At 37.7% G+C, this 144,179-nt stretch overlaps 4 protein-coding genes across 4 annotated transcripts; all 4 read right to left on the reverse strand.

Moving 5' to 3' along the window:
* Positions 1-1,069: 1,069 nt before the first annotated feature.
* Positions 1,070-14,882, reverse strand: LOC139736824 (nuclear inhibitor of protein phosphatase 1-like). The gene is made up of 7 exons (XM_071647485.1): positions 14,857-14,882; positions 12,083-12,143; positions 9,762-9,915; positions 7,940-8,169; positions 6,459-6,609; positions 2,136-2,200; positions 1,070-1,505 (listed from the first exon to the last, which is right to left on the reverse strand). The coding sequence occupies exons 1-7, from the start codon at positions 14,880-14,882 to the stop codon at positions 1,143-1,145; spliced, it is 1,050 nt and encodes a 349-aa protein (XP_071503586.1). The 3' UTR covers positions 1,070-1,142.
* Positions 14,883-43,824: 28,942 nt separating this feature from the next.
* LOC139736804 (neurotrypsin-like) lies at positions 43,825-71,870 on the reverse strand. The gene is made up of 5 exons (XM_071647467.1): positions 71,846-71,870; positions 58,150-58,473; positions 51,369-51,692; positions 45,360-45,668; positions 43,825-44,049 (listed from the first exon to the last, which is right to left on the reverse strand). The coding sequence occupies exons 1-5, from the start codon at positions 71,868-71,870 to the stop codon at positions 44,006-44,008; spliced, it is 1,026 nt and encodes a 341-aa protein (XP_071503568.1). The 3' UTR covers positions 43,825-44,005.
* A 98-nt stretch (positions 71,871-71,968) lies between these two features.
* Positions 71,969-83,080, reverse strand: LOC139736805 (scavenger receptor cysteine-rich domain-containing protein DMBT1-like). The gene is made up of 5 exons (XM_071647469.1): positions 83,056-83,080; positions 79,534-79,842; positions 76,265-76,585; positions 73,542-73,856; positions 71,969-72,282 (listed from the first exon to the last, which is right to left on the reverse strand). The coding sequence occupies exons 1-5, from the start codon at positions 83,078-83,080 to the stop codon at positions 71,969-71,971; spliced, it is 1,284 nt and encodes a 427-aa protein (XP_071503570.1).
* Positions 83,081-83,171: 91 nt separating this feature from the next.
* On the reverse strand, positions 83,172-103,555 carry LOC139736806 (scavenger receptor cysteine-rich domain-containing protein DMBT1-like; the record flags this gene model as incomplete). Its single annotated transcript, XM_071647470.1, has 5 exons — positions 83,172-83,485; positions 86,442-86,756; positions 90,107-90,409; positions 99,619-99,933; positions 103,270-103,555. Coding segments are annotated over 5 exons (1,533 nt in total), but the record flags the coding sequence as incomplete, so codon positions are not given.
* Between the last annotated feature and the right edge of the window lie 40,624 nt (positions 103,556-144,179).

A 144,179-nucleotide genomic window follows, 5' to 3' on the forward strand; every position in this document is an offset into this window, starting at 1 on the left:
ACGCTTTACATTTCTTAGGAAAGAAATCAGTAAGGCAAGTGTCATTTAGCCATAAATTTGTAATATACACTGTATTTAATTTCATATCCCCATCCACAGTTCACAGAGTACAATATCAATGCTTTTTCTTCTCTGTTTTTTTTTTTAAATCCAATCTTACAATTGTCATTAATTTCTCTATGTCTCTGAGATGTAGAATTAACTGCTCTACATGGGATTAAATACATGGTCACTTAAGACTTTCGGCTGAACCTGCAGCTGTTAAAACATGAAAATTGCGACCCATGCATTCTCACTAGGAGAAGGCTTGGAGTTATTCTCATCTGCCAAACATTTTGCCTTAATTTTGGGGAAAAAAATTCTACCATTCATGTTCAGTTTACCATTTATCTTTTCTGTTTCTTTTTCTTTTTGCTGACACTTGGCTCTACAATGAAAAAATAATGCACTAACAGAAAACAAAAACTAGCATTATGAGCAGATTTCAGGTATTGCAGAAGGACACGTCATGTTAAAAACATTTCAGAGGGACCGTCGCCCTTACCGCAACAAAGTTTGGCTACCTGGATAGCAGCTTCCTCTACAGACATGGAGTAGCATGAATAATAATGGACTGAGTTTGATCTGTACACACTGATACGTATAATTATGTTGCTTTCTGATGGGTGGTAGTTGACAAGGTCGTATGTATACTATGCACGCAGACAAGCCCTTCAGAGTTTGAGTTTCCCCTTCTTTTGTCAGATAAAAGATCCATCCAGGACACTTTGGTGTGAACACTTTGCATCCATCGCGGGTCATTCCTGGCGTAGGTAGGCTCAACGAATACTACAATCCCTTCCTGTTGAGGACTTGTCTCAAGTAAACTTGGGCAAGTGTCTATGGGAAATGCCTGTTGGCGCGAAATCAACCCGTCCTGAACAGGTTAAAATAATGGGGATCATTAGATGGAGGCTTACCATCCACTACAACTGTGCATTTAAAAAAAAAAAAAAAAAATCGGCCTTCTTTGATTGTTCAGTCACAAGTAGGCAGTCACAATACGCCCCTTATGTACAAAATGGTCCGACTTGTTTTTATGTACACACAAACCAGGCACAAACTGTCTCTGGCTGCAGACTGTGAAAGGGCAAAGGCCGACGCTATAACAAAAGTGACGGAGCTTGTTTCTTCCCTGGCCACGCCTCCTTGGCATATTTCTTCTTCTTGGGACCCACAGGTCCCACTGCCACGGGGCCGGGGGCAGGGGCAATGTTTATGGCGGGCATGTGCCGGGCTGGCTCCACATCCGGTGCCAGATTGAGGGGCTTGAAGAGTCCGAGCGTGCTGCTGGCGCCGAACGGGTTCATGCCCGTGGGCGACGTCGGTGTTGGCATCGAGCCCGAGTTGGGGTCATTGGCCGAGGAGGGCAGGTTGTCGTACAGGCTGGGACCATAGTTGAACCCTTGAAGAGACTTGACGGTGGTGTCCCCTGATGCAGATATCATGTCCTCAGTCTTCTTTTTCTGTTGGAAAATACCATTCATGTCTAGTTATTGCTTTATTTATTGCATGGTGGTCCCTTTCCAACAAATTGGAGAGCAATATTAGACAATATCATTTCCTTGAATGGAGCATATTGTATTTAATTAGTCAATGCTATGATAAACAAACTTTGTGGGCAGTTATTCTTTCATTTTCTCACAATGATATGCTGCAAAAAAAAAATATATAGATAGATAGCAAACAAACTGGAAATGTGCAGTTTAACCTATAAAAAAAACTCATAAACTACATATTGATACCTTTTATCTTATATTCATGATGTGTCTTTTGCTATGTAAACAGCTGAATATAGATAGATAATAAATTTCATCTTCAACATCAACTTCAACTTCAATTAAGAATTTCTTTGCAACACATAGAACCCTGAGAAATCCGAACACATTATCAAAAAGTTTTCATCGTCTCTGAAAATATGCTAGACATTACTTACAATGAACATGAATTGACAATTGAGAATGCCTCTGAAAACAATGAAATGACCCTACTTCACTCTCATGAGTCTGCTCAAACAACCACACACGAGTTGAGGGAATAAATCTACAGCTTACAGCGGTTGGTGTCGAGGGTCAAACATTGTTGTGAGGGCTCACCTTAACTGGTATTACGGAAACCGACACAAGATTCCTGAATCGCCCCACAGAAGGGTCCACATCCTCTGCAGGAGTAACAAGGATGATTATGAACATTACACTTGCATAGTCAACACTACACTGAATGTAATTGCAGTCCATTGCAATCAACAGAAAAACAAATAAACTTCAATGCCAAGTGACGCATTTGGCAGTAGGAGTTGGCGTCGTGGAGGATTAGCATTATTTATTTTGTCAACATAACATATTACATTGGAACTGTAAAATGAGGAATTTTCGTGTGCATTTTAATTCGCGAATTTCGCGAGCGCTAAGATTTGCGAAATTAAAATGCACGCGAGAGTTCTTGTCTACACTATATGCATTGAATGCCAGTGGCAGTTCGCGAAAATTTCACGCCGCAAAAAAGGCCATCGGCTCCAATTCGTGAAAAATTCATGCCGCGAATATATCATGTTTTACAGTATCCTCGAACACGTGTCACTGCTTGCTATGCGAGGTTGGGATCTGATTTTTTTCCCTTCTTTGATCTGATACACTGTTACCACGACAATGCACTAATCGCCACTTACAGCTGTACATGTACATATGCACTGGTATCAGCCATACTTATGTCCACCTCGCATACGTCGAATAATCGCCTAAGTCCAAGGTCTTTTCAAGTTCTCTTTTCTTTATATTCTATTGATTTGAATCCCTCATAAGCCAACGTTTTTCTATAAAGTCAGAGCTATTTCTTCATTCCAAATAGATTTGACTTATGCAAGGTTGACTGTACTACTACATGAAAAGACTACTTCTACTCATACTACTACAACAGCAACAACTACTACTACTACTACTGATAATATGATAATAATACATAGAAATAACAAAAAGAATAATAAATGATATTTATTTTGCACTAAATGCAAAAATTAAAATTGCATTGATACAGAACAAGTAGAGTATGAACATTGCGTTATGTGAACAGCACAGGAGAGGAAACATGCCATGATCATCTTTCGAATTGTTTGAACATTTTTTATCCTTCATTTCGTATTTCTCAGACATAGCTTTCCTTTACAGGTACTGTGGTACCAAATTTTCTGTCACCTTTTAAAATGTGGAAACATAAAGGTGCATATTGTAGCCATGACAAAAGCCCAATTAAATTTGAGTTATTCAAAAGAAGCCAACACCAAAATCTTTGCAAACAGACTGACTGACACACAGACAGACCTTTTGATCAACCCAGTGCTGACAAACAGATTTCTATCTACACCCTCTTCAAATTTTCTTTTGGTCTGAATGTAACAGCTCCTTGTGCCGACCCACATGCCTATGGGCTTTCTGATGCTCGAGTAGAGACTCCATCTCTTCATGCTTTTGGAGGGAGATCTCCTGCGTTGTGATCGTTTTCTAAAAATCTCGTGCTGTCCCACTCGAGTTTGAATTTCTCCCACTCTAAGTGTTTGCCTCCCACTAAAGACACATTCTCCCAGCTTAAAATATTCCATCTGCTCCTGCCCAACATTAGTGTTTTGTCATGTATGAGTATGTTTAGAATTAAGGTTAAGATAGTACCAGACTAGAAATGTTGCTATGGTGACTGGTATGCCTCTGGCATAATGCATGGTTCTCTGAATAGGTCTATAGTACAATGTCTTGACAATGTGTGATGACAGTTTCACATAATTGGTAAAATATTAAAATGTCACAAATGTGTTGAATGTTCACTTTCCTTCAACTAGGTTTAATTGGATGAATGGCTATATTGCCTACAAAGAGTGCAGGTATTTGGGGATTTGAGGATATTTACTTGACTTTGACCCTTTTATGAGTTTAAATTAACCCTATTCTAACTGGGGGGAGGTCAATTTGACCTCCCCCCTCCACATTTCGCGCCGCGATTCCGCAACGCGCAAAGATTTAGCCGCGTCGTTTCAGGACTTTTTTTTTTGAAGTCTCCCGCATATTTTGAGACCAAATTTGCGATGTACGGTTACACCGTTCTGAAGTTACGTAATGTTTTGCATAAGCATGTCAACCCAAAAACGGCTCAAATTCATGATATCGTGTGCAAATCCAATGCAAATTGTGTTTTTTGGTTGAATTGATATGAATTAGATTATTTCAACTTTCAACGATTGAAATTAATCAATTTTAATGTAGATAAGCTTGAAAAAGTGCCTGCAACAAATTTTGGCCAAAAAACAATGGAAAACAAAAGGTAAAAAAACAATGAAATACATAAGAAATTAACAAAACAATAAAACACAAAAGAAACTGATTATGATTGTGCTATTTTTTTTACAAGAAAATTGTTCAATGTGTCTTGAGGAACTCTTACACAAAAATTTAGCTATCATTCAGTCTTTTTTAATGGAGTTATAGGTGAAAATATGATTTCATGCGTAAATTTTCATAATTAATTTACTAAAAATAGAAAATCAAAATTTTTCTTTTGTATGACCATGTAATCTTGTAGTTGACATCCTACTCTATGTTTAGGCAAAATTTTGCAGCGATCGCGCGATTGGGGGCCGAGATCTGAAGGGGGGGGGGGGGTCAAATTGACCCCCCCCCCCCCAGTAAAAACTTGGTCTCAAATAGCCCAGTCAGAATAGGGTTAAGGAAGAAGGGAAATTTAGCACTTTCACTTGACCTTTGACCTTCTGGCAAGAAACTTCAAAGAGAATCTCCAATGGGTAATACATGCATACAGTAAGTTTCAAGAAAAATCCTACAAGCATTGCATAGAAAAGAGGGAAATAGTGAAATTTTGAGGAGTTGACCTTGATCTTTGACCCCTGCCCCATGACCCCTAAATTCCCTAGATAATCAATGCCAGTCAGTAAGTGCATATGTACTAAGTTTCATGAAGATACCTTGAACCATTTGTGAGATATGGAGAAAAAAAAAAGTGAAATTATAACATTTTCACTTGACCTTTGACCTGAAACTCATGACCCGAAATGCTCTCTGAAGAATCTTTATTTGGTAGTTAATGTAAAACTAAGTTTCAAGAAAATACCTTTAGGCACTGCATAGATATGGGGGAAATAGTGAAAAATTGACCTTTGACCTTGGTCATATGTGCCCAACAGTTGAAAGGCAAAACTTTGCCCACTCATACATATACATGCCAAGTTTCATTAGGATACCTCAAACAGTTTTTTAGTTACACTGCCCACAAAATTGATTACGGACGGAAAGACGGACTGACAGACGGACAACCCAAAGACATAATGCCTCCGGTGACACTTTGTAGTGGAGGCATAAATCTATAATAGTAATAATGATATTAATAATGTCTTCTTTTTTTTAAATCCAGGATAGCCTCTTCAGTGTTGCCACTGCTCTCCTAGAGGGTCCTGCCATTATTATTGCCTAAGTATTGCCAGGTACCATTCATACACCTGCGTAGAGGGGGACACGGTGGGTAAAAACAGCTTGTCTAATATGTAAAGCACTGGGTGGAAATCGAGCTCCGTCCTCCAAATGAAGTCGTAAGCCTTATCCACTATGCCAAAGTACCTTAGAACCATTATAGCTTCCAGTATCCACTTTAGGGTCTGGAACACGGCTAAAAGAGACATCGTTATTCAAGCTAGTCACGTGCTCTACCAGCACATAATCAATGTATTGTGTGCATGATCTCACAATAAAGAGTATCCTGTTTGTTGGGGTCAATGTGGGAAAATCTCCTGTCTAAAGGACAAGTTCACCTTCATAGACATGTGGGTTGGGTGAATGCAGCAATATTAGTAGAACACATCAGTGAGAGTTTGAGGAAAATCGGACAGTCCGTTCAAAAGTTATGAATTTTTGAAGTTTCTGCTCAGTCACGACTGGATGAGAAGACTACTATAGTTTGTGATGTCATATGAGTACAACTATATAATGAAAGTATAAAGAAAATACGAGATATTCTCGCTTTTCTCACATAATAAAAGAACACTTGACTTCTGTCTTTCAGAAGTCGGGGGGAATAATATTACCCCTAACATAAGTCAGCAACAAGTCGAAGAAATGTGCGCTTTATTCAAAAAGTCAAGTTTTGTAAAATTCTCTTTTTATTTTCTTTATATTGTTGTACGCATGTGACATCATACACTGTAGTAGTCTTCTCCTCCAGCAGTGATTGCACAGATACTTTAAAAATTTATAACTTTTTAACGGATAGTCGGATTTTCCCCTAACTTTCACTAATGTGTTCTACTAATAGTGTTGCCTTCAAACAATCCACATGTACAAACGTATGAGAAGGTGAACTTGTCCTTTAAGAGGAGCTTAGGGTGAGAGTCTCTCCTCCATGCACGTTCCAACCCTGAATCTCACCTGGATTGATGACTTCGTCTTCTTCTCCAAACGAGACATGCGAGTGCTTCCTCTTCCTCTTGGCCCGCTGCATCTCCCCCTGACTCTGAGTCTCCTCGAAGCCAATTGCGCCGATGCGCTTGTTGTGAGCCGTGTTGAACTCTGTTAAATTCTGTTGCGGTTTCAGAAACGCAAAAGACAATACCGATGACATCTGTCATTCAAACATGATTCTACATTGCACAGCATTATGATTTATGGCAAAACATAGTTCTGGTACACTGTATTCCTGCAAAATTGTCAAATTTCGCTCCAAAATCTACACATATGCCTAGGAAATGTGTGGAATAACGCTGTAATAACAATAACATTGGGTGTTGATGAAAATGCGAAATATTACCCCAAAAAGTTGTTCCTCTGGATTGTACAGGGTTGTAATATGGGAGCACTTCGCGTTCTGGCTGACCGCAGTTATGGGCCGAGTTGATACAACGCGCGCATCAAACAACCTCTTTGGCGCGCCTACAAAATGAACATGCGCCTATGTGTAGAATATGGCGACAACAAACTGTGTATAAATTGTCTGAAATAGGGCCGAGTTGTCCCTGAGACGAAGTTAACCTGGATCCTTCTGGAATAAAAGTCAGTATACCAACTTTTATTTTTGATCTCAAAATACTCCGAAACAACTCATCACCGCAGCAAATCACTTCAGCCAGGGAAGTTTCTTGGTAGACTCTTTCGGTATATCACAAGCAAATATGAAATTATGCAAGAGGTGTTCTCAAACCTTTGAATACCAGAAATACATTGTATGTTTTCACTTTAAACAAAAGGGTAAGGTTTAGGGTTAGAACAAAAGCATGTTGGCACGGTAGATCCATCTCCTTTCCATGCTACGATTAATGTAAAATAAAATCAGACAAACAGAACTGCAGGGGATTTGATCAAGACTACATGTAAAATAAGAAAATCAAAGAATGTTTATTTGCATGTTATTGTGCTATGAATTGGTCTGCGGGCTTACAATGCCATTTACCACTCCACACTCAATGACTATGATTGCTCACAGGTCACCTACTACAGTGCACTCCCATTTTAACAAACCCAGTTTAACTGAAATACTCATTCGGATGAAGTGAAAATTCAGGTCCAAAAATTCTCATCTAGATATTCTTATAAACTATAATGTACAACTATAATAAGATATCAATACAAAAAAAAGAAGACAGCTGGTTCTGAGGACTTTCTTACACGGTAAATTCAAAAACATTTGCGGCACAAATTTGTTGCAAAGGAGCGGATAGCCTTTTCAGCTGCATGAGATTTGCACGAATCGCCTTTTGGCAGTCCTTGCATGGTGCAGACAAACACTTTCATGTGCATTATACTTTAATGAATTTTGGCTCCTAGCAAAAGTTTTATGCACACAAAAAATTTATGGTTTTATGGTAATATAGGAGTCGCCTGCATCAGGAAAACTGAGAAAAGGGTCCTCTTACGTCCAGTTCATTCTCTTCCTCTGGCAGTCCTAGCAGCCCAGTGGAGATGTCCTCCTCCGTCTTGTCCATCACCTCCGCATCGGCTGACTTCATCGCCACGGTGATGGTCTGTGGCTTCTCCCGCAGGATGTAGGAGCGGGTGGAGGCCCCAAAGTGGATGATGCTGTCAATTGGGACCTGCTGGGGCTTGTTGGCTTCCAGACAGATAGAGCCTAGGAAGGTCCCATGTGCTTGAAAGGGAAAGAGCAAGACCCAGAGAAAGACCTTATACTTCAATATGGCACCACCAATGCATTGTGGTGTGTGCATATGTGACCCGCTACAACAAAATGGTCCTAAAGTCGCGCACGGTCGAAGCCGTGCAAATCGACTTTGAAGTTAGAGCATCAAAATTGGTCAAAACTTACGATTTTCTGAATTTGACATATTATTAGAGTCTGACATGTCTTCTATCATCTGTCGAAATTTTGAAGCAAAATGATGAAAGGAAAGACCAAAAAATAGCGTTTTTCTGGGCCATGTTTTTTTGGCGTTTCAACGAAGCAGAAACTGGTTCGAACATTTGGATTGAGCGCCACACATAGGCTCCGCCCCTAACAACGACCAGAGTGCTCTCATTGGTCAGTTTGCTGCTTGCCGCTAACCGAAGCGTGAAGCTCGCACTCTGCCCAGTCGACTGGTGCGTGCGGGCGGGTTGAGCTATGCCTAGCCGCTTCTCCTGACATCCTGGTCACTGATTGGTCGGTGAGGAGACCGCCGACGCTGTGTTTGAATGAGCATTTCGGGGGTTGCTAGGGCTTAACTTCTATTGTCCGGAGGTGAATACTGACTTGCGTGTCTCTTGATTGTGATTGTGTCGCAAGGAGAACTTTTAGGGCGCTTTTCTCGAAACAGTGATTTCCCACAAGTCTTGACATGCTCTCTTTTAAACATCGATATCTCCGCAGCCGATTATTTTTATAAGACGTGTTGTATATCAATTTAAAGCAGAAAGATTAGGGAATTGTGTCATGCAATTTTCAAATAATCGACCTCGCCCGACTTTAGGATCATTTTGTTGTAGCGGGTCACATATAATCCAGCTACTTTGGAGGCAAGGGTGGGGATATGGCTCAGTCGGTAACGCGTCTACCTTCACATCCAAGAGCACCAGGTTTGAGTCCCCAAGTCTCACTGAATAATGTTGGGTGTAAGTATTCCGTCCCCTCTAGTATAAACAGGCAAAAACACTGTCTCTCAGAAAAGACATTAAACGGAGGTTCCGTGTGTGGATTAGCAACGGCACACATACATAGAAGATAACGTCCTAATTAGGTGATCATACTCTCTCTCCAAACAATGAGAGACTTCTATATGATACTACATAAAAAGAAACCTGTTAAGTCGCGATTCAAATTAATAATTCCCATGTTGAGACTTTGCTTTTATGGCTATTGAATAATGAATTGCCCATAACTGACATGAAGAGACAATTATTACTCAGTGCTTCATCACGGCTAGTACAAGTACGTAACACTGATTGAATTGTGTTAAAATTTAGGTTTATAAAGGGCAATTTGTCAGTCACTTGCAACTGTTTAGTCCTTGGTCTAATTACTGTCCTGTACTCATTAGTGTTGATCAATTGACGCTTCAAGTGCTACTATCATGTTCATACTGTAAAACAAGCCAACAGAAGTTTGCTGGCACTGTTATTCTTCAACACGTATGCTGCCCACTGCTGGTTTAAGATCAGCATGCTGGCCCTAATATATTCATGGAACCTGTTTTTAAGACACAAGTGGAAACGTGTACCAGTGTTTCATGCAGCCAACATACTTACTGCTACCAAGGTCAACGATGAAAGACCTGTTGAGATGTTTGTGCCACAAGAGGGCGGCATGCACACGTGAGCATGAGGCATGGTCGAGGATAAAGTCACAGACTATTGAGTTGCGGCCAAAGAAGTAGCACTTCTTTTCATCAACCATCATTTTCTGAAATTGAATGAAAATACAGCAGTGTAACGTCACAATTTTTTCTTTCTCTAGATTTCAAAGAATGCATGGAAAGAACAGCTATCTCTGAGTCTTACTACACATGCGGTCAACTGCTCATTGCTAAACTTAACAAATAATTATTTGACAAGCATAGTGTACAGTGTACTGTTAGGGCTATTTGGGATGGTGAAAGAAGATGTTGCCAGCCATTTTATTCGTCCCATATAGGCCCTTCTTTCAAGTCATATTGACCCACTACAACAAAAGGATCCTAAAGTTGCTGACGGTTGAGACGAAAAAAATTGAGTTTGAAGTCATATCATTAAAATCAGTCAAAACAATCGGTTTTGTGTTTTTTGCATAATTTCGTAGTCTAATGTTTTGTCTATTATCTGCCAAAATTTCACAGCTAAATGATTAAAGCAAAGGCAAGAAATCAGCGTTTTTTGCGCCATGAATTTCTGACTTTAAACGTAACAGAAACATGTCCGAAGATTTGGATTCAGAGCTGCACCTACAATTGTAGACTCCCACCCTAGCAACGAGGGAGTGATCTTATTGGTCAGTGCGTGGCATTCTGCTTAGTGACTGGTCGTGCGTAGACCGCCTACGCTAAGCTTGAATGAACATCGCGGAGGTCGCTAGGAGCATGCCTTGTATTATCAAGCGGTGAAAACTGTCTCGCCTCCCCTTGATCATGATAGCGTCGGAAGGAAAACTTTGAAGGCGTTTTTCTCGAAACTCTGATTTCCTCAAGCACTTGACATGCACTTATAACATCATCGATATTTCTGCAACCGAGTACTTTTATGGGTTGTGCTATATAGAAATTAAAGTAGAAGAGTAAAGGAATAATGTCATGCCATTTTCAGAAAATTACCCTCCCCCGACTTTCGCATCCTTTTGTTGTAGCGGGTCACATATTTCCTATTTCTATTGCTCTGGCACAATTGCGATCAATGTTTCCAGGTTAGCATGCCTGTACAGTGACAGGGCGATCATTAACGGCCACCTGGAAACATTAGAGTGCACATTACTTGAATACGAGACCATTCTGAAGCAAATAATTTTCACACATGTACTCTTCAATGAATCCAACAAGGATTTGAACAATCATCCCCCAGCATTCCCACTGATCAGTTACTAGCCATCCCCTTCAAAGGAGACCTCTGGATGATTTTTAGATTTTAACATTTGATCAACTATAAATTAGTTGAGGACAGAGTTTCAGAATTTGTGATAATTGGGATGAAGAATAAGAATATTTTCAAAATTTAGAACAAATTGCAATGAACAAGGATGATGACATGGCAGAGTCACCATAAGAGTGCATGAGTTGGGGCTCAAGGAAGCAGAACAAAAGAAGAAGGCATGCATAGATTATACACAGGTGAACTTGCAAGCAAGCGGTATTCACTGGAATTACACTGCTACATTTATGAAATATGTGAACCTCCTATGTCATCATCCTTGTTCAGTGTAATTTCTTAAAGATTTTTCAAAGTATTGTTTCTCTGCTCAAGAACCACAATAAATTCCACAAATCTATACATGGAGTTGTCGATTTATGTACTACATAATGTGAAATTATGAAAATCGTCTGGAATATCCCTTTAAAACTCTCATTCATTAACCAGGGTAAAGCTTAAATTGACACACCACTCCCTGGCATTTACAATGTACATGTATAACTCAAATCCTGCATGATTTAGCCAGTCATTTCAACCAATGGAATAGCAGCATTTTGCTTATAAGCCATTGGTGCAAAGTGTCTTTAGCATGCATGAGATTCTTCAAATAAGAGCTGTGCGGACTGGCTGGGATATTCATCACCAAACACTTTTAGCAACAGGCGGTAAGTCCAGGGCACAAGTTTTTACGATAAAGAAATTCAGCCAAGTCTTCAGCAAAGGTCCTTTGATTGGTTCCTGCGTTTTTCTCTGATGACTAGACTAGACTCCATCTCGCATGACAATCCATTCCTCACTTCTTTTTAATATAATTTTGTACAAGCAATATCAACCAGAAGATGAAGAACCTGAATCTCAAAGTACATTTGACATTCTTGCTACACCAATCCGTATGTTGCATGGGCCAACCTGGCTCAAAAGTGATTAGAGACTAAAAAGTTAGGAAAAGTCAGACTGATGGAGATTTTGCTCACCTCAATCATTTTGTTCTCCTTCATGACATCCAAGTGCAGACCTGCTGGAGCCTTTCCAGCCCTAGTGACACACAATGACAGAGTGGCACAGAATGAGTATTGAAAGAAATATATAGTAGGGTTTACATGATTGAAATAAAAGAAATAGTACAATGAAAGTGAGTGGAAATGAGTTACAAACAAGGTAAAAGGGAAGATAGACTGTTGTGACAACTGGGATCTCAGTTTGACTGAATTAACTTCCCGCAAATCTGCTCAAACCATCACTATGAGATATTGCAAGTCTTCTTTTTCATATTGTCAAACTCCCACATGGACATGTACACTGTAGATCTACGACTGCAGTACTGAGTACTATGTGAATTACTGGATTTCATGACTTTTACTACGGAGGTTTTCCTTTACCTTGTGTTGTGATATTAAACATCCCCATGACATAGGTTCTAACGTTACAATCTACTGTATTTTCCAATACAGTATCAACACTGTGCTGTTCTTTGCCGACTCTGACCCTCTCTCTCTTACGAGTCTTAATTGTTACCCCACTACTTTCTATACCCAGTTTGTGTGACAATCACAATGGTGCGTTTGAGAGCTCTAGATCGCCTAGTGTAGTGAGGAGCCCACACCTCGCCAGGGGCCCGCATACCGTCACCCTGTTAAAAATTGTTACGAGCACACTGGACAATTATCTATGACTGGGATTGTGTTCAGCACGCTTGAAACTTGGCAGAACTACCACAACCATTGACCGAAAGATCGGTCTGTATCTGTCCGTCGGGGAATGTTCCGCGGAGACTGCGTCTGGCTTCACGGATCCCCTGTCTATGGAGGACAGCGTTAATGGCAAAATATAAAAGAGTCCTCTGGACAGACAGATCTTTCTGTCTACCACAACCAAGCAAGTTGTGGAGAAAACCGAAGAGTTTTTCGCGAAAATCTGAAATTTATAGTAGGAATACCTGTTGGAAGTATCATTACGGTCACCTGCACGCATCGATATTCTTATACGTGTACATGTCTATGGGAGCCTCAGGGTCACCCGCACACATCTTTTACGTGCTTTGTCCATTATGGGATTGCAGGTGACGAGTTGCGGGCCCCTTCCTTAGCGCACAACTATTCCGCATCGTTCCCGTTTGACGACGATAGCTGCAAATTTCCATTATCAATCAGTGAACTTGAGTCTGAGATTCTACATGTTCTATTGGAATCTTCAGCAGTTTTCCTGTAGATCTATGTGAGTAGGAATTCATAGAATTTCAGTGACGAAATGTGATTTAAAATATGCATAAACATTAACTATGACGAGGTGCGGGTCACCCAAGGGCCAAGTATCTCTAACTTGTTAAGTAGAATTCTAGGCCTAAAGTAGTTCTGGATCTTAGTAATAATCGTGACGTGGCTCTTCTTACATGCTAATGATCTTAGCTTAGACCTCCACTACTGTAACACTATGCCTAGAGTCTCCACTATCACTACAAGCTTCATCCCAATCGCCACGAACAAAAACTGTTATATATAAATACTCCCTTACTCGTTTATTCCAAGAACAATCATAGACTGGAACTCACTCCCATCAACAGACATCACAAACAAGGAAGGACTCTTTTAAAGCAGCAACCCTGCAATACATCCAGGAGCAAAGCAACTACACCCTACACTTCTCTCTCCGCGCAATTTAACACCAGCGCACCCCCTCCCTGTCCGGTTGGCCCCTACTAAAAGGGGTGTTGGACAGTATACTTGGGTGACCCGCACCTCGTCATAGTTAATGTTTGCGCGTATTTGAATCACATTTCGCCACTGAAATTCTTTGAAATTCAACTCACATACAGGAAAAATGCTGAAAATTCCAATGGAATCACAAGCTCACTGATCGATATCGAAAATTTGCAGCTATCGTCGTCAAACGCGAACGATGCGAAATAGCTGTGCGCGAAGGAAGGGGCCCGCAACTCGTCACCCGCGCTCCCATAGACAAAGCACGTAAAAGACGTGTGCGGGTGACCGTGATGCTCCCATAGACATACACGTAAAAGATGCGTGCGGGGACAGTGGTGATACTTATAATACGTAGGGTCCTATTCTGATTAAAATTTCCGATTTTCGCGAAAAACTGTTCGGTTTTCACCAAAAATTTGCTTTGCCCTGCCAAGTTTCAAGCATACTGAACACAGTCCCGGGCTTAAATTTTTGTTTAGTGCGCTTAAAACAATTTTAAGCGGGGTGACGGTATTCGGGCCCCTGACGAGGTGCGGGTACCTCGCTATACATACCAACATGGTACATACGAAGAAGAAAGTTCAGCCGATTGCTGGTACCGGTACTGTACCACTACCAGTACGACGAGAGTAGGCCTACTCATACTCTCCCCTGCTGGCCAGCTACGGTTGCTGGGCTAGGCATATGGGGCCATGGGGCTCGTCCTTGTCGGCGCCGCCGCTGCCGCGGCCGTTTACAGGGAGGATAAAGCGCTGCGTGTACTGTAAAACCGCGGGTCCCACCGGTACAGTCTACTGCATGGTTTTCATGCTGTGCCGAGCACTGTGCAGCATACTGCTAGTTATTTACACACTGTCTGTAGAGTCTGCAAGCGAGATCAGACGCACTGTGCTACTTCAAGGGCTTTTTTCCTCGGCATAACCAACAACATTCTTGAGGGTGACTGCACATTTTCGGCCACATTTTCATGATGTCAATTACTACTGCTCCGCCAATATCACAACTACAACATACTTCCTTGAATGGATACAACCATTACGAAGACTTACCATGATGGGACATCAAAATTCGCCATGTTTCCAGATGTTGAATATTTTTTCGACGCTTGTCGTCTGCTGCCATCTACGTTTCCTATCTTGATTTGCTCCTGGCCTCGAAATTTCCGAGGGAACATCAAGGGAGGCCTGGACCGGACGCCCCCCCCCCCTTTTACATTTTGTTGAAACAAAAGAAATAAAACGAAAAAGATCGGGGAGGCGTCCCCCGGCCTTTACGGAATTCCTGGATCCGCCCTCAAGGGCGTCAAAAGTGGGGGGTGTGGGGGGGGGGGGGGGGGTGGGGGGGAGGGGGAGGGGTGGCACTCCCCTCCCCCCCCCCATACCAATTTTTTGGGCAAAACGAGTTTTAGCCCCGGGGCCCTCCCCCCAAAGTGTCCCCCGTAATAATCAATATTATTTAAAGGACAAAATGAACAATAAAAATGTACCCTCTGTATGTTATAATCATGGATAGTCCTTCGCACTACATTTTTTTTCACTATGTTTAATTGCCTAGAAATTTAAACGCGACTTTCGTACTCTGTTTTTTTGCACAAAAAGTCCATACCGTAGGAGGGGGATCCCCCCTCTCCCTGTTCGGTCGCTTCGCTTCCTTTGATCCCCGAGGGTCTCACGCCGTCACAACAAATGTATCCCCGTATGTTCTAATCATAGTCCGCAGCACAATTTGAAGAGTTTGTTTGCAAAAACCGATAAGTCCATTTTTGAAGATTTTGAAGTACGGTCTTTGTCATAAAGTAAAAAATGATACCTTTTAAATGATATATTGGTCACTAAATAATATTATGAAGGTACATTTTTGAAGTTATGGCCAAAAGAAGCACAAATTTTCTTATTATTCTTTTTGTTTTTCTTGACTTTTAATCGCAAATATCTCCATTTGGCAAATATTTTTATCGGTTTTTGCGAACAAACTCTTCATTTTTTCAATATGTTTAATTTCCTGGAAATTTGCTTTTAAATGCTCTATAAGCGCGACTTTTGTACTCTGTTTTTACCAAAAGTCCCTACTACCCCCCCCCCCACACACCCTCTCTCAGCTGAGTCGCTTCGCTCCCTCGCCGAGGATCTCTCACCGTTACATAAAATGTATAATACCCCCTGTATGTTATGATCATATTCCTTCGCACTACTTCACTATGTTTAATTTCCTAGAAATTTGATCTTAAATGCACTATATAAACGCACTTTTGTACTCTGTTTTGTTGTTGTTATTATTTTGTTTTGTTTTTGTTTTTACAAAAAGTCCCTACCGTTAGGATCCCCCTGCCACACCCTCCTCCTGTTCGGTCGCTTCGCTCCCTCACCGAGGTTAATCTCACACCATGGGAGAGGGGTATCCCCCATCCAACACCCCCTCCCTGCTCGGTCGCTTCGCTTCCTCGCCGAGGATCTCATACCGTCACATAAGTATAGTATGATGTACCCCGTATGTTATAATGATAGTCCTTCGCGCTAATTTTTTCCACTATGTGTAATTTCCTAGAAATTTGCTTTTAAATGCTCTATAGATGCGACTTTTGTACTCTGTTTTTACAAAAAATCCCTATACCGTAGTAGCCCCGCTCATACGTGCCCCCGTCGAGATTTTGTCCCCCCCCCCCCCCCCCGTCCGTCCTGTAAACCGCCAAAAAACAGCTGACGCTTGACTTAAAACTGTGGTTGTGCTACATTTCGTCGATTATCAATCAGCTTTTTTTTTCTGGTGTTCTTTTTGTGGGAAAAAAATGCTCGTTAAGTTGCGCAGGAAATTCACACACTGTGCCTGAAAAAAAGAAAAAGAAGATTATCTGCTGTATGATGGTTTTGAAAACTACAGACTAACCGTACTGGAAGCTGACACGCATGGCCGGCGCCGTGTTTTCAAAAGTTTGTGTGTGTGTGTGTTTCAAGTTTCAAGTTTATTTCATATTTCCACTTTCTCAGAGATGGGATTACAAAATGATTGACAATAAAACAAAAGTACAAAATATATACAACCATATCTTATGTTTGAAAAAAAAAGAAGACAAACAAACATTACACACAACTTGATATTATATGTCACCGTGCACCTCTAAACGAACATAAAGTCGCCCACACTGATTTTGCGTGAGGACTGAAAATAAGTGAAATGGGTCAATTTAGCCGAACTTGACTTTTTCATATTTTCTGAAAGAGCGGATCTTCTTTTACATTATGCTAAAAATTGGTATCATAAAACGGGCAGGAAAGTGTGTTTTTTTTAGCAGTTTATTTCGAACATTTTTGGTCAGGGATCAGCCATAGAAAGACCAACGGTCTATGTTGATCCCCCACAAATTGAAATAGCTGCTTTTATGTTGTGTTTGTCTGTTGTAAAATCCTTGTAAGTTGGACTTATTTTTCTTGTATTGTTGCAATGTCCTACTGTGTATGTATCATTCCTGTATTTTTTGTAAATGCTTTTTATCAGGATGTGGAAAATAAATGAAATGAAATGATTAAAAAAAAAAACATTTTTGATAGATCAGTGTGATTAGGTGTGTCTTTAGAATCCCTTTATCATTTCTGAAAAACCTTGTATACACTCTTCACTTTCACCTCTAATAACATTTGAAAGGATAGTGCTATACTGCTTTGAAAGGTGGCATTAATTATGGACAGAATGTGTTAATGAGGCATGCTTAATTTCAGTTTAATCTGATAATCCCTTCATTGTTGTTACTCTGTGGTTTTTACTTCCTGTTTTTTGTCCCATTCATCGCACAGCCAGCACGGTTTGGTAAAGATTAAGCGCTTGAATAGACACTGTACTTCAGAGCCTCTTTTTTCAGTTCACACTTTTCCTGAGTTTGTGCTTTCTTTCCAATATTTAGAGAGGTCAGGAGAGTCCATTTGATTTGAGTTATACATCATTTTAAAGCTTAAAGTCTGCTCTTTCAGAATATGGTCTTAACTAAAAATTCATGTCTGGCGAATTTTTGTTTGTTTTGAGGTGCAGGGTCACAAATGGTCATTATCATCTGAGGATATCACAAATCAATGTCAGAAATATGATGGGGCCTACATAAAAGCAATGACGCTTGTAAAAACTGTAGGTTCCCGAATTTATAGGCGTGAAATTATACGGAGAACGGACATGTTTATCTCGACCAACTTAAATTGTACCAGTGCAAAATCAGTATTTAAAACGAACTATCGAACCACATGAATACTTTAGTATCGCTTAAACGAGGCTGTACATATTTCGCCGTGTTTACACACACACACACACACACACACAAAGTGCTATAACGGTATCGTCAAATAACTTGGAGCTGCAGACAAAGACAAAAGACTGGGGGTATTAAAAAAAGAATGTTGCTAAGAGCCGGGTAGTGTGTATCCACTAAGTAATAGCCGTTTTAGTTTGCGTTTGAAGGTGAATAAGGATAAGGAAGAAGTAATATCTTGAGGGAGGTCATTCCAGTATCTGGGTCCAGTAAACATAATTGTTTTCTTTGCAAAAATAGTGCGAGTACGGGGAAGGTGATAAGCGTCACTCTGACGAGTGGGGTAGCAATGAATAGAGCGATTTCTTTTGAACATGTGAATAAAAACGGATGGTAATTCATTAGTTGTTAGTTTATACATGAAAATTCCAAGATTATAATAAAATAGGTCTGGAATTTTCAGAATTCTGTTTTGATGAAAAAAACAGTTGGTATGAGCAAAATATCCGGCGTGGTTTATAATTCTTATTGCACGCTTTTGAAGGGAATCTAATAGTAAATTGATTGCGTTTCCCCACGCCAAAATTCCATAATTAAAGTGTGGAGATATTAAAGAAGAATATATACTCTGCAAAATATAAACAGGGAACAAATGTTTAAGCTTGTTTAAAATTCCAATATTTCTGGACAAAATTTTACTTACAAAATTAATATGAGTTTTCCAGGATAATTCTCGGTCAATCCAAAGCCCTAAAAACTTTGCGTTATTGACCTGCGTTAAACATATATCATTTATTTTGATCTCATGTGGGACAACATTCAAAGAATTACTGAATACCATATAATAAGTTTTTTCTATATTCAGGGATAATTTGTTGGCATAAATCCAGGATTGCACAGACCTAAGCTCAATATTCATCATATCAATTAATGTATTAGGGTCTCGATGAGAACAAAACAAACTTGTGTCATCAGCAAAACAAATAAATGATACAATTGGCGATGATTTTTGAAGGTCATGTATGTATAAAATAAATAAAAGTGGGCCCAAGAGGAAGCCCTGTGGGACTCCACATGAGATAAGTTTTAACTGCGAATCATAGCCGTTAATGTTAACAAATTGCTTTCTATCAAGTAACTCTTAAACCATTCGAGAGGTGGCCCGCGAATTCCATAATGATACAGTTTAGAAAATAAAATTTCGTGATCTATCGTATCAAAAGCTTTAGAGAAATCAAGAAAAACTCCAATTGTATGCTCAAAATTATCTATAGCATGAGCTACCTTGTCTATAAAAGTGAGTAAAGCATGGGTTGTATTATAATGTTTTCTGAAACCAAACTGAGAATCTGATAAAATATTATGATTTGTAAGAAATTTCAATAATCGCGTGTAAACTAACCTTTCAAGGATTTTAGAGATCGAAGTCAATAGAGAAATTGGTCGGTAATTATTCACCAAATCTTTCTGTCCCTTCTTAAAGATAGGGACAACTTTTGCAACTTTCATTTTATTGGGGACTTTACCATTAACTAGAGATTGATTAAAAATGTATGTTAAAGGAGAAATGATTTGATTCAAAACATTTTTTAAAAGAAAATTTGTAATTCCATCATATCCTGAACTTTTTTTTATCGTTTAGATTCTTGACGATATCAACAATTTCTTCTTCAACAATAGGTTCAAAAAAATATTGATTGAGGATTCCTATTACCTAAGTATCTATGATATTCAGTTGGGGATTTCGGGATTTTACTGGCAAGATGTGGACCAAGACTTGCGAAATAATTATTAATAGATTCCGCCATGCTAACCGGATCGTTAATCTGCCGGCCGTCCGCCGAAATATATTGGGAAGATCAGTATTGACCATTGAACAAACCATCAAACAATAAAAGAAATCATCGATCGGAGCGCGGCTAAATGTTCTCAAACAGATCCTGTTCAATTATACAGATGTATAATTTAAAAATGAGGTAAGGTTTTTATCTGTTTTATTTGGAGATATCTACGGATATTAGCAACATATTTAATGACACGTTTTCTGGAATGTATGTTGTCAAGAAATTGATCTTCCAACAGCAATCAGTTGAGTTTCATTTACCTCTTTAAAATTGGTATTATAATAATACACTTCATATTATACACCGATCCAAGGGTTGGGCATTTTTTGTTTGAAGCGACACCAGTGACGCCCGTTAACTTCACTCATTTGGTGTTTGTGTTTTTTTTCCCTTGAACAATCATGTATATGTCATGAAATTTATCTATTATGCTACAGTGATTCAACATGGTTTATATAGATTATGTTTTGATTTTCTAGAAGCATAAATAAGTCCAGCTGTTCACAGAATCTTCTGGAGGGTAGGCTTTTGAGACACAGTATTTACGGAGTTTTTAGTTCAAGAGAATTTTTTTTTCCCATATCAAATCTGTTTAAATTAAACCAAATATTAGATCAATCATCTTTAGATGATTTTTTTTATAATTGTATAAGGCATTTGACATTTACATTACAAATTTAAATTTTCATAAATTCCATCAGACTTCATGACCCAAATGTGTGATTATGAATATAAGAATAATAGGTGCATTGAAAGGCTCTGTTTACCAATGGGAGCAGTGATTAAAAAAAGAAAAAACCACATATTCAAGATATCACAGGTGATCCATATTGGTAGGTCGGTTGTTTAAAAAAACATAAAATGGAAAAAGTTTGCAATGAAGCATGCACTATCAGGAGATATTATTATTTTTCTCACTTAACCATAACTGTAGACGGCTATTAATAATCGAGAGGCAATTTTAAATCAAACTTTTGTTCACATTTTGTATATTTAACAATACTCAACACTGATTATCCTGATTAAAAGTTTACATCGGTTGTTTTTACCCGTAAATCACATTTTAGTATACTATTTTAAAGCCATAAGTGTTGGTTTCCGTTTCATCTGCAAATTGTGAATAATGTTATTAAAATAAAATCGTTCACTTATTTTTGATTGGATGAATATCGTATTAGGTCATCAATTGTGACAATATGCATTTGACATCTGACACCTGTCAGGCAAACGAACTTTGATAGTAAACTTCATCACAAATGTTGCTATGGAAGCAACAACAACAAAAGCATGACCGCATAACAACTCTTGCAGGCGTCAATGTACTTTCCGAAGCCATGGAGGTCAGACATAATTATGTCAGTCAATATTAAACGGTCACATATAAGTTCAGCGAGATATCGACCTCATTATGATGAACTTTCTGAATATTTACTCAGGTGCGTGTAAGGCGTCATGTTGTCTTAGTGAATGAAACGTGTTGATAACAAACCTCGGATACCTCAATGACAACCTATTCACACCATCATAAAAGGATTTTAAGATTCAGCTGCTATGTTTGGCATGTTTGATTGTGTCCAATTATAGTCAAGTTATACGATGTGCCATAATTTTGGTTTCGCTGCGTGACATACGAAACAAGCTTGGTGGCGCATGTTAGATTATACAAAGACAATTCATTTTTTTTCTTGTACTTTGAATTAAAAAAAATATCATTTTAAAAAATGAAGGCAAACTGCATTTTATCCTCCCCCTTTCCCGATCCATCTTACAACGCCTGCAATGAGGCTATCTTATGTAAACTTGTATAGGTAGGCATAAGTGTGTATGCTGATAATATGATTGTTACTTCAAGGAGAGTGTCGTTCGCTGCAATGAGAAGTCATTACTGAGTCCTGTACCTCAATCATTGGTCTTTGTTTATTTTAACTATAGAAACATATTTTTTTATTGACTTGCAGAATCATTACAGCATCATCGATGTACAATGTGAATATAGGAAAGTGAGATTACCAGAAGCAGGGAACATTGTACTTTTAACGAGAATTAAAGAAGTTAAACATTTGAGTGTAAGATAATTAGGGGGATGGAGATGGGGGACCCAATTAAACAGCGGTTCCACTTTGTTATTTAAGGGTTGATTAAACCCAAAAGTGAAATAAAATTCGCAATTTCCGAAGGTGAATAAACTTCTTTTAGGGATGTAGTCGGTAGTGCGTCTGACCCCAGATCCAAAGAACCCTGTTTCGATTAGTCTAAACTGAACAGTTTTGTGTGTAATCATCCTGTCCCCTGTAGTAAGAGGTGAAACACTCTGTCCCTCTGTGGCGCCAGGTAAAAGTGTCAGAAGTAAAAATGTCAGAGGTAAAAATGTCAGAGGTAAAAATGTCAGAAATACAAATGTCAGTGATAAAAATATCAGAAATACAAATGTCAGAGGTAAAAATGTCAGAGGTAAAAATGTCAGAAGTAAAAATGACAGAGGAAAATATGTCAGAAGTAAAAATGTCAGAAGTAAAAAATCAAAATGTCACAAGTAAAAATGTCAGAGGTAAAAATGTCAAAGGTAAAGTTGTCAGTGGTCAAAATGCCAGAGATAAAAATGTCATTGGTAAAATGTTAGACGTAGAAATGTAAGAGGACGAGATAAAAGTGACACAGATTTTTCCCTTCATGTTTCTGACACCTTTCTCGCAACACGTGTCTTTCCGTGCCTTCTCCTGAAATAGGATAGGGGATACCGGGGAGAAATGGGACACGGGGAGAAATATGGGACACTCTTGTAACTTGAAAAATGCTCGGCCAATCAACAATGCAATTATATCAGTAAAAAGATGAGCCTCGGTACATCTTAAAACAGACATATCAACCACTATATAGCTCTACAGGTAAGTTGAAAAAAAAAACTATTGTTTTTATATCCCCTTTTTGTTACTTTTTCATTGTTTCTTACTTTCTTGTGAGTAAAATATCAAACTTACTACATAGATCTGGTAGGTCGTGTACTATGTTATTTGGTAACTTAACAAGTGTGCAAACTTCTGAAAATAATATTATGATATTGCTTGATAACAGACATGCAGGTATGAAAAATTGGCAGGGATTTTTCTTTTCTGTGACCACTGGGAGAAATCTAATAAGAGAGTGTTACCTCCCCGAGGCACATGTTTAAATCCTACTTGTGTAATACAAATTTTATTGCTGTGAAATAGAAAACCTTAGAAAATCCTTATATTGCGCACTTAAGATTTTTTTTTTCCTGCTTAAAGTACTCGGAGTTGGCCCAATTTTTGTCCCAAATATCAATTTACAGACAAACCTACCATTTCCATACCATTTTTTTTTTTGGTCATAGATAACATTTAGGCATCTTCAACAATTTATTATTTAATCCCAATACGTCTCTTATAAATAAGCCTTCTGTTCACAAATTATTCACTTTTTGTCTTATATCTTAATTAAAAGGTGTTTGTTTTATCACCAGTCTATACTTTTGTGCATGGTTGTCCCATTTCTCCCAAGATTGTCCTATTTCTCCCAAGATTGTCCTATTTCTCCCGGCTTGATGTCACATTTCTCCCCGGGGTGTCCCATTTCCCCCTAAATTAAGGGTTTAACAAATCATTAATTATACGAAGATGTCTAATATATGTAGTGGTATCACTAACTACTCTGCTATAAACTTCAGAATCTGTAGTTCATAATTATGATCATGACCGAGCTTGACAAACTATTTTAAAAGTTACAAGGAATCTTCCATGATGATGCAAAAATGCCTCTTTTCTCCCTGGTCTCACCTACACTTTCCTGCATTTTTGTTCTCGCGGATACCCTCTGCGTTTTAATGGACTATTGCAAATGGAGCATGTGCAAAAATTGTCCAGAATGAAAACTGCATTCCTTCTCGACCAGGACGTCCGTGTACAAAAACAGGTACAATGCGTATCGCCTCACCTGGCGTCTTTCTGGTATATCCGAAACATATTATCCATTGGGTTATTATGAGATAAGAGTGCATAAACCGTGACCTAAATGATGTACGTTATTATTGGAATTAAAACGAAAAAAGTACATGCGCGAGAAAACACTCGGAAAGGTTTTATTGTACGTGTCATAAAGCGTGGCAAAGTTGCAGAAGTCACCCCTGTACTCAAAGAGGTGATCCCCATGGAATTAGCAACTATCGACCTATATCTATCTTACCTAGCATTTCAAAATACTACAAATAATGTATAATAGACCCGATCACTTTTTGCAAACCCCTACTATACTTTTAAATAAAGCGGTTCCAGAAAAAAAAATAATTGTCCTGATCTGGCACTAGTCCAACTATTAGACAGAGACGATTCATATCACTAACAAATAACACATGCTAGAATTTTTTTAGGGATTTATGGAAGGCATTTGATACGCGGAAGCACAAAGTGAATCATAAATTATGATATTACATGTATATTAAATGCATAATGTGTTATCCATCATTCTTCTATATAATTCCTGACGTGTGGACCATCCTTCCTGAATCATTACAATCATCCGATGAATCTTATTATTCAATAGCTATCATAAAAAGTGTTATCCAAATACAACTAGATGTATGGTCACACATAAGCGAAAACCGGTCGCCGACTATAATCGCCGACTACTGAAATGACTGGAAATCTTATCTGCGAAAGCATGAATTAAGCCAAGAAAGATACTCGAGCAACCGGTTGTTGAACACTATCAACATACTGACCGTCGACTTCAAGAAACCCTTTTCAGTCTCTGGAAACTATCTGCAGATCAGATTATCATTAGTCGGCGACCAGTCGCCGACTAATCCTCTCACCATAGCAATGACGTAACGTGCATAATTCTCATCATCATCATCATCACCATGCATGATTAGTATCATCTCATCATTCCCGTCTTTTTTATTTTTATTTTTATTTTTATTTTGATAAAATGAGGCCATTTCTTTGTTATCGTTGATGAAAATATAAACTTTTCAAGTATATTACATTTACCTTGCGCTCTAATATATGTTTATAAGTGATGCATACACTGTATGTATTTATTTATTTATTTATTATTATCTTTTTTTGCTCTAACGTTATCAAGCTCTGCTTGCGATCATGGGGGCGAGGGACGTTGGAGTAGGGAGGGCGGTTCTTCTCAAATATCCGAAGAGCTATCAACAAAAATAAGTAATGTTCTTGTTCTAAAAAACGATGCTAAGCAATACAAAAAAAAAAATCCCCTTTAATTTGCAGCATCAAAACAGCAATGAAACAGGACAATTTTAGACATAATCTCTGTCATTACTTCTGACATTTTTACCTCTGACTTTTTTACCTTTGACATTTTAACTCTGATATTTTTACCTCTGACATCTTTACCTCTGTCACTTTTAGTTCTGATATTTTTACCTCTGATATATTTAGCTCTGACATTTTTACCTCTGACATGTTTACCTCTGACATTTTTACCTCTGAAATTTTTACCTCTGTCATTTTTACTTCTGACATTTTTGCATGTGATATTTTTACCTCTGAAATTTTTACCTCTGACATTTTTACATGTGACATTTTTACCTCTGACATTATTACACCGAACCCCTCTGTATACGGCCCCAATTTTTCTCTCTCTTTTCGTTAACTCTTTAAAACAACAACTCTGTCTCTCGGATAGAACATAGAATGGAGGTCCCAGGTGTTAAGTCACAAGTCATACACCTTAAAAGATCCCTCTTCGCTCATTTATAGCAAAGAGCAGGGTGCATAACCCCGTGAAGTGGTCCCGTCTCACATCTAACTGGACCCTATGGATGTGGAAGACCAGTATTGCAGCTGAAGTTTCGGAAAAGCAAGATTTTCAGTCAGTTCACTATCATAGCTGTTGTAAGATTGTTGTGAATAATGAGGAACTGCAGAGATCTGAACAGATTTGGGGAAACATCATTATCACATACAAAGCAGTAATTTTAGGTTTTACTACCAAAAAGGGCAGCCTTGATCAGATTCGCTATCATGGAACAATGAAGTATATTCGATATGACTGGGCATCGGGTGAAATAAACTCTTGGATATTTATAGGTTTAAACGTTGTGAGTGAACTTTGAGTTGAAAATGAAACGATGAGTAGAAGCCATCAAAATTAAAACCCATGACTTCAAGGTTCGAATAGCATTAGGAAATCTAAATGAGTCATCTTACTATGATGCTTTTGATTTGATGTATCACAGACATGACAGAAACTATTTGAGAGAAAATTAAGACTGCTTCAAACCTTGAGTAAAATTGTGATGTCCAAACTTGAAAATTGTATTGCTGACATTAATATTCTGAATGCAGTCAAATGTTCTATGACTTAAGGATCTTCAAGTACAATGGATGACTTCAGTGAAGAATAATTGCGTGTCTTTCCACTTGAGAAAATAAACGTACGTTCAGCTGTTAATCATTATAACGAACATCTGAAAAAAAATCAATCAGAAACAAACAGTAAAGAAGTGTAATATGTGAGGTAACATCTGGCATGTATGAATGTGATTTTGTGAAAAATGAGAAAATTTTAGGTAAATCTGCATATAAGTGATATTCAGGACCAACATGAAGAAAGTGGTGTCAAAGGTCTAGTAACAAGTAGCCGCCACATTGGGGAGGAAGGTAAGTCTTGATCTTCGATCCTTTTGGCGTATGGGAGCTGATAATATTATGAGATATGAAGTGAAGTGTACAGGTCATGGTATAGAGGCAGAACTGGCCGAGTGGTGGACGCTCCAAGATGATGCAATAGATTTATAGCCCGATAGCCGTCAGGTCAATGGATCGCTGACGCTCGATGTACGTCTCATGCGTCACCTATTTGTTCCCCGTGCGTTTTGTCCTGTGGGCAAGCAGTTCATATTCGTTTCTCATGCGTTTGCGCACATTCAACTGTCCAGTACAAAATCGCCCAAGGTGCATCGTTTCTTCGTTTTGTTCGACCCCTAAACGGTGCATGTACGCTCCTCTAAAACGGAAACTTTGCATTTTGTCCACCGGATTGACGATTTGAACAACGGCTGAGGAAAATATCGCCCGTTTCCTGTACGCTGGGCTTATCCGGCAAAGTGGGGCTTAAGCAGTACATTAATTCCCTGTTAACGGGCAGTTAGTGCGTGCGTAATCGATCAATGCAAAATATCGATTGGATGTTAAACAGGCTCGCAAACTATTTTTTCCAGAGACTCCAACTCTCCCGTTTTCGACGGGAGATCTCCCGCCGAAAGCCCATTTTTGCACAATCTCCCGTTCTCCCGTTTGAGATTTGATTTCTCCCGCCCTAGCTCTGTGTCTCCCGGTGGAAAGGATTTCTTACTTATTTCTATCGTATGTTGAAAAAATAAGCCTAAGATAGCACCAGTGAACATCTAGAATCCTAGGAACTTCGCACTTCGCACACATCAACTTGGAGTCTCCCGTTTGCTATGGGTTTCGGGCGGGAGAATCTCCCGATCAGAAGGTGCTTGGGGTTGGAGTCTCTGTTTTTCTACGTTATAGTGTTGAAAGAGGTCACGGAAGTCAAACTCTATTGAGCTCAGCTTTGATTGCTACAAAAGTCGTACGAGTTTTATAGCAAGGGAAGTGCACTACCACATTGGAAATGATAAATAAAAAAAGACCACAGTTTTGATAACTAAAACAAATTAAAATTGATAAAAAGAGCTCTAATCTTTCGATCAACGTCAAATCTGGACAGCATAACACCAATTAACATGACGTCCCTTTTATGTGATTTTTCTGTAAACTCATATTGTTTGTCTTTGGATTTTTAGATGACTGATAATAATATCAATATGATTTGATCTGAATTGAAGTGAATTTGATTTGTAAGCAAGTATGCAGCCACTCTTGTCTATATGATGGGAACCTGGTATTCCAACACACACACACACACACCAATGATACTGACAAGTCATTTTAAAGTAAAACGAACATGCCATATTCGTATATAAATGTGACTGCAGAAAAAATGCAAAATCAATTAAAAATGGAGAAATATGCATAACAAATGCATGAAATAACGTTTTGATAACATAATTTGGAATACGTAACGACGAAAATGCTACACATTCCCACCAAAACGCACGCCTTAAGTATTGTAATCTCAGGGCATTCCCGACTTATGGTTACTGAGTGGTCTTCTATTGTCGATTACATCAAATTACAATATATCGGACTATCAGTCGGCCGTCCTATGGCAAGAGGGTGTATCTTTGCTGCTCAAAGGGAGAAATAAAGTCGAGAAAATCGCTCTAAAGTTTGTGTATTTTCTCTTGCTGTAGAAGCCATATAAATATAAGTTTGGTGATGGAGTGTGCTTCACGCTCCAAACATCATGTTTTGACAACGTTTATTGTTTTTAAATGTTTAACAGCAGAATTAGGGACATTTTAATCTACTTACACCTTACACGTTTTGTCCTGTGGGCAAGCAGTTCATATTCGTTTCTCATGCGTTTGCGCACATTCAACTGTCCAGTACAAAATCGCCCAAGGTGCATCGTTTCTTCGTTTTGTTCGACCCCTAAACGGTGCATGTACGCTCCTCTAAAACGGAAACTTTGCATTTTGTCCACCGGATTGACGATTTGAACAACGGCTGAGGAAAATATCGCCCGTTTCCTGTACGCTGGGCTTATCCGGCAAAGTGGGGCTTAAGCAGTACATTAATTCCCTGTTAACGGGCAGTTAGTGCGTGCGTAATCGATCAATGCAAAATATCGATTGGATGTTAAACAGGCTCGCAAACTATTTTTTCTACGTTATAGTGTTGAAAGAGGTCAAGGAAGTCAAACTCTATTGAGCTCAGTCTTGATTGCGACAGAAGTCGTATGAGATTTATAGCAAGAAAAGTGCACTACCACATTGGAAATGATAAATAAAAAAAACCACAGTTTTGATAACTAAAACAAATTAATATTGATAAAAAGAGCTCTAATCTTTCGATCAACGTCAAATCTGGACAGCATAACACCAATTAACATGACGTCCCTTTTTTTGTGATTTTTCTGTAAACTCATATTGTTTGTCTTCGGATTTTTAGATGACTGATAATAAAATCGGAATCAATATGATTTGCTTTGAATCGAATTGAATTTGATTTGTAAGCAAGTATGCAGCCACTCTTGTCTATATGTTGGGATCCTGGTATTCCAAGTCCTTATTTTTTTGTACTTGACAATGCAACTAGAACCCTGCAAATTGTACATTCCAAAAAAATGAACACACACGCACACACACACACACACACACACACACACACAATGATTGATTTGTTTATAGGTTAGTTGTCATATTTTTGATGACCAATCGTGTCCATGGACCGTAAACACGTGACAAATGCCCGTCAATAATGACTTTTTAAATTGAATAAACCCTGTGCACGTATAGACCTGTTGCCATAGACGCCAATAAAATGCATGACGCATATTTGTCCTACAGGTCTCAATACAATAACGAAGGCCGAGGAGGTCAGACATGGTTTACTTATGTTAGCCAATATCAAATGATCACATAGACAGTGTTAGTTCAGCGAGATCTCAGCCTCATTTCAGTGAACTTTCGTTTATTTACTTATAGCCATATTATAAAAGAAAGCATCCTATTGTTTTACCGAATGAAACTTGTGAATACAACCCATGGATACCTCAGTGACAGCCTGAATTGTGGTATCCACAGTGTTATGAATAAGAGTTTACGGCTGAGATGCCATGCTTGGCATGTTTGACAAGTTCCACGAGGTCTTATCATGAGGTATCATTTTCTTTTCTTTTTTTTGGATTCAGGGCGAGTCATCCATGACAATGTGATTAACAAAGCTGTTCCTGTTCGTGCATGGTAGATTATCAAAAGACAAGGTAAATGTAGGTCTATTTGTTTCATCGTACTGAAAAATCACAAAAGGATTTGATTCATCAAATATCGCAGGGTTATTTTTGTGTTGCGATACCCCTTACTGTTAACAATCGATTTCTCCTCCCTTTTCTTACAATTGCAAAAAGGTTATTTAATGTACAAGACGTGTGTAAGTTTGTGCATGTGATTTATCATTGCATCGGAGAGTATGTTATCCGATATTCCCTCCATGCAGGCGATCCTTTGTCTCCATATTTGTTTACTTTAACTGTGGAAACAGTTGCATCAGCTTGACTCACAGCTTTATATGAAGTGATCCATTATTTTCTTTATCATTAGAGCAAAAACATGTGTTTTCGAACTTTCGGGGCGTTGTTTCATGCGCTATATTATGTGAAGAAATAACGTAAAGAGCGCTTAATTGGATCATTATTATTGAATGAAAAAAGAAAATAAGTTCGTGTTTCCGAAGGTTCGTTGAGACACAGTAAACTCACACCCACACACACACACACACACACCAATGATACTGACAAGTCATTTTAAAGTAAAACGAACATGCCATATTCGTATATAAATGTGACTGCAGAAAAAATGCAAAATCAATCAAAAATGGAGAAATATGCATAACAAATGCATGAAATAACGTTTTGATAACAGAATTTGGAATACGTAACGACGAAAATGCTACACATTCCCACCAAAACGCATGCCTTAAGTATTGTAATCTCAGGGCATTCCCGACTTATGGTTACTGAGTGGTCTTCTATTGTCGATTACATCAAATTACAATATATCGGACTATCAGTCGGCCGTCCTATGGCAAGAGGGTGTATCTTTGCTGCTCAAAGGGAGAAAGAAAGTCGAGAAAATCGCTCTAAAGTTTGTGTATTTTCTCTTGCTGTAGAAGCCATATAAATATAAGTTTGGTGATGGAGTGTGCTTCACGCTCCAAACATCATGTTTTGACAACGTTTATTGTTTTTAAATGTTTAACAGCAGAATTAGGGCCATTTTAATCTACTTACACCTTTCTGCCAAAAACATCTGGCCAGTACCGCAGCTGTCTTCATATGGCAAAAAAGGTGTATCTAAAGATACGCTATGCAAATTGCTTCTTTCGACAGCTTTCTGTAAGGCAAAACGGTGTATCTATAGATACACTTTTTGCTTACAGAATCAAGCAAGTGTAGTATTGGTGTTAATACGGCAAACTGTTGCATCTGAAGATACACTTTATCGATTCCTTCTGTTCATATGACAAAAAAAAGTGTATCTTGCCATTACCAGTCAGAGTCAAGGGGCAGCTCCGAGTATCCACAGCCTGCACTGGCCTGAGAGTGAATCGAGTGCGTAACTTGAACTGTGTGCGATACTACTGCTAAATAGAGCACGTTTCGATCATGACGTATACTAAATTGTGTAGTAGTAACTTTATCCCTACCCACTACTGAACAGAGATTGTGATTCATGAATAAAACTCGGGCGATGCACTGATTTGCATTTTTCACACTTTTGAATGTCAATAGAGGTAAAAACAGGTTATTATCCTGGCGAATCGCGTCGGCTAGACAAACTTCACTGTAGAGCATTTTGATGCTTTGCAAGGAAATTCGAAATAATGATGATGAATTTTATGAATTTTGAGCCCTACTGACAATTACAATTCAGCTTTAGCATGCTAAAATACGGTACTCGGATGGCAACCTCGCTTATAACTTTAGTTGCCAAGATCGATTAACCAGATATATACACTCAACAAAAAAAAAAAAAAAAAAGAGGAAAAGAGAAAAAAAAAGTTAATGCTTTTTCGAGTTCATGTTTTTCATAGATTTTGATGAAAAATAATGTTTTATCATATACCATTATTAAAGGTAATTTAATTGGCTATCAACTTTGTAGGCCAATATGAAGGGGAATTTTACGCATGCATGGCATAAGTGGACACATTCGTTTTTGTCCTCCAAGGCACAAAAGTGAAAATTGCAAAAATTGACATGTTGCTTTTTCCTCATTTGCAAATGCCTTTCAAGATAACAATGAGAACAAAAGACCAGTTTATTAAACACGATGAGTGACACTAATGATATGGCAAAAAAAGAAAAGTTTTTGTTTTCTTTATCTTCTTATAACCTCACAAAAATCAAAGTGGGAAACTAAAGGGGGAAATAAGAATTTTCTGTTAACCTAAACTTCAAATGATATAGGGAGTGAGGGGACAAGGATGATTAAATGAACAAAATATCTTTATCTAATTCCTTTGATATCGTAATTGAAGAATTCATGAGATAAGTTCAAGAACTAAATATTATCTACAATTTTTCTGATTTGAGAAATCAAATCAAATTCCTGCTATTTTTGTAACTATTGCTTCATCTCTAATTTCATTTGAATTTGGATTTGGATTCTTAATTTTCCTCCATCATTTTAGCCTCTATTGATCTTTTGGGCTTAAAAGATACTTACTGTAGAGATTATAGGTTTACTCTTGTAACTTTAATAATTGATGTTTTTATGGTGTTAAAATTGTCTTTTGTTCTTATTGACACATGGAAGAGCATGTACTTACACATTGAATGACATCTTGTTAACTTTTTGCTTGCAATTTTTACTTTCGTGGTTTGAAAGAGAAAAAGCAAAGGTCTCCACTCATACGTAATGTCTCCCTTTTTACTGACTAACCAGGACGATAGCCAATTAAATTACTTTTCATAATTATATTATATAATACATTACCTTCAAGTCACATTTCTTCTATGAGAAATATAAACATGTTTACCTTCTTTCTGTGCTGAGCATTATGTAATAGATAAATCGGATCTATAGATCTATATAAATTTTCACTCGAAAATGCCACCAGTTATTTCCTCAAATTTCACCACACTACACGAGGACAACATAAAGCCTATGTATAGATTATGAATATAAGATCAAATACATCCATATATACATACATATGAATATAATGCTAATTGACATGGTTTTCTGAATGCCATAATTGGATCAACCAATCTTGATGGGGAACCATCAAACGACCGTTTTGTAAAGTAAGCCTCATACAGTCATAATCCCGTTTCCATAGACGTCAGTAAGGTCACATGACCGCATAATAAGTTCTAGGTGTCAAGGCAATAACTGGAGACGATGAGGTCGACAAAAATCATGTCAGCCCAAACATAATTATTACAAACGAGTTTACCAAGATCTTGACCTCATTTTGATGAACCTTTCGATTATTTACTCAGGTGCATACACTTATATTTTGTTTTGGCAGCTGTAACGTGTGTAAGCAGCCCATGGATCGATACCTCTTTGACAGCCTGAATTGTAATGCCACATTATAATCAATAATATTTCACGGTTCACATGCTATGGGTCCTGATTATGACATATCAAAACATTAGATAGCATACAGTTGAGCAAACATGTAATTACAATTTTCCGTCAATATTCTATTGCTGAGAGCTGATTGATAATTTTTCGAAAATACAGATTAAAATTTCCTGATTACCTCTGAAACCAAGAATGCATAATTCAGTAAGGGATACTCGTATTTGTCTGTCCCTTGTAAAATCAATTTTGCCCTTGCTTTTGATATTTGAGAGCAATAACTTACACATCGTCAACCAATCAATCTTGAATTGAATTCCATATGACAGTAAAGACTTCAAAATCATGTAATTCAAATATAATGTTAAGAGATTCACCAGATTTACTACAAATGTCTACCTTTGTTGTACTTTGCTTGTCATTTTGTTTGTGTAGGACCTACCCTTTTTGGTCAAAATCAATGAACTGAAAATGCGGGGACCGGGGGAGAGGCATGGTTTCCACTCTAACAATCTGAGATTTTGTCAGTCATGGATTATTCCTGCCAAGTTTCGTAAAAAAATCCGTTTTGGTGTTTGCAAAAAGAATCTGAAAATGTTAAAACCTTGCCCAGAGCGCACTTTACATATCAAATATGATTTTTTTCCCCATAAAAGAATGATTTCATTTTAAATTTATGATCTTAGTATCTAGCTATCTCTGTCTCTCTCTCTTTCAAATCATTACATCATGAAATTTCCCATTAAGAACATTATTTCCTTTCTGAAATCTGGTTAATGTTGCTTTCATGTCACTTTGCTCGATGAAGCTAAAAAATAATTGATTTGTGTCATATAAATTTTATTCATATAGTAACAGGGTATAAAGAAGCAGAAGTCACAGTAGGCCTATTATACTTGCATTTCCGTTCACAACACAAGCTGAGATTTTAGTGATTTAGTACGAATATGTTTATGAGATGCCTGGAAGGCATGTGGTCTATTATACATAATGTTTTGTAGCACTGATGGCGGTAATAGTTTGTAAGAAATGTACCATGCGTTTTTGAAAACAGGATCAAACTTTCAAAAACTGACCGACACTATTGACCGGACCCTTACGAGGCAATCCCTGACATAAATTTAGATCCACTATAATCTACCATTAACATACTTGAAAATAACATAATCACATAGTGTGCATTCTACTTACAGTGTTCTTTGTTGCTATTTTTTTTCTTAATAGAAAGAAACATTTTGGTTTAAGATTCTCAGTGGGTCCACATTGTTAGACAAGATGCCGAATTATAATTGTATAAGTACGTTCTGTCATTCTACGACGCAAGACATCTTCGCAGGTTTCGATGAAATATTTTTACTGGATTTTCAAGAAGCAGATGAAAATGTGGAAAAAGGTACTAACTTAGTCCTCCCGCCCCCAACTCAACCCCGACCCCACCCCACCCCGTCCGTTCCCGATAGATACGCACTAGCCTTCGTTATGAACAAGCTAGCTTGAAACCGAAATCAGGAATGCCTTATCAAACACAAAGTACAAAGTAAGTTCTATCATTTTTGTTGTGTAAAATTCTTTTGGAGTTTTGGGCATATTAGGGATCCACGGAGGACCAGGGTGCCCTATATTGAACAAATTAAATCTTACCATACTTGGGATACTCCTTGCTTAAATTTGTGAAAGTCAGTCATGGGCGTTTTTAAACAGCTGAAATGTGAAATTGGTCCCAATACTCTACGGAGGGCACCTCCAGACCCAACGTGAACATAATGTAATAATAACACAGTCTATAATGTCTAGTATACCTTGTTTTAGAAACGATAATAACTCTTGCAAAGATTTGTTAACTCTTTCTGTGCCACGTTCGCACGCCTTACTCAGTCGACGGAGTTCCAACTTCGCATATTCTGCTCAAACACACAAACCCGCCACACCGATGGATAAATCGCCAGTACCATCCAATCGTTTCTCGCTATTCCATTCCTATCACACGTAGCTTGCATTTGTCGGGGTAATTGACTATCAAGGGGTGTTCCCTAGAGGATTTGTGAGAACATTTCCAGTTTTTATCACTGTTTTGTGTGCAAAATTCATGCCTCTACGATAATGTAGCTAGTGGTCATTTGAAAGAAAAGCAACAATAAATTTATCACACAATTTACATTAAAGCAAAACGTAGCATTTTCTCTGCCAAATATGCTCATTACGTGTCCAGGATAACACAAAATTAATCTTCACAAGTTGCATCGATTTGAAAACAGAATGTTCTCCCAAAGCACGACTACGTTGGTGTCTCAGAATAATGTGGCACACAGGGGATTTATATTATGGCTTATAAAGAGTTAATTGGGTGACATTGGATGCATTTATAGGGGTCCCGTGGAGAAGGGAACATGATACCCAATTGAGTAGATTAATTGACCCGTTGAGGACGAGTCCCGAGTATACTCGGGCAAGTGTCTATGGGATCGAAATGAGTGTTGTATCCAAATCAGCCCGTCCTCAATGGGTTAAGATTGTATCAGCCAAGGGATGATATCTGCTAAGTTCATAAAAGAAAACATTAACAAAACTCGTCAGGTTGAAACTGAGAATTGAGCCCTAGTCTTGTCCCGCACATAGCAGTCCTTGCCTTTAACTCTTGGTGTGCCACGGTGGAAACCCACTGTGTTCCATATTAGACACCAACGTTTTCATGCTTTTAGAAAACATTCTGTTTTTCAAATATTTATGTTACATCTAAAGATTTCTGTTAAGCTGGACATAATAGTGAGTAAAGTTGTAGAGAAAATGGCAAGCCTTGCTCTGATGTAAATTGTATGACAAATCCATGAGTGCTTTTCATTCACTTGACTTGTAGCTAAATTACCGTTAAGGCATGACTTTTGCACGGAAAACAGTGACAGAAACTTAGAATCAACTCGTAAATCCTGTAAGGAGCACCGCTTTTTAGTCAATCACAACATGAAATGCATGCTATATGTAAGAGAAATGGAAGCGCGATAAACGCTTGCATTGTATAACGGCATCATTGGCGATTAATCAATCGGTTTGGGCGGGTTTGTGCGTTTGAGCTGAATATGCGAAGTTGGCACGCCGTCGACTGAGTCGGACGTGCGAACGCGGCACATAAAGAGTTAAGGTAAAAATTTAGGAATACATATGGGCTGGACAAAGCAAATGAAAAACGTTCACTCTATAAATCGAAAATACATCGGTCTAGTACACGTGCTAATCCTCTCCATACACACGCACTGCACACGGTGTTCTTTAACATTTTACACAAGTCGTTTCAGAACTGTAATGACTACGACATGACAAGGTTTATATCGCAGCAAGCAATTTATTATTTTCACCACAAAAATAGCGCGAGTATAGAAATAGTAGTGACGTGAGGTTAGCACAATATGAGATGTATAAAGGCATCTGGTTCGCGTGTCATGAATAACACACCTTGCATTGATATGACATGAAGATGTGATTGCATTATGATATGATTCGTATCACAGCAAGCAATTGAGTATCTGAATAATAAGAGCGACCCAAGTCCATGGACGATTGTACATACAAATTAGAACATATTTTGACAATTAACACTAAGTCATTCACATTAATTGTGGAGAGGCCATTTTGTGTGATGGACTTGGGTTGTTCTTTGAATCATATACATGATATTCTGCTATAGAGATGAGAGAAGGATGAGAGAAGGTGCTATAATATGAACGTAAAAATGACCCAAGTCCTTCATTCTTTACATTCATATAAGATTTAACTCATTCATCTCGGGCACTTCCGCGGGTAATTAGGATCTATCATTCATACATAAGATGAGTCCATGCATAAGCTACAATTTCCCATGTCAAACTGAATTTGGCCAAAAATTGGACCTTAGTCGTTCTTATATTCAGGTCTGCAATTGTTGTATCTGTAAGACATCCACAGAGAAATGCAATAGCGACTTGATTACTACATAATAATAGGAAACGCCTTGCATACCACGCGTACAGCGTATTCCATGCTATTGATCAGAAGTCGATGTAGAGCGCAGCTATTATCGGCATTTTCTACACCAGCTAAACTAATAATCCCAAAGCTACTATTCAGAACAGATAGGGAAACAAAAATACCATCTTAATATTTCTTTTTGTTTCATAATGCAGTAAATATTATTATACTTTTGAGCCCTGTGTTGCACATATTACAGTACACGCGCATATATACTTTTATTCTTTCTTATTTTCTAAGCAGGTGTTGGATAGACATACCAAGTTTAGAATATATAAGTTCGCGTTTCCTATCGAATTTGTAAAAGTTCATCTACTTTCTATTGACAGATGTAATGAACTTATTAGATCCATCAAAATTTTCTTTTTTGTTTATTTTTTCTTTCAAAACGTCGGTTTGATTGTCTAACTTCCGTCATAAACATACACACAGATATAAAAGACATAGGTTTTCAGGAAGATGATACATACATACAATGAATATACATACATAAATAGCAAATGAAGTGTAAGACGCATTATCAATATATCAAGAAAAAAGTAGAATATTATGTAGGATTAAACAAAGATAACGGCTTTGATTGCCCATAATCAGGCAAATCAGCTGGTCTTCCATGGGGACCTGCTATACAGGGTTAAGATGAATAATTGAGTGTGAAGGTTCATAGAAATGAAAATATAAAGTTATAGTAGTTTCATGAGATGTCATATATTGTGCAAAATCACAAGGCAATATAAACTTTTTGCTGGTGTGTAAGTACTATTTTTTTCTGTATCCAAGCAAAAAGGTGGATTGTCGTGATCAAGATTAACTGACTTCAGAAAGGGACGGTTTAAAATCAATCAGAGACGTGCAGTCACGGACAGCATGCGGAAGGCTATTATAATTAGGTTTGTCTCTCCTGTAGAATATGATTGCAAAAGTTTTGTTCAAGGTTTTGGAAGGCTGAGGCTATGGTGACGAAATTGGTTGAGTTTGGGGGAAAAGAATATATCAATTATTTTCGTATATGTAAGTGGTTGTTTAAATTTTTCAAAATCTTAAAAATAATCAGTTCATTATGAGATGTTTGAAGGGGTTTGTTTCCCATCTGTAACATGCCATGTATTGACATAACAGAAAAGTGTGATTTCACTTTAAAAAATAGTCTTCCTACTCTGTTTTGCAGTTTTTGCAGTACGTTCATTTGTGACCGTGCACCGCAAACGAACATAAAGTCGCACACACTGATTTTGCGTGAGGACTGAAAATAAATGAAATGGGTCAACCTAGTCGAACTTGACTTTTTCATATTTCTTGAAAGAGCTGGTCTTCTTTTACATTATGCTAAAATTTGGTATCATAACACGGGCAGAAAAGTGTGGTTTTTTTTTAGCAGTTTATCTCGAACATTTTTGGTAGAATAGTGTGAGTAGGTGTTTCTTAGAATCCCTTTTTTATTTCTGAAAAACCTTGTCCACACTCTTCACTTTCAACTCTAATAACTTTTGAAAGGATAGCGCTACTGCTTTGAAACTTGGCATTAATTATGGAAAGAATGTGTTAATAAGGCATGCGTAATTTCAGTTTAATTTGATAATCCCTTCATTGTTGTTACTCTGGTGGTTTACTTCCTGTTTTTTTTTTGTCCCATTCATCGCACAACCAGCACGGTATGGTAAAGATTAAGCGCTTGAATAGACACTGTACTTCAGAGCCTCTGTTCTCAGTTCACACTTTTCCTGAGTTTGTGCTTTCTTTCTGATATTTAGATAAGTTAGGAGAGTCCATTTGATTTGAGTTATACATCATTTTAAAGCTTAAAGTCTGCTCTTTCAGAATCTCAATGAGGAAGCATACCATTGCGGTATATCAATGTCATGCAATTCCTGTTTATGAAATGTCTTAAACGACAAGGGAAGGAAATCGTCCGGCCTACATTTTCACACAACCTACATGCACGTTTCATTTAAGTAAGGCATCGATGTATATTCCTAGTTATATCCAGCTTTTCACCTGATTGATTTCGTGACCTTTGATACTCAACTCCAAACTGTTGTATCCTTTCAACATAATATATATGTCTATCACCATCAATGAGCGTTCTCTCAGTTTTATCATAATTAGCGCTCAGTCTGTTTCTACAAATCAAGCCATATAATAGGATGAAAAATGTCTTATTCAAAGTTGTTTTGCGCTGTTGGTGGATCTTTGTGAGAAAAAAATAGAAGTGTCATGCACATACAAATACACTTTACATGAATGAAATTTAGAAATTAAGTCATTTATCAAAATAAAATAATGAACAACAACCGACCCAATATCAATCCGTGTGGTACACCGAGCCCAAAATCCCGGTCTTCAGAGATACAATAACCTTTCTATACTAGTAACTATACTTCGGTCAATTAATGATTTTCAAACCATTTGAGGGAGGGACCTCTAGTATCTATTGTACAAAGATTATTCAGCAGGCATGTAGGGTGGACCATATCGAAAGCTTTTTGTAAATCTACAAAGACTGCACCTGTGTATAATCCGTAATCTCAAGACTTCAAAAAAATGAAAAGTTAAAAAAAAAGACGGTTGACATGATTATCAAAAAACAAAACAAAACAAAGAAAATACCCATGGCTCTTCGACAGCTCCACCCAATATTCGGCAAAGTTGTAAGATACATTAAATAGATATTTTGGCGGTCAATTTTGTACCGGTGTTTATACAACCGAACATATTCGCTGGATTATTTTCATTTTCCCGCTGTGATGGAACTCATTTTACGCTTTTCTAAATGTTGTATAATGGCATGCCCTCACCATAATTCTCCCATGGGTATTTTAGCTTCTTTCCGCAACTGCCCATGTCGCTAACCCTTCGCTGCTAAATTGGACAAACTACTTTGATTCCGAAACCTCACATTTAAATGTTCAAACACACTACAAAATACAAATATATGAGTGAAACAGTAAAAAAAAAAATCACAATTACGTAGATAGGTAGACATGTATCCTGTGATAGGCACCATCTAAAAAGGAAATGTTCTTTATTTTCTAAAAACATTTTTTACATGGTAAATCGTAGAACCACGGAAAGCGAGTCTGAATGATCGAAAAGAGAAATTGGCTGACTGTCCTAAAAATGCTACTTTTTCATGCGATTATTAATGATCCGACTAAATATAAAGATTTATATAAAACGTACATAGATAACGGTCGAATAATAACACTACAAAACACAAGAAGAAGAATAATCAGCCTCTTACATAATATCAAATATACAAATCTACCAGCTAAAAATGATGTACAATTTAGCTAACAAAAAACTCGAAGTGCTCAGAGACGACTTGGACAGTATCCACAGAAACCAGAAGTCCCGTCAGTCTGGTTTATGTGACCTTGCCACCTGAGGTCATCATGGCGGGATTGAGGATGAAAGAGATGAAGGAAAGATGCGTGGGGTACCTATGTTAACATGGCTCGCCGAAACGTTGTAGTAGATGACATAAAAGACATTGACACCACGCAGTGCTATACTACTCCCCATGATGCTCAGGCATGTACTACGGCGGTGCTCATATAGTTGACCGCTAGTTGGATAGATCGATAGAGGAAAACTATTATATTAATGCATATACTAACATTTAAGATCTTACAGAAATTGACGAAACAAATGGATAAACAAATAAATGTTTACAAAACAGACCTTCAAAATATCAAAAAGGTGAATACATACTGACTGACAGAAAAAAAAGACTATGTAGAAGTTAATGTAGCGTAATTTTGGTAAGCTGTGCAATATTATAATTTTTTCTATACTTTTTCTTCGATTTATTTTTATCTAAGAATGTATGTGGATTTTATGGACTGATATAGTACAAGATTTGTTTTGTTTTGCTTTGTTTTATTTTTTTGTTTTGTTTTGTTTTGTTTTGTTTTGTTTGTTTGTTTGTTTGTTTGTTTGTTTGTTTGTTTGTTTTTTTTGGGGGGGGGGACACTTTAATGTAGATTACCTGACTCTTTTTCTTGAAAACTGATACCTAATATCAGTTTATATCAATTTTGGTTTGAAACGTTCAGTTTTCACTGATGCAATTTTGTGCAGAGGCAGTGGAGCTCGAACTGTGAGCTGTCTCAATAGCCTTAGCGTTGCTTTTGCTCTTTTTGATTAGTGCTGCATGGACACAGTCAGCTGCCATTCATATCTTTACTCTAGACAAACTGTGGTACCCTTTTCAACACTGATCTCCAGACAAGTAAAGACTCGATTCCAGAGACTTAGAATAAATTCTCTCCTCACTTGATGCACCATTTTAAGAACTCTTGGCAGAAATAAGATTCTTGCAACAAAAGCAATGATTTACAGCATGCCTGGAAGACTGAACCCACTTTAAACAAAGACAAGCTCATGCCGGCAATAACATTGCACACGAACAAAACTGCTGATATGGGTGATTTCGTGATTGACAATAGATTGAATGTACTGGGTTTGGGAGAAACGTGGTTCAATACACATGATCGCGATTTTTTTTTTGCACCCAATATTGCTTTGTCAGACTTCTACTTAAATCGCATTTTTTTAACATCAATTTTAGTTGATTCAAGGTAGTATTGCAATTTGTGATTTATTGGTGTAATGTTTTAAATAGGTTTAGCATTTGACATGGTCTTCTGCAAGCATTCGTGATCCGAGAGTTTTGTTTTAAACGGCTCATTACAAGTTCCTTCTTGTAGTATTAATGGTAGTAGCAGATGAAGCGTAACAACTATGAAGTTCCCACTCAATCAATTAATGCTTGCACTGTGGATTCTTCGTATTTTCCACCTTTTTCTAACTGCACACATAGGTTCTTAGGGCACTCCAAATTCTACCGTTTTTCTTTCTCCAGATTTAAAGTATTTTCAGATTTCAAGGTGTTTGTGAAATCATGCAAAAAAACAAACAACAACAAACAAACCTAAGAACACGAAAAGAACTAGAAATGTCGCTATGCGTCTGGTATGCGTCCGCAATAATGCATGATTCTCCCAATAGGTCTACAGTACATGTGAACAATGTGTGATTACCTTTTCACAAAATTGGCAAAATATTAAAATGACATATTTGTCACAAAAATGTTGAATGATCACATTCCTTGACCTAGCTTTAATTGGATGAATGGGAGAGCATGTATTTTTGGATTTTAGGACTGTAACTTGACTTTGACCGTTTCATAAGCTTATGCAATGAGAATTTTCCAACTACGTGGAAAAAGTGCAATTTTTGTATTGAATAGATTGTTACCATTTTCATCTGGCCTTCGACCCTTGAACTTTGACCCTTAAATTCATAAGAGATCACTGTAACGCAGAACATGCATAGATATGTATTAAGTTTCAATATAACTTGAGCCACGAGATATGGAGGAAGAAGTAAAGTTCAGCACTCTCTCTTGATCTTTGACCTTTGAACTTTTTGGCAAAAAAAAAAAAAAACCTTCCCAGAGAATCTCTATTGGGTTATACATGCATACACCAAGTTTTAAAAAACTAATCCTGCAGGCATTGCAAAAATATGAGGGAAACAGTAAAATATTGAAGCGTTGCCCTTGACCTTTGACCCCTGACCTCGAAACACAATGAACCCACATTTCCTAGATAATCACTGCCAGTACACAGTACGTGCATATGTACTATGTTCCGTGAGATACCTTAAGCCATTTCCAAGATATGGAGAAAAAAGTGAAATGTTAGCATTTCACATGACCTTTTGACCTTTGACCTCATGACCCCAAACGTCCACCAGAGAGTCTTAATTGGGTAAATGAAACACTTAAGGGCTTTTTACACTTGTAAATTTTTTGCAAAATAGCAGGGGTTAGCACCGCAATTGCGGTGCCAAGCAAGTGAGTGTAAACAGAACGAAAATATAATCCTGGGCTAAGCGACGGAGACGAAGTCCGACCCTCACTGACCAATCAGAAACGAGGTAATCAAGTGCTGCCGGTGCGTGCGTGTACGTGTACAGTACACAGCGTAATCATGAATATTCATGTGGTTTGGAAAGTCCGGGGCTAAGAAATACGAGTGTAAAAAGGTCAGTTTTCTCCTTAGCCCCGGACAAGAGATAGTACGGGACTAATTGGCGAGTGTAAAAAGCTGAAAAAATTGGTACGGGACTAACGATAGTCCTGGGTCAGAGAAAGTCCGGGGTTAAGAAACGCAAGTGTAAAAAGCCCTTAAGTTTCAAGAAAATATCTTCCGGCATTGCATAGATATGGGGGAAATAGTGAAATTTTGAGCAATTGACCTTGACCTTAACTTGACCTTTAACCTTGAGCGTGTGCACCCAAAAAGTTGACAGGCACAACTTCACTCCCTAATATACACATACATGTTAAGTTCCATTAGGATACCTCAAAGGGTTTTTTTTTTCAGTTACGCTGTCCACAAAATTCTTTACGGACAGACGGAAGGACGGACAACCCGAAAACATAATGCCCCTGGCACCACTTCGTGGCGGAGGCATAAAAGCTACAAAATAAACAATAATTCCGGAGGCGGATCCAGAAATTCTGTAAGGGGGGGGGGCGCCTTTACAAAATTAAAGGGGGCAGAAGCGCCCCCCATTTTTGTTTTCATTTTATTTCAACAAAATAATAAAGAGGGGGCGGGCGAGCCCGGTGTGCCCATCTCTGGGTCCGCCACTGCGTTAAAAGGGACACGGCTATCACGAAATTTGGGTTACAACTATGTAAACATTCAGGCGGTAACATGATTGGCTTTATGTTTTGTTATTCTTTATCTGTTTGGTTATAATGAAATTTCGATATTTCGGGAGTCCAGTGGATATCCCTGTTACAAGAAGAGGAATTTACCCCTGCCATACAAGTCGGATGAATAATTACGTAAGAAAATACCTAAAGAAGAAGAAGTATCAGGTGTGCGTGTGCGTTGGATCTAATCACTGGACGTGCTATCTGTCGAGGCTGAGGTTATGCCCTCTGTCGTAACGAAACAATATGCACAAAAGAAAAAGAACACAAACACATAACTATTATATATATAAGTTATGCCCTATGAAGAATGCGACAAAGATAGATCACAAGGTCTTTTTTTTTTCTGAACTTGGAATGAGACCTTTATTCAACCCACTTGATATAAGGTGCATTATGTGCCATGGATGATAAACCAGTCAATTGTTTACCGTACCTTTCAAATCGGAAATATTTGTTTCCCCGGCTGACTCAATGCGTGTAGTGGACCACTGTCGCGATTACCGTCGTAATCATGATGGAATTGAATGTGTATTTAATTTTTCACTACTTCAACACCACAGATATTTCTTCTTTTTTTTTAATTCAGAAACTGCATAACTATACAAACTAATACGATATAGGAAGACTCGTAAACCTAAACGAAAAAACACAACAGTGTTTCCTATAATAATTTGAACTTCTATTTCTAGTTAGAAGTTAGATTTTGCGTATCTGTCTAGAAAAACAATGCGGTTAAGAAGCTTATTTTCCTAGTATTTCTCGTCATCTATGTATGAAACTTAACACTAAACAGTGGGTATTTGGATACTTGTGTTAAAGTTAATACAACAGCGATTTCATACATTCTTATCATTCCCCTGCATCACGACATATCTCACCGTTGAGTGGTGGTGCTGTTAGTTCATTGTCTCCGTCTCCTGAAGAGACCCAATCAGTAAATTCTGTACGATAAGAGACAATGAAAGATTTCCAAATCAATTTGAAAGAACTAATGCTGGGTTTTATCTACAATTGGTAAATTAGAAAACAAACACCCCCCCCCCAAAAAAAAAAACCCACAAAAACAAACAAACAAACAAACAAACTTCGGACATTATATGTGACCATACATCATAAAACTAACAAATGGCCGCATGCAATGATTATGGTCTCACGGTATTTCCTTCTTTATTCTGTTTTACTTGATCACTTCCTGAGAGTATGACTAAACATTTAGTTGATGTGATTGATGTTGTAAAGTTACCGTTCAGTTTCCTATCAGGCACTGCCAGGCGAGAGCTATTCACTTTGGCTTATTAAATCACGAAACTCTTGTTCTTTTCTTTCACAGTTCTTCTCTTCACCAAGCAAAATGAAAAAAAAAAAATATCTGATAATAACCTTGCAGTGAGGAAGTAATTACTTCTCTGACGCTTGTCATTCCAATGGTTTAAATTCGGTCAGCATAATCTGTTCGGTGAATTTAGTTATGTACGTGTGTAATTATGTGGGACGTCTGAAAAGAGGATGACGGGCAAAAAGGATGTAACATTCACCTGTCGGTATGCACTCGACACCAACGTCTTGATGGTGTCCGCAGTCGGGCGCTCCATATTCGTGATGTCGGCAATCTGCCAAGTTACTCTCCGTGCCGTCACATTGGACGTTTTCCAGCAGAATCGGGCCAGAACCCTGACCATACATTGCACAGCATGAATAATCCAGGGCGCCTTCAAAACCAAGCATCCGGCATACCACGTTGGAGTTTTCGATGCTCCAAGAGTAATCACAGACAGTCCCCCATTGACCATCGTAGTAGATTTCCACTCTCCCTTGGGTTTCGTCCCCCCCTCCTACAAGTCGCACTTGAATACCGGCCATTTTATTGAAATGTTGAACAGACAAAAAGCGCATGCGAAATTACGCATAGTAAATTTGAGTACTGGAAAATTGTGGAAATAAGATAAGGCAGAATTTCCGTATACAAGGTATATAGAAATCACACACACACACACACAAAACAGCAAATCATCCGCTGTAACTGCAGGCAGCTTAAGATTCAAATACAAATGTTTGACTACAACGAACAAAATTTCATAGATTCCATACCAAGAGATTTGTGTATTCCCTAAGTTAATTTCCGTATGTTACTCTTGTCCAAACGTCCCTCTTTTTCCTATTTTTTCAGACGTCACAATACTACTCTTTTTTTTTACCGCAGCTATCGTCTGTTTCTCTTGACATGTTTCTGCCGAAGATCACTGTCTCCGTTGTGCATTTTTCTTTGCTATTTTGTGTTGTGTTTGTTAGTCTTGTCCATTCTGTTTTGTCCTGTACAGCTTTTTCCTCAGTAGTTGTTTTGTTTTTTCGTCTTGTTTCACGTTTGTTCGCGTCTATCAAAGTATGAGTGTATTTATCTTTTAATCTAGTTTTCAGTGGGCTTCTAGACTTCTTCCTCTTCTTGTTTTTAATCGTATTTACGATGCTTCAATTTATATTTCCATCGATGTATTTTTTTCCCAGAGGGGCCCATGATAAACAAGCTCTGTCATTTCAGTGGGTCTCTCCATTTTCGCACTTTAATCAAGGTTATACATGTACTTAATGTGCATGATATGTCTCTTTTTTTTTTGCGTACTGAATACAGAGATGGTTTTATTGTATCGATTGACTTTCACATGGCATTCGATTCTATCAATTATGAATTTATGTACCATGCATTAGAAGCTTTTGGATTTGGTCCGTCGTTCAATAGATGGATAAAAACTTTATATTCAAATATCGAAGGATGTACTAAACAATGGGACATCAAGTGGCTATTTCCAGGTAACATGTATCAGACAAACTGCTCCTTCGTCCCCTTATTCGTTTATCTTTCTATTAGAGACACTAGCTGCAATCCATCTGCGCTCCTCACAAGATGTACCTGGCATCACAATTAACGACAAAGAGTTCAAATTGTCACTTTATGCCGATGAATTCTGTTCGTTTTGTTGCGATGCCCCATCTATCGACAGTTTACTCAAAATTCTTGATCAATTCTGTATATGCTCCAGTTTGAAATGTGACCAAGAAAAGACATTGTTAAGGAATCAAGATCGTTAAAAACGTGTTAAAATATGAAGTTCGTGTTATGAACATGATCAAAATGTTGGGAACTTACAGTATGTCGGTTATAACGCAGAGAGATTTCAAAATGATAAAATGGACGAATTGATGTCTGGATAGAGAAAACTGTTGAATTTATGGAAAATAAGAAAACTTTCACTGTTCGGAAAAAAAAAAACATCTATTCTTAAAATCTGCGGAATTTCAAAATACATGTATATTCACTTTTTTTGCCTCCATAATCATTTCTAAGAAAATAGTAAAGGAGATTCAAAAGGAATGTTTTATGACGTTTTGTGGAATGGCCCAGATCGAATTAAACGTAGTGTGATGATACACGAATTGATCAAGGGCGGTCTGATCTTGTTAGAAATGCATTTTTTTAAATCGATGCACAAGGGTTGACCTTGATGAAACCTGAAAACTCACAAGTATGGTGTCAAGTCCTGAAATATGACTTACATTGTATATGAATATGGCAAAATTTGTATTTTCAATGGCAATTATGAAATGAGCAATTTTCTCCGAATATACCCAGATTTCATTTTTTTTTCTTTTGCAGAAATGGCTGTCAATATCCATATACCAATGGAAAATCAAGCTTTCAGATCACAGATAATATTTAGAACAATGCCGATATTAAGATTGACAAAAGGATAATTCATTTTCACAAAACAATGTTGTACAAGGATATATGCCTGCTACAACAAATTATAGCCCCTGAAGATTGTCTTAAAGAGTTTCGTATCTTACAAATAGAATATGGTATTGATAGTAATGATTACCTGAGGTTATAAGGTATTTGGTCGGCTGTTTCGGATTTTATCAGTTAGTACAGAATTTCAGCTAATCGTAAAAGACATTGTCCTTCCGGAATGTTTACGTCTGAGTGTCCGAATAAAGAGCATATGTTTTTATGATGTGTTGGTAGAATTTTAATATGAGACGCCTGTTAGTACTTTTAGAATGCAGTCTACCTTTGATATGACAGAGCGGGATGTTGTAAAGTACGAAAATTCATGGTGCAAGCGTCAATAGATGCAAGAAGCAGAGAATTTCAGTTCAAGATACTTAATAACATATTATCTCTAGACTATAAGTTGTTTAAAATGAAGTTATTCATTCCCCTTTATGTTCATTTGGATGTACTGAGAATGAAACGATTGAACACATTACGTGGAACTGTAAGGTGTCACAAACATTTAGGATGGAAATACCATTTGTGACCCTGCACCTCAAAACAAACAAAAAGTCGCCAGACATGAATTTTTACTTAAGACCGAATTCTGAAAGAGCAGACTTTAAGCTCTAAAATGATGTATACTTCAAGTCAAATTGACTCTCCTAACCTATCTAAATATTGGAAAGAAAGCACAAACTCAGGAAAAGTGTGTACTGAGAAAAGAGGCTCTGAAGTACAGTGTCTATTTAAGCGCTTAATCTTTACCAAACCTTGCTTGCTGTGCGAAGAATGGGACAAAAAAACAGGAAGTAAACCACCGGAGTGACAACAATGAAGAAATTATTGGATTAAATTGAAATTATACATGCCTCATTAGCACATTCTGTCCATAATCAATGCCAACTTCCAAAGCAGTAGCCCTAACCCTTCAAAAGTTATTGGAGTTGAAAGTGAAGAGTGTGTACAAGGTTTTTCAGAAATGAAAAAGGGACACTAAAATACACCTAATCACACTATTCTACCAAAAAATGTTCGACATAAACTGCTAAGAAACACACTTTGCCGCCCGTTTTATGATACCAAATTTTAGCATAATGTTAAAGGAGACCTGCTCTTTCACAAAATATGAAAAGGTCAAGATCGGGTAGGTTGACCCATTTCACTTATTTTCAGTCCTCACGCAAAGTCAGTGTGTGCGACTTCATGTTCGTTTTGAGGTGCACGGTCACATTTTTTCTTACAATTACAGATTTGCCATTCCTTAAAGGGGGTGACTAGTAACTGATCAGTGGGAATGCTGGGGGATCATTGTTCCAATCTTTGTGGGATTCATTTAAGAGTACATTCTATTTCTGTGTGAAAAGTAGTTGCTTTAGAGCGGTCTCACATTCAGGTAATGTGCAGTTTAATGCCCCGTCACTGTACAGGCATGCTGACCTGGAAACATTAAACTGCACGTTACTTGAATATCAGACCATTTAAATAACTTGTACATAACAATAGATATGTAATGTACTCTCTAAAAAAATCGAGTGAAAATATTCACTCTTAAACGATTGAATATAAAAAGAGTGAAATTAGAGTGAAATTGGGTTGATTTTTGAGTAAAAATGTTAATTTTCACTCGTTTTAGAGTGACCTCAGGGATCACTTCAAACTCTTTGAGTGATCCCTGAAGTCACTCCAAACTGAGTGAAAATGAATATTTTCACTCAAAGTTCACTTTTTTTTTGTATTCACTCTTTTAAGAGTGAATATTTTCTCTCGATTGTTTTTAGAGAGTACTCTTAAATGAATCCCACAAGGATTGGAAAAATCATCCCCCAGCATTCCCACTGATTCCCACTGATCAGTTACTCGCCATCCCCTTTAATGTGAAGACGGTATTAACTCGAGCTATAGAGATTGATACAAACAAAATACTGGTAAACGATATTTTACTTATAGGTGAGAGGTGTATGTATGCAAGCAGATGTAACATCACGATTCCCTGTCTGTCCTTTTTTAAGGCTATGTTATCACTATCTTATCGTGAAGAGTGTTAAGGCCGTGTCACACCATAACGTGGGCTTGTGGCGAGGAGGTAGTTTCCAGCACGTAGAAGATTTTCAGCGGGCGAACAAGAATGTTTGCAATTTTCATTCATGCCTTGTCATACCGTACGGGGGAACTTCTGCGGCTTGACTGGCGGGGAAACAAATTTACTCCAAGGAGCTCTCCGCAGTTGGTCCGCACCTGACAGTATCTAGCGAGTAGTTGCCCGGAGGTGCTCACGCAAGTCCGATTTAACCGCAGCCAAGTTTTGAGCATGACCAAAACTTTTTCCGGGTGAGTCGCGGGAATGCCCGTAGAGGTCCACGCAGAACGCCAGTAGGAGACCCTTAGCGGCAGTACTTCCCAGGCAATTCCCACGCAGGTACTTCGCAGTCCCGTATTCAGTCAAGATAATGAAATTCTGTGAGATTTCAGCCATTCCATTAGATGAATTCCTTCACTAAGTTGTCAGCCCCCACGCGACTGGTACAAAGGTCACACAGTATACTCGCAAGTATAACGCGTCCAGCAAGTAAGACACATGCGCTGACTCGCACAAATCCTTTTCCGCCCTCAGGAATGTCCGGTATGCTAGAAAATCCCTACAAGTAACAAGCCCGAGTAGCTTGCCCGGAAAGGTGTGACAGGGCCTAAACACGGTTGCGGGTAAAAAAAAAAAAAAAAATATGCGTGCGCACCACCGGGCGACTACTTTTGAGATACATGCTAGGTACTGTTTTGTGCGGATATCTACGGGGACCTCCTGGTAGTCAAAATTGTTTTTTTTTGCAAGTCGCACGCAAGGCTGGTGTGACACGGTCTTTACATTGCAAAGAGACAAGGAAAGATTAATGTGCCTAACCTGAAATTTGAACCACTCAGCGGTAACATTGAGCTTTAGTTATTTTTCACAGACTGTTTCGCAATGACATTTTAACGTTGAAGGGTTTTTTTTTTTCCTGTCGATATGGCATAGATTTCAATAACTTTAGACTGTGTATAATGCGCTTACCACTCGACGTATCGTTAGCAACCTTCCGGCTATGCCAACTTTTAACATTTCTTTCTTTTTTAAACCCACACAGACATCATACCTCAAGAAAAAATGTGCATGTATAATATGATTATTAAGAAACTGAGCAAAATTTATTCTTTGTCATGTATCTTTAGATCACTTTAAAAAAAAAAACTTTTTTATTACCATGACTACAATGTACAATCACTATAAGACCTCAATTATTGTACAGTCTTTTCATGACAAAATGTTGGGTTAACCTTTATAGTCTCTATTTTCAAAGGAAGTCAAACATAATTATATTTTGCCGAAAAATGAAATAAACTTTGAATTGAGCTGAATTGGATCAGTTTTATGTACGTACTTCTTGGGCTTAAACACGACGTTTCTTTCAAGACATAGATGAATGTCAACTTACCAAATCACTTTCTTTACAGGCGAAGAGCTACATGCAGTTGTATAATACATTTTGGCTTCTACTACTCTAGTCCCACTCTTCGACGTAGATGCTCCTCATCATAAAAAAAAAAATATATATATATATATATATATATAAAATAGTAAAGTTGCCCTGAAGAAGTAATTATCTTTCTGCAATGGAACAACTTTTTCAATGTCCTTTCCCAACCAAACAATCGATTTCATCCCGAACAGTGATATATACCGTAGCCCGTTCAACAAAATAGAAAGTGCATGAGATAGGCAACGTAAAAGTCTAATATTTACCTGTCGGTATGCACTCCACACCAACGTCTTCAGAGTGACTGCAGTCGTGCGTTTTGTATCCGTTGTGTTGGCAATCTGCCAAGTTCCTCTCTGTGCCATTGCATTCAACGTCGTCCAGTAGAATTGGGCCAGATCCCTGCCCATATCCAGCGCAGCAAGAATAATTTGAGCCGCCTTCAAAGCCCAGCATCTGACACACCACGTTAGCGTCTTCTATATCCCACAAGTCGTCACAGACAGTCCCCCATTGGCCGTTGTAGTAAAATTCCACTCTCCCTTGGGTGTCGTCCTCCCCTCCAACAAGTCGGACTTGACCAGTGTCAGCTGTAAACATTTTATGGTGCTGTTCGTTATAATAATCCGAAAATGAAATAGGGTTCGTAATTCCGAAGGTTCGTTGATTTGAAGTGATGTAGGGTCCGTAACGAACCTTAGAAACAACAAGCTTTGTTTCATTTCCGGATTAACGAACCTTCGGAATAACGAACCTTATTTCATTTTTGGATTGATGAATCTTCGGAATAACAAACCCTATTTCATTTTCGGATTAACAAACCTTCGGAATAATGAATCTTCGGAATAACGAACCTTCGGACTAACGAGCTGTAACCCTTATATATATATATATATATATATATATATATATATATAAAACACGGTAAGTGCCAAATTGTGCTTCACCCATTTGAGTAGAAGATTTTAATTTTTTTCTAACTCTCGGAAGTTCATTGATCCCGCCTATGACCTTCGACCGTGGTGTGACCTTCAACTCCCCAAGGAACATTTGCCATCCAAGTTTGGTCACAAACGGACTTAGGGATCAAAAGTTATGAGGAGTTATGAGAAGTTAAAAGGGATCAAAAGTTATGAACTGATCGTTACTTAGGCAAGGGAGGTGGGGTTGCTTTCTACATTAGAAATAACATTGATATAAAAGTCAGGCATGACTTACATATCGAGGGTACGGAAGATATTTTTGTTGAAATTGTGAACAGTAAAGCAAAAAATATAATAATAGGTAATATATATAGGTCCCCAAGAAATAACATTGATTGTTTTCTAGAAAGTTTTGATCAAATTCTGAGTATTATTTCTCAGGAAAAGAAAGACACTTTTATAATGGGAGATTTTAATATTGATCTTTTAAATAATTCTGATAATCATACAATGCAGTTGCTAAGTTTATTAGCAACTTTCTCATTTCAACCACATATCAACAACCCAACAAGAATTTCTAGTACATCAAAAACTCTTATTGATAATATATTTTCAAATGTAATAAACACAGAATTCACAAATGGTATATTTTATTATGATATATCCGATCATTTACCTGTTTTTACCATTAACAATAGTTCTTTGAAAATAAAACAATATTTTGAAAATAAAAAATCTCAAATGTATTATAAGGAAACAGAAAGTAATATAAATTCTTTGATATTTGATTTAGCGCAGGAAGAATGGGACGATGTATTTGATGAAAGCAATGCTGATACTGCTTATGAAAAATTTATCAGCAGATTATTGTATTATTATCAGAGAAATATTCCTTTGGTTAAACGGAAACCTTTAAAGAAAAATAGACAACCCTGGATTACCAAAGGTATTATGCGGTCTATATCAACCCGTAATAAGTTATATAAGCAAGCAATAAAGAATCAAAGTAATAACTCATTTATGAAATACCGGAAATATAGAAATCAATTAACATCAGTAATAAGATTGTCCCGAAAATTGTATTATTCAACTAATATAGAAAGAAATAAGGATAATCTTTTTTCATTGTGGAAAACTGTCAATGCTCTTATGGGAAAGACGGTAAAAGAAACTACCAACTCTATCATCATTGACAATGAGGAAATTACTGATTTTACCACAATTGCCAATTCATTTAATGATTATTTTATAAATATTGGTCCTAGTTTAGCATCTAATATGAATTCATGTAATACACATTTTACTGATTATTTACCCAATCCTTGTGAAAATTCATTATTTCTCACGCCTACCAATGACCATGAAATAATCAATATTGTTCAGAATCTGAAAACAACTAAATCGAGTGGGCATGATGGTCTTAGTGTTCATTTATTGAAACAAATAATTTTTTACATTGCAAGCCCTCTAACTCACGTATTTAATATGTCTCTTTCAACAGGCATTTTTCCGAACTCATTCAAACTTGCAAAAGTTATTCCCATTCATAAAAAGATGACTTTAAATTAATGAGTAATTATAGACCAATTTCATTATTACCAAGTATATCCAAAGTTCTTGAAAAAATTGTGTATAAAAGGTTATATCAGTTTTTACAAACCAATAATTTATTGATACCCAATCAATTTGGACTTAGAAGTGGATATTCTACTGACTATGCAATCGCTCACATGTGTGATAAAATGATTGAAGCTTTTGCTGATAAAAAGCATGTTATAGGTATATACATGGATTTGTCGAAAGCATTCGACATCATCGACCATGAAGTATTGATACATAAACTTAATACGTATGGTAAACGAGGTCACGCTCTGCTCTGGTTTATAAATTATTTGCAAAACCGTCAACAGTATGTTAGTTTTCAGTCTTATGAATCACACAAACTTGATATTAAATGTGGGGTACCTCAAGGCTCCATTTTAGGGCCTCTGTTGTTTAACATTTATATAAATGATATTATAGGTTCTTCTCCATCTTTGAATTTTATACTTTTTGCTGATGATACATCCATTATTACATGAGATTATGATATAGGGACACTTGTTAATCGTTTGAACACTGAATTATTGAATATATTGAATTGGTTTAAATCAAACAAGTTATCTTTGAATGTTAATAAGACAAATTTCGTTTATTTTAGAAAACCCTACTCACAGGATCTTAATGTCAACATATCAATTGATGGGTTTTCTCTTTGCGAGAAACAAGTTATTAGATTTTTAGGCATTACAATCGATTCTCATTTAACATGGAACGAACATATATCCTGTTTACAAAGGACCCTATCAAGAAATATTGGTGTACTCTGGAAGTTGAAAGATCTCTTATCAGAACGATCCCTGATTATTTTATATAATTCTTTAATTTTGCCTCATATATTGTATTCAAATATTGTATGGGGAAATTGTAGTATTACTAAACTGAATTCATTGTATTTACTCCAAAAGCGTGCTATTCGTATCATTACTAATTCCACATATTTATCTCATACAGATCCTTTATTTCATCGTTTGCATACTTTGAAGCTTCAGGACATCCACATTTTACAAACAGGTATATTTATGTACAAGTATGCAACAAATCAACTTCCCTCTTTATTTCATAATATTTTTCACTTAAATTCGAATATACACACATATCCAACTCGCCGTTCGACAGATTTTCACCTTGTAAACCCCAAAACTGTTTTAGCTCAGAAATCAATTAGACATTACGGTCCCGATGTCTGGAATAACCTACCTGATCAATTAAAGCAGTGTACTTCACTGTTTTCCTTTAAAGCTCATTTAAAAAAGTATTTATTATTGAAATATGTCTCCAGTTAGTAGTTTTTGATCAATGTACTTTTTCTTCTTTTTTTCTGAAGTCTCAGTAAGCCCTGATCCATGCAAAGTGTTTTTTTTTCATTCCCTCCCGTTCCTTTCCTTTCTTTGATAATGATATTGCACACATTCATTAAAGCGTATACCTTACCCCCAAAATAGGCATGTACAGCCTTTATTCTCTCTTGCACTGTCACCTGCACACACGACGCACTGTCACTCGCACACACCTACACTTTTATTGTCTACTATACCATGCAGCAGTCAATGGTGCTGCGTGCTGTTTTTTTTTTCTTGTTCTAAAGCGCCAAGTCACTATTTTTCTTTTCTGTTTTTTTTTCTGTAGCAAAATGTGTTTTGTGTATTAAGATTAAGAGTTTTATGAGTACATATATAATTGGTGTTGTATTACATTGGTATCACATATTCAGATAGGGCCTCATCCACGTCAAGCTCTGCTTATGATGACGGTCCCCTGTATTGATTTCTCCTTTGTTATTAGATACAGTAAGCCTTAATATGTTATTTTGATTCATAATTATGCCACTTCAGACTGAATGTTGTTACGCAAATGATTTTTTTTTGTATTGATTTGTATGTATCTGTATCATTTTGTTTTCATTTGCAATTGTATTCGGAGAAAGAAAATGCAGAAATAAACCAACCAAACAAACAAACAAACAAACCATAATCGAAACACACTGTAAAAACTTAACATTGTGCCCTAAAAGTTCGTTGACCCTGTCTGTGACCTTTGACCTTGTGATGGACTTCAACCCCCCAAAGGACATTTACCATCCAAGTTTGGTCATAAACGGACATAGAGATCTGAAGTTAGGAGCCATAATCGAAATGCGCCTTTAAAAAAAATCCCAATAAACCAAAAAAAAAAAACAACAAAAAAAAAAAACAAAAAACATTGGACCCTAAAAGTTTATTGACCCCTATCTGTAACCTTTGACCTTTTGATGACGCTCAACTCCCCAAGGGACATCTATCATCCAAGTTTGGTCACCAACGGACATATCAAGGGACCAAATGTTATGAGCCGTAATCGTAACGCGCCGTCAAAACTTACCATTGGGTCCCAAGAATTCGTTGACCCCTGCCTGTGATCATTGACCTTGAGGTGACCTTCATGTTTGGTAAAATATGTAACTTTGTGTAAGCACTACTTCTTCCAAGTATGGTTGAAATTAAAGTCTCAGTAGAGAGTAATTTATGTTTGTGTAGCGTTACTGACGGACGATGGACGGACGGACGACTGACGGACAGATCTTTTAGCCTCTGCACACCGCCGATGGGCTCGACAAAAAAAAAAAAAAAAATTCCCATCGACCCCATTTTCCTCGATCGAGAATATTTTCCCTGGCCTTTGCCTTAGATCTTACTTCTCCACGTCATACCCAGCGGGAGCAGCGGTTGGTATAACGTTGGATCGACGCTGAAATAATGTCTAAAATGATAGCGAATATTTAGCTCTTTATGTGCCATGGTGGAAATCCCCTGTGCGCCATGTTATTCTGAGACACGAATGTAGTCATATTTTGATGAAGAATTTTGTTTTTCCAATTTGTATAACTTCTACAAATTTCTGTTAAGCTGGACATAACAGTGAGGAAAGTTAAAGAGGAATGCCAAACTGTGCTTCCTTATACAATGTATAACAATTCTATTTTCAATTTTTCTTTTGAATTACCAGTTGCTACATTACTGTAAAGGCATGACTTTTGCACATGAAATAGTGACAGAAACATAAAATGTACACGCAAATCTAGTTGGGAACACCGCTTGATAGTCAATCACCACATAGAATGCAAGCCGTATGTGAGAGGAAAAAAAGCGCGAGAAACGCTCTGATTGTACCGCGGGATTAGCGATTTATCGATCGGTTTTGGCGGCTTTGTTGAGCAGACTATGCGAAGTTGGCACGATAAAGATAGTCATGTCAATTTTCATTTCCAGAAAAACTGCACTCCCATAGGGATACTCCCATAGAAACTGGTCAAATTTGACAAGATTACTTTCATTCCATTTTTATGAGGTGATGCCGTCATCCAATGAAAATTAAGTTATGAAATTGAATTAATTTATGAAAGACCATTTAAATTAAGCTATAACATACTGAAATTTGGGTGAAAATCGGCAAAGGATAAGTGAGATACGCTAGAGTGAACTTGAAATTTGATGACGCCATTTTGAAAATGTAATCTTTTTTTTTACTTTATTAAGAAATTTGATATCTTTTAATCATTTTTTTTCAGTATCGCCAACCCACGAAATGACATATAAAACTTATCAGCTTTCAGAATATGTAAATAAAATGGGGGGTCACCGTCCATCCTGACGAGTACAATCGGATTAAAAATTGGCGGTTTTTTGGCATAGTTGCACTGTATATCGTCATTGACGCGCGCGCGGAATTTCAACTGTGAAGGGCCCATATGACGTCATATTGAGTCGGATTTATACTTGAAACTTGGTAGAAATATTCCTTGACATTTCGGACATCCGATCAAAGTAAAAAAAAAAAAAAACGGGAAATTTCTATTGCATATGAGCTGTGGGTGCGTATATGCGCGTGCACGTACGCGTCCGTCCGATTTTTTCAATTTTTCAAAAAATGCTCCAAATGGTCTGAAACGTGTGCAAAAAAAAAAAAAAATTGAGCTCGATTGGAGCATACAAATATTTCAACGCGCGCGTACGCACACGTTTTAAGGGTATAGATGAATTTTGAGAACATGAGTAGAATCAGGTTGACTTGAAATATATGTGACGTAAATTTCATTGAAAAATTCCATTTCATTAATGAAATATCAGTATGTGTTTTTATAAAATGACGTCATAGTGACGTCACGGTCGACTGATCACTATGATTTTATTATATATGTCGTCTTTGGGACATGATACATATATGATTTTGAAATTGATAGGAAGAGGACTTTCTGACCTAACCTCTGCACAACTTTTGAGGAGAAATAAATAAATAAAGAAAGAAAGAAAGAAAGAATCAGTACAGATACAGGTGATCCGAGAGGATACTCGGTGAGGATACTCGGATCACCTAAATATAGAAAACAGCGTTCCACTGAGGAACTAGTTACCTGTTTGCTCTAGCTCAATCAACCACCCAATTTCCACCCTTCTCATTCCTGTCGAATTCGTTCAGAATTAACTGTTCAGTAAATATACAGATGCACGCATCTTTACGACTTGAAAAAAAAAAGTATGCAATTTACCTGTCGGTATGCATTTCACACCAACGTCTTCAATGTGCTTGCAATTATGCGTTTCGTATCCGTTGTGTTGGCAATCTGCCAGGTTTTTCTCCGTGCCATTGCATTCAACGTTGTCCAGATAAATTGGGCCAGATCCCTGGCCATACTCGGCGCAACAAGAATAACGTAAGGCGCCCTCAAAGCCCAGCATCCGACACACCACGTTGGCGTTTACGATATCCCACCAGTCGTCACAGACAGTCCCCCATTGACCACTGTAGTAGATTTCCACCCTCCCTTGGGTGTCGTCTTCCCCTCCTACAAGTCGGACTTGAATTCCGGCAGCTGTGGATTAAAATATTGTTTTTTCTTGATTAGATTCGGTTTTCTTTGCCTCTTCTTTTTATCGATGGGCATTTGAAACTTTAAAGCCTATGCTATAAATGTGACCGTGCATCACAAAACAAACAAAAAGTCGCACCCCTTAATTTTACATGAGGACTCAATAAAGGTGAAATGGTTCAATCAAGTCAATTTGGAGTTGTTCATATTATTTTGGGAAAGAACTATATTTCTATTACATTATTATTCAGTTTGGGATCTTTACATAAGTGGGAAAATGTGTGTTTAGCAGTTTGTCTACAACCCGGGGGGGGGGGGGGGGGGGGTAGAATGATTAGTTATATCTTGGAGGCCGCTTTTCATTTCCTGAAATCCTTTGCACACTCTTCACTTTCAAGTCTAATATGTTCTGAAAGGATGACGCTACTCGTTTAAAAGTTAGCATAAATCACGGACAGAATGTGTTGATAGAACATGCTCAATTTCATCTTAATCTGATAATCTCTTCATTGTTGTTGCTCTGGTGGTTTACATTCTGTGTTTTGTCCATTTCATGGTACGGCTAACATGGCTTGGTAAAGATTAAGCGCTTGAATAGACCGTGTACTTCAGAGCCTCTTTTTTCAGTTCACATTTTTCAAGAGTTTGAGCTTTCTCTCCAGTATTTGGATACGTTAGGAAAATCCATTCGTATTGAGTGATACATCATCTTAAAGCTTTGAGACTGCTCTTTCAGAATCTGCCCTTAATTAAAAATCCTTTTCCGCCGACCTTTTGTCGGTTTTGTGGTGCAGGGTCATTTCATTTCATTTCATTTATTTTCCACTTTCATAATTGGTTTACAAACTTTGCATTAAAAACAAACAGACAGACAAACAAACAAACACAAATACATGGTGTCAAATATGATAGTGGCGGAATCATGAGAAGCACAAAGTAGGCTTATTGCAAATGGTCCCTTAAGAAATATTGTGATGTAAATATATGTAATCATTTATAATCATTGGTTTGTAGCTGAATTGAAACACACATGAATGCAAAATACGATAAGATTTACAACTTGAATCAATAAAAAAACGGATACATGTAGATATGAAAGTGGAGAAGAAAAGAAGAAAACTCCATATTTAACTATTCGTCAACTTGTAACTTAATTACATCAAAAACATGTTGTTTATATAATCTTTTAAATTGTCTTACGGTCTAACTGATCCTGAAAACTATATTCAAATTATTCCATAAAATAGTACCTTTGTGAAATATTGATGACTGCGTACAAGATGTGCAATTTAATGGGGGATGAGTACTCTGAGCATTTTTGGTATTATAACCATGAATTGAACTATACAGGGTGAAATAATCAGAGAATACATCAGGGAGAAAACTTTTATTAAGTTTAAACATGAATATTGCAGACTCTAATGAAATCAAATCTTGAATGGGTAATATTTGACTTTCTAAAAACAGAGGTAAACTGGGGGAAGCATATGTTGAATTGGTTATTAAGCGAACTCCCCGTTTTTGTAATCTATGTATTCGATCAATGTTCTTATTAAAAGTGAATCCCCATACAATTGCAGTAATTAATATGTCGTGAATCAAAGCATAGTATAACATTTTAAGGGCATTTCTAGGAAGATACTGTAGTTTATACAAAACCCCTATGTTTCTTGATAGAATACTGGCTATGTAATCGATATGATAATTCCAAGATAATTTTTCATCTATAATTACTCCTAAGAATTTTGTGCTTACAACTTTATCTATTTTCATATTCTTAAAATACAATTGCAAATTGTGGTCTGTTATAATTCGCATACCAAATAAAATATAATGAGTTTTATCTCTATTCAAAATCAGCTTATTGGCTTCCATCCAATCACTAATATTACACAATTGTCTATTAACAATATCAAACAGTTTACATGGATCTGAGCCTTTACAAAATACACTGGTATCATCAGCAAATAAAACATAACTTAAATGTTGAGTTGATAAAGGTAAATCATTTATATATATAAGAAAAAGAAGAGGGCCTAAAATCGATCCTTGTGGAACACCACAATTAATTTTTCTGATATCAGATTCGATTTCACTAACTACAGTCAACTGTTGACGATCTTTAAGATAACTACATAAAAGTTTGGATGGGGGCCACGTATACCATAATAATATAATTTTTGTAATAAAATAAAATGATCTATAACATCAAAAGCCTTAGTAAGGTTAATAAATATTGTTGCTGCATATTCTTTATTATCAATAGCATCATTTATTTTTCTCACTAGATTTCATATTGCTGTGGCTGTTGTATGACCCCTTCTAAATCCAAACTGACGTTTTATTAAAATACTTTGTTTATCTATAAACTCAATTAATCTATTAAATATACATTTCTCTAATATCTTTGAAAATATAGTTAACACCGATATTGGTCTGTAATTATTAATGTCATTACGGTTACCCTTTTTATGAATAGGTGTTACACGTGCAATTTTCACTTTTGATGGAAAAAAAGCAACAGACATACAGTCATTGAAAAGAAAACTTAATGGTTCACATATGACAGAAATTACAAACTTTATAACTTTTATATCTATACCATCTACACCTGAACTTACATTACTTTTCATTTCCGCTACAATCGTTATTATTTTTTTTTATATTGGCATACAGAATATACTATTTTTGTTAGGAAATTTCAAATATCTTTCATATGAATTTTTATTTCTCTTATCATTACAGATCTGCAGTTTCTCCCCAATACTAACAAAAAAAAAATCATTAAAACAATCAGCTATATCCTTATTATTTGTTATTTATTCATTCCCAATCTCAAAACTTTCTATTAAACTACTTTCGGTATTTCTTGTACCCTTTAAAAGATTATTGATAATTTTCCATGTTGATTTAATATCATTTTTCACTTGATAACATTTTTCATTGAAATATTCTTTTTTTGCTTGTCTTAATCGAAGTGTAACATAATTTCGAAATCTATTATACACCTCTTTTCTATAAGGGGTTTGTTTCTTAACATATTTTTTATACATACTTAATTTTTTACGACAAAGCTTAAAGGGGAAGGCTAGTAACTGATCCGTGGGAATCAGTGGGAATGCTGGAGGATGATTGTTCCAATCCTTGTGAGATTCATTTAAGAGTACATTATATATTTACTGTTGTGTGAAAATTATTTGCTTCAGAATGGTCTCATATTCAAGTAATGTGCAGTTTAATATTTCCAGGTTAGCGTGCCTGGTCAGTGACGGGGCATTAATCTGCACATTACTTGAATATGAGACGGTTCTGAAGCAAATAATTTTCACACAACAGTAGATATATAATGTACTCTTAAATGAATCCCACAAGGATTGGAACAATCATCCCTCAGCATTCCCACTGATTCCCACTGATCGGTTACTAGCCATCCCCTTTAATCAAGTCCTTTGTCAACCATGGATTCTTATTCTTCTTCTTAAAATCATATGTTTTTATAAGGAAAACATTCATAAATATCTTTAAGTACTTGCAAAAAACTATTATACTTGAAATAAACACTTCCTACACCAATGCAATTTTCCCTGTCAACATTTTTCAATGTGTTAAAAAAAGCAATCATATTTGACTGAGTAATATTGCGTTTTACATAGATGGGACGTGATTTGTTTTTACAATGGGCAATGGATGAAGACATACAAAAAATTGGCAGGTGATCACTTACATCACTAATCAAAATTCCTGAGTGAGTACAAATATTCACATTTGTAAATATATTGTCCAACAAAGTGGCAAAGGTTGCAGTTATCCGAGTGGGACTGCTAATCAAAGGTTCCAATTAAAATCCATACAAAATATCCATAAATAAATCAATTTTCGAATTTAAACCTATTTTCACTAAATCTAAATTCAAATCACCCATTATGAAACAATTATATACACGCGGATTTACCTTATGGAAAATCAATATTACAATTCGGGGGACGATATACCAAACCAACAATTGTCTTTTTTTTTAACATTTGGTGTTATTATTTACTCACTCAACAAAAATACTTTCAAACGACTCAGATATAACTGTCAACTCTTGTCTAATAAATACATGTAAGGAATTATGAATATATACGCCTGTTCCACCACCTCGTTTATTAATTCTATTATTACAAAATAATCTATAAATTATGTAACCGTGCACCACAAAACGAACAAAAAGTCGCACACACTGATTGTGTATAAGGACTAAAAATAGGTGAAATTGGTCAACCAAGCCGATTTTGACTTTTTCATATTTTCTGAAAGAGCAAGTCTTCTACATTATGCTAAAATTTGAGGTCATAAAATGGGCAGGAAAGTGTGTTTTTTTAGCAGTTTATCTCGAACATTTTTTTTGGGGGGGGGGGGGGTAGAATAGTGTGACTAATATGTGTCTTTGGATTCCCCTTTACATTTCTTAAAAACTTTATACACACTCGTCACTTTCACCTCCTATAACTTTTGAACGAATAATGCCACTACTTTGAAGGTTGGCATTGATTAACTCTTTATGTGCCATAGTGGAAACCCCCTGTGTGCCACATTATTCTGAGACACGAAGGTAGTCATGCTTTTAGAAAGAATTTTGTTTTTTCTTGTCTAACTTCTACAAATTTCTGCTACGCTGGACATAATAGTGAGCAAGGTTAAAGAGGAATGCCAAACTTTGCTTCCATATGCAATGTATAACAATTCTATTTTCAATTTTTCTTTGGAATTACCAGCTGCTATATTACTGTAAAGGCATGACTTTTGCACATAAAATAGTGACAGAAACCTTTTTTTTAATGTGTTTTATTGAAATAAAAAACAAATCAATACATACATGATCATGTGAATAAGAAAAATCATCGGGAAAGAGAGAGAGAGAGAAAAAAAAAGAAGAAAAAAGCAACAAAAAAAAAACAAGAAGAAAAAAGAAAAAAGAAAGCAGCACTACTCAAGCAATAGCAAATAGTTCTAGATGTGCTTTAAAAGCAGTCACTTTGTCTCATACAAGATATTATCTATATATAACAAATGATACGATATACATTCTTTAAAAAATTAAAAGTAGATAACACAAAAATAACATAGATTATAAATTTGTGTTACGTACAATTGATAAGAGGAAATAATTATAAAATGCCAAGAGAACCATTAAACAACACCCTAGTGACAAAAACTTAGAATGTACATGCAAATCTAGTTGGGAACACCGCTTGATAGTCAATCACCACATAGAATGCAAGCCGTATGTGTGAGGAACAAAAGCGCGAGAAACGCTTTGATAGTACCGCGGGATTAGGGATTTATCGATCGGTTTTGTCGGCTTTGTTTGTTGAGCAGAATATGCGAAGTTGGCACGCCGTTGACTGAGCCGGACGTGCGAACGTGGCACATAAAGAATTAAGGACAGAATGTGTTAATAAGGCATGTTAAATTTCAGGTTAATTTGATGATCCCTTCATTGTTGTTACTCCGGTGGTTTACATTCTGTTTTTTGTCCCATTCATCGCACAGCCAGCAGGGCTTGGTAAAGATTAAGCGCTTGAATAGACACTGTACTTTAGAGCCTCTTTTATCAGTTCACTTTTCCTGGGTTTGTGTTTTCTTTCCAACATTTAGATAGGTTAGGAGAGTCCATTTGATTTGAGTTATACATTATTTCAAAGCTTAAAGCCTGCTCTTTCAGAATATGCTCCCAACTAGAATTTCATGTCTGTTTTTGTTTGTTTTGTGGTGCACGGTCACATACAGAGGAAGCTTAATGTCTTCAAACACATATCAACTTTCAACTTTCAACGTTCAACTTCATTTTCATTTCCATTAAATAAACAGGAAAAATTACATACAATGCATTCACAGAACATATTTGTAATAATTCAAAAAACGTAATTGAACAAAATACATGTGACCATGAGCAACAAGATAATTGCATCTTTAAAGGTATATTCACATGTACTATGCATAGTACAAGGATGGGAATGGAAATGGATTGCTATTTTACTATTGTACTATCAACTTTGAGACAACATCGTGATATCAAAGAAGAAGAAGAAGAAAAAAGTAGAAATGACTAGCAAAGGTGACACAAATTCTGTCTCCTACCCATTTAACATTCCAGGTTTTCTGATAAACGTATCTAAAGGATGCAGTGTGCAGCTTGATACTTTATATTGATTGAAGAACTATGGAAAATGCATGCATTTTTCTTTCGCCTTGATCAAAACAAATCTTACCGTTGATCGGTAGTATTGTTGCTTCATTATCACTGTCGACTGAGGTAATCCATTGAGTTAGTTCTGTACGAGAAGAGACCGTGACATAAAACATTTCTCAAACCTTTTGCTTACAAAAGAAAAAAAATACTGAATCAATTCACCATTGCAAAGTTTGAGATAAAACTTAAAGAGAAATTGATCTGGTAGGACTGCAATTGAAATACTATACTCACACGATACTCAGCAGAAAACGAACTATATATGAAGAAACATAATGTAAAAGCTGATTTTAACACGTTGCAATTAATTCTTCAATACGATGATCGCTTGATGAGATATAGTTGGTTTTCCCTTAGCCTCTTTGTCATCAATCTAAACTCGATGATTTGTTTTGCATAAAAAAACCCACATAAGTGAAGATAATTCTGGTCATAATTGTAAAGACCATGTAAAAAAAAATCCCCCCTTTTTTTTAACTCGTCCTACCTTCATACACTGTGATAACTTCATTCTCACACACGTCGTTATAGTCAGGACAGCAGTCAACTAATTCTGTACAAATCTCGTCACAATAGCAATCGCCTGAGGAGACGTAGCAATTCAAGCTGGGATCGTCTTCACAACAATGCCCTTGGCATGAACCTATAGTCATGATATTTGTGGCCACAAGGGAGAAAAAAAGTACAAAAGTCACTTTTGCCGAAAAGAAGTACCAAGGTATAAGTCCATGTTGTGCCGTAGTATTTCTGAAAAAGATATGTTAGCCTACATCTGAAAACGAAAACTACCATAATACTTATTCGTAACGGAAATCTATGATAAATTGATCCAGTTAAAAATGAATATAGATTATTCCAATTTTATCATTGAAGAAGGACGAAAGAGAGAAAATAACAACAGAATACGGAAATCAGCCAAATAATGACTTTCTTGTTACAAATATCATGCATCACTGAATTGTCATTTGGATCTTTCTCTATTTTTCACAAACAAAATCAACCACTTACAGCAGAAGGAATTATTTTATGCTGGAGACATCAAAACATACCAGCGAGTACGATGTTTATGTGTATGCGTGTTTGTTTGATAGACACTTTCTGCAAATCAATATACATAAGTTACATAATCATGAACATGTGGAAAACATTACAAATTGTATTTAAAACAGAGTCGCTTGACTTGCATAAACAACGATATATAAGGAAATTAATGATATACAATACTCATGTCTATGCAGCAGGGATTACAATAACAATTGTAGTTAAGAAGCGAAGTTAAGAATGCAGAGGGACGCCATTGTAAGCATTGCTTGAAAAGATGGCCGGCCCGAGGAAAAGGTAGGACGTAGATTCGTAACAATACAAATTCTGCTGCGAAGATAGCAGGGGAAAATAAACTAATGTGTAATTGTGGTGAATGTGCGTGCAAGTGCTTGAAAGTGCACATTAGCAGATAGGCTGGAATTTAGAATAATAGAATTGGTTTGCTGGAAGAGGGAACGATATGCGATGCAGCTATCGGGAGACCAACATTAGTCATATAAATTATCTGTTTTTAGTTCGTATTTAAAGTATACTGCAATGGAATGTGCTTCTTTAAGTTTGCTTTGAATAAAAACAAGGATGCATACTGTTTCAACTCCTCAGGAAGAGTGTTCCATGTATCCGGACCGTGATGTCTGATCGACTTTTGAGGAAGTAAAAGCTTTGGATTACTTAAATGAAAATCATGGGAACGACGGGTAGGGTATGAGTTAACATGGTCATTGGTTAGTAGGGCATTATGAAAAAATGGTAATACATTTCGAGTGTGTTTATACATGAATATGGCAGTTAGGTATAAATGTATATCATGGGCCTTAGATTTTTTAGGCGATAAAATATGGGATCAGTGTGAACAAAGAAATTTGAATGTGTGCATATACGAAGAGCCTTGTTTTCTACAGAAGAAAAATTGTGTTCAATTAATTTTGTTACAGTTGCCCCATACAATATTATATAACATCACATATGGTAAAAATAAGGTGTTATTTAACATTATTATAAGTTTGATCGTTAAGTATTGTATACTCCTTAAAACACCAGTTGCTTTAGATATTGTTGTAATATTCTGGACATGAGTATTTCAAGTTGGATTGCTATCACTCCTAGGAACTTGGTTGAATGTGTGTATGTGGTGTGTCTATTTCACTGTCATCCTAGTATGCTGTCAGAATTTCTGCATGTAGCTTCACAGCTACTTGTTTGCACTCACTTTAACATGCTTTTAACCCTAAACCATGCCTGACTTTTTTAGCTGTTCTGTCAGTAGCAGGGCCGGGGTGGAGGAGTTTGGGGGTTGGACTCAACCCCCTCCGGTATCTCTTGTATAATACGTTACCTGTGGCATAATCTACCAAACTATGTATATGTGTGTATGTATAATCCTCTGTATATGCAATATTGAGATTTTTTTTTCCTTTTTATACAGGGACCACAAAGTAAAAGAAAAAAGTTGTACCCCTTGATTTTACGTGAGGACCCATGAAAATGTGAAATGGGTCAACCGAGTTAAAGTTGTTCATATTTTCTGAAAGAGCTTTCCCCCCTTTTTTTTTTTTTTTTTGGTTTGGGATCATAACAGGAATGGGAAAGCGTGTTTTCAGCAGTTTTTCTACAATCTATTTTTTTTTTTTTGGGGGGGGGGGGGGGAGGAGAGTACAGTGATCAAGTATGTCTTAAAGGCCCCTTTCATTTTTTTTATCCTTTTCACACTCTTTATTTTCAAGTTTAATAACTTTTGAAAGGTCGACGCTACTGCTTTCAAATTTGCCAATAATGATGGAGAGAATGTGTTAATAGAACATGCTCAATTTCAGCCTGATCTGATAATTCCTTTCATTGCTGTTGCTCCTGTGGTTTACATTCCGTGTTGTCTCCTCTCACAGGTAGCATTAGTGGCTAGTGCGGCTTGAGAAAGATTTAGTGCTTGAATAGACCCTATACTTCACAGCCTCTTTTCTGAGTTCACACTTTTCCAGAGTGTGTGCTTTCTTCCCAGTATTCAGATGAGTTAGGGGAGTCTACTTGAATTGAGTTATACATTATTCTAACGCTTAGAGTCTGCTCTTTCTGAATCTGCCCTTAACTAAAAATCCATGTCTGGCGACGTTTTGTTGGTTTTGTGATGCATGGTCACATATTATTTTAATTATTAATGCTAATATGTGCGTGAAATAAGACATTTTGCTCTAAATCAGAAAAATGCCCATCGAATCATGATTTTTGGTCTAAACAGTCTCTGTAGCATCTTGTGTATATCTTGTGCATTATATTTTCATTAATTTCTAAATTTGTTCCGTGTTATTCGACATTTTTTATCACAGATCCGTTTTGAAGCATAATTATGCTAGACTGAATTGATTTCAGTTGATTAAAGAGATTAAAAAAAAAACGTTTTTAATAAGCTGAGAGAGCTTCTTTTTTTTTAGCCACTTTCGGATTGAGGAACATGTACAATGTCATACAGCGTCGTAACAGTAGGCCTATACCCGATTTTAGCGAAAATGTATTCTGTCAGAAGATGAGGAAAACAGGAAAGAAAGAAAGAATATTGACCTATCGAATGGCCGTGGATAATACTGGGGATGGGGGTTGACTCATCACTCGGCCGTTTAAGGTTAAGGGATAAAGAATATGCATTTGTTTTCATATCAATATCACAACGACTCCCACGTTACAAGAAGGTGTTTTTGGCTCAATATTTTCATCGACTGTGGTAAACAAATGCATAAATTCTAAAGTAGAAGCTTATCTGTACTGGAAAATCAATTGTAATTTTTGCTAAACTTTTGACCTCAATACACGGATTTTCTTAACCCCTTTGACATTTCGCGCAATAATTCTGCAATGCGATAGGACCTCGTGTAAACCCTTCATTCTTGGCTTATTTTTTGAAGTATCGCGCAACTTCTGAGACCAAAATATATAATTTGCATTGTTCGTTAAACCATTGAACCCACGCCCACTTTTACAAACTGCATAAATATATATATATATATATATATATATATATATATATATATATATATATACTGTGAGAAGGGGTATCGACCATTTACAGTACCAGTGTGTGGCCTTCAGTATTTGCATTCAGTGTGAAAAGAAAAGCCAGGTGGACGTAGCTAGGTCAACGTGTCTGTTTATTGCCGCCGAGCTTTCGGTCCCAAACGGACCTTCATCAGGGCTGTAACGATACAAAAATGTAATATTATGTAATATTCTGTTATATGTTATAATACAACTGTATGTATATGAATGGTTGTGGTATATTAGTATTATTTACCTCATTATACGATAGCCAGAAGATGACGCATGGCTGTTGTACTGTATTATATAGCCACTTACGCCTTGCAATGCTGCCACAGGCTGTATTATCGTCGACAACATAAAAATGTCGAGTTTGATACTTTTACAGTCGCCTGTCACACAACATATAAGATGAGGATACTGAATTGGTGTTTTTGTTATATACCTTCACCTCAATTAATAACACGAGTGTGATATGAAATGTATTCAATAATATGCAATTGATTATGTATATGATTATTGGAATATGTTATATACAGCTGTAATTACGGATTGATTGATTACACAGTCATTATAGACTCACGCCAGTTAGATTTATATGAATATATATTTATTAGTGTAGCCATACGAGTGAGTCATTTTTGTATCGTTACAGCCCTGATGAAGGTCCGTTTGGGACCGAAAGCTCGGCGGCAATAAACAGACGCGTTGACCTAGCTACGTCCACCTGGCTTTTCTTTTCACACACTATATATATATATATATATATATATATATATATATATATATATATACATATATATATATATATATATATATATATATATATATATATATAAATATATATTGTAACCAATGGAGAATTGGTAGATTAGTGTATTAGTAAGAAAACGGGTAAAAATTAGCCCAATATTGAAAGTTCCGTGGTCGAATATAAATCGATCGATTATTTTAGCAATCGATCATGAATCGATCAGTTACAAGGAAACTGACGATTATGGATTGTTTTGTTAGGAATTTTAGAGGGGTAATAATTGTTGGAGATGCGATTATGTTCAGTAATAATCTTTCATACAATTGTTGCTTCGTTATCTAATCATTTCCGTATGATAAGGAAGGTTAATAAGCGTTAGTATTTGAGGAAAAGGTCAGTAGGTAAAAATGCGTAACTGTTTCGAAAATATAGCGGTCGGAGAATAATAAGAGGTCGAATATGAATCGTAACAGCTGGGTGGGCCTGGATACAGACCGATAGAGCTGGGTGGGCCTGGATACAGACCAAGGTTATTGATAATTAGTGTTGTTGAGTGTTAATAAAGCGTTGATTGAAGTGGACACTACTGCCTGGACCGTTTCCTTTGAAGTCTGCTGCAGTATAACATAAGTATCGGTGAGTAGTGCAATGCAATTACGGAACTGATGAAATGATATGCGAGTGAACTGGTGGTATCTGATATTGGTATCTGCATTGGATGAGCTGCACTGGTATTGGTATCTGCGATTGGATGAGCTGCACTGGTACTGGTATCTTCGTTGGATGAATTGTGACTGGTAGTCTGGTAGTAAGCAAGTAATGGGAATAGACTGGTAGTAAGTAACCCAGCAATATGGTACATTTCAACCCCGTTCTCCACGCCTGGTTGTATATTTCAACCAAACGGACCCCAGCCTAGCTCGGACCATCCTGACCCTTCTCCAGCTAGTTGCCGGGGCCGGTGGCACACAGCGTATAACAACATTATACACTAGCGAAAAGAAGGAGAGAAGGCTACAATATATATATATATATATATATATATAAATAAATAAATAATATATATATATATATATATATATATATATATATATATATAGTTGTATGGATGTGTAAGTATTTGCTTAAGAATGCTCTCATGTTCAAGTAATGGGCAGTTCAATGTTTCCTGGTTAGCATGCCTGTACGGTGACGGGCCATTAACTGCACATTACTTGAACAGGAGACCGTTCTGAAGCAAATGATTTGCACACAACAATAGATCTATAATGTACTCTTAAATGAATCCCATAAGAACTGGGACAATCATCCCTCAGCATTCCCACTGATTCCCACTGATCAGTTACTAGCCAGACACTAATGTCATGATAAATGAACAGAATTTCTTCAAGTGAATGCAATTCTTGCGTCATATGTGCAGGGCAATTTTACAATAATTTGCGATAATTGAATTTTCTACAGCCTAAAATGTGATAAATTCCTGCTAGGTGATTTGCTTTCTTTTCAAGATACTGACTTTGCTGTAGATATGAGGGAAATTGTAAAGACTATAGGAATTATTACATTTTTTTTTTTACTTGTCTTCTTTCACTGTAAAGAACCCGACATCCAGAATCCCGACACTAACACATAATTTCGAGCTTTATGTATAGGACATGAATGCAATGACGATACGACATCCCAAATTAGAACAGCTGTCTCGTGCATGTGCACTGCAGAATACCATTTTCAGCCTCTTAGCGCCTGTTTCACCACGTCCGACCCAGATAAACTACTAAGCCTACAACATTTGTAACAGCACTCAATGCTGCTTTCCGCTAAGTGTCGGCATTATTATTACAACTAATAATATTATTCATTATCAACATTGTAGCTTAAAAAGTGATATAGACTCTAGCACTTTCATTACTGAAGTAGGACATCGATTAGATCATAGTCGTGAAGATATATGCACAAGAAAAAAGTCACATGAATAAGTAAACTTCACTGAATTTCATTTAGCGCCATGTGTGATAAACTATAATCGACTGTTGCTAAGTTTCCAATATATTTTTTTATCGATGAGCACTTAAAAAGCTTTAACATTGTCTCCTTTAATAACTCATAGGTATACTGCCTTTTCTTCCCTCAGATGAAAAAATATTCTTAGGGATTGTAAAGGCCCAAGCATCAATGCATTAGATGGAGTTAATCCATCTATTTTCAGCTATGCAGTAGACCTTATATACTTTGCCACTTTACTTAAAGGTATAAGACATAATGCTTCATGGAGACCACATACACGGATTTTTTTTTTTTTTTTTTTTTATGAGCCTTACCCGAATTCTTTATCTCAATCTTCATCTTAACAATTTGTTTTACATAAACAGTTCCTGACGACAAAATGTCGTTTGGGATAGACTGCTTGGTAAATATTTGCATGTGTAAGGGCTTATAAAAGACTACCATTTACCTGGTGTTATGCATTCAACCCCAACGTCTTGATAGTGATCGCAGGAGTGTCCGTATCCGTTGTGTTGACAATCAGCCAAGTTAGTCTCTGCGCCAGTGCATTCAACGTCTTGCAGAATCGGGCCAGATCCCTCTCCGTACTCAGCGCAGCAAGAATAATGGAAGGCGCCCTCAAAGCCCAGCATCCGACACACCACGTTGGCGTCTTCGATATCCCACATGTCGTCACAGACAGTCCCCCATTGACCATTGTAGTAGATTTCCACTCTCCCTTGAGTGTTGTCTTCTCCTCCAACAAGTCGCACTTGAATTCCAATATTCGTATTTAAAGGGCATGGCTAGTAACTGATCAGTGGGAATGCTTGGGGATGATTGTTCCAATTCTTGTGGGATTCATTTCAGAGTACAATATATTACTGTTGTGTGAAAATTATTTGCTTCAGAACGGTCTCATATTCAGGTAATGTGCAGTTTCATGCCCCGTCACTGACCAGGCATGCTAACCTGGAAACATTAAACTGCTCATTACTTGAATATAAGACCATTCTGAAGCAAACAATTTTCACACAACAATGGATATATAATGTACTCTTAAATCAATCCCACAAGGATTGGGACAATCATCCCCGAGCAATCCCTCTGATTCCCACTGATCAGTTACTAGCCATCCCCTTTAATTGGAAAGACAAAAACGTGTGACAAAATAATATAGAATTGTTGATTTATCTTGCACACTCTTTAACTCTTAGGGAAATATAAAAGAAAGTGTTTCAAGTTCAAATTCAAATTGATTTATTTCACTTCCAACAAACAAATAATTAGAATACAAAGAAACGCTCATATATACACAGATGTCATGAAATCAGTACCACAATGCGATGAACAGAATAACATTGTAAAAGAGATACAGGTAAATTATCAACAGAGATACAAATAACTGTTACGTCACTGTGGTAAATGCATAAACAATATTGCTGGAAATGGAGGGGACTGCTAAAAAGCAGAGCTTGTAGAATGCAGTTCCCTGTGGGATATAGATGAAGAGCAATTTTCGCAAGTAGTCATGAAGCGAAGAAAACTAGTCATTGTACATTTGCCTCAAAGCCCAGCATTTGGCTAGAAACAAACTTGTACATTTTTTTAATACAAATAAAATGTACATGTTTACTGAATATGCCTTTTTTTTTAATCAGTATTTAATGAGCAGCTCACCAAAAATGCACTCACTCTTTCCAATTCGATGTTGTAAAGCTGGTACCGTTCAGTTTCTCATACAAGGGTCAGCTATACACTTTGGTTAAAAAACCAAACAAAACACGAAACTCTTGTGGCAGCTTTCACATAATTCTTCTCATCATCAATGACCATAATTATCTTATAGTAACTTTACACAGAAGAAGATGGCCTACTAGTTACTTGCTTCAGCTTGAGCTGCTTGAGCTCAATCACCATGAAACATTCATTGACCTTTCTTATTCCGGCGGTCAAATCGGTTCAGAATAAAATGTTCATTACATGAATACGTGCATGTGTAATAGGACATGTAAAATGTCAAGTATTCACCTGTTGGTATGCACTCCACACCAACGTCTTCGTGGTGCCCGCAGTTGTGCATTTCGTATTCGCTGTGTTGGCAATCTGCCAAGTTACTCTCCGTGCCATTGCATTGGACGTTGTCCAGCAGAATCGGACCAGATCCCTCTCCGTACTCTGAGCAGCAAGAGTAATTTGAGGCGCCCTCAAAGCCCAGCATCCGACACACCACGTTGGCCTCTTCGATATCCCAGGAGTCATCACAGACAGTCCCCCATTGGCCATCGTAGTAGATTTCCACTCTCCCTTGGGTGTTGTCTTGGCCTCCTACTAATCGGATTTCACCTGAAATGAAATGGAAAAAAAAATGATATTGTTTTGTTTTTGTTTTGTGTTTGTTTTGTTTTTTACACTCAGCACAAAAAAGAAGTAAAGTCTTTAAAAATGTTAATTTGTTATAGACTATTTTACTAAAAGTTAGTGCATTAAAAGTTACCGTTCATTACAAAACAAACAAAAAGTTGCACCCCTTGGTTTTACATGAGAGCTCAAAAAAGCTATCTTTCTTTCACGTCATACTTCAGTTTGGGATCTTAGCATGAATGGGAAAGTGTGTTTTTAGCAGTTTTTTATAAACCCATGGGGGGGGGGGAAGAGGAGAATGATCAGGCATGTCTTGGAGAAAATTTTTCATGTCTTGAAATTTTTTGCACACTCTTCACTTTCAAGTCTTATAACTATCGAAGGGACGACACTACTACCATACAAAAAGTTAATTCAATTCGCTTTCAACCTGGTAAGTCAATTACGAGGGAAATCTAGCGCATTAGGAACACATTTGCCGTTCCCTTCCAAAGTAAAAATTGCAAAAATGAACAAGCTGTCATTCATTCCTATGCGCATTTCCATGTAACAATAATATAAAGAAAAAAAAAATTAACACAATAAAACACGGGATTTAAGACTCAACAATGAAGGTATGATCTTTAAATTTTTCAAGCACAAAAGATCACCAAAAGACCAAACAATTGAGGAATATGAAGAATCTTTTGTCAAATCCAAATTCAAACGAAATCAAAGGAGAAGCATTCTAAACAAAAATGGTAGAAATTTGATTCGATTTCTCAAATTAGGAAAATTCAAGATAATGTTTGGTTCTTGAAGTTGTCTCAGAATTCTTAAATTACGAAATTGAAAGAATGTAAAACAGATGCTCTGTTCATTTAATCATCGCAATGCCTTTACTACCGATAAATGTACGTCATTTGAAGTTTGCGTTTAACAGAAAATTCTTGTTTTCTCCCTTTCATTTTCCTTATTATTTTGTTGCAATTGGAAACTGTATTTAAATGTTGTAATACAGGGCACTCTGTTAAAGCAGTTGTATGTACTGAAGAGATTCCCTTGTTTAAAGAACACAGAATCAATCAATCATTAAATCAATATAAAGAAATAAGAGATCGGAAACTTATTTTAGCGATTTCATTCATGAATTTTGTGCAGATTATTGTTTCTATCATTGTTATGTTGAAGGGCATTTCCAAATGAACAAAAACATGTCAATTTTTGCACTTTTTCTTTTTTTCGTGCCTTGGAAGAAAAAATGAAAATATGGAATATTAGGTCCCTTCTAAATCTTGGTATTGTAAATTTGATGATTGGTTTTTTATATGATTACCTTATCCCCGACCAGACAGAGAGAAGCTAACAGACCAGACCAACATTTATCTGCCTCTTTACGTGATTAGTCGCACCTTAGGACAATTTGGGATTTAGGGGGGTTATGTTATATATAATTATATATATATATATATATATATATATATATATACATAATGCGAAATTGAGATTCTAATTACTAATGCTAATTATGTCCGTGAAATTAGACTTTTGCTCTAAATCATACAAAATGCCCCTAGAATTATATTTTTTGGTCTATGAAGCCTTTTTAGCATTCATTTCTTACAATGTATGTATTAAATTGTTTTATCAATATTATTGTGTGTTACATTTTTCTTTAATTTATTAGGAATTTCCCTGTTTTCAACATTATTTTTATCACAGATCCGTTTTGAAGGAAAAATGTTAAAATAAATCTCTCTCAGTTAAGTAAAATGAAAATAATCATTTCTTTATAAATAAGCTGACAAAACTTTCTGTGATTTTATGTCTGTGGTCAACGTAGTCAGAAAGACGGAAAAATAAGTGTTATAACTGTTTTAGACGAGGTTGTGTTTTAAAAATCGAAAATGGAGAGATATCGATTGTATTGGTATTTTCTCCTTTCTTTTTGAATTGGTATGCTTGCAAATAAAAATAGAAGTCGCATGAATAAATAAACTTCATTGACCTTCATTAGCGCTATCTGTGATAAACTATAATCAACTAGTTGCTAAGTTTTCGATATGTTTGAAAACCTCTGACATTGTCTCCTTTATAAACTAATAGGTATATTGCCTTTTCTTCCCTCAAATGAAAAATATTCTCATGGATTGTAAAGACCCAAGTATAAGAGCAAAAGATAATCCATTTAGAATTTTATGCAGTAAACCTTGTATACTTTGCCACTTTGTAATACTAAAAGGTATAAGACACAATGCTTTTTTTTTCTTTTAATCAGCCTCACCCAAATTCTTCATCTCAATCTTCATCTTAGCAATTTGTTTTACAGTTCCTGACGACAAATTTCGTTTGGGATAAACTGCTTGGTAAATACTTGCATATGTAAGGGCTTCTACAAGACTAGCCTTTACCTGGTGTTGTGCATTCCACCCCAACGTCTTCATAATGTCCGCAGTTGTGCATCCCGTATCCGTTGTGTTGGCAATCTGCCAGGTTACTCTCCGTGCCATTGCATTCAACGTCGTCCAGCAGAATCGGGCCAGATCCCTGACCATACTCAGCGCAGCAGGAATAATGGAAGGCGCCCTCAAAGCCCAGCATCCGACACACCACGTTGGCGTCTTCGATATCCCACCAGTCGTCACAGACAGTTCCCCATTGACCATTGTAGTAGATTTCCACTCTCCCGTGGGTGTCGTCTTCTCCTCCAACAAGTCGCACTTGAATTCCAGTATTTATATTCAATTGGTAAAGACAAAAACATATGACTAAACAATATAGGATTGTTGATTTATTTCGGACACTGTTTAACTCTTGGGGGAAAGATAAAAGAAATTGGACTACAGATGAGGAGCAATTTCCGCACGTAGTCATGAAGCGAAGAAAACTATAGTCATTGTATATTTGCCTCAAAGTCCAGCAATTGGCTAGAAACAAACTTGTACATTCTATCTTTTTATAAAGAAATTTGCATGTTTATTGAATTTGCCTTTTTTTACCAGTATCTAAAGAGCAGCTCACTAAAAATGCACTAACTCTAGCCAGGTCGATGTTGTAAAGCTGGTACCGTTCAGTTTCATATACAAGGGTCAGCTATTATACACCTTGGTTAAAAAAAAAAAAAACAAAAAAAAAACACGAAAAGCGAAGAAACTCTTGTGACAGCTTTCACATATTTCTTCTCATCATCAATGAACATATCTTAATACCGTGTCACACCTTTCCGGGCAAGCCTTGCGTGCGACTTATGAAGAACATTTTTTACTACCCGGAGGTCCCCGGAATGAGCCGCACATGACAGTACGTGGCACGTATCTCACCCGTGACACCTGGAGGTCTGCATGCAAATCTTTTTACCCGCAACCATGTTTAGGAACTGTCACACCTTTCCGGGCAAGCTACGCAGGCTTGTTGCGTGTAGGAATTTTCCAGCATACCAGAAATTTCTGAGGGCGAACAAGGATTTGGGCGAATCAGTGCATGTGTCTTACTTGCTGGACGCGTTCTACTTAAATTCTACTTGCGGTTATACTGTGTGACCTTTGTACCAGTCGCATGGGGGCTGACAACTCAGTGAAGGAATTCCCCTGAAGGAATGGCAGAAGTCCCATGGAATGTCATTATCTTGGCTGCATACGGGGACTGCGAAGTACCTGCGTTGGAGTTGCCTGCGAAGTGTTGCCGCTAAGGGTCTCCTACTGGCGTTCTGCGTGGACCTCTCCGGGCATCCCCGCGACTCACCCGGAAAAAGTTTTGGTCATGCTCAAAACTTGGCTGCGGTTAAATCGGACTTGCGTGAGCACCTCCGGGAAACTACAGGCGAGATACGCGCTAGGTACTGGCAGGTGCAGACCAACTGCGGAGAACTCCGGGTAGCAAATTTGTCTCCCCGCAAGTCAAGCCGAAATACTTCCCCAGATACGGTATGACAAGGTCTTGAGCATGCTCAAAACTTGTTCCGAGTGAGTCGTAGGGGTTTGCTCGCAGAAGTACACGCAAAACACCAGTAGGAGACCCTTACCGGCAGCACCTCGCAGGCAACTCCAACGCAGGCACTTCTCAGTACCCAAAAGTCGCTCGTAACAGAAAACGGATCGCTTTCAAAGCTCTCACGCAGGTCACACGGAATGCACGCAAGTAGAAGCTAAGTAGCACGCGTCTAGTAGGTAAGAAACAAGTGCGAAAATTGCACACATTCTTGTTCGCCCGTGGAAAATCTTCTACGTGCTGGAAACTACTTCCTCACCACAAGCCCGCGTAGCTTGCCGGGAATTGTTTTTTTTTTGTTTTTTTTTTTTTGTTTTTTAAGACGGCATAGATTGGGGCATGACGCGTATTAACTCTATAAAGCCCAAGGGGGGGGGGGGGGCAAATTGTGCGCCCCCTACCAGATTTTCCTTTACCACTCCTTCGCCCTTAATCCGATATCACCCAAATTTGGTGACTTTTCCTAAAATCTTATTGCGAACATTTTGGTGTATAATTTAGTTATATTTGATATTGCTGGTTGTCATGGCAACTACAAACTGACTACCACGTCAGTCAGATTTTGCATCTTTTTGCTCTTCCCATTTCATTAAACAGCATGACAGTGTATGAAATGGGTGTTTCATGGCTGAAATTTGCTGGAGGACCAAAATTTTAAGTAATTAAGGTCCTTGAAAGTTTTTGTTATCATTTCCTTTGTTTTTATGTGACAAAGGCATAAAATAATAGATATAATAGAGATAATTGAAAACAATAATATTTTCTGAAGATTGCCCTCCTATTTTGTGTTATTTTAATTCCTTCACCCAAGTTATGCCTCTCATATCATTAGTTTATCATATTATCAATTTGCAATCTCAAAGTTCCACTATTATGCAAATATGAAATGTCGTATTGAAAACTAAACATGTACCAATCTCAAACATTTCATCTCAGGTCTCATTATGTATTTCTTTATGTTGATATGAATAACGCCCCACGTGGTGACCTTGAGAAATTTCAATCATAACAAATAATAACATTCTACTTGCTTATCATTTGTGGCAAATATGAAAATGATTGATCTATAATAAGACATGTATAATGGGGATAAAGAAATCCAAAAAAAAATCATGTTTTAAGCATATTTCCTATGTATTTTTTATATTTTGGTAAATAGCGCCCTCCATGGGTGACCTTGAGAAAATTCAAATGTACGGTCATGTAGAGTATAAGTTACTCTACCCATGTGCCAAATATGATCACGATGATACATCAAATAATAAAAAAAGTTATATAGGGTGTGGGGCACAATGTGCCCCCTCCCCCTTGGGCCTGCCAGGGGTCAAAATAGCTTGGGGTTCATAGGGTTAAACCTATGGGAAACGCGTTGGGTTAGGGTTTAGGGTTAGGGTTAGGATTAGGGTTAGGGTTAGGGTTAGGGTTAGGGTTAGGGTCCCCAATCTGTGCCGTCTAAAAAAAAACACGCTGCCCGGAAAGGTGTGACATGGCCTTTATAGTATTTTTACACTGAAGAAGACGGCCTACTAGTTACTTTTTCAGCTTGAGCTGCAACAAGCTAGAGGTAAACCACCATGAAACCTTTCTTGATCTTTCTTATTCCGGCGGTCAAATCGGTTCAGAATAAAATGTTCATTACATGAATACGTGCATGTGTAATAGGGCATGTAAAATGTAAAGTATTCACCTGTTGGTATGCACTCCACACCAACGTCTTCATGGTGCGCGCAGTCATGCATTCCGTATCCGTTGTGCTGGCAATCTGCCAAGTTACTCTCCGTGCCATTGCATTGGACATCGTCCAGCAGAATCGGGCCAGATCCCTCTCCGTACTCTGAGCAGCAAGAGTAATTTGAGGCGCCCTCAAAGCCCAGCATCCGACACACCACGTTAGCTTCTTCGATGTCCCACAAGTCATCACAGACAGTTCCCCATTGACCGTTGTAGTAGATTTCCACTCTCCCTTGGGTGTTGTCTTGGCCTCCTACTAATCGGATTTCACCTGAAATGAAATGAAAAAAAAAAATGACTATTGTTTTGTTTTGTGTTTTTTTTTTCATCGAGACCTATCTTCTTTTCCCATTTCATCAAAAATTTCAAAAAAAAAATGATATTCCATGTGATATTCGATTTTTGTTTCTATCAATGATAAAGGGATTAAACAGTATTGGTGGAGATGAGATTGGGATTTCAACTGTTTGCGAGATACCAAGAAAACACTAAACAGTTGTATGACAATGTTATAGTACACAATATACTATTTCATGAGGAATTCAAAGTTTCTTTGATGAAAATCGGGTTTCAAATTAGTGAAACATTCAAAAACAAAGTAAAAAAAACCAATCGTAATAAAGCATGGGTCCCACAATTTATTGGAATCGCGCTTTTTTTTTGTTGATATCATAGTTATTATTGAAAACCAATCTTTATCTATTAAGCGTTGAATTCTTCTTAGAGTTACATGCTCTTTCATATTTCATAAGAAGTTTCTCATTATCTTACTAAAAATTGTTAGAAACCTCAAGCCAGGTCTCAACCAAAGCCATGCCTTTAAAGGGTGTGTACTGTTCTGATTGAGGTGAGGATTTAGCTTTTAACGTTTTGCGAGATATTCAGAAACCACTCCATGATATGTCAGTCAAAGAGCATGCAATTCGTAGAGGTATCGAAAGTTTATTTGAAGAAAATATGTTTTGAAATGGCTGAGATATCCAAAAACAAGGTTCAACAAAGGGATCCTAATAAAATGCGTGGCCTGTCGCTTTTTAATTATCATTTCTTTTTCGGATATTTCAGCCATTTGAAAACCAACTTTAATCAAATAGACGTTTAATGCTTCTTAAACTTACATGCCCTTTCATATTTATAATACGTTTCTCATTATCTCACGTAGAAATGATCAAAACATGAATCTCCACCCCAATCAGTATTGTACAATCAGTTTCATACACCCAGCACAAAAAAAAAAGAAGTAAAGTCTTTTAAAATTTTAATTTGTCATAGACTATTTTACTAAAAGTTAGTGCATTAAAAGTTAACGTTCATCACAAAACAAACAAAAAGTCGCACCCCTTGGTTTTACATAAGAGCTCAAAAAAGCTATCTTTCTTCTACATCATACTTCAGTTTGGATCTTAGCATGAATGGGAAAGTGTGTTTTCAGCAGTTTTTTGTAACCCCATTTGGGGGGAAAAGGAGAATGATCAGGCATGTCTTGGAGAAAATTTTTCATGTCTTGAAATCTTTTGCACACTCTTCACTTTCAAGTCTTATAACTATCGAAGAGACGACACTACTACCATATAAAAGTTAATTCAATTCGCTTTCAACCTGGTAAGTCAATTAAGAGAGAAATCTAGCGCATTTAGGAATACATTTGCCGTTCTCTTCCAAAGTAAAAATTGCAAAAATGAAAAAGCTGTCATTCATTCCTATGCGCATTTCCATGTAACAATAATATAAAGAAAAAAACATAAATTTAACACAATAAAACACGGGATTTAAGACTCAACAATGAATGTATGATCTTTTTATTTTTCAAGCACAAAAGATCACCAAAAGACCAAACAATTGAGGAATATGAAGAATCTTTTGTCAAATCCAAATTCAAACGAAATCAAAGGAGAAGCATTTTAAACAAAAATGGTAGAAATTTGATTCGATTTCTCAAATTAGGAAAATTCAAGATAATGTTTGGTTCTTGAAGTTGTCTCAGAATTCTTAAATTACGAAATTGAGAGAATGTAAAACAGATGCTCTGTTTATTTAATCATCGTTATGCCTTTACTACCGATAAATGTACCTCATTTGAAGTTTGCGTTTAACAGAAAATTCTTGTTTTCTCCCTTTCATTTTCCTTATTATTTTGTTGCAATTGGAAACTGTATTTAAATGTTGTAATACAGGGCACTCTGTTAAAGCAGTTGTATTTACTAAAGAGATTACCCTGTTTAAAGAACACAGAATCAATCAATCATCAAATCGATATAAAGAAATAAGAGATCGGAAACTTATTTTAGCGATTTCATTCATGAATTTCGTGCAGATAATTGTTCCTATCATTGTTGTGTTGAAGGGCATTTCCAAATGAACAAAAACATGTCAATTTTTGCACTTTTTCTTTTTTCGTGCCTTGGAAGAAAAAAAAAGAAAATATGGAATATTAGGTCCCTCCTAAATCTTGGTATTGTAAATTTGATGATTGGTTTCTATATGATTACCTTATCCCCGACCAGACAGAGAGAAGCTAACAGACCAGACCAACATACTGTCTGCCTCTTTACATGATTGGTCGCACCTTAGGACAATTTGGGGTTTAGGGGGGTTATATTATATATGAATATATATATATATATATATATATGCGAATATGAGATTCTAATTACTAATGTTAATATGTCCGTGAAATTAGACGTTTTGCTCTAAATCCGAAATAATGCCCCTAGAATTATATTTTTTGGTCTATGAAGTCTTTTTAGCATTCATTTCTTACAATGTATGTATTAAATTGCTTTATCAGTATTATTGTGTGTTACATTTTTCATTAAGCTATGAGGAATTTCCCTGTTTTCAACATTATTTTTATCACAGATCCGTTTTGAAGGAAAATTATGCTAAAATAAATCTCTCTCACTTAAGTAAAGTGAAAATAATCATTTCTTTATAAATACGCTGACAAAACTTTCTGTGATTTTATGTCTGTGGTCAAAGAAGACAGAAAGGCAGAAAAATAAGTGTTAAAACTGTTTTAGAAGAAAGATAAAGATGTTTTGCTAGACGAGGTTGTGTTTTAAAGGTCGAAAATGGAGAGAAATCGATTGTATTGGTATTTTCTCCTTTCTTTCTAAATTGGTATGCTTGCAAATAAAAATAGAAGTCGCATGAATAAGTAAACTTCATTGAACTTCATTTAGCGCTATTTGTGATAAACTATAATCGACTAGTTGCTAAGTATTCGATATGTTTTTATCGATGAGCACTTAACAATCTCTAACATTGTCTCCTTTGTAAACTAATAGGTATATTGCCTTTTCTTCCCTCAGATGAAAAATATTGTCATGGATTGTAAAGACCCAAGTATAAGAGCAAAAGATAATCCATTCAGAATTTTATGCAGTAAACCTTGTATACTTTGCCACTTTGTAATATCAAAAGGTATAAGACACAATGCTTCATGGATCCCACATACACGGATTTTTTTTTTTATCAGCCTCACCCGAATTCTTTATCTCAATCTTCATCTTAGCAATTTGTTTTACAGTTCCTGACGACAAATTTCGTTTGGGATAAACTGCTTGGTAAATACTTGCATATGTAAGGGCTTCTACAAGACTAGCCTTTACCTGGTGTTGTGCATTCCACCCCAACGTCTTGATAGTGATCGCAGGAGTGTCCGTATCCGTTGTGTTGACAATCAGCCAAGTTAGTCTCTTCGCCAGTGCATTCAACGCCTTGCAGAATCGGGCCAGATCCCTCTCCGTACTCAGCGCAGCAAGAATAATGGAAGGCGCCCTCAAAGCCCAGCATCCGACACACCACGTTGGCGTCTTCGATATCCCACCAGTCGTCACAGACAGTTCCCCATTGACCATTGTAGTAGATTTCCACTCTCCCGTGGGTGTCGTCTTCTCCTCCAACAAGTCGCACTTGAATTCCAGTATTTATATTCAATTGGTAAAGACAAAAACATATGACAAAACAATATAGGATTGTTGATTTATTTCGGACACTGTTTAACTCTTGGGGGAAAGATAAAAGAAATTGGACTACAGATGAGGAGCAATTTCCGCACGTAGTCATGAAGCGAAGAAAACTAGTCATTGTATATTTGCCTCAAAGTCCAGCAATTGGCTAGAAACAAACTTGTACATTCTTTCCTTTTATAAAGAAATTTGCATGTTTATTGAATTTGCCCTTTTTTACCAGTATCTAAAGAGCAGCTCACTAAAAATGCACTAACTCTAGCCAGGTCGATGTTGTAAAGCTGGTACCGTTCAGTTTCATATACAAGGGTCAGCTATTATACACCTTGGTTATAAAAAAAAACCAAAAAAAAAAAACACGAAAAGCGAAGAAACTCTTGTGACAGCTTTCACATAATTCTTCTCATCATCAATGAACATATCTTAAGGCCGTGTCACACCTTTCCGGGCAAGCCTTGCGTGCGACTTATGAAGAACATTTTTTACTACCCGGAGGTCCCCGGAATGAGCCGCACATGACAGTACGTGGCACGTATCTCACCCGTGACACCTGGAGGTCTGCATGCAAATCTTTTTACCCGCAACCATGTTTAGGAACTGTCACACCTTTCCGGGCAAGCTACGCAGGCTTGTTGCGCGTAGGAATTTTCCAGCATACCAGAAATTTCTGAGGGCGAACAAGGATTTGGGCGAATCAGTGCATGTGTCTTACTTGCTGGACGCGTTCTACTTAAATTCTACTTGCGGTTATACTGTGTGACCTTTGTACCAGTCGCGTGGGGGCTGACAACTCAGTGAAGGAATTCCCCTGAAGGAATGGCAGAAGTCCCATGGAATGTCATTATCTTGGCTGCATACGGGGACTGCGAAGTACCTGCGTTGGAGTTGCCTGCGAAGTGTTGCCGCTAAGGGTCTCCTACTGGCGTTCTGCGTGGACCTCTCCGGGCATCCCCGCGACTCACCCGGAAAAAGTTTTGGTCATGCTCAAAACTTGGCTGCGGTTAAATCGGACTTGCGTGAGCACCTCCGGGAAACTACAGGCGAGATACGCGCTAGGTACTGGCAGGTGCAGACCAACTGCGGAGAACTCCGGGTAGCAAATTTGTCTCCCCGCAAGTCAAGCCGAAATACTTCCCCAGATACGGTATGACAAGGTCTTGAGCATGCTCAAAACTTGTTCCGAGTGAGTCGTAGGGGTTTGCTCGCAGAAGTACACGCAAAACACCAGTAGGAGACCCTTACCGGCAGCACCTCGCAGGCAACTCCAACGCAGGCACTTCTCAGTACCCATAAGTCGCTCGTAACAGAAAACGGATCGCTTTCAAAGCTCTCACGCAGGTCACACGGAATGCACGCAAGTAGAAGCTAAGTAGCACGCGTCTAGTAGGTAAGAAACAAGTGCGAAAATTGCACACATTCTTGTTCGCCCGTGGAAAATCTTCTACGTGCTGGAAACTACTTCCTCACCACAAGCCCGCGTAGCTTGCCGGGAATTGTTGTTGTTGTTGTTGTTGTTGTTTTTTTTTTTAAGACGGCATAGATTGGGGCATGACGCGTATTAACTCTATAAAAGCCCAAGGGGGGGGGGGGGGGCAAATTGTGCGCCCCCTACCAGATTTTCCTTTACCACTCCTTCGCCCTTAATCCGATATCACCCAAATTTGGTGACTTTTCCTAAAATCTTATTGCGAACATTTTGGTGTATAATTTAGTTATATTTGATATTGCTGGTTGTCATGGCAACTACAAACTGACTACCACGTCAGTCAGATTTTGCATCTTTTTTCTGTTCCCATTTCATTAAACAGCATGACAGTGTATGAAATGGATGTTTCATGGCTGAAATTTGCTGGAGGACCAAAATTTTAAGTAATTAAGGTCCTTGAAAGTTTTTGTTATCATTTCCTTTGTTTTTATGTGACAAAGGCATAAAACAATAGATGTAATAGAGATAATTGAAAACAATACTATTTTCTGAAGATTGCCCTTCTATTTTGTGTTATTTTAATTCCTTCACCCAAGTTATGCCTCTCATATCATTAGTTTATCATATTATCAATTTGCAATCTCAAAGTTCCACTATTATGCAAATATGAAATGTCGTATTGAAAACTAAACATGTACCAATCTCAAACATTTCATCTCAGGTCTCATTATGTATTTCTTTATGTTGATATGAATAACGCCCCACGTGGTGACCTTGAGAAATTTCAATCATAACAAATAATAACATTCTACTTGCTTATCATTTGTGGCAAATATGAAAATGATTGATCTATAATAAGACATGTATAATGGGGATAAAGAAATCCAAAAAAAAAATCATGTTTTAAGCATATTTACTATGTATTTTTTATATTTTGGTAAATAGCGCCCTCCATGGGTGACCTTGAGAAAATTCAAAGGCACGGTCATGTGGAGTATAAGTTACTCTACCCATGTGCCAAATATGATCACGATGATACATCAAATAATAAAAAAAGTTATATAGGGTGTGGGGCACAATGTGCCCCCTCCCCCTTGGGCCTGCCAGGGGTCAAAATAGCTTGGGGTTCATAGGGTTAAACCTATGGGAAACGCGTTGGGTTAGGGTTTAGGGTTAGGGTTAGGATTAGGGTTAGGGTTAGGGTTAGGGTTAGGGTTAGGGTCCCCAATCTGTGCCGTCTAAAAAAAAACACGCTGCCCGGAAAGGTGTGACATGGCCTTTATAGCATTTTTACACTGAAGAAAACGGCCTACTAATTACTTTTTCAGCTTGAGCTGCAACAAGCTAGAGGTAAACCACCATGAAACCTTTCTTGATCTTTCTTATTCCGGCGGTCAAATCGGTTCAGAATAAAATGTTCATTACATGAATACGTGCATGTGTAATAGGGCATGTAAAATGTAAAGTATTCACCTGTTGGTATGCACTCCACACCAACGTCTTCATGGTGCGCGCAGTCATGCATTCCGTATCCGTTGTGCTGGCAATCTGCCAAGTTACTCTCCGTGCCATTGCATTGGACATCGTCCAGCAGAATCGGGCCAGATCCCTCTCCGTACTCTGAGCAGCAAGAGTAATTTGAGGCGCCCTCAAAGCCCAGCATCCGACACACCACGTTAGCTTCTTCGATGTCCCACAAGTCATCACAGACAGTTCCCCATTGACCGTTGTAGTAGATTTCCACTCTCCCTTGGGTGTTGTCTTGGCCTCCTACTAATCGGATTTCACCTGAAATGAAATGAAAAAAAAAAAACTGATTATTGTTTTGTTTTGTGGTTTTTTTTCATCGAGACCTATCTTCTTTTCCCATTTCATCAAAAATTTCAAAAAAAAAATGATATTCCATGTGATATTCGATTTTGTTTCTATCAATAATAAAGGGATTAAACAGTATTGGTGGAGATGAGATTGGGATTTCAACTGTTTGCGAGATACCAAGAAAACACTAAACAGTTGTATGACAATGTTATAGTACACAATATACTATTTCATGAGGAATTCAAAGTTTCTTTGATGAAAATCGGGTTTCAAATTAGTGAAACATTCAAAAACAAAGTAAAAAAAAACAATCGTAATAAAGCATGGGTCCCACAATTTATTGGAATCGCGCTTTTTTTGTTGATATCATAGTTATTATTGAAAACCAATCTTTATCTATTAAGCGTTGAATTCTTCTTAGAGTTACATGCTCTTTCATATTTCATAAGAAGTTTCTCATTATCTTACTAAAAATTGTTAGAAACCTCAAGCCAGGTCTCAACCAAAGCCATGCCTTTAAAGGGTGTGTACTGTTCTGATTGAGGTGAGGATTTAGCTTTTAACGTTTTGCGAGATATTCAGAAACCACTCCATGATATGTCAGTCAAAGAGCATGCAATTCTTAGAGGTATCGAAAGTTTATTTGAAGAAAATATGTTTTGAAATGGCTGAGATATCCAAAAACAAGGTTCAACAAAGGGATCCTAATAAAATGCGTGGCCTGTCGCTTTTTAATTATCATTTCTTTTTCTGATATTTCAGCCATTTGAAAACCAACTTTCATCAAATAGACGTTTAATCCTTCTTAAACTTACATGCCCTTTCATATTTATAATACGTTTCTCATTATCTCACGTAGAAATGATCAAAACATGAATCTCCACCCCAATCAGTATTGTACAATCAGTTTCATACACCCAGCACAAAAAAAAGAAGTAAAGTCTTTTAAAATTTTAATTTGTCACAGACTATTTTACTAAAAGTTAGTGCATTAAAAGTTAACGTTCATCACAAAACAAACAAAAAGTCGCACCCCTTGGTTTTACATAAGAGCTCAAAAAAGCTATCTTTCTTCTACATCATACTTCAGTTTGGATCTTAGCATGAATGGGAAAGTGTGTTTTCAGCAGTTTTTTGTAACCCCATTTGGGGGGAAAAGGAGAATGATCAGGCATGTCTTGGAGAAAATTTTTCATGTCTTGAAATCTTTTGCACACTCTTCACTTTCAAGTCTTATAACTATCGAAGAGACGACACTACTACCATATAAAAGTTAATTCAATTCGCTTTCAACCTGGTAAGTCAATTAAGAGAGAAATCTAGCGCATTAGGAATACATTCGCCGTTCTCTTCCAAAGTAAAAATTGCAAAAATGAAAAAGCTGTCATTCATTCCTATGCGCATTTCCATGTAACAATAATATAAAGAAAAAAACATAAATTTAACACAATAAAACACGGGATTTAAGACTCAACAATGAATGTATGATCTTTTTATTTTTCAAGCACAAAAGATCACCAAAAGACCAAACAATTGAGGAATATGAAGAATCTTTTGTCAAATCCAAATTCAAACGAATTCAAAGGAGAAGCATTTTAATCAAAAATGGTAGAAATTTGATTCGATTTCTCAAATTAGGAAAATTCAAGATAATGTTTGGTTCTTGAAGTTGTCTCAGAATTCTTAAATCACGAAATTGAGAGAATGTAAAACAGATGCTCTGTTTATTTAATCATCGTTATGCCTTTACTACCGATAAATGTACCTCATTTGAAGTTTGCGTTTAACAGAAAATTCTTGTTTTCTCCCTTTCATTTTCCTTATTATTTTGTTGCAATTGGAAACTGTATTTAAATGTTGTAATACAGGGCACTCTGTTAAAGCAGTTGTATTTACTAAAGAGATTACCCTGTTTAAAGAACACAGAATCAATCAATCATCAAATCGATATAAAGAAATAAGAGATCGGAAACTTATTTTAGCGATTTCATTCATGAATTTCGTGCAGATAATTGTTCCTATCATTGTTGTGTTGAAGGGCATTTCCAAATGAACAAAAACATGTCAATTTTTGCACTTTTTCTTTTTTCGTGCCTTGGAAGAAAAAAAAAGAAAATATGGAATATTAGGTCCCTCCTAAATCTTGGTATTGTAAATTTGATGATTGGTTTCTATATGATTACCTTATCCCCGACCAGACAGAGAGAAGCTAACAGACCAGACCAACATACTGTCTGCCTCTTTACATGATTGGTCGCACCTTAGGACAATTTGGGGTTTAGGGGGGGGGGGGGGGTTATATTATATATGAATATATATATATATATATATATATATATATATGCGAAATTGAGATTCTAATTACTAATATTAATATGTCCGTGAAATTAGACGTTTTGCTCTAAATCCGAAAAAATGCCCCTAGAATTATATTTTTTGGTCTATGAAGTCTTTTTAGCATTCATTTCTTACAATGTATGTATTAAATTGCTTTATCAGTATTATTGTGTGTTACATTTTTCATTAAGCTATGAGGAATTTCCCTGTTTTCAACATTATTTTTATCACAGATCCGTTTTGAAGGAAAATTATGCTAAAATAAATCTCTCTCACTTAAGTAAAGTGAAAATAATCATTTCTTTATAAATACGCTGACAAAACTTTCTGTGATTTTATGTCTGTGGTCAAAGAAGACAGAAAGACAGAAAAATAAGTGTTAAAACTGTTTTAGAAGAAAGATAAAGATGTTTTGCTAGACGAGGTTGTGTTTTAAAGGTCGAAAATGGAGAGAAATCGATTGTATTGGTATTTTCTCCTTTCTTTTTGAATTGGTATGCTTGCAAATAAAAATAGAAGTCGCATGAATAAGTAAACTTCATTGAACTTCATTTAGCGCTATTTGTGATAAACTATAATCGACTAGTTGCTAAGTATTCGATATGTTTTTATCGATGAGCACTTAACAATCTCTAACATTGTCTCCTTTGTAAACTAATAGGTATATTGCCTTTTCTTCCCTCAGATGAAAAATATTGTCATGGATTGTAAAGACCCAAGTATAAGAGCAAAAGATAATCCATTCAGAATTTTATGCAGTAAACCTTGCATACTTTGCCACTTTGTAATATCAAAAGGTATAAGACACAATGCTTCATGGATCCCACATACACGGATTTTTTTTTATCAGCCTCACCCGAATTTTTTATCTCAATCTTCATCTTAGCAATTTGTTTTACAGTTCCTGACGACAAATTTCGTTTGGGATAAACTGCTTGGTAAATACTTGCATATGTAAGGGCTTCTACAAGTCTAGCCTTTACCTGGTGTTGTGCATTCCACCCCAACGTCTTGATAGTGATCGCAGGAGTGTCCGTATCCGTTGTGTTGACAATCAGCCAAGTTAGTCTCTTCGCCAGTGCATTCAACGCCTTGCAGAATCGGGCCAGATCCCTCTCCGTACTCAGCGCAGCAAGAATAATGGAAGGCGCCCTCAAAGCCCAGCATCCGACACACCACGTTGGCGTCTTCGATATCCCACCAGTCGTCACAGACAGTTCCCCATTGACCATTGTAGTAGATTTCCACTCTCCCGTGGGTGTCGTCTTCTCCTCCAACAAGTCGCACTTGAATTCCAGTATTTATATTCAATTGGTAAAGACAAAAACATATGACAAAACAATATAGGATTGTTGATTTATTTCGGACACTGTTTAACTCTTGGGGGAAAGATAAAAGAAATTGGACTACAGATGAGGAGCAATTTCCGCACGTAGTCATGAAGCGAAGAAAACTAGTCATTGTATATTTGCCTCAAAGTCCAGCAATTGGCTAGAAACAAACTTGTACATTCTTTCTTTTTATAAAGAAATTTGCATGTTTATTGAATTTGCCCTTTTTTACCAGTATCTAAAGAGCAGCTCACTAAAAATGCACTAACTCTAGCCAGGTCGATGTTGTAAAGCTGGTACCGTTCAGTTTCATATACAAGGGTCAGCTATTATACACCTTGGTTATAAAAAAAAACCAAAAAAAAAAAAAACCACGAAAAGCGAAGAAACTCTTGTGACAGCTTTCACATAATTCTTCTCATCATCAATGAACATATCTTAAGGCCTTGTCACACCTTTCCGGGCAAGCCTTGCGTGCGACTTATGAAGAACATTTTTTACTACCCGGAGGTCCCCGGAATGAGCCGCACATGACAGTACGTGGCACGTATCTCACCCGTGACACCTGGAGGTCTGCATGCAAATCTTTTTACCCGCAACCATGTTTAGGAACTGTCACACCTTTCCGGGCAAGTAGACCGGGGGCCCAGAAGATTTATTCAGCTGAAAAGGGTCACACTTTCTAATGGTCTCATCATATAAGGATGTGTCCAAGGGTCAATAAAATGAATTGCTGGCAAGTCACATCCTGTACCGTAAGCCTAGGGACCACAAAAAGGGACCCCGAAAAATGAATTTATTCAGCCGAAGGGGGTCACGGACAAAAGTTGGTGGATATTGTTCCTTTGGGTGTACTTATCATGAAAACAGCAATGCCAGCTATTTTATCCTGTACGGGGCCCGAGACAGTAGCCCCAAAGGGCCCCACAAATATGGTGTTATTCAGCTGAAAAGGGTCACGGCTAATTTCTTTTGCAATGGAAGTAGTTCCCATCAGAGATATCGAAAACACCAATGCCAGCTATTTTATCCTGTACGGGGCCCCAGACAGTAGCCCCAAAGGGCCCCACCCCCCATAGGCCTACGTACAAACACACACAAACATTGATTTTATTCAGTTGAAAAGAGTCACGGCTAATTTCTTTTGCAATTGAAGTAGTTTCCATCAGAGATATCCAAAACACCAATACCAGCTACTTTATCCTGTACGGGGCCCCAGACAGTAGCCCCAAAGTGCCCCACCCCCATAGGCCATACGTACAAACACACACAAACATTGATTTCATTCGTGCAGCTGAGAAGAGTCACGGCTAATTTCATTTGCAATGGAAGGAGCACCCGTCAGAGATATCAAAAACACCAAAGTCAGCTATGTTATCCAGTACGGGGCCCCGGACAGTAGCCCCAAAGGAGCTCCCCCCCCCCCCACACACACACACATTAGTTTCATTCAGCTGAAAAGAGTCACGGCTAATTTCTTTTGCAATGGAAGTAGTACCCATCAGCTATTTTATCCTGCACGGGGCCCCAGTCAGTAGCCCCAAATTGCTCCCTCCCCCCTCCTCCCACACACACACTTATATTCAGCTGAAAAGGGTCATGGCTACTTTCTTTTGCAATTGGAAGTAGTAGGCATACTCATCAGAGATATCCAAAGCACTAAAGCCAGTTAATTTATCCAGTACGGGGTCCCAGACAGTAGTCCCGAAGTGCACCCCCCCCCCCAACACACACACACACACACACACACACACACACACACACACACACACATATATTAGTTTCATTCAGCTGAAAAGGGTCACGGCTAATTTCTTTTGCAATGGAAGTAGTACCCATCAGAGATATCCAAAATACCAAAGCCAGTTATTTTATCCTGTATGGGGCCCCGCACAGTATAGCCCCAAACACGGGTAATTTCTTTTGCACTGGAAGAAGTACCTATCAGTGATATTCAACACACCAAGGCTAGTTATTTTATCCTGCACAGAGCCCCAGACAGTAGCTCCACAGTGTCCCATCCATTATACATGTACTGTGAATCAGCTGAAAATGGTCTTACAAATTCTTTTGTAACGTTAATATCAGGGCCTACTGAACAGAGATATCACAAACACTAAAGCAAGTCATTTTATCCTGTATACGGGGTCCCATAGGTTACAGTAGCAAAACACTCAAGAAATTTGCAAAGGAAGCATCCTTCTGTATAGTGCACAACCAAGATGACCATATTACGAAAACCAGTCATTTCATCTTGTACTGGGCCCAGGGTACAGTAGCCATAAAGTGTCCCTCCCCCACATAATTATTACGACATCATTTAGCTGAAAAGAGTCATAGTTGTTTTTCTTTTACAATCTAAGTAGGCCTTAGTTTACATCATAGATACCCAAAACATCAAAGCCAGTTGGGTTTTCCCAGCCAATTTCGCACTTTCGTTGGTTCATTTGATAGAAGATTCGAAATCGTAAAATGGGTATTCAAATTGGCTGGTATACCCTACGTTCATTCAAATTCGCCTTGACTTGCCGAAAAGGGTATTTCAGTCATTAAATTTCGCGAAAAACAGTCAAATTCCAAACGTGTTCATTCAAATTCAAATCATGCTATTTCTTTGTTTCAGATCATTTTAACATGTCTTTCTATGTGTGTTTTCGTTTCATCTATAAATTACTGTTATAAAGCAGTAAAAGTATAATTGTATCACTGTACAGCAGGGAGTGCAGGGAGCACGGACTCGATGGGAAGGGGTGGGGCAGAGGAAGGTGTCATGGAATGATCTCCTGTGGTCAATGTCCTCTGGAGCTGTGCGCTTCATGATCAGTTCCACCTTTGATGTTTTGCCGTCGCCAGTAAATCTTCAGAGATGGGGCATTGTGGAGGATGGTGGATGCAGGGTTTGCAACAAGGCGAAGGGCTCACTAGAGCACATTTTGTCAGCATGTGGAGGTCTATTACAGGCCTATACATGGAGGCATAACCAGGTGTTGAAGGAGATGGCGGAGGTGGCGAGGGTGGCAGTGGAGGCAAGGAAGAAGAATGGGCCTCCTAGGGTGAGGGGAATCCGGTTTGTGAAGGAGGGGGTGAGATGCAGTGTGAGAAGGAAGGGTCAGAGGGATGATGGTGGGGGATCTTAGCAGCGAGGGATGATTGGGAAGTGCGGGTGGATGAGGGGAACCGTGCAGTGCCAGAGGAGGTGGTAGTAAATGCCCTTCGGCCGGAGATGGTGCTGGTGGCTAGGTCTGTGCACAGGTTAGCAATGGTGGAGCTGACTGTGCCATGGGAGACAAGGATGGATGAGGCAAGGGAAAGAAAGTTGGATAGGTATGCTGAGTTGAGGGAGGAGTGTGAGAAAAGGGGGTGGAGAGCGGAGGTGCATACTGTGGAGGTGGGGTGCAGGGGATATGCTGGACGATCGGTAAGGAGGTGGGTCAGAGGGATGGGAATAGGTGGTAGGGACGGGGAAAGGTGGATCAGGAGAATTTGTGGGGCAGCAGAGACAGGATCTGCATGGATAGTAGGGAAGGTGGGGGTGGTGGGAATAGGGGGGTGTAGGGAGAGTGTTTCTGGAGTGAGGAGAGGTGATTGATTCCAAGCGTTTTCTTTTTTTTCTGTCTTGTTTTGTGATGTTTTGTTTTGTTTTGTTTTGTTTTGTTTTTTCTTTGAAATGCCATGGGGTGCTGTCAAGGGGATCCCAACGCAGCACCGGCCAGCCAGGGGGAGGTGTACAGCACTTAAATGGCCGAAACACTGGTGATCCCTGGTGTGCTGCTGACGACCCATGGCATTTGCGGAGTTAACATCTTTCCGTTTATTATCTTTTTCTTATCTAGTATAACTGGATTTGGTTGTTCTGTAACCAGACTGGTAACGCTCCTTCTCTTCCATATACATGTCATTATAGGCCTATACGTGTACCAGTAATGCAGATTAACTTCATTTTTATAGTCATGACAGCACAATAGATACAGACGTATATCTCTAGAAGACATAGAAAGAATTATTATCAAAAAAAAAACAAACATTTGAGGATCATAACCTTGACTTCTTGGAACTGGCCGACCGCTTGTAATAAAGCGCTCGTAAAGGCCAGATAATTTGTGGCTTCTTACTTCTTTGGATTCAAAAAGCACGTTAAAAAAAAATGGTGTCAAAGTCTCTTAAACGAATACGCATGACTGCAGAATTGACTGCAGAACATGTTAAATTAGATGGCCAGAAATCAATTTGAATTAACGAGCGCAGCATGTAATCACGTGACTATATCATTATGAATTTATGAATGAACGGATAGTGGAATGGTACTTGTCTTATATATGGATTTCAGTTGAAAAAGTGTTACTTAGAATAAGGTAAGAAGTAATGTGAATGTTTCAAAATAAAGTTGAATGAAGAGATTAATATGACATTGAACTACCATGTCATCTAGGTGAAATTTTTTTATATTTGATTCAACATTAAAGAATTCGATTAAAAGAGGTACGATATTGGCCCGGATGCAGGGCCCTTGACAGGTATAGCCCCAAGGTATTCCCACCCCATATGAATTAAGTGTTTTTACGTGAAAAGAGTCATGTATGCCTATTTTCCTTGGCAGTGGAATTAACAGCTGAGATACGTAAAACACAAACCCATCCAGTTAAGGGGCCCCCAGCCAGTAGCTGGAAAGTGCTCCCGTATTATTTTATTCTAAGTGGAAAGAATCACTGCTATAATTTCTTTTGCAATGGAAGTAGTACTCAACGAGGTATCAAAAACACCGAAACCAGTTGTATAGCTGTACGGGGCCCCACGGAGTGTTCCTTAAGTGTCCCCACATGTAAGTCCACTATCGAGATCTGCATCCCGATCTATTCAATCTGTCAGATCGGGAGAGAGCGGCAAAAGTGTACGGGGACCGGGAGCATGGTAGCAGCAGCGTTTGGGTGATGGGGTTGGATCTGGCAATTTTACAGATCGGGAAGAAATTTTGAACTGGTTCAAAATTTCTTCCTCATCTCCCCATCAAGATTGACCTATTTTGAATCGTAGCTCAAACGGGGAGAGAGCAGTGACAGTGTAAATACCGCGGGATGAGCGTAACAATTCCAGGTTTTTCTGACCGTAGTAACAGCGGCACAAGAACGGGAAATATAGTCTAATGTGACTAGACACCGACGACATGGTCCCGCTGCTGCGCCGCTTTCTTGATCAAAGCACGACCTTCCCGCTTTAACGACGCTCTCACTAAGTTCTCTACTCTCATATAAAATCAAGGCCTGTTCCTACGACGCTTGTTGGCCGCTTTAGCTACGCTGTTCCTACGCTTTCCCAGACTCAATTATGCATGTCTTCCGCTCTCGCCGCTCTAAAATCGAACGTTGCCGATACGCTGGAAAATGTTTGCCAGAACAGCAAAACTGATGATGAGGAGGACGCGTTGTCGTTGTCGCGAAAATGAAGGCGAAGGAGCGCATATTTAAGAAGAAGAAGAGATGCAAACAATAAAGAGAATAAAGCAAAACACTTTGAAGCTACTGTACTGGGCCCCGTGCAGGATAAAATATCTGACTTTGGTATTTTAATATCCGATGGATACTACTTCCATTGCAAAAGAAATTAGCCGTGACCCTTTTCGGCTGAATGAAACCAATATGTGTGTGTGTGTGTGTGTGTGTGTGTCTGTGTGTGTGTGTATGTGTGTGTATGTGTATGTGTGTGTGTGTGTGTGTGTGTGTGTGTGTGTGTGTGTGTGTAGGGGGAACTTTGGGGCTACTGTCTGGGGCCCCGTACAGGATAAAATAACTGGCTTTAGTGCTTTGGATATCTCTGATGAGTACTACTTCCGATTGCAAAAGAAAGTAGCCGTGACCCTTTTCAGCTGAATAAAATCCATATGTGTGTGTGTGGGGGGGGGGGGGAGGGGGAGGGGGTAAGGGGGCAATTTGGGGCTAATGTCTGGGGCTACTGTCTGGGGCCCCATGGAGGATAAAATATAACTGGCTTTGGTATTTTTGGATTTCTCTGATGGGTACTAATTCCATTGCAAAAGAAATCAGCCGTGACCCTTTTCAGCTGAATGAAAGTATTGTGTATGTGTGTTGGGGGGGGGGGGGGCACTTTGGGGTTACTGTCTGGGGCCCCGTACAGGACAAAATAACTGGCTTTGGTGTTTTGTATGTCTCTGATGGGTACTACTTCCATTGCAAATGAAATTAGCCGTTACTCTTATCAGCTGAATAAAGTCAATGTGTGTGTGTGTGTGTGTTTGTACGTAGGGCTTGTAGGGGGTGGGGCACTTTGGGGCTACTGTCTGGGGCCCCGTGCAGGATCAATTAGCTGGCTTTGGTGTTTTTGATATCTCTGATTGGTACTCCTTCCATTGCAAAAGAAATTAGCCGTGACTCTTTTCAACTGAATAAAATCAATGTTTGTGTGTGTTTGTACGTAGGGCCTATGGGGGGTGGGGCCCTTTGGGGCTACTGTCTGGGGCCCCGTACAGGATAAAATAGCTGGCATTGGTGTTTTGGATATCTCTGATGGGAACTACTTCCATTGCAAAAGAAATTAGCCGTGACCCTTTTCAGCTGAATAACACCATATTTGTGGGGCCCTTTGGGGCTACTGTCTCGGGCCCCGTACAGGATAAAATAGCTGGCATTGCTGTTTTCATGATAAGTACACCCAAAGGAACAATATCCACCAACTTTTGTCCGTGACCCCCTTCGGCTGAATAAATCCATTTTTCGGGGTCCCTTTTTGTGGCCCCTAGGCTTACGGTACAGGATGTGACTTGCCAGCAATTCATTTTATTGACCCTTGGCCACATCCTTACATGATGAGACCATCAAAAAGTGTGACCCTTTTCAGCTGAATAAATGCTCTGGGCCCCCGGTCTAAGGCTACGCAGGCTTGTTGCGCGTAGGAATTTTCCAGCATACCAGAAATTTCTGAGGGCGAACAAGGATTTGGGCGAATCAGTGCATGTGTCTTACTTGCTGGACGCGTTCTACTTAAATTCTACTTGCGGTTATACTGTGTGACCTTTGTACCAGTCGCGTGGGGGCTGACAACTCAGTGAAGGAATTCCCCTGAAGGAATGGCAGAAGTCCCATGGAATGTCATTATCTTGGCTGCATACGGGGACTGCCAAGTACCTGCGTTGGAGTTGCCTGCGAAGTGTTGCCGCTAAGGGTCTCCTACTGGCGTTCTGCGTGGACCTCTCCGGGCATCCCCGCGACTCACCCGGAAAAAGTTTTGGTCATGCTCAAAACTTGGCTGCGGTTAAATCGGACTTGCGTGAGCACCTCCGGGAAACTACAGGCGAGATACGCGCTAGGTACTGGCAGGTGCAGACCAACTGCGGAGAACTCCGGGTAGCAAATTTGTCTCCCCGCAAGTCAAGCCGAAATACTTCCCCAGATACGGTATGACAAGGTCTTGAGCATGCTCAAAACTTGTTCCGAGTGAGTCGTAGGGGTTTGCTCGCAGAAGTACACGCAAAACACCAGTAGGAGACCCTTACCGGCAGCACCTCGCAGGCAACTCCAACGCAGGCACTTCTCAGTACCCAAAAGTCGCTCGTAACAGAAAACGGATCGCTTTCAAAGCTCTCACGCAGGTCACACGGAATGCACGCAAGTAGAAGCTAAGTAGCACGCGTCTAGTAGGTAAGAAACAAGTGCGAAAATTGCACACATTCTTGTTCGCCCGTGGAAAATCTTCTACGTGCTGGAAACTACTTCCTCACCACAAGCCCGCGTAGCTTGCCGGGAATTGTTTTTTTTTTTGTTTTTTTTTTTTTTTGTTTTTTAAGACGGCATAGATTGGGGCATGACGCGTATTAACTCTATAAAGCCCAAGGGGGGGGGGGGGGGGGGGGCAAATTGTGCGCCCCCTACCAGATTTTCCTTTACCACTCCTTCGCCCTTAATCTGATATCACCCAAATTTGGTGACTTTTCCTAAAATCTTATTGCGAACATTTTGGTGTATAATTTAGTTATATTTGATATTGCTGGTTGTCATGGCAACTACAAACTGACTACCACGTCAGTCAGATTTTGCATCTTTTTTCTGTTCCCATTTCATTAAACAGCATGACAGTGTATGAAATGGGTGTTTCATGGCTGAAATTTGCTGGAGGACCAAAATTTTAAGTAATTAAGGTCCTTGAAAGTTTTTGTTATCATTTCCTTTGTTTTTATGTGACAAAGGCATAAAACAATAGATATAATAGAGATAATTGAAAACAATAATATTTTCTGAAGATTGCCCTTCTATTTTGTGTTATTTTAATTCCTTCACCCAAGTTATGCCTCTCATATCATTAGTTTATCATATTATCAATTTGCAATCTCAAAGTTCCACTATTATGCAAATATGAAATGTCGTATTGAAAACTAAACATGTACCAATCTCAAACATTTCATCTCAGGTCTCATTATGTATTTCTTTATGTTGATATGAATAACGCCCCACGTGGTGACCTTGAGAAATTTCAATCATAACAAATAATAACATTCTACTTGCTTATCATTTGTGGCAAATATGAAAATGATTGATCTATAATAAGACATGTATAATGGGGATAAAGAAATCCAAAAAAAAAAAATCATGTTTTAAGCATATTTCCTATGTATTTTTTATATTTTGGTAAATAGCGCCCTCCATGGGTGACCTTGAGAAAATTCAAATGTACAGTCATGTAGAGTATAAGTTACTCTACCCATGTGCCAAATATGATCACGATGATACATCAAATAATAAAAAAAGTTATATAGGGTGTGGGGTACAATGTGCCCCCTCCCCCTTGGGCCTGCCAGGGGTCAAAATAGCTTGGGGTTCATAGGGTTAAACCTATGGGAAACGCGTTGGGTTAGGGTTTAGGGTTAGGGTTAGGATTAGGGTTAGGGTTAGGGTTAGGGTTAGGGTCCCCAATCTGTGCCGTCTAAAAAAAAAACACGCTGCCCGGAAAGGTGTGACATGGCCTTTATAGTATTTTTACACTGAAGAAGACGGCCTACTAGTTACTTTCTCAGCTTGAGCTGCAACAAGCTAGAGGTAAACCACCATGAAACCTTTCTTGATCTTTCTTATTCCGGCGGTCAAATCGGTTCAGAATAAAATGTTCATTACATGAATACGTGCATGTGTAATAGGGCATGTAAAATGTAAAGTATTCACCTGTTGGTATGCACTCCACACCAACGTCTTCATGGTGCGCGCAGTCATGCATTCCGTATCCGTTGTGCTGGCAATCTGCCAAGTTACTCTCCGTGCCATTGCATTGGACATCGTCCAGCAGAATCGGGCCAGATCCCTCTCCGTACTCTGAGCAGCAAGAGTAATTTGAGGCGCCCTCAAAGCCCAGCATCCGACACACCACGTTAGCTTCTTCGATGTCCCACAAGTCATCACAGACAGTTCCCCATTGACCGTTGTAGTAGATTTCCACTCTCCCTTGGGTGTTGTCTTGGCCTCCTACTAATCGGATTTCACCTGAAATGAAATGAAAAAAAAAATGATTATTGTTTTGTTTTGTGTTTTTTTTTTCATCGAGACCTATCTTCTTTTCCCATTTCATCAAAAATTTCAAAAAAAAAATGATATTCCATGTGATATTCGATTTTGTTTCTATCAATAATAAAGGGATTAAACAGTATTGGTGGAGATGAGATTGGGATTTCAACTGTTTGCGAGATACCAAGAAAACACTAAACAGTTGTATGACAATGTTATAGTACACAATATACTATTTCATGAGGAATTCAAAGTTTCTTTGATGAAAATCGGGTTTCAAATTAGTGAAACATTCAAAAACAAAGTAAAAAAAAACAATCGTAATAAAGCATGGGTCCCACAATTTATTGGAATCGCGCTTTTTTTGTTGATATCATAGTTATTATTGAAAACCAATCTTTATCTATTAAGCGTTGAATTCTTCTTAGAGTTACATGCTCTTTCATATTTCATAAGAAGTTTCTCATTATCTTACTAAAAATTGTTAGAAACCTCAAGCCAGGTCTCAACCAAAGCCATGCCTTTAAAGGGTGTGTACTGTTCTGATTGAGGTGAGGATTTAGCTTTTAACGTTTTGCGAGATATTCAGAAACCACTCCATGATATGTCAGTCAAAGAGCATGCAATTCTTAGAGGTATCGAAAGTTTATTTGAAGAAAATATGTTTTGAAATGGCTGAGATATCCAAAAACAAGGTTCAACAAAGGGATCCTAATAAAATGCGTGGCCTGTCGCTTTTTAATTATCATTTCTTTTTCTGATATTTCAGCCATTTGAAAACCAACTTTCATCAAATAGACGTTTAATCCTTCTTAAACTTACATGCCCTTTCATATTTATAATACGTTTCTCATTATCTCACGTAGAAATGATCAAAACATGAATCTCCACCCCAATCAGTATTGTACAATCAGTTTCATACACCCAGCACAAAAAAAGAAGTAAAGTCTTTTAAAATTTTAATTTGTCATAGACTATTTTACTAAAAGTTAGTGCATTAAAAGTTAACGTTCATCACAAAACAAACAAAAAGTCGCACCCCTTGGTTTTACATAAGAGCTCAAAAAAGCTATCTTTCTTCTACATCATACTTCAGTTTGGATCTTAGCATGAATGGGAAAGTGTGTTTTCAGCAGTTTTTTGTAACCCCATTTGGGGGGAAAAGGAGAATGATTAGGCATGTCTTGGAGAAAATTTTTCATGTCTTGAAATCTTTTGCACACTCTTCACTTTCAAGTCTTATAACTATCGAAGAGACGACACTACTACCATATAAAAGTTAATTCAATTCGCTTTCAACCTGGTAAGTCAATTAAGAGAGAAATCTAGCGCATTAGGAATACATTTGCCGTTCTCCTCCAAAGTAAAAATTGCAAAAATGAAAAAGCTGTCATTCATTCCTATGCGCATTTCCATGTAACAATAATATAAAGAAAAAAACATAAATTTAACACAATAAAACACGGGATTTAAGACTCAACAATGAATGTATGATCTTTTTATTTTTCAAGAACAAAAGATCACCGAAAGACCAAACAATTGAGGAATATGAAGAATCTTTTGTCAAATCCAAATTCAAACGAAATCAAAGGAGAAGCATTTTAAACAAAAATGGTAGAAATTTGATTCGATTTCTCAAATTAGGAAAATTCAAGATAATGTTTGGTTCTTGAAGTTGTCTCAGAATTCTTAAATTACGAAATTGAGAGAATGTAAAACAGATGCTCTGTTTATTTAATCATCGTTATGCCTTTACTACCGATAAATGTACCTCATTTGAAGTTTGCGTTTAACAGAAAATTCTTGTTTTCTCCCTTTCATTTTCCTTATTATTTTGTTGCAATTGGAAACTGTATTTAAATGTTGTAATACAGGGCACTCTGTTAAAGCAGTTGTATTTACTAAAGAGATTACCCTGTTTAAAGAACACAGAATCAATCAATCATCAAATCGATATAAAGAAATAAGAGATCGGAAACTTATTTTAGCGATTTCATTCATGAATTTCGTGCAGATAATTGTTCCTATCATTGTTATGTTGAAGGGCATTTCCAAATGAACAAAAACATGTCAATTTTTGCACTTTTTCTTTTTTCGTGCCTTGGAAGAAAAAAAAAAGAAAATACGGAATATTAGGTCCCTTCTAAATCTTGGTATTGTAAATTTGATGATTGGTTTCTATATGATTACCTTATCCCCGACCAGACAGAGAGAAGCTAACAGACCAGACCAACATACTGTCTGCCTCTTTACATGATTGGTCGCACCTTAGGACAATTTGGGGTTTAGGGGGGTTACATTATATATGAATATATATATATATATATATATATATGCGAAATTGAGATTCTAATTACTAATGTTAATATGTCCGTGAAATTAGACGTTTTGCTCTAAATCCGAAAAAATGCCCCTAGAATTATATTTTTTGGTCTATGAAGTCTTTTTAGCATTCATTTCTTACAATGTATGTATTAAATTGCTTTATCAGTATTATTGTGTGTTACATTTTTCATTAAGCTATGAGGAATTTCCCTGTTTTCAACATTATTTTTATCACAGATCCGTTTTGAAGGAAAATTATGCTAAAATAAATCTCTCTCACTTAAGTAAAGTGAAAATAATCATTTCTTTATAAATACGCTGACAAAATTTTCTGTGATTTTATGTCTGTGGTCAAAGAAGACAGAAAGACAGAAAAATAAGTGTTAAAACTGTTTTAGAAGAAAGATAAAGATGTTTTGCTAGACGAGGTTGTGTTTTAAAGGTCGAAAATGGAGAGAAATCGATTGTATTGGTATTTTCTCCTTTCTTTTTAAATTGGTATGCTTGCAAATAAAAATAGAAGTCGCATGAATAAGTAAACTTCATTGAACTTCATTTAGCGCTATTTGTGATAAACTATAATCGACTAGTTGCTAAGTATTCGATATGTTTTTATCGATGAGCACTTAACAATCTCTAACATTGTCTCCTTTGTAAACTAATAGGTATATTGCCTTTTCTTCCCTCAGATGAAAAATATTGTCATGGATTGTAAAGACCCAATTGTATAAGAGCAAAAGATAATCCATTCAAAATTTTATGCAGTAAACCTTGTATACTTTGCCACTTTGTAATATTAAAAGGTATTAAGACACAATGCTGCATGGATCCCACATACACGGATTTTTTTTTATCAGCCTCACCCGAATTCTTTATCTCAATCTTCATCTTAGCAATTTGTTTTACAGTTCCTGACGACAAATTTCGTTTGGGATAAACTGCTTAGTAAATACTTGCATATGTAAGGGCTTATAAAAGACTACCATTTACCTGGTGTTGTGCATTCCACCCCAACGTCTTGATAGTGATCGCAGGAGTGTCCGTATCCGTTGTGTTGACAATCTGCCAAGTTGGTCTCTGCGCCAGTGCATTCAACGCCTTGCAGAATCGGGCCAGATCCCTCTCCGTACTCGGCGCAGCAAGAATAATGGAAGGCATCCTCAAAGCCCAGCATCCGACACACCACGTTGGCGTCTTCGATGTCCCACCAGTCGTCACAGACAGTTCCCCATTGACCATCGTAGTAGATTTCCACTCTCCCGTGGGTGTTGTCTTCCCCTCCAACAAGTCGCACTTGAATTCCAGTATTCATATTCAATTGGTAAAGACAAAAACATATGACAAAACAATATAGGATTGTTGATTTATTTTGGACACTGTTTAACTCTTGGGGGAAAGATAAAAGAAATTGGACTACAGATGAGGAGCAATTTCCGCACGTAGTCATGAAGCGAAGAAAACTAGTCATTGTATATTTGCCTCAAAGTCCAGCAATTGGCTAGAAACAAACTTGTACATTCTTTCTTTTTATAAAGAAATTTGCATGTTTATTGAATTTGCCTTTTTTTTAATCAGTATCTAAAGAGCAGCTCACTAAAAATGCACTCATTCTAGCCAGGCCGATGTTGTAAAGCTGGTACCGTTCAGTTTCATATAAGGGTCAGCTATACACTTTGGTTAAAAAAAAAGCAAAACACGAAACTCTTGTGACAGCTTTCACATAATTCTTCTCATCATCAATGAACATATCTTAAGCGGGGTTCCCACTATCACGATTGGCGCCACGATTTAAATCGTGGTCTTAATCGTGAAGCAATCGTGGCGATCTTATTAGATCGTATAAGATTGTATTAGATCTCGAGGTCATTCGTGCTAATCGCGTTAATTGTAGAAAATTTTTGGACAGTTCAAAAGTTTTCTACCATTAACACGAATAATTTTTGATCGTGATCATCTCATCAGATTGTCTTGGATCATATCAAAACGCAGCAAATCTTATCTTATCGTGCTTCTTAATCGTGTTGATTGGGATCGACTTATTCACTTTCCTTCTGCATTTTCTTTGTTGTTGCACATGAGCCTTTATTTTACTCTCAAATCGTATATATTTTGTATTCCGCGAGGTTGAATAAGGGAGGGTTGGCACAATAAAATATAAGATAACAACACTACTGAAACATCCCCAGAACTAGAATATTTCACATACCCCACAGATTAACCTTTGTGACCTTTTAAAAGTGACAACTGTCGTGGAAGTTAGGTCACTCGTGCATGACTATAAAGGATCATTGTCATTATTTTCACGTACTATAGAAGTTAGTTACGAAGCGTAGCAATACCCCAGCGAAATAATTTTGCTTAAGTCTTTTTTTTCTTAAAGATGACATTTATTTTAGGGAAGTTACCATTCTCTTGTGTGTGTATATCGGTTTTGTTAAACACTGTTAAATAAAACAATAATCCCTCCAAACCAACAAAACTTTCAATACCCCATGAGATAACGACATTTTGAAATAGAAATACATAAGATACATGCTATGCGAATATGAAATCAGACACACAAGTAATACTATCAGTTCGGCCAACTTTCTTATATTGAGCGTATCCCACATGCGTTATATCATTAAGCTTTCTTCATGTATTTCAGAGGAAGGTGAAAACATGTTGTTTTGATCTTCTTCTTTTTTCTGGGTGAGCATGGGCGTCACCAGGGGGGGGGGGGGGTGCGTTGGGTGCGAACGCATCCCCCTTCAGACCTTTAAAAAACAAAAAAACAAAATCAGTCTGCGAGCGACCTCAACGCCGGACCCTAAATAATTACTGATATCTTTTATCTATTTATCTTTTTTTTTGAAATTTTGCATCGGGAAAAAAACAATCGTGGGCAAAAACGATTCGCACCCCTGGTTCTGGCAGCACTGATTTTATACATAATACAATTGTATTCTACACAGTGTTTACTATTTAGATAGATTTTGGACATCCTTCCCATGCTTGGTCACTTCGACGCCACCTCGCTGGTCTGATACCTCCCCCAGTCATGAACATAAACCGACACCCTTGACTACCACTGGCGGATCCAGGGGGAGGGGCGCACCGGGCGTCCCCCCCCCCCCCCTCCCCCTCTTAATTTCCAAAGCGAGAAAGTATAGCTACAAACGGCAGTTTTGGGACGGTAAAATGTCACAATTTTCAAGCTCGCTCGCATTTTAATTATCCTGATATTGCTGCCAATAATTGCCAGCAGTTGCGCCCAGTGCGCCCCCCCCCCCCTCAATTTCGAAAGCAAAAAAGATATAGCTTCAAACGGCAGTTTTTGGACTGTAAAATGTCAAAATTTTCAAGCTCGCTCGCATTTAATCTTTATGCATTTCCCCTGATGTTACTGCCAGTAAACCGTTATTGTCTGCAGTTGCGCCCGGTGCGCCCCCCCCCTTAATTTCCAAAGCGAAAAAATATAGCTACAAACGGCAGTTTTTCTACTGTAAAATGTCAAAATTTTCAAGCTCGCTCTCTTCGCTCGCTCGCATTGAATCGTTATGCAATTCACCTGATGTTGCTGCCAGTAATTGAGTATATGAATATAAGAACGACCCAAGTCCATGGAAGACCATTTCGAGTAAACTAAAAAAAAACTTCATATCTTTTTTGTTTGTCCAAATAATACTCTATTTAACTGTGATATGAAGGCAACATTGTATATACAAATTAGAACATATATCATTATGACAATTAACATTAACATTATTGTGGAGAGGCCATTTTGTGTGATGGACTTGGGTCGTTCTTTGATTCATATGGACTTGGGTCGTTCTTTGATTCATATACATGATATTCTGCTATAGAGATGAGAGAATGACGAGAGAGGGCGCTATAATATGAATGTAAGAATGACCCAAGTCCTTCATTCTTACATTCATATAAGATTTAACTCATTTATTTCAGGCACTTCCGGGGGTAATTAGGATTTATCATTTTTATACACAAGATGAGTCCATGCATAAGCTACAATTTCCCATGTCAAACTGAATTTGGCCAAAAATTGGACTTGGGTCGTTCTTATATTCATATACTCAATTGTCAGCAGTTGCGCCCGGTGGCATGCGCTCCAGCCCCCTTAATTTCCAAAGCGAAAAAGTGTGGCTATTAAGAACGGCAGTTTTTGGACTGTAAAATGTAAAATTTTCAAGCTCGCTCGCATTTAATCGTTATGCAATTCACCTTATGTTGCTGCCAGTAATTGCCAGCAGTTCCGCCCGGTGCGCCCCCCTCCCTTAATTTCCAAAGCGAAAAAATATGGCTAAGAACGGCAGTTTTTGGACTGTAAAATGCAAAATTTTCAAGCTCGCTCTCTTCGCTTGCTCACACGTTATGCAATTCAGCTAGTGTTTCTGCCAATAATTGCCAGCAGTTCCGCCCGGTGCGCCCCCCCCCCCCTCCCTTACATCCAAAGCGAAAAAATATGGCTAAGAACGGCAGCTTTTGGACTGTAGAATGTAATATTTTCAAGCTCGCTCGCTCCGCTCGCTCGCATGTAATCGTTATGCTCTCCAAAGATTATTGTGAAGGGTTAATAGTAGAAAGGGAGTGTATACAGGTGTTGGAAAAAATGAAACTGAATAAATCACCAGGGAATGATGGGTTAACGGTTGAATTTTATAGAATATTTTGGCCGGTTATCGGACAATTAGTAGTAGAAGCTTTAAATGAAGCGTATTATAATGGGGAATTATCGGCTTCCCAAAGACAAGCAATGATTATTTTTAATTGCAAAAGAAGGTAAAGATGTTTTGCAGATTAAGAATTAAAGACCTATTTCTTATTAAATGTGGATTATAAAATTCTTTCTAAAGTTTTAACAATGAGTATTACAGAGGTTTTAGAGGAAATTATAATGGAAGATCAATTGGGGTTTTTGAAAGGTAGATATATAGGTGAAGCAATACGTATTATTGATGACATGATTTTCCATACTTCCCACTTTAAGTTACCAGGTTATTTGGTTGCAATTGATTTCGAAAAAAGCCTTTGATTCCGTTGCTCACAGTTTTTTTACAACACGCCCTGTTACCTTTTGGTTTTGGACCTGTATTCCGAAAATGGATTTCTACTCTTTATAATAATGCTCTCAGCTGTGTTTTTAACGGGGGTAAATCGACAGGGTATTTTAAGATAGAAAAGGGGGTTCGACAAGGGGATCCACTGTCACCATATCTGTTTATTTTATGTATAGAAGTGTTAGCGCATTCGATAAGAAAAGACAAGGAGATTTCAGGGTTATGTTTTGGAGGGAATGAAGTTAGACAAGTGCTCTATGCGGATGATATTACATTTTTGGTACAAGATTTTTAGTCAATCAAGAGGATTGAATTTATTTTTGATTGTTTTCAACAGGGCTCTGGACTTAAACTTAATAAAGATAAGATAAAAGTGTTAGAATTGGGAAGTAGTAAAGATAGTGCTTATGATTTTTCTTTTGGACAAAAAGTGACGGAGTTTAAGATTTTAGGGGTATATTTTACTTTGGATCCAGAGGTGAAAGAAAAATTGAATTATAAAGAAATACTTAGTAAAATAAAGAAATTATTAATATGGTGGAAGCAACGAGATTTGACATTAGTTGGTAAAATTCAGTTATTGAAGACTTTTATTTATTCTAAATTGATATATGTGGGGTCTCTAAACCCTTTGCCAGAATGGGTATATAAAGAATTGGATTTGGTTGTTTGGGAATTTATTTGGCAAGGGAAACCAAAAATAAAAAAAACTGTGTTGGTATTAGATTATGAACACGGGGGAGTAAAATTTATGCATTTTCCATCATTGATAGACGCTCAAATAGTAATGTGGGTTAAAAGGTTATTTTATGGTAAACAAGAAATGAAATGGAAACAATATTTTCAGTTTGTTACTAAACATATTGGAGGTAAATTTATATTTTGTTGTAACTATTTCATTTATCTTTTGAATTTGTCTATACCGGTATTTTACAGGGATCTGTTGAAAACATGGGTGAAAACAAAGGATTTCAGGGGTAATTATAATCAAATAAGGAAGGAAGTTTTGTTTAATAATAAAATGATTCGCATTGAGGGAAAATGCAGTTTTGATGAAAAATTGTTTTTGAAAAAATGCTTTAGATTGGAACATATAATGGATAGGAATGGTAAATTATTTTCGGTTGAATATTTTTATAATAAAGGATTTAATTATTTGAATATTTTGAGTATTCAAAAGATATATGAAGCGCTTCCAGTTGGTTGGAAAAGGAATACAGAAAATACAGAAGTAGAGAAGAATACAAAAGAAATGAAATGATTTTTATAAGAAATGGGAAGGAAATTCCTCTGGAAAAGATTGCCTCTAAAAACATTTATGTTGAATTAGTGAAGAAAGTAAGTGATGATTCTTCGGTGATAGAAAAAATGAGAAATTTATATTTTTGTGATTTTTCTAATAGAGATATAAAATGTATTTTTAGTAGGATAAGAAGTAGCACTTTGAGTTCTGCTTTGACGGATTTTCAATATAGGTTATTGCATGGAATAGTGTACACAAATCATCAATTATTTCAGTTTAATTTCGTAAATGATAATTTATGTTCTTTTTGTCATAAAGAGGAAGAGACGTATAAACATATATTTTATACATGTGAGTTTGCTAGGAAAGTTTGGGGGAAAATGTAGTACTTTTTTTGAATATGTTGATTTGCAACAGTTGAGTTGGGAAGAGATCTTTTTTGGTATAGAGCTACCAGATAAAGGAAAAGCTCAGTTAGTTAACCATGTTATAATTTTGGTGAAGAAATTGCTTTTTTTAGGAAGGAAAAATAAGACACCCCCAACGGAATATTTCATTAAAAGGTCTATAGAGCAGGATAGGTTAGAAGAAGAAAAATTGGCAGTTATACGTAAGACGCTGTCAATACATTTACAAAAGTGGGAAAACTGGAAAAAGATTTGAGAATTTGTTTTGCGTTTATTTAATAGAGTATGGTCTGCTGCACATCCACCAGGAAATGCCTTTTCCACGCACTCGTATTAAGTGTTATAATGTAAGTCAGGACACACAGGTTTCAGTTGCTTTTGAGGTTTTGTTGTGATGGGGGTTTTGGAAGGGGGAGAGGGGATGGGGTGGGGTAGTAAGAGGGAGAATGGACGGGGGTATTGAGTGGTGAGGGGGTTGCGAGGGGGGTTGTTTTGTTTTTGTTTTTTAACAAAAAACTTCAATCAATGGATATTGATATTTTAGGTTGGATTGAATGAAAGCTGAAAAGAAATTATTTTTTGGGGTGATTCAGTTAATAGAATTTATTATGTAATGAAAGAATAAAATTGTTAAGAGATTGAGGAATTAGTAATGTAAAACTAGAAAAGAAGAGATGCTTAAATATGGATTGTGTATATGGTTTGTGAAGAAAATGTACCAGAGTGTATCAAAACATGTTAAACCGATGTAAAGTTTTGGTATCAGTTTTGCATTCATTGATGTAAAGGACTATAAAATTGGTCCGGAGATTTTTGTATCAATGTATTTGTATATTATGTTTCCATTGATGAAGAATAAAATATTCTTTAAAATAAAAAAGATATTGCTGCCAGTAATTGCTAAGAGGAGTTGCGCCCGATGCGCCCCCTTAAATTCCAAGGCGAAAAAATATAGCAACAAACAGCAGGTTCTTTTTTTTACTGTAAAATGTCAAAATATTCAAGCTCGCTCGTTTCGCTCGCTCGCATTTAATTGTTATGTCTTTCTCCTGATGTTGCAGCCAGTAATCGCCGGCAGTTGCGCCCGGTGCGCCCTCCCCCCTTTATTTCCAAAGCGAAAAAATATAGCTCCAAATGGTAGTTTTTTGACTGTAAAATGTCAAAATTTTCAAGCTCGCTCTCTTCGCTTACTCGCATTTAATCGTTATGGCATTCACCTGATGTTGCTGCCAGTAATTACCAGCAGTTGCGCCCGGTGCGCCCCCCCCCTTAATTTCTTAAGCATAAAAAATATATGGCTACAAACGGCAGTTTTGGGACTGTAAAATGTCAAAATTTTAAAGCTCGCTCGCTCCGCTCGCTCGCATGTCATCGTTAAGCCATTCGCCCGATATTGCTGCCACTAATTTGTCGTTTCACACCGTCATTCCATAATCCATTTATAGGGGGACAACCCCCTCCCACAACCTCCCCCCTTGCTCGTTCCGCTTGTTCGGGCTCGGTCGCGTTCATGACATCAGTGTAAGAATTATTACCAGAAGTTTATTTGAATTATACCATTTATAGGCAAATTGTTCCATAACAATTTACTTCAAAATGTACTAATACCTTAAACAAGTGGGACTGTTTCAAGTCGATAAAACACGCAAAATACCTGCATCAAATTGCACCATTTACAACATAAAAATGCAAAAAGTGCTCACCGTGGCAGGGGGACGATCCCTCCCACATCCTCCCCCTCGCTCACTCCTCTCGCTCTTGCTTGGCCGCGTTCATGATATATAGTGTAAATATTAAAACAGGAAGTTTATTTGGATGATCCTATTTTATAGGCAAATTGTTCGATAATAATCTACATCTACTTTACACAAGTGGGATTGTTTCAAGTCGATAAAACAAGCAAAAGATGCATCATATCCCCCCTCGCTCTCTCCGCTTGCTCGGGCTCGGTCGCGTTCATGACATCAGTGTAAGAATCAATACAAGAAGTTTATTGAAATGATATAGTTTATAGGCACATTGTTCAACAACAAATTCCATCAAAATGTACTGCTACCTTAAACAAGTGGGACTGTTTCAAGTCGATAAAAATACGCAAAAAGCCTGCATCAAATTGCACCATTAACAACATCAAAATGCAAAAAGTTCTCACCGTGGGAGGGGGGGGGGGGGAGAGACAACCGGCACTTCCACACCCTCCCCCCCCCCCCTGCTCGCTTCCTCGCTAACCCCCCCCCCCCCCCCCCCAAGATGAAATCCTAGCTACGCTGGTGCCCTTTCCCCCGCTTGGTTTACCTCAAAAAGAGTAAAATTCTAGGAATTGAGAGTTTCCTATAATATTTTCCAAATGTCTGTCCAAAAAAAAAAAAAAAAAATCTCGTTACATTAGAGTCAAAACGCACCCCCTTTGAAAAAAAGCTGGTGACGCCCCTGGTGAGAGGGGGCAATGATCTGATCTTAAGTATTCATTAATTCATTTTTTTTTTTCTGGGGGAGGGGAGGGTCAGTACGTCGGTTCAATAATCTATTTCTTTAGGTTAAATTAGAGGAGGGACTATCTGAGTTTATGGCTGGCCTAGGTGATGCTTTCTCTCTGACGATAACGTAATTGTCATTCGCAATACTGCAAAGGTCACGTTGTCATCATCCTCAACCTGTCAACCCTTGCCACCATCAATGGTTGTGGATAGTAGGCCTAATCACTCTGCAGAAGTTAAGGAAACGATGAAATGCATTGTCATCCGGACTATAATTTTCCATTCAGGTCCAATCGCCCTAAATAGGGGTTGCTTTTGATCCCGATCGTGAAAGATATCGTATCTTATCTCAACAGCCCGCATTGGTTCTCGGTATTCGTATTGGAACGTATCAGAACGTAGCTGCACGTACCAAATCGGGGATCCCGATCGTAATGATCGTGGTAGATCGGAACCAATCATGGACTCAATCGAAACAATCCTATCGGATCGTATTTGAACGGGAGACCAGATCGTGACAGATCGCATTGATTGAAATAGACCAATCGTGACTATATTGCATCCAAGCGTACCAACACGTATTGACTTTTATAACCTCGTATCGAAACGTGAAATTTCAGACGAGTTCAACAAATTTTCCACGATCAGTTACGAATGTCCAATCGTGGCGTTCGCAATGGATCGCACGATAGTGGGAACCCCGCTTTAAGGCCGTGTCACACCTTTCCGGGCAAGCCGTGCGTGCGACTTATGAAGAACATTTTTTTACTACCCGGAGGTCCCCGGAATGAGCCGCACATGACAGTACCTGGCACGTATCTCACCCGTGACACCTGGAGGTCTGCATGCAAATATTTTTACCCGCAACCATGTTTAGGCCCTGTCACACCTTTCCGGACAAGCTATGCAGGCTTGTTGCGTGTAGGGATTTTCCAGCATACCAGAAATTTCTGAGGGCGAACAAGGATTTGGGCGCGTCAGTGCATGTGTTTTACTTGCTGGACGCGTTCTACTTAAATTCTACTTGCAGGTATACTGTGTGACCTTTGTACCAGTCGCGTGGGGGCTGACAACTCAGTGAAGGAATTCCTGTGAAGGAATGCCAGAAGTCCCACGGAATGTCATTATCTTGGCTGCATACGGGGACTGCAAAGTACCTGCGTGGGAGTTGCCTGCGAAGTGTTGCCGCTAAGGCCCCGAGGGTCTCCTACTGGCGTTCTGCGTGGACCTCTCCGGGCATCCCCGCGACTCACCCGGAAAAAGTTTTGGTCATGCTCAAAACTTGGCTGCGGTTAAATCGGACTTGCGTGAGCACCTCCGGGAAACTACAGGCGAGATACGCGCTAGGTTATGTCTAGTCCACTGCTAACTGCGACCAGCCCTAACGTGCAGCGTTGGGGCTGCGCCGTTTTCGCATTCAGATTTTAATGTTGTACAAAACGGGTGCCGTTCCGGCGCTATAAATTTCCTTAATTTTTCAACAAAAACTACTAGGAATACTTACATGGTTCGATTAAACCTAAATGATTCACATCGGCGACTGTTTGATGCATTTCATTGCTTATGATGCCGAAAATGCTGTCTTATAGGGCAAATATCTTCAGCTCACCGATGCTCACTAAAACTCACAATCACTTGCACATGCGTACAGCATGCATTCAGCGCAGTCCATTGACAGCTGTATTGCTCGGTACATGATGCATATTCATTTCACCTTATATGCACCGTGCGATGATACACTATTCATATCCTTGAGCATCCGTAACGGTGACGTCATTGATCACGCATGCGTAGATGCGTACTAATGGATATACACGTTCAAAATAGCAGCAAAGCTCCCCACTAGGGCAGGCCGCTTACTCCTTAAAATGTGGAAAATTTTGCAGTTTCCTGATAAATTGGTGAGAAGAACCAATGCAATGGGGTAGTGTATATTTTGTTTTCTATTGTCACTGTGTTTATGATAGAAATTTAGCCATGGTTTATTTGTGAAGTTGCCGCATATGTGGCAATAGGGAGTTGTTCGTGATTCTCACTTTAACGAAACTGCGAGGTAGCCGCCAGGACCCCGCCGCAGCGCGGCGGGTCTCCGGGGCTAGTCCACTGCCTGGACTGTTTTGTGTGATCATTTACCGCGCGCACACACCGCTACAACACGCGTATGCCCCACCGTACTTTCGTGTATAAATTTGCCGCGCACGCATGCATCTCGACCTCCAAAACAGTCCAGTCTAGTTTGCCAAGTCTCCCCGAAATATTTCGGAAAAAATTGGCCCCACCCTCCACTCCCTCATTCATTTCGAGCATCCTGATTGGTCGATGAGATCGCGTCCAGCAGGCAATTTGCGGGATCGAAAAAAGTCGATCGATCTCTAATCTTGTAGTCTTATTGCAAACAGGTATATTGCATTTAGCAATATAAGATACATATTTTACTCCAATATTTTTATTAATCTCAACATGTATTAATGGAATGTCAAAATTATCTTTCTTTTTATTAAAAATTGCTCAAATAGTTTATTATATCTTACAGATCATAAGAGAATGGAATTAGAACGTACATAAACCGTGCGTAAGATTAAGACTAACTTCTACTCGTTCCCATAACTGTTACAAATTAAATTATAAATTTCACAATCATCAAAACAATTTAAATCTATTTTTAGACAAAAAATAATGATTTAGAAATCACAAATTAAAAATCGATAAATACGTGTAGAAAAAAGTATTCGCCTATTTAAAGCATCGTGACTTATCGTACATGTCAATTACGAGGTGGCTTTTTACTACTTCTCGATCGGGGATCCCCCGGATGCGTTTTTTTTTAAAGACGGCACAGATTGGGGCATGGCGCGTGTTAAACCTATGGGAAAAACGTTGGGTTAGGGTTTTTGGTTATGGTTAGGGTTAGGGTTAGGGTTAGGGTTGGGGTTAGGGTTAGGGTTAGGGTTAAGGTTCGATGGTTAGGGTTAGGATTAGGATTAGGGTTAGGTTTAGGGATAGGGTCCCCGATAGATTTTAAGTTTCCCCAATCTGTGCCGTCTAAAAAAAACACGCCCCCCGGATCGCGTGTACAGCATACAGCTTGTGCAATGTGCTTTTCGTATAGACCTTATCGCAAATAGCTTCACGCAAGGGACGATGGGAAGGAATAGGGAGCAAGAGCGCCGCCTATTGTCTGAATGCGACCATGCGACATGTTAGCAGCCGACGCTTCGTACGTAATGTGTACAGTGCTGTGTACAGTACTGTATGTAACACGATCGCGTCGATCGTATTCATCCTTCTACTTTCTTCAACTAAAACATCTCGTCACATTTGCCTTGCGAAATCGCTGACCCTTTTGATTTTGAAATGTAATAGTGGGGCTAGATTTGATATGATTGCAAAAATAACCAAATATATCCTGGCAGGTACGAACCATTTTGTTTTTCTAAGCAGTCTTGTTACGAAGAGACGTAATAGCTTGTTATAGTGAGTGTACTACTGGTCATGACCGTGGACATAACGGCGGCGATGTGTGCATGTGTGATATGAGTGACAGCTAATCATGGTGTGAATGAGGTCGCCGAAGCTATTCTATAGCAGTTAGGCCCTATATTATATCAGAATATAATTTGATTGCTCTGCTTCACACGGATATTTGTATTATTACTTTTTTATTTCTTCTTTTTTTTTTTTGCAGAGAGTTTGTACATCAAGAGCAATGGCAATTTTGTTACGAACGTGGAATACAATGGCACATAAATAGCTCAGTAGAACCGAAAGAAGTTTATAAACTGTTAAAAAAATATACATTTTTTTATTACTTGTACCTGAAAATAAAGTGCTTGTATTAAAGTGTGATAACTTGATTTTTTTTCTCTGTTTCCATGTACACATACTTCAAAAAATATAATGCGCCGACCCCAAGCAAGAACTATACCCAGACTTCTCAATCGATACAGGTCATTTGTTAGATGTAATTATTACCCTGAGATATACTTAATTTTGCAAATAGACTGTCTAGTTACGGGCTAAGGATACGGCTGGGCTGTCATTCTTGCAAACTGCAAATGGTAAAGAATGATGAGAAACATGAGGGAATCAGATTATGAATTTGCATGTAAGCTCATTCCAAATAATTTGGGAGAGAGTTGGACAAGAGATTTTTCATCAAAGCAACATGTGTGTTGCCCTGTCTGTTTCTGTTGAGCCGCAAGAAGAAAGCGAAGAAAGATAGAAAAGAAGATGTGGTGTTTGAGGGACAGGCATATAAGTGAAGGGAAAATGAAATTAATCAAACAGGAAGGTTGCATGATTTTATTTATTTTTTAACTGTTGAACGGTGGATTTCCAATACTTAGGATCACAGCAGTACATATAATTTATTCCTTTTTAAAACTTAATGAATAACAAGCCACACAGACAAACACACACACCTACACACACATTCTTTGTTCTCTAATTTGTCTTTTTCTCTCATACATCATACAATAATTGTTGTGTACTTTATTGAAAACAACGAACAATAATGCATGTCGTGGAAGCATGCAGATCACCAGGCCATAGCTCATGCAGATCTATTATGGTATACACGGATGGGGAACATTGGCAATAAGGGATAAACTGGTAGTTCCACAAATGAAAATTATTACAAAAAACTTAGTTTTTGCGATAAAATGTACATGTATCAGTGTTCGCTGTGCTTATATTCGCTATTACTTACGGTACTGTACTCGCCTATCCTAAAAAAAAAATGCTTGAAAAATCAGTTATAAAAAGCTGTAAAAACCTACGAGAAGCTATGTCGTTATTGTCATGTGCAGTAATGAAACAGACATTGTTTTATTGCCTTTGGTTGAAGAATCAGAGTTGTAAAAAACGCGCTGAACACTGTCACTCCGCGAATCGTATGGCTTTGCGTATGATTTTAGCAAGGCCACGTGGCTGAGATTTGAGACTAACTCACCACACAGACTATTGTGAGTTCAAAAGGGTACGAGTGCTACGGGTAACCCAACGCAATCTCGCACTCACGCGGCGCGTTCGCTCACAGTTAGTCTCTTTTCCAAACCCTAAACGGGAGACTACGTTGCGTGCGGGCGGCGGTGCGTGGCTTCGCGATCCCGAAAATCGAATCGGCGTTTGCCCCCTATTCAGTCCCACAATCCTTTGCGCGAACAGCGCCACCCAGCGACAAATGCTATTTGCGATAAGGTTTATTGATTCCGAGTCTTGCGTTTTCCGACCAAAATCTCTGCAGCATTTCAAATACATGTATTTCCTCCAAATCCTGTTTACATGATCAATGAATGTCAACATCAGCGTCTCCGCGTCGCTTTTCTGACAGTGATAATGAGAAGAGCATTCAATGCAATGTGCTCTGACGGTTTCGGGGAGCAGCAGCAGAACCAGAACTGAGTCCCTACACGTACACGTACACGTTTCTCCGTGCGTGGTCATGATTTGTTTATCTCCCTGCCGACTGGTTTCGGCAATAGTGTGGTGTTCCAACTTCCAAGCTGCACAGTTATGCGTTGATATTCTTCGCAAACTAGATCTACATGATGCACTAGACTCTCCGAAAGCTGTGGCTCTTGTTTTCATGCCTTTGAAGTCTTTAATTTCGGACCAGATGAGCAGGGCTATATGGATCTTGCTTGGCATGCGTGACAAAGTCAAAGACTCCAGCGGCCTACCTAGCGGTAAGCTAATCATTTAGATCTATCCAGTTTCTAAAAATGATTCGTCAAGGCAACTTTCATTACGTGTCTCTTGTCTTGAATTACAAAGCGTAACTGTAAGCCCCTAGTTGAACAAAAAAAAAAAAAAATGATTGTAAAACTAAATGTAGTTATGTCTGGCCTCTGGGCCGGGTAGGGTAAACACATGTCAGGCTTCTACTACCATGACTACAGTACTACTCTTTTGAGTGTTCCTAGGTGTACCGAGTTAAATCCTGTGTAATTGTGATAAATTGTTAACACCGTAACTGCACTGGTTTAATTGTTTTGTACACTACAGTAAGTACTGTAACTTTCTCGCATACAAATGCAATTACACATAGGCCTACTGCCTTTTCGTAGCTTTAGTCTGTGAGCCACAGCCTGTGTCTCGTCGGCTTTGCTCCTCTACTCAGAGGAGCGATCGACACACACGCTGTGGCCCTCAGACTTATTCTTCATGTGCATGTACATTGAGAAAAAAACTCAAGTAGGAACATGTTTCAGTATGCAAATGTACTCATACTTGTTCATCTATAGATTAAAATTATGCAGTCTTATGGCTATGCGATATGCATTGTATAGACTGCAGGCATTATTAAAATCACTTATGTGCAATGTAGAAAATGTTTTTTTTTTTTTTTAAATCTTACTGGGTTTTTTTTTTCTTCTTATTTTTCAAATAGGGGGACCGCATCTGGAGACACCAAAGCATTTCGAGCTGCGTATGGAAAATTGGGTGAATTACGATCGAAACTCAAGTCTTCAGTCCCGCTGTTGCCCTGACAGCCACTGCAACCAGAGATGTGCGTAGCGGTATCATTGAAAACTTTGGTCTTCGCAATTATGTGTGGGTAAATCAGTTGCCGGACAAGCAAAATATAAAACATGTTGTCAAGTCTGCTGCAAGAGATTTAGATACAATGTTCAACTGGCTGGCAGATGACTTGAAGACCCATGGTGCATGTTGTGAAAGGATGATAAGAAAAATGTGCAGTAATGGGTACGCGACCTTTATGGCACTGCTTCCAGAAAGTTGCCACAGGTATGTCAATAAGTTTATATGTGTATGTACCACCGGAACACGGAAACTGATATCCAAAAGGAAATTGTTGACAGCATATTGGCAACAGATGGTGAAATCTGAGTTCTGATAGCTACCATTGCGTCTGGCCTGGGTGTTGACGTAAGCAGCGTACACAGTACGGTTTTGTGTGGATGCCCAAGTGATCTAGACGAGTATATCCACTTTTTAAAAGCACTCAATTTTCAGGCCTTATCAGATATACTGGTAACATGAAGAATCATGTACAGCTGTACGTCGTAGCTCAGATTTTTTATTTTTTTTTTTAACTGAAAAATGTTACGTACACACGTGTACATGTAGCTTGGACCTTTGTTTTTTTTTAGAGAATTCATGTGATTGTTTTAAAACAAGAATCCACTGTGGGTGTTTTTCCTCCTTAAGGTTTGTAATGGTGAGTGGTTGGCACATTGGTTTCTGGTGTACCTAAATTTTTGCAGTTCCATGCGACATTTACAATAATTTTCTTTTTATCACTGCAATTTCTGTACCTTGCTCTTATTCATAGAAGCAAATATAATGTACATTTGTACACACCTACTTTTCATACTGTACTTTGTTTTTAGGCGTGAATATTTTCATGTCATTGGACATGTTGATTGGTACATATCGTAATTACAAGTGATAAAATTATGGAAAAGTTGAAATATTTTAGTTCAAGGTTGTGTTTTTGTGATGTAGTGGATTACATGTACATGTACATACAGACCATACCAAGTGGGGATGGGCTGTGTGTTTTGGGTGTTTGGGTGGGTGTTTGAAAATTGAACTGTTATGCCGTTTGTCTGCACATGTAATTGTACATTGCATGTTCATCTGCATACATGTACGTACAAGTGTACACATGTGTAGATTATGTTTTTGAGTTGTACAACTACCAAGAACTTGTTTACCACATATACTTTCTTTACATACAAAATCATTCATGAGAAGTACAGTATGTTCTTTGGCCCATTTTGATAAAAATAAAACTAGTTCTGTTAATGCACATGAACATTTGTACCTGTAGTTTGAACTGTGTAGCAATGAATTGATTTTCTTTTTTGAACTTCGAAGCAATTTTTTTCTTTTTACCAAGAATCGTTGTAAAATACAACAAATGAAAAAAAAAAAAAAATCTACAGTGGGACCAGGAAGATTTCTTTGTCATAACTTGTAACCAGTTTGTGTTAATCCTGTGTTTTTGATGTGTAATGAGAGTCTATTACATATGGTAATTAGACTGAAATGTGACATATCAAATTATTTTTCTGACCTCAAAATTCAAAGTCAAACAGTTTACAATGTATTTTGTTTGAAATAATGCACTGTTGTTGAACAATGATCATGAACTATCATGAATATACAGTAAATGTATTGTATATTACAGTACTTGTACATATACATGTGTATAATGAAGGAATTTCAAGAGCATGGAGAAAAAACTGAAATATGCCTAATATTTTCTCAACTATAGAACATTTAATTTCAGTTCCTTATGAGTACATGGTGGCACAGAATATCCAACTTTAAAGACACTTATACACCTGAGGAATTATTTTGAACGTCCTTCCCAGAGTGACAACTTTATGAACTCATTATTGACAGTTGGGAGTGGGATGCTAGCTTTGAAACTTCCTTGGTAGTTGATACAACATTAACAGTTTTACCATCATGGCCAAATTTTTATAATGAAGGCTTAAGAAGTAATGTGATTAAAACATGTACAAATTATACATAGGCTCTATGTTCAAATCACACTACTCGTAGTCCATTTGTTTTCACTTTGCTGTCCGCTCTTACTGTACATTAATGATGAAGACTACACAGTGTATTTAACAGTACATATATTGCAAATGTACAATGTACATGTACACTGTACATTGTACATTTCAAAGTACAATAGTGATAAATTGATGTATTTCGTGACCACACCTCAACACTGAAAAAAAATTAACCTTTTTACCAATAATCAGCTGCCATAAACATGGAAAAAAAAGTAAAGTCTACTACACTGTAGGTATCTACAGCTGTATGTACAAAGTACATGTACAATGTTTTAATTTGGATGTGATTTGTAATAGGGGGTTTAATCAAATTGCTAACACGTGAGTGTGTGTGTGTGTGTGTGTGTGCATGGCGCACACATTTCCCAAGCATAATTTAATGCTGATATCCCCCTTAAATGTTTGTGAATTAGAAACAAACAAGTTGCTCTGTTAGACTGTCTTTTGATATGAATAGGCCTATTTATATACATGGAGCTACTATTTTGAGCAAATACAGGTATGGTTTGCCAAAAAAGAAGATATAATTGGATATATATAATATATATATATGTATATCGCATATGCAGAAGGGCAGTTCAACCAAAACTGTTTACTTCTGTAATGCCAGAGACAAATGGACCAATATCTCTGTAGCAAAAATGCCCTTAAGCGTCTTCATCTTGGTTTACTAAATGTAGCTAAAGTTATTATCATGAAGACTAACAAAGACTGACTGACGGGGTATTTTTACAACGGGGATATTGGTCTGATTGTCTCTGTTATAGAAATTATCAAAGCGAATAGTTTCGGTCTAACTGCCCAGTAGGCCCTATATGAAGTGGCAATAAAATGATAAAAGTTTTAAAAACTTAGTGCAATTCTTTAAATTTAGAGTGCTCTCTACTAACATTTGGGGAAAAGAACAAACATAAAAGGCACTTTCTGGTTCCTTACATGTACCGGTACTTCAAAACTTTGCACTACAAATTGTGTAATGTATCCCCTTCACCTCCACCACCCCTGAATATGCTTGATATCTTGTATACCATAGCTATCAAGTACCGGGTCATAGAACCCACATCTCACAGCCCTGAGCTTACATTACAAAATTACATTGTTATTTAGTGGGCCAGATAATAGTGGAAACAGGTGCATACAAGTGCCTTTGTCAATTAAAGAATTTCTTTAATTTCTGAATATTTCATCGTACAATATTATTAATGAAGAATAATTGATGACAAAATTATTTCCTTTAATGAATATGATTGGCACAATCCCCCCCCCCGAAAAAAAAACAAAAAAAAAAACATATTGATCCCCTTTAGTTGCTTTACCAACAATAACATCGCCAAACAAATCTTCCAACTTTTCTTGAGGTCCACATCTCACGACCTTCACAGAGTTCTTTGCAGTTTTATGTAGTGTTTGGACGTTAGAAGTGGCACATCACAAATCATACATCGGCGAGCTGGCGAATTGTAGCTCGCCATTTCCAATCTCAAGAATAATATTCAAGTCATCATCGAATCTGGGCACAACAAAGTCCAAAACACCACGTGAAAGTAGGTCCTAGATGACTGCAACCATAACTTTCAGCCAGTCAAAAACGTTGCACGAATCAGCTGTGCAACAATGCATGGTACGGATCACTGAAGTACTGAGTATCTCGCATTGCATTGTGATCACAGAGTTGGCTCTTTGATTGTGATAATGTGTGTTGTGCAAAAATGCAGGCATCTCTGTGCACATAATTAGTAATTGTTGCAGATCGCACTGTATTCACGGTGCAATGCACACAGCTGGCTGCAGATCGATCGATCCCACAGAACTCTTTTCTGTGTTCGATCCCTTAGTTTTCATGCATACGCAATGAGCTTGCGAGAGATAGGGCATTACGTCAGCATGAACTTTTGACCCTACGCACTGTCAAACCATTCTGGACGTTTTTTGTTTTTTTGTTTTTTCGGACAGGTGTGTTGGCACCGAGCGGTTACAGGGGTTAGCGCGATAAGCTGTGGAGCGGCGCGACGATGCGTAATGATAAAAAACGTCCAGAATCTGGACTAGGTTATGTCAGGTGCGGACCAACTGCGGAGAACTCCGGGTAGCAAATTTGTCTCCCCGCAAGTCAACCCGAAAAAACTTCCCCAGATATGGTATGACAAGGCCTTGAGCATGCTCAAAACTTGTTCCGAGTGAGTCGTGGGGGTTCGCTCGCAGAAGTACACGCAGAACACCAGTAGGAGACCCTTACCGGCAGCACCTCGCAGGCAACTCCAACGCAGGTACTTTTCAGTACACATAAGTCGCTCGTAACAGAAAACGGATCGGTTTCAAAGCTCTCACGCAGGTCACACGGAATGCACGCAAGCAGAAGCTAAGTAGCACGCGTCTAGTAGGTAAGAAACAAGTGCGAAAATTGCACACATTCTTGTTCGCCCGTGGAAAATCTTCTACGCGCTGGAAACTACCTTCTCACCACAAGCCCGCGTAGCTTGCCGGGAAGCTTTTTTTTTTAGGGTTAAGGTTGCATAGGGTTTAGCGTTAGGGTTAGGGTCCCAAATCTGTGCCGTGTAAAAAAAAAACAAAAAAACAAAAAAAAAACACGCTGTCCAGAAACGTGTGACACGGCCTTTGTAGTATTTTTACACTGAAGAAGACGGCCTACTAGTTACTTGCTTCAGCTTGAGCTGCTTCAAGCTTGAGGTAAACCACCGTGAAACCTTAATTGATCTTTCTTATTCCGGCGGTCAAATCGGTTCGGAATAAAATGTTCATTACATGAATAACGTTCATGTGTAATAGGACATGTAAAATGTAAAGTATTCACCTGTTGGTATGCACTCCACACCAACGTCTTCATGGTGCCCGCAGTCGTGCTTTCCGTATCCGTTGTGCTGGCAATCTGCCAAGTTACTCTCCGTGCCATTGCATTGGACATCGTCCAGCAGAATCGGGCCAGATCCCTCTCCGTACTCTGCGCAGCAAGAGTAATTTGAGGCGCCCTCAAAGCCCAGCATCTGACACACCACGTTGGCGTCTTTGATATCCCACAAGTCGTCACAGACAGTTCCCCATTGACCATCGTAGTAGATTTCCACTCTCCCTTTGGTGTTGTCTTGGCCTCCTACTAATCGGATTACACCTTAAATGAAATGGAAAAAAGACCCTGATATTGTTTTGTTTTTGTTTTTCTCATCGAGACCTACCTCGATTTCTATTTCTATCAATATTAAAGGAATGACACAGTATTGGTGGAGATCAATGAGATTGTGATTTCAACTGTTTGCGAGATAACAAGAAAACACTTATGACGATGTTTTAGTACACAATATACAATTTATGAGGAATTCAAAGTTTATTTGATGAAAATTGGGTTTCACATTAGTGAAACATTCAAAAACAAAGTAAAAAAAAATCGTAATAAAGCATGGGTCCCACAATTTATTGGAATCGCTTTTTTATATCATATTTATTATTGAAAACCAATCTTTATCTATTAAGCGTTGAATTCTTCTTAGAGTTACATGCTCTTTCATATTTTATAAAAAGTTTCTCATTATCTTACCAAAAATTATTAGAAACCTGAAATCAGGTCTCAACCAAAGCCATGCGATCCCTTTAAAGGGTGTGTACTGTTCTGATTGCGGTGAGGATTTAGCTTTTAACGTTTTGCGAGATATTCAGAAACACTCCATGATTATGTCAGTCAAAGAGCAAAAACAAGGTTCAACAAAGAGATCCTAATAAAAGGCATGGCCTGTCGCCTTTTACTATTATCATTATTTCGGATATTTCAGCCATTTAAAAACCAACTTTCATCAAATCAGATCATCAAATCATCAGACGTTTATTACTTCTTAAACTTACATGCTCTTTCATATTTCAAATAGGTTTCTCATTATCTCACGTAGAAATGATCAAAACATGAATCTCCACCCCAATCAGTACTGTACAATCAGTTTAATACACTCAGCACAAAAGAAAAAAGTAAAGTCTTTTAAAATTGTAGCGGTTTCCACTATATCTGTATTAAATTGTCTGGCTGCTGTTAATAAGCCAGTTCGGGGTTCCAATTTGAGCATGAGCAGAAAAAGGTCATTTGTACCGAGAGACAGGTTGGTTTTTAATTTCACTGAGATAACTATCTGTAATGCTATGATTATTCATGGAATCCTTATAAATGGTGCCAGCCAGTACATCCACCTGACAGCCTGGTATTTGGCAATGTTAACAGAAAAAAGTTTGTTAATGTATACAAAACAGCACAATGAAATAAGATGTTTCCCAAAGTGTTGATTGACGAAACATTCCGCTCACTTCATCTACACAGGTTCATTCTTTGTTCGAATACGAGTTCGATAAATTGTTATGTTGTTAACAAAAATCACTCTGTTCATTTACAACATTATTAATTATAATGTATTGTAGTGCACCGGAACATTGTTTTTGCATAATCTTTCATTGTTGGATGGAAATAAAGCGACATTGGCGTGGTAATAGCGTTTTCACTCTAGCGTTTTCACCGGAAAATTATAAATAATTGAAAAATACGCTAAAATTCACGAGAAATTGTTTTTTTTTTGTTGTTGTTTTTAGATAAAGGGATATACACTGTATTATAAGCTTTGGATATTCCCTTCGCCGTCTTGAATATTAGACTAAGCGCTGTGGACATCATAACCCTTGGATATTCCCTTCGCTGCCTTGAATAAAGACGAAGCGCACCGCGTTTACAACAGAACACCTGTGAACATACAGAAGACAGTGCTCTTCTTTGTATAGTAGTCTAGTGGGATTTCTGAAAAAGGGCTCTCTACAATGGTGTTAGAGGCATTTTTTAGTAAAAGTTGGGAACCGGTCTCTTTTACCTAATTTGAGTATGCTGAATCTGATCGGCGAAATTCGCCGATCTTGACCATCTAATTTGCATAAACAAAATGGCTGCCAAGCCACAGTAATGATCAGTTTCAGATACGCATTTACTAGGAATTCTTTGCAAACGAGCTGGAAAAAAGTGATTTGAAATGTTTGTACAGAGAATATAATTACCAATAAACATTTCTCAGGTGGTAAAGAGTATATTTTTTCATAATTATGCAAATTAGGAATGAAATATGGAGATGAATGTATATATATACATATATAATAATACATTAACACTGGAAGAGTAATCTTGACCTTTATTTTTTCTTGAGGGGCAAATTAAATACTAAATATGTAAACTTTAAGGTTTTGAGGGTTAGGAAAACTCCGGTTCCCAAGCGAAATTCACCGATCTTGACCTTCTAATTTGCATAAACAAAATGGCTGCCCAGCCACAGAAATTGTCAGTTTAGGAGACGCATTTTCTAGAAATTCTTCGCAAACGATCTGGGAAAAAAGTGATTTCATATTTCGTACATAGAATAGAAGTAGCAGTTTGAGGGATAAACGTTTCACAGATGGTAAATAGTATATTCTAATCATTATTTTGCAAATTAGTACTTAAATACACAGATAAACATTCTTCTTCTTCTTCTTCTTTCTTTCTTTCTTTCTTTCTTCTATTAACCTTAAGACTAAAAGCGCCATGAGCATCTTTTGATGGACTGTTGCGCTATAAAAGTATACACTATTATTATTATTATTATTATAAATGTATATTAACACTGGATGAGTAATTGTTACAATTTTTTTTTCTTGAGAGGCAAGTTAAACACTAAATATGTAGACTTTAAAGATTTGAGGGTTAGGAAAACTCCGGTTCCCAAGCAAAATTCATCTTGACCATCTAATTTGCATAAACAAAATGGCTGCCCAGCCACAGAAATTTTGAGTTTCAGACACGCATTTTCTAGATCTTTTTTTTGGGGGGGGGGAGGTGGGGCGGGGGGTAAACGAGCTGGAAAAAAAGTGATTTGAAATCTATGTACATAGAATGGAATAAGCAACTTGAGGGATAAACGTTAACACTTGAAGATTTTTTTTTTCTTGAGAAAGCAGTTAAAAACAAAAGATATAGACTGTAAGGTTTTGAGGGTTAGATAGTGACCAGAATCCCTTCTCAGTGGTATCAAAATAAATGCAAATATTGTAATTGGTATGCAAATTATATGTAGGCTTCATGAGTTTTAGATGCATGCAGTTCATTCAATAGCCTATATACCCTGGTAATTTTTTTTTTCAAATCCTCTAAAAAGGTCCTTTTGGATTTTTTTTTAAAGAATTCAAGTTAGGAACCCGATTCTTAACCAAAATTGATTGTGCTAGGCCAAAAAACAAACGCAAAAACAAAACAAAACAAAAAACAAAACAAAACAAAAACAAAAAACGGTCTTTCTCAAGCAAATGAACTTTAACATCTTATTGGCATAATACATGCAAATATAGCTGCAATATTGCCATAAAATTGTTAATTCCATGAAAAATATTTGTAGTACATCGATAATCGCAAAACAAACTGATGAAAACTCTCTCTATGCGGATCATGACTCAACTTTGTAAGGGGGATGCCATCGATCAATGCCATTTTGTTCATGTGCAACATCCTTTATTGTATCGTTCCAATACACAAATCTGTAGCATTAGCACGGAAATTCTATTTCCCAGTTAACCAGAGCATGGTAATCATATATATAAATGATTATATTTGATTATATAAAAAATAGCAAACATTCGTTTATAGGTTGAAATGGGATAGGTGGCTTTATTCTATTTTCTCTCGAAGCGTTTTATTTTTCTTGAAAGTCGACGAAAAATACCTTTAATGTCACAACAAACGTTACTGATGCCCCAATGAATAAACAAGATTATGTTGTAAGTCTGTTCGATGAGTTAATTATCGATATATAAGACTGAAGAAGGATCCACTGGAAAGTTAAGCTTGTAGAATAGCACTGTATGGCTAAAGATCAAGAAGTTTAAGATCGCGATCTCCAAGATCTCAAAAGGCGCGGCCAAACTGGCAAATTATCGACAAGTTTAAGTTCGTAAGTTTTTCAAGTGCGTGAGACTGCAAACTTTCCGAGAAACTTCCCATTACAGCTAGGAATATTTCATTTTATAATGCTGTGATCACCAAACTTCTCGATCTCTTGCCAGTGTGACCGGACAACAAAAGATCGTGAAGACTTCGCGATATTAAACTTTGCGATCTTTTGCCACTCTGACCGCGCTTTATCATGATAAACTTAAATAACGATGTTAGGATAGCAGTGAGGGAGAAGAAATGGAAAAAAAATGCGTGGCACTCATCTACCTATACAAATTGATCCGTATACATCTGTTATAAGAATGTAACTTAGTCAACTTCCAAGACAGTTTGAACTGTGAAATTGCCTCGGCCAATGCAATCTGCGAAATAAGGGGTTTACACCTTCCTGTTCCTTTTTATTTTTGTTTTCAATATACGTAGATAACATGCCGCCAGTGACAACCACCAAGTATGATGCATTTTAATTTATTCCTAACTGGACGACGCCACGCTCCCTTGTCTGTCTGACTTATGATATATCTCACCAGGTGTGATTCAGATCATAGAAATGACACTCTCAACAAACAGGGCATCTAACTTTAAGGGCCAGTGGATTGTAAAAACTAAAGAATAATGGATACTCGTTAGAAACCATATTGAAACATACAGAATAGATTCCACTTCATATCAGACGTAATAGTCGGCATTTTGCCTCTCATTATATGCTTTATCAAGTATAGTTTTTAAATATCCACGTTTCATTTGAATTTCTGCCCAAGAATTAGGATATGGATCTTTTCATAGAGGACCTGGGTTTTCCACCACCTTGCGAACATGAAGTTACTTTTGTTCCCTTGAAAGATAACATCGATCCTATAGCTACCTTACAGAGGCATTCTTCCGTAGATACTGGAGTTGTGCTTTTTCTGCCAGACTGATACTGACAGTAGCACTCTTATTAATAAAAGCAAGTGATCAATGGCTCACAATCATCAAGGATGCTGCTTGTACGAGAAGAAAACTAAAGGGTTCAAAGAACATGGTTGTTATCAGTCTTCTTTATAAGAATAAGCTTATATTCGATTCAAAAGATGCATCACACAAGCTCGTTTGGCACAAATATGTTCCGCCATTTTACCGACAAAAGTATACTGAACTCTCGTGGAAGCAGTTTAACGACAATACTCCTGTATTAATAAAAAAAAAGATTATAAAAAGAAGAAAATCCTGCTCATTGTGCCAGACCTGATCTTTCTTCACCAGTAGACAATGGGTGGGAAGGTTTTGATCTACAGCCTGTCTACAGCCTGTACAACTGATATATCTAGCTCCAATCCTGCAAAGTTACCTTGAGATGATTTCATGTGCATGCGAAAGCAATGCAGAATTTTTCGATGCAAATGTCACAAATCAGGCCCCTACGATGTACAGCAGTGTGTGCATGTAAGCAACAATGTGATGATGCAAACCTTGCATGAATGTAGATTAATTTAGCTAGATTGAAAGAAATAGACTTTTCGACTCAGATTATGTTTCTTTTCAGCCAAAATATAAAGGTGTTGATGACTAGATTTACAACGTTCATCCTTCGTTTCTGTTTCCGACACTGTCCGCGAGATACCAGGATTTTTCTTACATTTTTTTTTTTAGCTTGAGCCTGCAGAGTGGGTGAAAAAACATAAATTATGACGAGATTTATGAACGTTGCCACTTGATTTTAAATTCAACGGATTGAAAATAATTATAAACCAATCTATCCAATGAAAACGACAAAGTACATGCAGGGAAGGATAAAGTGACATTGCACTTATCCATAGAGTAATGTATAGTGATGTGATTGCCCGATAACTTTGATGGCAAGACCTTGTTTTGGTGGTAGATATGCATAGAAAATGGGTGAATATTTGCATAATTTATTGTGCAAATGAGATCATAGATGTGTGTTGTTTAGTAGTTGCTCACTCTCTCGTAATCACACCAGGAATCAGTAACAGGTCTTGATGTAATAACTGTTATGAAACATATTCATATATTGCGGCAGTGCGTTGTAGAATCTCGAAACCTGCCTGGTCTACGTCCTCTTGAATATCAATTTGCAAACATTTTCCCTTTAGTGTCATTCAGTTCTCCTTTATTGATTGATTCCAGTAATTGATTTACTTTGGACTCTGACGACATCGTAATGTGAAACTTTTTTTGCCCGATAACTTAGCTGTATTTTAGGACGCCAAGGTACATTTTGATAGCAAGATTTTGTTTCAGGGAATATATCCATAGAAATGGCCAAGTGTTTGTATAATTTATATGCAAACTAGATTATTAGAGTATTTCTAGGAGTTTTTTTTTTCTTGTATCTCCTTATCACAAAAGAATCATCAACGTCTCGATACGTCTCGATCGTCTTGATATCATAACTATAATGATTCAGATTCATAAATCGCGACAATGTGTTGTAGAATCTTGCATACCAATTTGCATACGTTATTGCAAATATCTTTATTCATTTCTTTTATTCTGAATTGGTTGAATTGGTTGATTCCAGTACTTGATTTTCCTCGGGCTCAGATGACACCATGTACACTTTGTTTGACCGATAGCATATCTATTTTTTCACTATTCCAAGGTGCATTTTGATAGTAAAACTTTGTTTTGGGGGAAAATATGTTGAGAAAATTGAAAAATATTTGCATGATTTATCATGCAAATGAGATGCATATTTTATTTCAATACTTTAAGTTGGTTCTTTATCACACTAGGAATCGCGAACCGGTCTTGATTCAATGAAAACTATCATCAGATTTATGATTCAGATCCATATATTGCGGCAATGCGTTGTAGAATCTAGAATCCTGCCAGTTATGTATCCTCTTGTATACCAATTTGCATCTAGATATTTGCATAAGTGTCATTCAATTCTTTTGAATTTATTGAATTCTTTTGAATTGATTAATTTTGATTCGACTTTGGCGACACCAAATACTTTTGGTTTGCCCGATAACTTGTTTAAATGATTAAAAACAGAAGTGAACACGTAGGTATATATGCACGTGTATAGTATACTATCTGATTGAATGAGTGAGTGCAGGGGGCGCCCCTCTGTGTGTGAGATCTTTCTTCATATTTCTGCTCCTTGATTCAACTATCTGATAACCAAACTTTGTGAGGAATGTCCACCTACTGTCCTGGAGCAATGTTGGATTTTAAAATATGAAACTCTCCCTACAGTCGGAGAAAATCTGGATTGAAAATGAGGTGAGCGTTTGCAAGTTGTAAACCCATTTTTGTGCTGGTCCCACACATTGAACCTTGTGATGTACATCGCCGTGACTCTTCTTCTGTAACATTTCATTGCCTTGGTGGGATGCCAAGAGCCCCTTTTGTGCCTGGAACAGCGTTTGTCACTCCTTTGTTACTGCTCCATTGTTCGAATCACCTCATCCAGTATAATGGCAACTCCCTTGAATACCAGGCAATCAGCTGCAGTAGCAAGTCAGGTGATGACAGACCTGTTAAAAAATCAGGAAGTTGTTGGCCTTCTTGAGTCAATTGTTGGGAACGCCATTGAAAAGAAACTTGGAGATTTCATGAAGAATGTTGAAGTTCTGCAAGGGGAAGTGTTGGACCTGCAAAGAGACTTGGAGAAGAAGGACAAAGAAGTGAAAAATCTGCAGCAGAAGGTCATCAAACTTGAGCAAAGCAACACAAGATTGGAAAACTCCATAAACAATCAAGAACAATACTCTCGGCGATCATGCATCCGTATCAATTGGTCTGCAAGAGAAAAGAGGAGAGAAGACGGACATGTTAGCAGCAGACATCATCAAGACAAAGCTTGGAGTGACCTTGGACCCGGCCAAGGACATCGATCGGTCTCATCGTACTGGGAGCCCGCGTGAGACTGCGCGACCTGTTCAGTCTCCTCGTTCGACCAATGAGGCTTCATCGTTCCAGTCACGCCCACGTCCCATCATCGTCAAGTTGACCAGCTACCGGAAGAAAAGAGAGATCATCGAAAATCGCAAAAAGTTGAAAGGACGCGGAATCGTCATCGTGGAGGATCTGACGTTGAAAAACCAAAAACTTCTGTCGCAGACCCGCAATACCCACAAGGTGATATCAGCGTGGTCATCTGATGGCCGTGTAATTGCCCTTCTTGGTGCATCTGGGGGAAAGAACATCACAAAACTGATTACATGTGAAAAAGACCTGAAGAAATTAAACACAAAATGATTGTCATTAAACACATGTCAAACGACCTGCATCTATGACTTTGTGACCAGCAAACAAGTACAGCTGTAAAGTATATGATCGTATCTCAATCCAGCTCTCCGTTTATGTTTATTATTTTGTATTGATTTACAGGCTTACTTCGTTTTATATAAATTTTGGTACCTGCATTTTGTAAATTCTTAGTCATTATGTTCCAGTGTCATATATGTGTTTTGAGTGCAATAGTGTGCATGTAATGTCGTGTAAGCATAGATTTCTCGGATGTCTCAATGATATTGATTTCAATACTCTGAATGAATTTTTATCACCACCTGAATCTGGAATTAACAATGATATACTTCAAACAAATTTTACACCGGAGGAGTTCAATGATTTTGTAGTAAATGAATATTTCAATGAAGATTTGAGTAAATATTTGTCTTGTATTCATATTAATGTGAGAAGTTTATGTCGCAATTTTGATGCTTTATCGCTTTTTCTCTCTTCCTTGTCTATGCAAATCAAAGTTGTTGGTATTAGTGAGACATGGCTAAATGATAATTCAGCTTTATCACTGTGCAATATTAACAATTATGAGTTCGTTGGTAACAGTCGCAAAACTAAACGCGGAGGAGGTGTTGGGTTTTATGTACATAAAGATATCTCTTTTAATCGCCGATGCGATCTTGATATTAAAACTGATTTTTTTGAGAGTATATTTATAGAAATAACAAATTGCAATACTTCTACTTTGATATGTGTTGTGTATAGACCACCCAATAAGTCAGTTAATGCATTTTGTGAGTCTTTGAATGATATTTTAGATATTGTTAAAAAGGAAAAGAAATGTTTTTATCTAATGGGCGATTTTAATATTGATTTGCTTAAAATAGGGTGTGTGCAATATGTAAATGAATTTTTGGATTTGCTATTATTGAATTCTATGTTACCTTTGGTTCATTATCCCACACGTGTCACTGACTCTTCCGCTTCATTACTTGACAACATTTTTACTAATGATTCTTGTCAGATCCACTCTGGAATTATTTTAACTGATATATCAGATCATTTCCCGGTATATTGTATTTGTAAAAGTGTAATTTCATCGTTTAAAAGTCAACAAACACAAATGAAGAGAGATACAAATGAAAATAATATATATTTTTTACGGTCACTGGAATCGACGTCATGGGAATATGATAAAAATGACGGTGATATTAGTTTTGATAATTTTTTTGATTTAATTACTGACAAATATAATGAATCATTTCCGTTGATTTCAGTTTGTGGTAAACGAAGGAAAAATGATAATGTATGGTGTACAAATGATATTCGTAAATTAATACAGAAAAAAATGTAAAATGCATAAATTGTATAAAAAGAATCCAAGTGATTACCGTAAAACTCTTTATAAGAAATATCGAAATAAAGTGACTAATATGATAAAATTAGCTAAAAAGAAATATTATGAGAAAAAGTTAGCTGATAGTACTGGGAATAGTAAAAAGACATGGGATGTGATAAATAATGCCTTAGGGAAAAAGTGCAATAAGAAAACAACCATTAAATCTATTAAGTGTAACAATGAAACAATTATAAATGAGAAAGAGATTTGTAATTTGTTAAATACATATTTTGTTAATATTGGTTGCGATATTAATTCATCTTTTGATGTTTCAGACGAGTATGATTATCTTCAATATGTTACAAAAGTTGAGCCAACTGCATTTTTAAACCAATTACTTGTAAAGAAATAATTGATGTTGTAACCAGTTTTAAGAATGATGTCAGTGCTGGATACGATAATATTGATATGCGAATTGTGAAAAGAGCTGTTCATTTGATATGTAAACCTTTATGTGCAATATCTAATCAGTGCATGGAATCTGGTATTTTTCCAGATAAACTGAAGATCGCAAGAGTTCTACCAGTTTTTAAAAGTGGTTCCCCTGATTTAATGACAAATTATCGCCCAATATCAGTTTTATCCGTTTTCTCCAAAGTTTTTGAAAAATGTATCTCCACTAGGCTTATTCAATTTCTGAGAAAGTGCAATATTATTAAGAAAAACCAGTATGGATTTAGACCGAGGCACTCCACATCTTCTGCATTGATTGATTTTATTCATAAGGTGATCTGTGCAATAGACAACGGAAAAATTTTACTGGGCTTATTTTTAGACCTGAGCAAAGCATTTGACACGCTTGATCATAATATTCTTTTAGCTAAATTAGGTCAGTATGGTATTCGTGGAGTTATTTTAAATCTTTTTAAAAGTTATTTGAGTAATCGTAAGCAGTTTGTATCAATTGATAAGAATGTTTCTGAATATAAAAACATAAGATGTGGAGTGCCCCAGGGATCGATCCTTGGGCCTATTTTATTTCTTTTATATATAAATGAATTGCCGAATGTTTCTAATATTTTACAATGCATTTTATTTGCCGATGACACAAGTATATTTTTGTCTCATGATAATATGGATTCTTTACAAGAGGTTTTTAATAAGGAATTGCAATATGTTACAAGTTGGCTGCGAATGAACAAATTATTAATCAATACAACAAAAACTAATTTTATGATATTTACAAAGAAAAAAATTAACATTGATACTGTATCTATTAATATGTGTGGTTCTCAAATCATGCAAGTTTCCTCACTGAAATTTCTTGGAGTTTTTGTAGACAATAAGTTGAATTGGTCAAATCATATTAGTTATATTTGTAATAAATTATCAAAAAATATTGGTGTAATGTACAAACTTATTTTTCTCCCGAATTCTGTTTTGAAATCAATTTATAGTGCTATAATTTTACCTTATTTGTATTATGGAATAATTGTTTGGGGTAATGCTCATGAATAATTCAAAGACTATTACTACTTCAAAAACGTGCAATACGAATCATTGCCCATGCCTCTTATCTTGCCCATACCCCACCACTCTTTTTATCCCTGAAAATATTGCAATTGAATGATATGTATAAATACCAAGTGGGGATTTTCATGTATTTATGTAAGAACTTTTTTCATTATTACCAAAAACTCTTTTGGACTTTTTCACATACAATAATCAAATTCATAATTACAATACGCGAACCGCGAGTGATTTTCACCTACCTCTATCTCGTACATCTTTTTATCAACGATCTATTCTTTACAGTGGTCCTATTCTGTGGAATTCTCTCCCCTTTGAAATACGCAATGCTAACTCATTGAATATATCTAAGTCTGGTTATAAAAAAATTGTCTTCAATAACTACAACCAAATTCATTTAAGTTAGAGTATCAGTTTTTACCCTTTACGTTTTGAGACATCAGGTGTTTGTTATCGTCTTTGTGTGTTGATTGTTATGTCTTAGTCTTGTCTTGTTCTTATGTTTTACTTGCTTCGAACACATTGGTAACAGAAATTTAACGAGTGTTTTTAGGTCAGCCGAAAATAAGGGACATTTCCTTTCTGGCTGCTGCCTACCACAGCAATTCCTTTTACACTGTTTAACTGATATTTTGTAATTGTATTCTAATGTTGTTGTATGTGTTTGTTTGTTTTTATATCTTCTTTGCTTGGTGAAATAAAGAAACTTGAAACTTGTAAAATATACCGGTATATATGCGGTAATGCATTGCTGTATCAGCGGCAACTCCTAATGTGCATATTTTAATTCTTAATTTGCATATATAAGTAGAAGTTATGAACAATTGATGACCTAGCTATTGTCTTTGCACCTTAATTTCTGAAATTATCACTATTTCTGCATGTCTAGGGAGATTTTATGAAAATTAGAACATCGAAACACCTTAAAAAGCAATGAATTGGCGGCCATTTTGTTTATGCAAATTAGATGCTCTTAGACTCAAAATTCCGCTTAGGAACCGGAATTTTTGGATTCAGCGTACTTGGATTATACAAAATGGACCGGTTCCCAACTTTTACAAAAAAAAAATACATCTAACAGTCACATTTTCCCCAAATCCCACTAGACTATAGCGGTTTGTCTCGATTCAGAAGTACACGGATATAACAACGAGACCAAATTGGTTTAAAATTCATTTACTATGACTAAGCTACTCATTTGGAAATGCTATCATAGCTTGATAAGCATATCTATGCCCGACAAACAAAATGACACCAAAAAGGTATAGCCACCTCAGATGGTACGAATATCTGGCCTGGCCCATTGACTATTACGCTGTCTGGCGACGCCAGCATTTTGTCAACATCCACGCGAACTTTCTTCGCGCGCCGACATACGACAGGTGCGCACTATATTCTTCGCCTTTGTCATCGTGCCGAGGTACGCGTAACTCACATTCCAACAGTAGTCGGATTTCCATTAACACACCCCTTGTTTTGCTGTCATGGATACAAACTACCATATAGTGGCGAGCTGTGCATTTTCACCAGCCAATTACTACTCTCAAAGCTCCTGTCCGTGACGACTTTTCTCCGACCGAGCTGTTTCATTTTCCACGCTTCCTCACTTCACGATTAGCTTTCATCCTGAGAGCACGTCTTAATCGTTGGAGTCACGTTACATTACATTACTTCCCATAGTAGAGCGGTTAAGCCCTCAAAATCACGAGAATTGTGCAAAATTTGACTAAAGCATGGAACTTTCACCAGTGTTAGTACATACCATGAGATTTTTAAGATCGGGAGGTAAGTCTGATTTGACCTCTGATGACCTCCAGAGGTCAATGAACTTTAGATATCAGAATATTGATGTTTGGAGACATTTGTGAATGATAGATGTGGATATGTTGCACTAAACATGCATTTATACTGCAGATAAATTATATTCTGATTCAACAGAGCATTGGCAGGTGTTTAACTGTGACATCTAATGACCTCCAGAGGTCAATGAACTTTAAATATCAGAATATCGATGTTTTGAGACATTTGTGAATGATATTTATGTGGTTTTGATGCACTAAACATGCATCTATACTTCAGGGAAACCATTTTCTGATTCCACAGAGCATTGGCAGGTTTATACCTTTGACCTCTGATGACCTTTAGAGGTCAATGACCTCAAAATGTCATAATATTGATCTGTGATGTCATTGATTAATGGTAAACATTGTTAAGATGTACAAAACAAGCATATCTGTATTACAATGAAATTGTCTTCATATTCTAAAGAGCAGACAGGTTTCCACCTCTGACCTCTGATGACCTTGACAGGTCAATGACCTCAGAATATCAGAATATTGAACTATGACATCATTGGTTGGTGATAAACATGGTAAAGATGTACAAAACAAGCATATCTGTTTTACAATGACATTGTTTTCAAATTCCAAGGCACACAGACGAGTTTCTGCCTTTTCCCTCTGATGATCTTGAGAGGTCAATGACCTCAAAGTATCAGAATATTTTGGCATCATTAATGGTAAACATGATTTTGTTCTAGAGAGCATTCGTAGGCCCTGCTTATTAATGAGCCGTTACCTTTCACCTACGAAAATCACACAAGGTCAAAGACCTCCAATGAAATGCGATGATATTAATATTATATTGCGATAGCTAATAGTTAATTGTTTAAAATGTAGGGCTTACAAACCATGCATTTCTGTTACCAAAAAGTGGCTACTCATTCCGAAGAACTTTTTAGGTAATTATCTACATCGGGTATGTGCACAGAGCAAGGGGTGCCAATCTGTTTTCACGTGGGGGGGGGGACTTGAAAATATGTGTAAGCATAAGTCCATGGTGCAAAGGAGTGCAGCGGAGGGGGGAGGGTGGGGTGGGGGATTGGATTTTTGGAGTTTTAGACCTGAAATTAGTGATTTAGTGCAGCTCTTGTTAAACGTGTGCGTCATCACTTTTATGGAAGTTGATGGGGTGTGAGCGCATCTCACCCCCCCCCCTCCCCCCTCCTGAAGACGAAGTTTTTTCAATTTTTAGAATCTGATGCATACGTTTTGTGGAATATTTGGAAAATTATGGGTCGCCAAAGTGTACCAAGTCTATATGGATGGGAACGCAGCAAGGGCAGCGTTGGAGAGGGTAGGGTATTCCACTCCCTTTCGAGAGAGTTCTTGGACCCCGTTTACAGTACAGGGCCGGGCTCGGCCGCGGCTCGGCCGCGGCGGAGCCCGGCCTCAATTGCGCGGCCGAGCCTCGCAATTTTGTCCGTTTACACTGCTGGGCTCGGCCGCGCTTTTGATTCAAACCTTTCATTATTTGGTCGTAGTGGCGCTCTGCTTGTAAACTAACGCAATTTGGTATTTTCTGGTTTTCAGACCCTTTGCCAACTGAATTCTGTGGCGACGAAGTCGCTGTTCGGGCAAAGGCCTTTGCCAAAGGAAAAAAATCCTTTGCAGGACAAAACCACCTTAAACTATACTAGTTTTCGACGTTGAGGGGGTTGATATCCTGAATAGCGAAAGATACAGGCAGAGGGTTTGGAAGCCAGAATAAAATTGGCCGCGCAATTGGCCGCGCATTTGGCCCAGTTTGCGTTTACACCAAGAAAAGGCCGGGCTCGGCCGCGGCCGAGACCACCTCCAGAGCAAGGCCAAATGCGAGGCCAAAATTGGCCTCGCATAATTTTGTCCTCGCATTTGGCCTTTTGCACGTTTACACTGAAGCGGAGCTGGGCGCGGCCGCGGCCGAGCCTCGCACTGTAAACGGGGTCTTGTTTTTTTGAGAAATGACATTCAACGATCAGGAACACATGCACTTTGGAAGGAATATCTCGAAATTTGTATCAGAGAGGTGTAGGCCTAGTAAGTCAGCGATCTATGGATGGAGACCAATCGAGGGAAGGATGTGGGTGGAGGTATCCCCCTCCAACATTATGGAGCTTTTGCATTCTTTTGTTTTGCAATTCAATGTGCCTCTCTTGGTTTAACTACCATTTTGAAAAAAAAAAATGTCCATCACCAAATGTGTAGCCATAATCAATGCATAGAGGGGAGGTTGATATAGCGAGACAAGAAAAGCGATAGTGAGAAATTTTGCGTTTTAATCTGGTGCATACTATAGGTGAAATGTTCAGACAATTTATATTCTATCAAAAAAAAAGTATTAAAAAAGTCCGCATATGAGGAAATACTTGCAGGCAAAGTTTTATGTTCCCACTACTCCCCTTCCCATATTTTCACGGGAAGCGGGGCAACTGCCTCTTGCCCTCCAAGATGAAGACTTGTGCATATATAGGAAAGCTTTTTCATCTTTAGACTTCAAATCAAAATCATAGAATTAAGAAATTATCAATCCCCAAAGTATGCTTTATCTCTGGAAGGAACCAAACAGGGGGAAGGAGTCTATTGTAAGGAGATATCCCCTCTCACAGAAGGGAGATTTTGCATTTCAGAATTAAATTAAATTAAAAGCTAAAAAAAACAACAAAACAAAACAAAACAAAGTCCACATCTCAGAATTTATTGGGGTGGGGGTCAACTGCCCCTGCCACCACCCCACCCCTCCTCTAAAGTGATGCCCCGGTATGTGCATGTGTTTTATTCCACTTGTTGAAAGAAGAGAGAATTGTAAGAAACAATATTGTTCAGTGGTCGTTTGAATAAGTAGATTGTTTATCAATAAGGTGACTTCCTTCCTTGTATACCTTAAGATGATGTAGGCCCGGTATTTGCTTTGCACATTATTACATCTATTTCTTTTTTAGTATTCTCGCTTATATTTTGATGTGAATGTTATTCATTTTGCCAAGTGTTTTGTATACATGTAGAAAAAAATAATCCAGATAGCAGAGCTGAATATTGAGTATCTCTCTCTTGAAGTGTTTCAAAGAGATACAAGAGACAGTGGCCTAGGGTAGCGATAAAAAAAAAAAAAAAAAAAAAAAAAAAAAAAAAAAAAAAAAAAAAAAAAAAAACTTCTTTGGGAGTAGGCCTACTTTTTGTTCTTGCAAATGATGCCTGGCATTTCTGGTCATTTGCCCTTTTTGAAGAATGCAGCAATGGAGCCACAACTATCTGCGGAGTGGATATTGTGGAGTTCTTGTTGCATAACATCATCACTGAATTTGCTTGTGCTGTACTTTCTTATAGGGATTGCCATTGTATTTTTTTTTCCGTGTGGCTGTAATTCACTGCTTGTTTTGCATATGATGATCGTTGCAGCTGAAGAGTGCATGTATATCTTCTCTGGATCATTCCAAACTTCATGATGTTTGTATGGGTGAATGGATCCCAGATGATGCATGCATATTCAAGGCAGTCATGAGCAGTGTGGAGTAGTCCAGATTCTGGACGTTTTTTTATCATTACGCATCCACGCGCCGCTCCACAGCTTATCGCGCTATTAGTCCATGGGCCAAGAGCCGAAAAATGGGTTGTTGGTACCACCCGAGGTGGCAAAACCTTTTTGGTGTCATTTTGTTTGTCGGACATAGATACGCTTATCAACCTATGATAGCATTTCCAAATGAGTAGCTTAGTCATAATGAATGAATTTTTAACCAATTTGGTCTCGTTTTTATATCCCTATACTTCTGAATCGAAACTAACCGCTATACAAAGAAGAGCAATGTCTTGTGTATGTCCACAGGGGTTTTGTCGTAAACGCGGTGCGCTTAGTCTTTATTCAAGGCAGCGAAGGGAATATCCAAAGGGTTATGATGTCCACAGCTGTCACGCGGTGCGTTTAGTCTTTATCTAGAACAGTGTACCGTTATCATATCTAAAGTTCCTAATAAAAGGGATTATCTATACTGTTTTTATACCACCCTCTCAACAAATACATCAGTTTTAAACAAAAATCACTCTGTTCATTTACAACATTATTAACTCTTTATGTGCCACGGTGGAAACCCCCTGTGTGCCACGTTATTCTGATACAGGAAGGTAGTCATGTTTTGAGAAAGAATTCTGTTTTTCCAATTTGTATAACTTCTACAAATTTCTGTTAAGATGGGCATAATAGCAGGCAAAGTTAAAGAGGAATGCCAAGCTTTGTTTTGATATAAATTATATGACGAATCTATTTTCAATTTTCTTTTAAATGACCACTTGCTACATTACTGTAAAGGCATGACTTTTGCACATAAAACAGTGACAGTAACTTAGAATGTACGAGCAAATCTAGTTGGGAACACCGCTTGATAGTCAATCACCACATAGAATGCAAGCCGTATATGAGAGAAACAAAAGCACGAGAAACGCTTTCATTGTGCCGCGGGATTAGTAGTGATTAGCCGATTTATCGATCGGTTTTGGCGGCTTTGTTTGTTGAGCAGAATATGCGAAGTTGGCACGCCGTCGACTGAGTCGGACGTTCGAACGTGGCACATAAAGAGTTAATTACAATGTATTGTAGTGTACCGGTACATTGTTTTTGCATAATCTTTCATTGTTGGATGGAAATAAAGCGACATTGGCGTGGTATTAGCGTTTTCAAAGTAGCGTTTTCACCGGAAAATGATAAATAATTGAAAAAGACGCTAAAATTCAAGAGAAATTGCTTTGTTGTTGTTGTTGTTGTTTTTAGATAAAGGGATATACACTGTATCATAAGCTTTGGATATTCCTTTCGCCGTCTTGAATATTAGACTAAGCGCTGTGGACATCATAACCCTTGGATATTCCCTTCGCTGCCTTGAATAAAGACTAAGCGCACCGCGTTTACAACAGAATACCTGTGAACATACAGAAGACAGTGCTCTTCTTTGTATAGCGGTTGGTCTCGATTCAGAAGTACAGTGATATAACAACGAGACCAAATTGGTTTAAAATTCATTTACTATGACTAAGCTACTCATTTGGAAATGCTATCATAGCTTGATAAGCATATCTATGCCCGACAAACAAAATGACACCAAAAAGGTATAGCCACCTCAGATGGTACCAATATCTGGCCTGGCCCATGGACTATATCCCCTGTAAGCGCTCGGTGCCAACACACCTGTCCGGAAAAAAAAAAAAAAAAAAAAAAAAAAAAAAAAAAAAAAAAAAAAAAAAAAAAAAAAAAAAAAAAAACGTCCAGAATGGTTTGACAGTGCGTATGGTCAAAAGTTCATGCTGACGTAATGCCCTATCTCTCGCAAGCTCATTGCGTATGCATGAAAACTAAGGGATCGATCACAGAAAAGAGTTCTGTGGGATCGATCGATCTGCAGCCTGCTGTGGGCATTGCACCGTGAATACAGTGCGATCTGCAACAATTACTAATTATGTGCACAAAGATGCCTGCATTTTTGCACAACACACATTATCACAATCAGTGGCGTATCTAGGGAAAACGGTGCCCGGGGCAAGCGCGAAAATTGCGCCCCTAATGTCTGAAAAAGACTAGTGTTCAACCCCAACCCGATCCCGGTAGGGACTTTAAGCGAAGTCCACATGATATGCTTTTCAAGCCCTTAAAAGGGGTCTTTTTGAGGGTGATTTAAATGTAATGAATTTTGATAAATTTTGGCGAGCGAGCGCAGCGAGCGAGCCGAAAATTTATGTATTTCAGCTGACAAAACATGGAATTCTTGTCATTTTTTGCTTATGAAATCTTACAATTCTAATCAAGATAGTGACGGCCTTATATATAACGATTTATCTATACCAAGAAACTGAGTACTTTAAAAATATTCTAAATCAGGGGGGGGGGGGGCATTTCATGAAGCATTTTGTCCGACAACTTGTCGGACAAAATTTGCTCTCAGCCAATCAGAAGCAAGGATTTCAGTAGCTTTTAACAGTTTGTCAGACGAGATATCTGACAAATTGCTTCATGAAATGCCCCCCATGTACGCGCGAGCGAGCCGAAATTTGTATATTTCCGCGTCATCATCACGTTTTGTTCTTATCTCCTTTTTGTTTTGATAAATTTTGGCGAGCGAGCGCAGCGAGCGAGCCGAACATTTCTGTATTTCAGCTTACAAAACATGGAACTCTTGTCATTTTCAGTATTTGATTAATCTACTGTAGAGGAAATAAACATTTGTTTTTAACATTTGATTTTTGTCCCCGCCGAACGAGTTCGAGCAGGGGACTATTTTGCTTATCAAATCTTACAGTTCTAATCAAGATATAGTGACGGCCTTATAGATAACGATTTTTACCAACAAACTGAGGACTTGAAGAAATAATCTAAATTAGTACGAGCGATTGAGCCGAAATTTGTATATTTCCACGTCATCATTACGTTTTGTTCTCATCTTGTTTGATTTTTTTGGCGCCCCCTTCGTATTTTCGAAACCGTTGGCGCCTTCTTTTGATCCAATTGGCGATCGCTTCAGAACGAAAGAAATTGCAGCCGCTGCTCCGTGAAATATTTTGCCTGCTAAACATGAAGTGACATGTGTGAACACAACAGACATTGTCATTTTGTCCGCGCCATCATCACATTTTGTTCTCAGCTTCTTCTTAGCTATGTAAAATTTAGAGAGCGAGCGCAGCGAGCGAGCCGAAAATTGTTGTATTTCAGCTTACATAACATGGAATTCCTGTGTGAACACAAAAAACATTATCATTTTGTCCGAGTCATTATTATGTTTTGTTTTTATCTTTTTTTTTGATTTGGTTTTCTACCATTCTTCCTCCCCCCCCCCCTTCCGGTGAGTTTCTTCTTCTTCTATTCTTTTTTTTCCCTTTTTTCTTCCTTTTTTTCTTTTTTTTTCTTTCTTTTTTGCGCCCCCAAGGAGCGGCGCCCGGGGCACGTACCCCCTTGCCCCCCCCCCCCCTAGATACGCCACTGATCACAATCAAAGAGCCAACTCTGTGATCACAATGCAATGCGAGATACTCAGTACTTCAGTGATCCGTACCATGTAGGCCATGGGCTAGGAGTCAACGTGCACCCCCTCTGCATTTAACATTCATTGTTGTTTCCATGTAGCCCTTGGTCTGGAGAGTCAGAAAAGTGATGTCAACAACAAAAAAGTTGGGTCCCAAGACCTGCCTCATAACGTTTTGTGACGTCACTTCCGGAACGACCTTTTCGCGAATACGGGGGAATAGCATTTGGGTATTATCCTAATAAAGTGGTCCCCATGCCTTTGTTTTTCATTGATAACCAAAGATTTTGGTATTTCTAGATTCCTCAGAAGATGGGAAATATGATGCAAAGCGAATTTTGGCAATATAGGCCCTCAGATTGTCGTCATCGACAACGAAATGGGCAAAGATGTCGACAAAATTCAACAAAATTTTACAAAATTTGTGCAATTTTTCAAGTTTCACCCTTTAAGTTTGTATATTTTCGTGAAAAATTTGTTAAATGACTTGAAATTTGGTCTGGATATCAAATGAATATCCCTTTTTACGAAAGCAAAAGATTTTGCCCTAATTGTAATCCGATCTTCTGTAGACATTCGAGTGCGCATGCGCGGTGTCTGGAAATTAGCCTCCGAAATGCCTTTTTTTATGTCCAGTATCAAAAATGAGTTGCAACGAATCTTTTTATCATGTAAATTCACAGCTTTAATCAATTTTTGCAATCAGCAATCACCTGATTGAATAAAAGTTGCCTTGAAATGAGAAATCAAAGCTGACCATGGTTCTTTTTGATGATGACGTTGGTCATGACATCGAAGATGAAGACGACGTCAAAGACTAGAAATACGACATAGCAGGGATTCGCTTACAAATCTCATTTCCAATTGATTGATTTTAGCGCTAAATTTACCGTAAAGGAATTCAAGATAATGAATTTTCAATTCTACTGGCAGTTTATTTCTTTGCAACAAACTCAAATTCTGCTTAAAGGGGAAATCCAGTCTAAAAATAAGTCAGTCTGATAAAAAGACAGTAAAATCTTACGAGTTCAATGGTAAGAATTTGACTGTAACCTGATGAAAATAAGGAAGTTACTATTTTTTTTTTTGCTAATTTCTGCAAAACATTTCTTGTACAGTGGATAAGAATATGCAAATGAGTAACCTGACCATGTCATAACCTCACAATTTTCCATTGATCGTGTACGAAAATAAAGAAAATTCAATGTTTCAGTCATTAAAGTCTGACAAATGATGTTATTCCTGGTTGCATAACTTGGTAACAGTGATGTTAGATATATCATGATTTTGAGCCTCGAGCATAAGTGCGTTTGTATGAA

The sequence above is a fragment of the Diadema antillarum genome, unplaced genomic scaffold, assembly GCF_040938485.1.
Source record: "Diadema antillarum isolate AM-2024a unplaced genomic scaffold, OU_Dant_1.0 seq00000663_RagTag, whole genome shotgun sequence".
NCBI classification, from domain to species: Eukaryota; Metazoa; Echinodermata; class Echinoidea; order Diadematoida; family Diadematidae; genus Diadema; species Diadema antillarum.

Excerpts from the sequence above, each read along its gene's own strand:
- LOC139736824 (XM_071647485.1), bottom strand. The coding sequence starts at position 14,882 with ATGGCGAATTTTGATGTCCCATCATG. Across the intron at positions 8,170-9,761 it reads CATCGTTGACCTTGGTAGCA|CACATGGGACCTTCCTAGGC; the intron begins GTAAGTATGTTG and ends TTCCCTTTCAAG. Across the intron at positions 6,610-7,939 it reads AGGAAGAGAATGAACTGGAC|AATTTAACAGAGTTCAACAC; the intron begins GTAAGAGGACCC and ends AAACCGCAACAG.
- LOC139736805 (XM_071647469.1), bottom strand. The coding sequence starts at position 83,080 with ATGAAGATTGAGATAAAGAATTCGG. Across the intron at positions 76,586-79,533 it reads CGTTGGTGTGGAGTGCATAC|CTGGAATTCAAGTGCGACTT; the intron begins CAACAGGTGAAT and ends TGAATATAAATA. Across the intron at positions 73,857-76,264 it reads GGTGGAATGCACAACACCAG|GTGAAATCCGATTAGTAGGA; the intron begins GTAAAGGCTAGT and ends ATTTCATTTCAG.
- LOC139736804 (XM_071647467.1), bottom strand. The coding sequence starts at position 71,870 with ATGAAGATTGAGATAAAGAATTCGG. Across the intron at positions 58,474-71,845 it reads GATTGAGATAAAGAATTCGG|CTGCCGGAATTCAAGTCCGA; the intron begins GTAAGGCTCATA and ends TTTAATCCACAG. Across the intron at positions 45,669-51,368 it reads TGTGGAGTGCATACCGACAG|TGCGACTTGTAGGAGGGGGG; the intron begins GTAAATATTAGA and ends CCGGTATTCAAG.